Raw genomic sequence first — 121,896 nt, 5'->3', positions numbered from 1 at the left:
GGACTATGGCCTTTGAGACATCTTCAGCAGTGAAATTCTTTGATTTGTCTTTATGAGGCTGTAAGGGCATGCATAGTATGTTTCTGATGTACTGTTGCGTTCCCAGCACTTAGCTTAAGGACTGGCACATAGTAGATGCTCAGAGATGTTGAGGGGGGCTTCCCTGGTGGCGCAGTGGTTGAGAGTACGCCTGCCGATGCAGGGGACACGGGTTCGTGCCCCGGTCCGTGAAGATCCCACATGCCGCGGAGCGCTGGGCCCATGAGCCATGGCCGCTGAGCCTGTGCGTCCGGAGCCTGTGCTCCACAACGGGAGAGGCCACAGCAGTGGGAGGCCCGCGTACCGCAAAAAAAAAAAAAAAAAAAAAAAAGCCCTGCCGTAATGAAGCTTTCATTCTAGATGGACAGCTAACAAAAATAAGATATGCAGTGTGTTAAATATTGTTAAATACTATGGTAGTCAGATTTCAAGATGGCCTGCAGTAATTCTTGCATCCTACCCCAAGACTGGGATAAAATGTAATGTAGCAGTAGGCAATTAATAGAGATTTTAGTACATGGAAGTGTGGTGCTGTTTTAAAAAAACCCTGAAAATATGGGCTTGGTTTTGGAACAGAGAGCAGGAGCTGACAGGACTTTGCAGAAAAAGATAGTGAAGTTTAGAACCGTTGAAGAGACTGTTAGTTGAAGCCTGTTCGCCTATGAGGAGGCTGCCAGTGAAAGATGAGGGAAATGTTATCAGGAACTGGGATCTTTGTTATGCGGTGATAGGTAGCTTAGCAACATTGTTACCTACAGTAATGTGGACAGTAGAAAATGTACCTAATAAACTGAGTGAGCTAGCTAAGGAGATTTCCAGGCAGAAAGTTGAAGATCCTGCCTAGTTTATTCTTGCTGCTTATAGTAAGATGTGAGAGGAGCGAGATTACCCAAATGAAGGATTATTAAACAAAAGGAGCCAGGACTTGCTGGTTTTTCAAAGTGCCCTCTCAAATGGCTAAAGAGGAAGCTGAGAGTGGCTGTCAATTCTTTTGTTAAGACATCAGAATGATCTAAGGTAATAAACACCTCAAGGGAATTATTCAGTCTCACACACACACACACACACACACACACACACACACACACACACTGGGCTACTACTGTGTGTCAAACACTGTGAGGCACTGTGTTTGTTCCTGTGTTGCATTAGTTCCAAAATCAGGCTTCAAATCGAATTCCCCTGTCTACTGCTCTCTACGCTCTCTAGCTCTGTTTGATCATATTGGGGTATTTTAATATTTATTTATTTATTTAGGCTGTGCCGAGTCAGCTGTAGCTCGTGGGGTCTTTAGTTGCGGCATGTGGCATCTTTTAGTTGTGGCATGAGGACTCTTAGTTGCAGCATGTGAGATCTAGCTCCCTGACCAGGGATCAAAACCCAGGCCCACTGCATTGGGAACGTGATACCCACTGGACCACCAGGGAAGTCCCATATTGGGTATTTTAAAGGAGATACTATCCAGCAAGGAAATGAGGATTAAAGGTATTGTCTTAGTCCATTCAGGCTGCTATAACAAAATACCACACACCGGGTGGCTTATAAACAACAGAAATTTATTTATTTATTATTTTTTGAATTTTATTTTATTTATTTTTTTATACAGCATGTTCTTATTAGTTATCTATTTTATACATATTAGTGTATGTATGTCAATCCCAATCTCCCAATTCATCCCACCACCACCACTACCCCCGCCACTTTCCCCCCTTGGTGTCCATACGTTGGTTCTCTACATCTGTGTCTCTATTTCTGCCTTGCAGACCAACATTAGAAATGTATTGCTCAAAGTTCTGGAGGATGGAAGTCTGAGATCAGGACACCAGCACAGTTGGGTGAGGACCTTCGTCTGGGTCACAGGCTTTTTGTTGTAACCTCACACAGCAGATTGAGCTAAGGTGTTCTGAGGAATCTCTTTTATAAAGGCACTAATCCCATTCATGAGAGCTCCACCCTTGTTACCTAATCACCTCCGAAAGGCCCTACCTCCTAATAACCATCACCTTTGGGGGTTAAGATTTAAACATGAATCTGGGGTGGGGGACACAAACATTCAAACCAAAGCAAATACACTGACATCACTTGCAAGTTTCCTGCAGGTAAGTGAATGAAAGATATATACATAGAAAAATGACACATTTTTCTTACATGTACATTGCAACACATTCTCATTTATCTCTTTCAGTGGCTCTTTTAGAATATTTAAGTCCAGAAAATCATGTATATAAGATGCTGATGTTAATAGCAAGCAAACAAAAGGTTTGTATTAGTTTCCTAGGACTGCCATAACAAAATGGCAGAGCAGGTTCCTTCTGGGGATTCTGAGGGAGAATCTGTTCCATGTTTGTCATCTAGCTTCTGGTGTTTGTTAGAAATCCTTGGCGTCTCTTGGCTTATAGCTGCCAAACTTCAATCTCTGCCTCTGCCATCACTTGGCCTTCATTCTTGTGTGTCCTTATGTCTCCAAATCTTTCTCTCCCTGTAAGGACACTGGTCATTATATTTAAGGCCCACCTTAATCCAATATGACCTCACTTTAACCTGATTATCTCTGCAAAGGCCCCATTTCCAAATAATGTCATATTCACATGTACAGATTTAGGTCTTCAACATATCTCTTTGGGGGACACAATTCAACTCACAACAGGGTTAAAAAAATTTTTTTTGCTAATTGAAGGTAAGTTGTAGACTTATAGCCCCATTACACCTAAATACCTCAGTGTGCATTTCCTAAAACTAAAGACACTCTTCTACATAACCATAGTATACTCATAAAAATCAAGATATTAACATTGATACATACTACTATCTAAGCCACAAGATTCCATGCAGATTTTGCTAGCTGTCCCCAAGAGTCCTTCATAACAAAACAGACAAAAAGCAGTCTTCTTTCCTCCTTTTCCTTTTTCGTCTTTATTATCCAGGATCCAATCTAGGACCTTTTAGTTGTCCTGTCTCGGATCTTTCTCAAGCTGGAAATGTTCCCAATTTTTCCTTGTCTCTAATGACCTTGACATTTTTGAAGAGTGCAGGCCAGTAACTTTGCTGTGCTCTTTGCAAAGGTTTGTCTGATGTCACCTCAAGAATTAAATAAAACTACGCATTTTGGCAGGAATACCACAGCAGAGATGCTCTGTTTTTCTCAGTGTATCATATTAGGAAACACATGATGGCAGTATGTCCCATTATTGACAACGCTAACTATCATTGCTTGGTTAAGATGGTACATGCTGGGTTTCTCAGCTGTATAGCTAATGAATAATTAATAAGTAACTGATATGCAATCTATGAAGAAATACTTTGAGACTATGTAAATATCCTATTCCTCATCAAGTTTTTACCCAGTGGTCTGATCATCCATTGATGTTTCCTGCCTGAATCATTTATGACTGCAACATAGTTATTTCTAATTCCATCATTCCTTCAACATTTATTGGGTGACATTTCACCTTAAGGAAGAGCTGTCTCTTTTCCCCTATGTATTCATTTATACAAATATGGACTCATGGATATTTATTTGTTCAATGGGTTATAATCCATTACTTTCATTTATTTTGTCATGTTTGGCCAGTGTGAGCCCCTTCGTGCTAGCCCCTCTCTCCTTTTGACATGTCCTATCATTTTTTGAGCACTTCCTTACTTTCTGGTTTAAGATGTTTCAGGCTTATCTCATACTTTTCCTTCTGAGAAATTATCCATTCCTCCAAAGAGATCTGTTTCCTTTTTGTGGGGAATGGTACTTAGGAACCAACACTGGGTGCAAGTTGTGCTCATTTTTCCCGAGCATTGCTTCTAGGCTCTTTCAGAAGACATAAATAGGAAATATATATATCACATATCTCTATTTTTATATCTATTGATATAGATGTTTATTGACCCATTGATAAATAGATAGTATTGTTGCAATAATTTTCTAGACCCAGACAGAGCTGTCCGGGGTGCCATGTCAGCAAACCAAAACTTAGATAACTTTCATGTCCCTGTAAGTGCTCTGCTTGACCAGAAATGCAGTATATCCAGTTGCCAATCCCCACACTCCAAGCCAACTCTGGGCTCTATACTTATTTCTTTGTTCCTTCTCACCCCAAGCAAGATTGACTCTGTGGCCCCAGGCAGCCAGATATTTTCTATTTTTCTCTTCCTTGCTCTTTATTCTACAGAAGCTTCCTGGCTCCCACCCCATTTTGCAGTTCTCCAAACAGAGACTGTCCACTTCATGAAGTGTTAAATAAAGTTTGTTCATATGATCTAAATTGTCTTCTTTAATCATTTTTTTTAACAGTATAGTAGACAGAATTCTGGGGTAGCCTCCCTAAGATTCTTGTCTCTCATTTATTCAATCAAACATTAATGTAGGTACTGCTGTGAAGGGATTTTACAGATATAATTATAGTCTTATATCATTTGACCTTATGATTATTCAGGTAAGCCTGGCCTATTCAGGTGAGTCCTTTAGAAGAGGAGATTTTCTCCAGATGGAATAAGGGAAGTCAGAGATTTGAAGCACAAGAGGTTTGAACATACTGTTGCTGGCTTGAACATGGTGGTAAAACATGCTGAAGAATGCAGGTGACCTCAAGTAGCTGAGGATGGTTCTGGCTGACAGCCAGAAAGAAAACAGGGACCTCAGTCCTACAACTACAAGCAACTAAAGTCTACCAACGACGCGAATGAAGCAGATCTTTTTCCCAGAGCGTAGATAAGAGCCCAGCCTGATGACACCTAGATTTTGGTCTTGTGATACCCTGAGCGTAGAACCCAGCCAAGCCCTCTTGGATTTCTGACCTACAGAACTATGAGCTGATAAATAGATGTTGTTCTGGACACTAAGTTTGAGGTAATTTGTTACAGCAGCAATAGGAAACTAACACAGTTAGACATTGATATAAATGTAAAACTATGAGTTTATACTAATTCCAATCAAATACCACAGGATTTTTTAAATCTTCCCTTTCTCAGATCTGTACCTTCAAAAATTAATAACCTGATTTCCCTTATCTTTGAGACATTTACTTATTTGCTCAATCTACTCCATATAACCAAACTCTTCGCCATGTGGGTCATCTCCTCAGCCTCACAGCACTCAGGGGTTGCATTGGTTGAGTTCCCATCACCCCTGACCCCATCACACACACTAAACCCAGACCTCACCATCCATCATGGCTATGCCAAACAAGTTACCCCCAGACTATGGCTCCCCCCAGTCTAGAAAAGTTATGTTTAAACACATTTTATTTTTTTAGCATCATTTTAGAGACTAGTTCTTCTCTCTTAAAAAACTGTGGCTATGTACCACTTCCTGCTCTAACAGTGTTATTGCTGCCGTCAACAGGAAACAACACTTAACTGAGTACCACTGTACTCGCCATTGTGTGAGACATTCTGAAACAATTCTAGATGAATATAAATGCAATGCCTGCATTACCCGAAAAACTGGGATTACCTCTTGGTGGATGTTGAGCCAAAAGACACAACTAAGGCAAAAAGCAGGAGAAGGAAGTATTTATCATTAATTGTAGCAAGTAAAGAAAACACCAGGAATCTTTCCCAAAGCAGTGTCTCCCCAAACAGAAAAATTGGGGATGTTTTAAGCTAAGGGCACATGTATTCATGAAGGGACTTGGGTGGTGAGGAATTCGGCATAGAATTGGGCAAAGGTTGACAGAATCCAAGCTTTAGTTGATTGAAGTCATGAGGGTCAACATTATCATTCCATCCTCCACCTGGGTCAGGGGCCTTAGTTCCTGCAGAACTCAAAGACATCAGATTGTTGTGTATATCCTAGGGCTCTGTTATATCACTGAAATATTGTTTCTTGACTACTTTTCCTTTCCTGCTTGCCCTCACTTCCCTTAAGATCATTAGGTACTGAGACCAACTCAAAGGCAAGCATTGTGGCCAGGCTTAGATCTCACAAAAGGGCTTAGGCCAAAATGACTTCTCTTCTGTCAAGAAAGCCATGCTTGGTTCTCTTTCTCCGGGGACCCCTTACCCTATCTGCTTACACCTGCTTTCCGACCACCATTTATGATATAGTAAGGATGGAAGAATTACAGCCCTAAATTGATAGCTGAACTTATACTTTGCTTAACATTCTTCTTCAAAATATGATAGATTCTCTTAATCAGTTTTGAGGGTTTTTTTTTAACAAACAGCCTGTTAGGGAGGAAGAAATTTTCTTCTACCCTTCTAGGTTCTTCTAGCTGGTCTAAGAATTAAGTTGACATGAAAGAGGTTAACAGGAGAAAATAAAACAAAGCTTAATAACATGTACACATAGGAGAGGCTAAAGAAAACTGAATAACTTGTCAAAATGACCAAAGTCCTCACCTTAAATATCATCCTCAGCTAAAGACAAAAGAAAATGTAGGACTTCCCTGGTGGCACAGTGGTTAAGCATCCTCCTGCCAATGCAGGGGACACAGGTTCGAGCTCTGGTCCGGGAAGATCCCACATGCCGCAGGGCAACTAAGCCTGTGTGCCACAACTACTGAGCCTGCGTTCTAGAACCTGCAAGCCAGAACTACTGAGCCGCGTGCTGCAACTACTGAAGCCCGCGCACCTAGAGCCCATGCTCCACAACAAGAGAAGCCACTGCAATGAGAAGCCCGCGCACTGCAACAAAGAGTAGCCCCTGCTCGACGCAAACAGAGAAAAGCTGTGCGCAGCGACAAAGACCCAACGCAGCCAAAAATAAATAAATAAATAAATTTATTAAAAAAGAATACGTAGAGAGTGGGGATAGTCAGTTGTGGGAGGTTACCAGGAAAAGCACAGTAAACAAGGGTGATTTTGATGCAGGTTTAAGTCATTTCCTTCCCCACTAATAAGACCTCCCAGAGATTTGAGCATCTTTCTCTTCCTGGTATGGAGGCAGACACCCTTTCAAATGGAGATTTCTCTTCCAAATGTAAATATCTCTCACAAAATGGTACCACCTACTTGGTTTTCAGAGTTTTTCCCATGTCTACTCTTAGAAAATGACCAGCTTAAAATATTTAATATCCCAAAGAGACATATTTTGGGGTGGCAAATTCTGCTCCCCTACAAGCTCATGTGCTTATTAGTGAAAGGAAAAACACAGTCCTGTTTCTCCTTTGCCACTCACACGGATGTTGACCTAAAGACATACAACATAAGAGATGTGAGTTTGTCAACAAAAAATTAATCAATAGTTGACATAAGGAAGAAAATGGAAAATTTTATTTGTGACAACCTGAGGATTATAACCCGGGAGACAAAGTCTTTCAGAAAGCTCTGAGGACTCCACCCCACCCCCAGTTAGAGCTCAAAACAGTTATACAAGTTTTTGAGACAAAGGGTTAAATGAGGTATTATTAACAGTTCACACAATTCAGATCTACACTACAAAGTGAGTAGTGGGTCATGGGGTCATCATGGCCCTTTACAAGATTAAGAAGGAATGTTATCTCCTGAGGAGGTTTAGTTAATGCAGTTACACAATACACATGAAAGGGGATGGAAGAGGCACAACTTTTAGGTTTAAAATGTTCTTGTCTTGCATAAAATATGAATTTTATTTCATCAAGTTTTTTTCAGCGTCCTGCGGAAGACTATAGTCAAGAGACAGCCACTGTTAGCGTTGAGGGAACTCCTCCAAAGAGGTAGAGAAGCTGTAACCAAAAGTGGGTCTGGCTGCTCACCCCTCAAAAGCCAATAAAGGGGCAAGGTTTGTGAAAAGGAAAATTTGTTTTATTTCAGATGCCGGCAATGGGGGTGGGGGAGGGGAGGGGGGATGGACTCCTGTCCAAAGGTCAATTACCCCACCCCACCCCAATAATCAGCATGCAAGAGCTTTTATAGACGGGAGGAGGGGGCTCCATGCAGAAACAGCACAGCCAGCTCTGACAGTCACCTTGATGTTGGTCACGCGGTGGTCTGACCAGCACCATCTTGATTGTTCTAGGTACAGTTAACCTTCAGTTCCAGGGTCGGTTTGTGCCCATTTCCTTGAGGCCAATTCTTGGAATTGTGGCAGCTTATGTCATGGCTACAGTCTGGTCATCATGTAGTTAACTTCTTTCACCTGATGGGGGTTTCGGTATCTATAAGACGGCTCACAGCTCAGAATGTTACCTATAACCCATGAAGAGGAACTAAACGTCTTTGACTATGCTTAATGACTAAACTATTATTATTTAGTCTTGTTGGACTGTTCTCCTTTGTTTCTGCAGTTTCTCATTTCCCTGATTAAACTTAAACTCTTTGGCTACAGTTTTTCCACAGACAAAGGCAGGCAGAGGACATTGGGGGGAAGGACCACAGGGTCCTGCTCCTTTTCAAAGCCAGTTTATATATGATTTTTTGGCTAGGAAATACATGCAATCAAACATACATCTTGGTAAAAAGATAACTGCTAATCACAAAGCACAGCTAACTCAAGTTAACGATTTTAATGCTTTTCTGTATATGGGAAGATGTGAGAGTCTGAGGTCATTAAAATTCTTCTTGTGATATACATCTAACTATCTAAGGTGCCTGCTTGTCCAAAGCAGAGTGCCTCATCTTGTCTTAATTTCCTCTCTGAGTGCACCGTCCCTCTACTTAACCGTTGTAGAACTGGGTGGTGAGCAACACTGTTTATCTTTGTTCACACAGAATACATCACTTCTGACACTTCCGGCCACCAATTGTGTGTGTGTGTGTGTTTGAGAGAGAGAGAGAGAGAGAGAGAAGGGTTTCCCCACACCAAACAATTCCATGACACCAGCTAGGTATCCTACAGTTAAATTCAGTTCTTACACTACCTGGTGATAGGGTGAGATCTCACAGGATAAGGGCTTAGTCCCGCAAGACTGTACCGACAGCCCCCAGACGCAAGTTCAGGTGACCTTTGCTTCTGACTGATTGGCTATAAATTGGGGGTTCCCACAACCCTCTCTATGGGTTTGATTTATTTGCTAGAGAGACTCACAGAACTCAGAGAAACACTTATGTTAACCAGTTTATTATAAAGGATATTACAACTGATACAGATGAACAGCCAGATGAAGAGGTGGTAATGAAGCCAAATCCGGCCTCTGTACCCCAAGACTGATTTAAATCTCGGAGACAGAGTTTTGGGTGAAGTAGAAAAGAATAGCTTTATTGCTTTGCCAGGCAAAGGGAGCCACAGTGGCTAATGCCCTCAAAACTGTGTGTCCCGACCTGGAGAGGGAGTGAGGAGTTTACAGTTATGGTTCAAAGAGGGTGTGATCAGCACGTGAAAATTCTTCTGATGGGTTGGTGGTGAGGTAAGTGAGAATCAGTACATCAACCTTCTGGTTCCAACCAGCCTGGGATCTGCGTGCTTGTGGGCAGCATAGAGTTAACTTCTCCCACCTGGAGGGGGTTTCAGTATCTGCAAAACAGCTCAAAGATATCATTATATGTATCTCTTGAGTGGAAACTAGGACCCTGCCCCAAGGCTGCACTATTGTTTCTTGGCTGTCCGTCCCTGGTCTCTGCATCCCCTCCCTTTTTTTTTTTTTTGCGGTATGCGGGCCTCTCCCTGTTGTGGGCTGTCCCGTTGCGGAGCACAGGCTCCGGACGCGCAGGCTCAGCGGCCATGGCTCACGGGCCCAGCCGCTCCGCGGCATGTGGGATCCTCCCGGACCGGGGCACGAACCCGCGTCCCCTGCATCGGCAGGCGGACTCTCAACCACTGCGCCGCCCCCCCTTTAATTAGCAACTGTTTGAACCTGTCAGTTTGGAACTCAGGAAAGTTCATTACGGCGGAATGAAGCTTATTTCCTGTTATCAAGAAATGGGGGACACAGAAAGGCTTTTGTGCCCAGGAGCCCCACAGGATACTGTTCAGCTTCAATAGGGTAAGTTCTGGAAGAGTCTCCAGTGTAGGAGCTTCTGTTTGTAAGGTCGGATCTTAACAAACGGCACCGCGAAACAGAGGAAAGCTTCAAGTGAGCTTTATTAGGGAGCGCTCCCGGGCGAGGTTCACTGGTCCGAGAGAAAGGGGCCGGAGAAGTCGCACCCGGACGAGGGTTGGGCAAAATTTTATAGGGGAAGAAGGGAAAGGGGTGTGGTGAATCTGGGAGGGCGCAGGGTATTCCTTATTTGGTGGTCTTTTCAGGTATCCTGGGGGACCGTTGGTCCCGCCCCACGAAAGGCGGGAAGGCTGGGCTGGGTTTAAAGTCCCCAGGTCAGTTCCTGGAACTGGGTGGTCCGGAATGTCTCTAGGGCAGTTTCTGGAACTGGGTGGTCCGGAGAATTTCGGTCTGATGCAACCTGTGAATCTGATTGTGTTCCCCTGCCTCGGGCCAGTTGGCCTTACACTGTTCCCTTGGAACTGTGCGGGGCGGGGCAGGGGGGGTGGGGCACCACCCTCCAGGCACGTGGATGAGTTCACCAACGTGGAAACTCAAATGTCCTCTTAGGAGGTTTTATGGAGCTTAATCTGTAGGCCACCCTCTTCTCCTTCCTAGAGTTTGGGGGGTGGGGCTGAACATTTCAAACTTCGGATCCCTTTGACTATCCCCATCCTAAGGCTACCCAGGGACCCCACCCTAAATCACCTCCTTAGCTTAAACTCAGAGGTACTCTTAAGGAGCTCCTTAGGAATAACAGAAGGCACTCCTTGCTGGAAATTCCAAGGGTTTTAGGAGCTTTGTGCCAGGAACCAGGAATAAAGACCAAATATATTTCTTATCATACCACAATTAGGAGCATATCTTCCACACATTTCTCCTCCTTTGGGGACCAAGAGGGACATGGGAAGGGCTGGATTTGGGAAAATGTAAAACACAATAAATTTTCATTATGATAGGTAAGTAATACACAGAACCTGTTTTGCTATCTAGTAGAAAAAGGCCTCCTTTCTCAACTATAATTTTGGCTGAGAGACAAGGACAAAATAATTATATATTCACCTCAGTCTCTCAATAAAGGCAGAAAGAGCTTTCCATTTCAAATTTGTTTTGTTTTGTACCACATGTTGGTTAATTAGATAAAACCATGTCATGTGCCAGATTCAATCAGCCTGAAAATAATCAGAATACCGGGTTTGGCATTGTTTATGCTGTCTTGGCTCCGCTAGACAAAAGCACAAAATGTAAATTGGATCCAGAAAATAACATATGGGGACTGGTGCCAGGTTTTCTTTCATGGGATTATCTCTAGCTGGCACCTGAGCTGCAGATACTGCTCTGGGGGACCATTGTAGACAAATCTACATGAGGCTGATACCGCTTTTCTACGATGAGACAGTGGACACCTCCATGAAGGGCACTTACCATTCTGCCTTTGACATAGGCTAAACCCAGCTTTCCCGCTATTGAAGTCAGTCAACTGAAAATACATGTTGAAGTTAAAAAATGAAAACACGTTTTTGTTTGGCTTTAGTGATTCCCTTTAGACTCACTTCTTTGTTTTTAAAATCTCCTGTAAGATTAGAAATGCAGTGCTGAAATCACGCTTCAGCTGTATTTTCTTGTTATCGGTAGTTCAGTGAATATCATTAAGGAGAAGGCAGAGCAGTTCATTGTCATCCTACTTAAGTTCTGAAAGATGAACATTTAAGAAAATACCCAGGTGATCACAGAGTAACAGTCATTTTAAAAACCTAATCATCTGATCGATGATAAAATCCAAGTTAGCTAGTTTTCCCTTCTCTTCCTGCTATATAAATTATCTGATACCAATACACAGAGAAATAGGATTTACTGCTCTTTTTATACTTTTTTAAAAAGGATATTCTTTAGAATATTCTAGAATGTGGTGTGGGTGGTGATGACTATCTAGTCTGGATGGGATTCCACCAGCAACCACCTACTTGCCACATTCAATGGGAACCTTTTTTCCTTACCTGTAGGTATCTGGCATTTCTCACTATTTCATCCCTTTTGAAATTTTCTTGGTTTCCATAGCCCCATTCTCTCCTGACTTCTAGCTCTTCTCCCTCCCATTGGGGAGTTCAGGTTATTTGAGCATTTGCTGCTCCGTGCTCCTTGCCTGGTGCCTTACAATAAACACCAGTACTTTCCTTCACCACAGCCCAGTGTCCATACAGTAGACTGGCCAGCAGATACAAATTTGTTTTGGTAACAAGGGAATACAGAAACAAGGGAAAAGCAGTCAAAGGATAGTGCAGTGATAAGGTAGAGTCCTTGTTCCTCCTCAAGAGATATGCAGAACAATATCTTTGAGCTCTTCTTCAGGAATTAAGGCCCCCACCCACGTGGAGAATTATTCCTGGAACACCACCCTGTTACCTCACCACCAACCAATCAGAAGAAAGTCACACACCCTGCAGCCCACCCCCCAAATCTTGCCTATAAAAACTCTTCCCCCAAAACTATTGGGGAGTTCAGAGTTTTTGAGTACAAGACACCTGTTTTCCTTGCTTGGCCCCTGTAATAAACCTTTCTCTGCTCCAAACTCCAATGTTCTGGTTTCTTTGGCCTCGCTGTGCATCGGGCACACGTAGTTGGGTTTAGCAGCAAGTGGCATGAAAAAATGTGGGGAAGGGAATTTTTGTGACTAAATGAGACGAATGTGACGTAAAAATCAACTGTGGTGTGCCGACTTCGTTTGGATCCTGACGTGAACAAAGCAGCTATTTACACATTTTTCGTAACGACGAGAGAAATTTGGATATAACTGGATATTAGATGACAAAAAAAGTTATCAATTTTTATTAGATGTCTCAATGGTGTGATATGTTAGAAAACGTCCATATTTAGCAGGAAATATACTGAAATATTCAGGGTGAAATGAAATGGTATCTTCATTTGCTTTAAAATACTTCATCCAAGAAAGGAAAATAGAGTACTTTTTGTGTGTGTGTGGGATCTTAGTTCCCTGACCAGGGATCAAGCCCATGCCCTTGGAAATGGAAGCACAGAATCCCAACTACTGGACCGCCAGGGAAGTCCCTAGAGAGAGTATTGTGGGAGAATCTTGACAATTGTTGAATCTGGATTTAGGGACTATGAGGTCTCGTTGTTATACTATTCTTTCTACTTTTTAAATGCTTACACTTCAAAAAACAAAAAGAGAAATGAAAATAAAGGGAATTTTCACTTCATAACTAAAAATTTCAGAGATGGGGTAAACTTCAAATGAAGTTTGATTAAGGACTCAGTTTCTTTTTGAACTCCTTGTAGCTTTCAGGGGTGTTTGCTGCATCCTCAGGCCATGTCTTCTAATGGTCGTGAGACAGGAGGGAAGGAGGCAGGGCACAACCTTTGAGAGAATGACACAGCCCGAGGACATGACTTAAACTGATTAGAACCAAATGGATCCAAGATGGCGGACAACTTCCACTAGACCTTGAGCCTCACATCAGCAAGCTAAATGACACACCCACAGGAGCCATGACAGTTCCAAGACCCACCATAAAGATCAAAAAGTGGGCAGTGGCCCAATTCCTGGAAATCCCGCCCCTTCCTAAAATAGCTGGAATAATCCTGCCACTCATTAGCCTGTGAAATTACCCACCCCATAAGAACTAACAACCCCATACCCTGGTGCCTTTTTCACCTTCTGAGATGGCCCACATTCTGTGGAGTGTGTTTCTCTCTAAATAAATCCACTTCTTACCGATCACTTTGTGTCTCACTGAATTCTTTCGGCGATGAGACATCAAGAACCTGAGCTTCATTTAAGTCCTAAAAACAGGCTATTGCAATAACTCCCTTGTTGATCTCCCTTTTCTAGTTTTGGCACATCCATCCCACATCGTCGCTACCAGAATGATCTTCCTAGCATGTAGATCTGATCACGTCACTACCACATTTGACTTTTTTTTGTGTGTGTGTGTGCTGTACGCGGGCCTCTCACTGTTGTGGCTTCTCCCGTTGCGGAGCACAGGCTCCGGACGCGCAGGCTCAGCGGCCATGGCTCACGGGCCCAGCCGCTCCGCGGCATGTGGGATCTTCACGGACCGGGGCACGAACCCGTGTCCCCTGCATCGGCAGGCGGACTCTCAACCACTGCGCCACCAGGGAAGCCCACATTTGACATTTTTTGATGTCTTGCCTTGACCTATGAGATAAACCCTAAATGCCTTTTCTTAGTAAATAAAGCTGCGCCATATCACCGTATCTGGCCTTGGGTTATCTGTCTACCCTTATCCATCTTCATTGTCTTTGAGGTTAGCCAAACTGGATGACTTGCTGTACTATTCATATACGATGCCTTCTCTACCTCGTTCCCGACCCCCCAACCCAACCCCCTCCTCACCCCCGAGCGTGCCTTATTCTTATGAATCCAGCAAACTTGTATTCACCCTTCCGTGGCCAGCTTGAGCACTCGCTTCTCCGACTCCTGCCTGGGTCTTTCCTAGAACTTACTATGTATCTGGCATTGTTCTAAGAGCTTTACAAAAGTCAATTCATGTAATCCTCACGCAGGAAGTGCTATTATTTAAATAGAAGAACAGACATACACTATATCTATTCGTGTACTCTATGTTTACCTGCAGGGCCAAAGTCTTTTACTTGGGTTTGGGCCTTCTGATTCAGTTCTGCCTCCAATTTCTTCTACACTGGTGATCTATCCTCAGTGACGACTAATTTGGGTTTGTTAAAATAAAGTGGGAACAAGACATTTTAAAAACAAACTGAGTGTAGAATCATGCTCCGTTTTTATGAGTCTCTTACACCTGCCATTTGACGGCTTTTTTTTTTCTAACTTGCTTTTGTCGAGTCTTTCCAAAGCATTTAATTTCATTTCTGTAAACACAACTCCTTCTGCCCCCAACACTTATACTTTATCACATTGTAATGTCTAATCAGATTTTATCATTTCAAAGACAAGACAACCACTTGGGGATCAAACACAACAGTTGGGGCTGAGAAGCAAGAAGAAAATATACAAGGAAACAAGCAGGTGAAAGAGGTAATATAAGGAAAAGAGTAACTAACACTTTATAGAACTTACTCGGTATATAGAGTAAGTTGTAGATATGTTCTAAGAGCTTTACAAAAGTCAATTCATGTAATCCTCACGCAGGAGGTGCTATTATTATGCCCTACTTTACTGACGAGAAACTGAGGCACACAGAGGTCAGTTTACTTATTTTTTGCCAAAAGTCTTTTTAAAAAAACAAATGTTTAAAACCTTTTTTTTAATTGAGATATATCTAAGATGTATTACCAATACCTGCTTTTCTTTTAAAAAGTCTATTGAATGTAGTGTTAGCTGTCTCTGAAGTGATTTAACTAATAAAAATAGGCCAATGAAAATTTCATGTGGATTCCCTTTTGGGTTTCACAAGAAGCATTCCTCTTCATTCTCAGGGAAGCCAGAGAAGTCAATTTAGCTAAATCAGGAAGAGATCCTTCTGGGGGGAGAGAGGACTTAATTGTTCTGTTTCTGGCCCTTTTTTTTTTGCTGGTGAGGGTAACCTTAGCAAAGAACCAAAGTCTGACAACTGAGTAGTCTTTGTGGAAGATTTTTCTTTAAAGGTGGCTACTGCTGTAGGAGGAGATACCCAAAGCAGCAGTGGAACTGGGGCAAACCTGCAAGCAACCAGCAATCTGCTCTCAGTAGGTGGAGTGCGAGCTACAACCCTGCTGAGCCCAGCTCCCTTCTATCTTGTTATCCTCTCCCCTGCCAGGTTCTCCTTTCTCCTCTTTTCCTGACTTCCACTCTGGAAGCTTCCCTCCAGTTCTTGAGCAGAGGCAGCAGCTGCCATAAGAGGAGCTGCATTTGTCCGGAGTCTTGCTTTAATTGCTCCTTTGCTCCAGGCTGGAAAACTTTGACTGCAAGGGCCCAGCCACTAGGGACACCATAACCCTCTTGTGAAGTGGAGTCTGTGAACTCCAAGAAATCAGATACAGTAAGTCCCTTACATAAAAAGGAGTTCCCTTCCGAGAGCGCGTTCGTAAGTCCCACGAAATTAGCCTAGGTACCCAACTAACACAACCCACTATATAGTACTCTACTGTAATAGGTTTATAATACTTTTCACACAAATCATACATAAAAAACAAACACAAAAAATAAAGAAAACATTTTTAATCTTAGAGTACACTACCTTGAAAGTACAGCAGTCCAGTACAACAGCTGGCATACAGGGGCTGGCATCGAGTGAACAGGCAAGAAGAGTTACTGACTGGCGGAGGGAGAGGTGGTGTGAGATGGCGGAGCTGAAGGATCTTCAGCAACAGGAGATGGAGGGCAAGCTGCAATTTCACTCACGCCTGACGTTGATGGCACAGGTCTGGTTCCTTGCTGGATTCAATTCCACCCTTCTGAAAAAAACGACCCAGTGATGTCTGGGAAGTCGCTCTTTTATTCTCGTCGTAGATGACATGGTAGCACTGGATTGCATTCTGAATGGCTGCTGCAACCTTTGTGTACCGTTCTACGTTCGGGTCCTGTGCCTCAAAACCAGTGCCTCCTCAAATAAAGAAAATCCCCTTGCCATTTCCTGTGTCATGAATCTCTTCGGTTCTTCAGTTACTTCTTCCTCTTGTCTCTCTTCGTCCTTTCTCTGGCCCTCCAATCTCATCAGGTCTTCATTAGTAAGCCCCTCGTGTTGCACAGCAAGGAGTTCAATGAAGTCGTCCTCTTGCAGATCTAGCTACGGCTTGTCACTGAGGGTCACTAAGTGGCTGAAGACCTCTTTGGATTCTTAATCCACCGTCTCAAATCCACAAAAATCATGAACAAATTACGGGCAAAGGTTCTTCCAAACCCCATTCATGGTGACGGCCGTAACCTCACGCCAAGCAAAGTCAATGATTGTATAGCCTTGTAGATGTTATAGTCCTTCCAAAATTGTCACAAGGTTGTTCCTGATTCGTCACTTGCCTTTACTGCCTGACGAAAAGTGTAACGTAAATAATATTTCTTGGAAGTCGCTGTAACTCCCTGGTCCATAGGTTGGGTGAGTGACATGGTATTCGGTGGAAGATACACTACTTTGACGTTGGGATGAAAGTCGTCCATGTATGGGGAGTGGCCCGGAGCACTGTCGAGCAGCAAAAGAATGTTGAATGGGATGTCTGTCTCCAAGCAATATTTCTCTACCTCCGGGATAAAGTGGTGGAAAAACCCGTCCTGGAAAATGGCTTGGGTAACCCAGGCTTTGGGGTTACTCTTCCACACAACAGGAAAAGAGCCCTTGGCTATGTTTTAAGGGCTCTTGGGTTCTCTGAATGATAAACTAAGGGACACTTCAGTTTCATATCACCGGAAGCATTTCCACCAAACAACAGAGTTAGCCTATCCTTTGCTGCCTTATAGCCTGACATCAACTTTTCCTCCTTACTGATGTAACCTTGGTCTGGCATCCTCTTCCAGTACAGTCCTGTCTCATCCACATTAAAAACCTGCTCGGGTCAATACGCGCCTTCATCAATAATTTCTCAAAGCAATTCAGGAAATTCCCTGGCAGTTACGGAATCTGCATTCCCTGCCTTGCCACTTACTTTTACATTGTGAAGCTTGGCTCCAGCCCTGAACTGATGAAACCAGCCATGGCTGACATTAAAAGACGTGCCCTCTGATTCTTTGCTTTCCCTTGAATCAGCATTAAGCTGAGCGGGACTCGATGTTGATGCTGATCTTGCATCCACACACTGAGAAGTTTCTCCATCTCTCTTTTTTTTTCCCCCACATGAACATTTATTAAACATTTTTGAGTATTACACACAATTTGTTTCCTTTACTTAGCAGTTTTTGGCATTTTTCTGTCAGTACTTCATTCTTTTGAACTGCTGCAGATGTTACATTTTAGAGACATATTGGTTAGTTATTTCTTATTAATCAACATTTGGGCTGTTTCCAAGTTTGAAAAAAAAAGTTGCAGCAAATACTCTTGGGTCCATTTCTTTGTACAGGATTAATTTCTAGAAGTGGAAGTTCTGTGTCCAAACCCAGAAGATTTTGAATTTTAATTCATGTTGCTAACTTACACTCTAAAAAGGTTGTACCAATTTATAAGGCAGAAAATGCTATTTTTTTTTTTTTGGATACTTAATCTAAATCTTTGCTAACGTGATGGGTAAAACATGTTTTAATTTTTTAATTCTGTGAAGTTTAGTTTCTAACTTACTAACTTTGGTTTCTAGCAATATTCTCACTTTATTACCTCTGAATTTTTAATTTTAGCCATTACACTTGATAATAGAGTATTCTTTTTTGTAAAGAGCAGCCAATTCTTGTTCTATCATTGTAACATCCCATGCAATCTCACTGAAGATCAGAAACAAAGTTTTTTAAGGTCTCAGACCTTCTCCTTTAACCACCGAAATGGTAGTCTCGTACCTGCCTTTTTACTATCCCTGTGGAATATCCCGGAGTTTCGCCCCCCCTTTATTTATTTATTTATTTATTAATATCTTTATTGGAGTATAATTGCTTTACAATGGTGTGTTAGTTTCTGCTTTATAACAAAGTGAATCAGCTATACATATAGCCCCATATCTCCTCCCCTTTAGGTGGTCGCAAAGCACCGAGCTGATCTCCCTGTGCTATGCTGTTTCTTCCCACTAGCTATTTATTTTACATTTGGCAGTGTATATAAGTCCATGCCACTCTCTCACTTCATCCCAGCTTACCCTTCCCCCTCCCTGTGTCCTCAAGTCCCTTCTCTACAGCTGCGTCTTTATTCCTGTCCTGCCCCTAGGTTCTTCAGAACCATTTTTTAAATTTTAGATTCCATATATATGTGTTAGCATACGGTATTTGTTTTTCTTTTTCTGACTTCACTCTGTATGACAGTCTCTAGGTCCATCCACCTCACTACAAATATCTCAATTTCGTTTCCTTTTATAGCTGAGTAATATTCCATTGTATATATGTGCCACATCTTCTTTATCCATTCATCTGTTGATGGACACTTAGATTGCTTCCATGTCCTGGCTATTGTAAATAGAGCTGCAATGAACATTGTGGTACATGACTCTTTGAATTATGGTTTTCTCAGGGTATATGCCCAGCAGTGGGATTGCTGGGTCTTATGGTAGCTCTATTTCTAGTTTTTTAAGGAACTTCCATACTGTTCTCCATAGTGGCTGTATCAATTTACATTCCCACCAACAGTGCAAGAGGGCTCCCTTTTCTCCACACCTCTCCAGCATTTATTGTTTGCAGAGTTTTTGATGATGGCCATTCTGACTGGTGTGAGGTGATACCTCATTGTATTTTGATTTGCATTTCTCTAATGATTAGTGATGTTGAGCATCCTTTCATGTGTTTGTTGGCAGTCTGTATATCTTATTTGGAGAAATGTCTCTTTAGGTCTTCTGCCCATTTTTGGATTGGGTTTTTGTTTTTTTGATATTGAGCTGCATGAGCTGCTATATCCTGAAGTTTTCAACTTATTGACTCCTGGTCTGAGTGAACAGAATTTTTTTCAGAAGTGTGATATAAAGTAATTCACAGTCCCTCTTTTGATCTAATTTTAATAATTGAATGCTAGCTCTTCTGTTTATAATCCATTTCTGACCTTTGGACCCATCTGCCTAGCTCCTAGCTCTATGGGCTCTGGTTGTTTCAACTCATGCTACCAGGGGAGTCTCCCACTTTGGGCTGTCTTGGTAGATATTCTGCCCTAGGTAGGTGCTGGTCACCTATTCTTGACTCCCGATGGGTATTCAGGCAGTTACAGCAAGAAATGTTTCACAAATGGTATCTGATAGAGTCTAGTTAAGATTAATGGGGAATAGAAATACTTTGCTTAGAAATAATTATCCATGGATCTAAAATCAACAAAAGTCTCTATAACAAAAAATACATAATTTTTTTGGGGGGGTAGGAGGAGGCTTAAAATAGATCAGAAAACACTTTCACATTAATCGTTCTTTTCATATACTTCAAATTTGTACTTAATGCCTTTCTCCTCCTGGACATCAGAAAGAACACCTGGATATTCTGGGATAAGTTTACATATTTTCAAATCAATTTTTGGAAAAGATGTGTCACTTTCAAATTCCCGCATGATCCTTGTCACGAATAGTCTAAGATGGCCTGGCTTGTTCGTGGCTTCCTTATAAACAGAACTGCCCGCCACTATCCAAACCATGTCCACTTTATTTGTTAATTCTGGTTGTTCAATAAGTTTTAAGGCATCATCCAGACTTTTGGCAAGAAAATGAGCTCCCTGTGGAGGTTCCTTGAGTTCTCTAATGAGAACTATATTAATTCTGTCCCTTAAAGGTCGATTCTTCTCTGGAATGAATGGCGAACCAGGTTTTCCTACCCATAATCACCAAATTCTGTTTACCTTCTACTGAAGAGGTTGTGGTCTTTCTCTGGAAATACCTATATTCATTTCTGAGCAGGGGCCAGGGCAGGTCCCTGTTCTTGCCGATGCCCATGTTCTGCCCATGTACACAGCGACCATGCAGTTTAGTGGACGAACCACGACAGCGGCAGAAAACACTTCCGAGCTAGCGTGTCACACTGACGCGAGGATTACCCGCCAGCTTGGCGCGAAATTCCTCCATCACTTTTCCACGCTTCTTCTATATTATTGTTGACATCATCGGCATGGCAGACTTCACACATTCCATGATCTTGTTCTTTAGAATCGTGCCGGTGGTTGAACGATTCATGTTATAAGAATGAACCACGTCCACCATCTTTTCGCCTCACTCCACTCTCTCAATTATTTTCACTTTTGTTTCCACTGTTATCCCTTTGTACTTCTTAGCAGTACCAGCTACAACATCGCTGTTTTTACGCTTGCTTCTGGACATCCTGCACTTAAAATAAAGGTACTGTACTACTGTACTCTATACAGTACTGTACAGTAAAGTACATAAAAGCACAGCCACTTGTAGAGGATGCACACATGTGACAGTGTACTCCAGACACGTGAACTAACTTATGTGACTGGACATGCGAACGCACGTTCACATTTTGAAAGTTCATAACTTGAAGGTTTGTATGTAGGGGACTTACTGTATCTTATTTATTTACTTGGCATTGTAGACTCAGTGCCGAATAGAGTGTCTGATACCTAACAGATGCTTAACACATATTTATCGAATATATGAATGGATGAGTGAATGAATGACCTGTGGGTTCCAATCCAATTTATTTACTTAGTTCACCAACGTCCTCGATACTTGTGGATCAGCCTAATGAAAGTTAATTTATGTAATAAGGCCATTTTTCTGAAGAGTCTTGGCATGTTTTTTTTTTTTTTTTAACCCAGTTCTACACGCCACCTTTTTCATTTCTGTCTGTTTGTTTCCAGCTAACATTTCCAGTCTTCCTCCTCTTTCATGTAAAAAAGTCTTACCCATTTGTTACTGACCACCTCAATGGCTCAGTCTCCGCCAAACCTCCTCTGATGACCCTGGTTAAAAATGGCCACTCCCTCCCAGAAACACCAATCAAATTGTGGAAGTAACTCTCTTCTTAAGTGTACTGTACAAATTACTTCCATATTCTTGTTTTTCCTTTTTTCATTTTATCCTTACAATTTCCCTGAGTCAGAATGTTGGAGAAATGTTACTCCCCTTCCACAGGTAAGGAGAGATATGAAGCAGTTAATGGGTATATTCAGGAACACAAGCCTAGAAAATGAAGGAACATACACCAGAACTCAGATCTCTTCTATCCTCCTAGTCCCTTCCTCTTTATACTGCTGTATGATGCATATAGTCTCATGCTCTGGAATACATTATAATCACTTCGTATTAGTTTTATCTTCCCTACTGGATTGTAAATTCCTCCAGGCCCTAACTTCTTGGGCTTGCTAATAATATTAACTAAATCAATAAATTAGTAGATCCTCAAAACTTTTAAATCAGGAATTAAAAAAAAAAAGAAAAGATTTGTAAGCTGCTTTTGCAATGGGTATAAAAGGCAAAAGAGGTGCCAAGTTGGTACAGGAGTTGGAAAGCACTACATTGGCTTCATTTGTTGGTTAATTTTTGCTCCAAAAGGCTTTACTTAAAAATTAATAATAATAAATCTGAAAAATAAAATAAAGAAAAAACGAATGACAAAGTGGGTCTTTCTATATCCAAGTCAGTACAAAACCATTTGTGGGGTGGAAGGTTACAAGTTTCTTCTTTGTAATTTCATCGTACATAGAGCCAGTCATATGGTGGGAAGGGGTGGAGTAAGCAGATTGCCACTTCTATTGCCCTCATGGATGGGAGAACCGTGGTATTATGAAGTATGATCAGTGGTTGGGCGGGGTGTGTGTGGGAAGGCAGGTTTAGAAAGGTCTGGTGTGGGTCTCAGGGAACGTCAGGGAACTTGGGCACTGCACTTAGACTCTCCGGGTCTCTCCTGGTCCGGCATCTGATGAGACCAACATCATATCTAACATCAGACTGCAGGGCTTAAACCCAGGCTCTCAGGTCAGGATAGGGGAAGGAAGACGGGCCCCATCACGCTTTGCCCCAACGAGTCCCAAGGTTGGCTTTAGGCCTGCAAATCTGAAACAAAGAAAAAACTCCTCAACACCCTAGGGGCCCCAGCTCGGATCTGACCTTTGGCTTGAGGGGACAAGTTGGTCTGAGACTGGGTGAGAACGAGATCCCTTGGGGCCCCGCCCTCCACTAGCGCAGCGGGAGAGGCATAGGTAAAACCGCGAACGGACCCGCCCTAACTAGTTTGTCCCTGCGGCCGCCTCGTAGGCAGCGGGGCGTTCCGAGTGCCGCGCGCCGCAGAGTCATGGCTGCCCGTGGCGGCGTCGCCAGCGCCGGCGAGGGCCTGCGCTACGCTGAGGCCTCGCCGCCCCCGACCAAGCTGTCGGACGCCGACACTGACCAGAGACTGGTGAGTCTGCCGGCTCTCCTGCCGTTCTCCCGCTCCAAGCTGCCCGAGCTTACCCGCTAGCGCTCCCCCACCGCTCCCCCCCCCCCCCAGTCCCTGTCTCACCTCTCTACACCCTTACCCCCGAACCGGGGTCGTCCCTGTGTTCATCCACTATCTTTGTACCACCCCTCATTTATTCAGAGTTGATGCTCCTAGGTGCCCGGCGTTGACGAGTAGGCGTGTTCGGAGAATCTCTGGTCCCTCAAGGAGCTTTCATTCTTGTCGGGAAGACAGACCAGGGAACAGGCAATTGCAGATGCAGTGTGATAAGTGCTGTAGGGTGGGTGTTCCCACCATGTAGGAGGAGACCGCAGTCCAGTCTTTCGGGGCTAGGGGGTGAGGCCAGGGGAGGCTTCTAGGAGAAAGCGCTGTAACCATCGTTGTAAAACTAAAGTCTGAAGAATGAGTAGCGGCAGACTCGGTGAAGAGGAAAAAACGTTTCAGGCGCCAGTAGTGTCATCTACAGAGTCGTAGGCCAGGTAAACAGGGCCCAGTCAGACATAGTAAGGGGGTCTCTTCAGGCTGGAAACAATGCGAGCCGCATACGTGTTTTTAGATTTTCAGTAGCCATATTTAAGAAGTGAAAAAAATGGGTGGATTTAATTTTAACAATGCATTTTTATTTAATCCAGTATGTCCACAGTGATATTTTGACGTGAAATCAATATAAACATTATTTAAAAAAAAAAAAAGTTTATTTATTTATTTTTGGCCGCGTTAGGTCTTTGTTGCTGCTCACAGGCTTTCTCTAGTTGCCGCCAACGGGGGCTACTCTTTGTTGTGGTGCACGGGCTTCTCGTTGCAGAACACGGGCTCTAGGCGCGTGGGCTTCAGCAGTTGTGGCACGCAGGCTCAGTAGTTGTGGCTCACGGGCTTAGTTGCTCCTTGGCATGTGGGATCTTCCCCGACCAGGGCTCGAACCCGTGTCCCCTGCATTTTGATGAGCTCTAAGCAGAGGAGTGACCTGTTGGACAATTGTAAAGTTCTCTCAGGCTACGTGTGAGAAGAATGGATTAGTTGGAGAAAGTCTGTTTCCTCCCTTTTCCACACCACCTTCCGTGTTGATCCAGCCAACAGTGATATGTCTTGCCCTTCGATGCACAGCACTTGTTGTACATACTGTTCGTTGACTAGTCATACACAGTCTTGTGACATCTTTTATTGTTGACCTGTCATTTTCTGGCAGGTTTTGTTTCCGAAGAGCAGACTGGGTGTTTACTTCAAGTAAGCACTCAATTTGTAGGCGCTCAGTTATCGTTACTTACCTGATAAATTTCTGGACCAGAGTTAGTGAGCTGGAAAGGTTTCAGAAAGCAATATGCTTTTGTTCAACAGACATTTCTTGAGCACTGCTGGATACCAGCCAGGTATCATCCTTGGAAGAAGTAAACGAACAAAACAGATAAAAAGTTTGAAGTAGCAAACTCTTTGAGTTCCTGCTATGTCTGATTCATTCCATACCACAGCCCTGTGAAGAAGGTCATTTTCAGTTGTCACTTAAACGAGGAGACTCAGAAAGTGGTAACTCATCCAGGATCATTCTCCTAATAAGTGGTGGGCCTAAGGTTCTAAATCCTAACACTCTTTCCACTGTGATTTGCTGACTCCTTAGAAATAAGGTTTTCTTTTTTTTAATTATTTAACTTTTTTTTTAAATTGAAGTATAGTTGATTTACAATGTTATGTTGGTTTCAGGTGTACAGCAGAGTGATTCGGATATATATATATATGCAGGTTCTTTCTCCTTATAGGTTATTTCAAAATATTTCAAAATATTGAGGATAGATCCCAGAAATAAGGCTTTCTGAATAGAGTGTTCAGTCTGTGATGTAAACTGGATAAGATATTAGGTTAGGCAGAACTCACCTCTCTATGGAGAGTTGTAAAAATCTCAGTACTGGACTGATTTGCAAGGCAATTGGAGCCCTGTGGTATTTTGAAGATAGAAATAATATTGGTGATTTTTTTTACATCTGTAGGTACTTTTCTTTGGAAAAGGGAGTGTATAGAATCCAAGCTATCAGTTAGGAGACATCTTTAGTAGTCTGGGCACCTGAAAGCTAAAGTGTAGGCCAGTGATTCTAAACCTGTCCAGCCCAGAGCCCTCTTTTTATAACAAATATTAAAGTTTCCTGTAATATCCTAAAGATTTATAGGCAATAAAAAATACCCATAAGCATAATTTAAAAAAATCAGTGTACTGCTCTAATTGAAGCATAAAGGTAAAATAAGTATTTTACTAGAAAATAACGTGTCTACTATTTAAATATGTAAGTACTCAGGCATGATTACATTAGAAGACACAATGAAGAACTGATCAGTTGCTGGCATATTGCACCAGTGCAAAGAAATCATTGTGAGTGGGATGGCTATAAATGCAGGCTGATTTCAGATGTATTACATTGGCAGTTCAAATACCATAAGAGCCATCGTCATCGACAAACTAATTTTTCCCAAGTTGTGAACAATTTTTGGTAAAATTTTGAATGAAACAAAGTGGAATCTTACCTCAATTTACATGATAGCTGCAATTCTGGAAAATTCAGTCTTCACTAAAATGGTGCAAAAATGATAATATTTTATATGTAGTGAAGTCCTAGACTAAGATGATCATAGATAAGCTTTTCACCTACTCAGTGTCCAGTAGAGTCTTTTAAAATCTTGAGGGATGCAGGCAGTTGTTTGTTGTTCTAGGACTTCTAGGATCCATAGTCCTCATCCACTAAATACCCTCCTTCCTACCCAGCTTATTGTGACAACCAAAAAATGTCCTTGCAAATTTTCAGAAGGTCCCTAAGGGCCTGTTCTGCTTCTGTAGGGAATCACTGGTCCAGGCAGTGACCAATGATGAGGTGGAACATAAGAGAGTTGATAATAATAACTTTGGGGAAACTTAGAAGTACTGAAAGTGATGGGAAGTTGACAAAGTGTAGGATAACAAAGAACAAATGACCTAAGTATGGGATATATTTGCTAATCTTATTGAAAATAGTAGACAATCAAATGTTTGTCAAGGAATTGAAGAAGACATTTTTCATACCATTTTTTAAAAAGATGCAATTTATTTTAAAGTTTTTGAAATATATATCTGCAGTTGTAGATGTTAAATAACTGTCTCATGTAAGCTTTCTTTTAGGGATTAAGAATTCAGGTTCATTAGCCTATTTGGGAGATTAAAAGCTAAAAATGTAGGAGGAAATACCTGCATAGTACTTTGAATAAAATACTATCTTACAATTAATTGTTTAATAATCACAAGTCATGACCAGACTTTGCTTCAGCAAAGCTGCTTCTCATGGACAAGTAGAAAAGAAACCTTAAAGTTAAGAGGAGAATATTAACAATTTTTAAAGCAGTTTGAACAAAATTCAGTTTGTATGACTTGGTAGCCTTTCAGTTTTCAGTACTTTCCTGAAGAGTGTAACTCCTAGTATTATTAGGATGATGTAACATATAAGAAAATTAGCCACATATATGTTTCAGTGTAAGCAAACCTTATACCTGAAAATCAAAACCTATCAGACATGTAAATTATCAAGTGCTTATTCATTACCAAAAAAAAGAGACCACTTTTATTTTTCAGTTGCAATTGGAATTTAAAATATTTACCTTGAAGCTTACCTTTGAAGAAATCACATGGATTATGTATTGTATATCCATATTTTTAACCTTTCCCTATTCTTTCCTCACTGTTCCTTTCACTGTAAAACAGTGTTCCTATCATTGTTATCGTAAGAGGAGGCTAAAATGTAAGCTCCCTGAAGAGGGACTTTGCTGTCTGTGTATTTCCAACATTTATAAAGGTGCCTGTTATGTGGTAAGCACTTTAAAAAGAAATTGTTTAATGAGTACATGTTATTCTGGAGTGGGAAGGAATGAGAAGAATGGAGTTAATAAGAATTTTCAGTTGTCTACCAGTGAGTCCTACAAATAAAAATACAAAATTCAGCTTATCTAAAATGTAGCTTGTTATATCCCCTCCCTATGCATGGTGATTCTCACCTATCCACTACCTTGAATAATGCCATCAACACTCCACTTTCTCCCTTCTCACTGTTATTCTGTTGGTCTAGCCTCTCTCCTCTGACCTATTGTATTAATAATAGCCTTTAAAAACAGGTCTCTTTGCTTCTGGTCCTTTAGCCTTTTTACACTTCACACAGCCATCAGTTATTTTTCTATACTACACAGCTAATTATGGTACTATAATTTTTTAAATTAATTTACCAAGTTCCTTTTTATAAATTTACCAAGGTCCAAACTTCCCATGGTGATTATATAAATTGTATAAGTATGCCATTGTGATATACAGGACTGTTCATGAACTAACCCCTAAATGACTGACTGCAGCCTCATTCTCCATCTCCTTCACTGTACTGTACCCTGTGCTATGACTTTACTTACTGTAGTTTTCTCTTCTGTCTGAAATTCGTTGCCTGGCAAACTGCTGTCCTTTTTTTTTCTTTTAATATATTTACTTTATTTATTTTTATTTTTGGCTGCATTGGGTCTCCGTTGCTGCGCACAGGCTTTTCTTTTAGCTGTGGCGAGTGGGAGCTACTCCTCCTTGCGGTGCGCGGGCCTCCCATTGGGTGGCCTCTCTCGCTGCAGAGCACGGGCTCTAGGCACGTGGGCCTCAGTACTTGTGGCACTCAGGCTCAGCAGTTGTGGCTCGCGGGCTTCAGAGCGCAAGCTCAGCAGCTGTGGCGGACGGGCCTAGCTGCTCTGCGGCATGTGGTATCCTCCCGGACCAGAGCTCGAACCTGTGTCCCCTGCACTGGCAGGCAGTGATTCCTAACCGCTGTGCCACCAGGGAAGCCCCTGCTGTTCATTTTTTAAGACTCAGGTTACTGATGTGAAGCCTTACCTGACTCGAGTTCCCTTTCCCTAGTAGAATAAAGTTGTTTTATCCTAAGTACTTCCTTAGAAAGTCATATACAGTTTTTTATTAAATTATTTCTTATACTATATCAAAATTATTTGTATATGTATAAGCACCTAGGTTGTGAAGTCTTAGGGCAAGAACTTATATGCTTGCTTCTGTGATTGGCATTGCAGTCGATACATGGTAGTTACTTGTTTATTAAATGAACAGCTATTAACTTTTATTACTACTGAGTGGCCTAATAAATAAACATGGATGTTTGGTTCAACATATTGATGCATGTATTCTTTTTCTGTTGGATTTCTCCTTTATGTTAGTTTCTAAGGAAGAAGAGTCTGTGTCTGTCTTGCTCACTACTCTGCCCAGAATTTAGCACAAAGCCTGTCATAGATGCTAAATAAGTATTTGTATACTTATAGATAAATGCTAAACAGATGTTTGTTGAGTGACTAGTCTCCATATTTCTCCATCACAGCTACCATTTTGATGCAGAATTTATTATTTTTTAAAATTTTTCCTCTGGTACAACTATTGTCTATCTTGAAAGTTAAATGTTGCAGTCTCAAGATAGAAGTTTTAGCATTTTATAACAATTTCAGGCAGTTCATATTTATCTAGAAGGTTATTTACTGCTTTTGCTGTTTTGGAAGAATATAATGCCTTAGGGAATTTGTAAACAATTTTGATGCTTTTTTTTTTCCCCCAGCAGTAGCAGCTATGATGGAGTGGGCTGTTTTCCCAGTTCTCAGAAATTCTTTGATTCAAGATGGTGGAACATTTAAAGTAATGTGTGTTTGTGTGTGTGTGTTTTTCTGGTGGATATTTGAAACTAGGTGATAGTAACAGATACCTGACTTGGCCCACTTGTTGATTTGCTGGCATTATTTAAATAGTGCTTCTTCTCCTTTTTGAAACATGTCTTTTAAACTAAAATTAGATATTCTTTACAGGCAAGGACCAAGTTTTAAGGATCCTTGTTCTCTCAGTTCTCAGCATGCTACCATCCTTGGTTACTGCTCTATAAATCCACTGAATAATTAAATTAACAAAGGAATGAAACAACTAGATGGAAGAAAAACAGAGGATTAGAGGACATGTTTTACAGTATAATGAACTGATGGCCTTAAGGAATAAAAAAGACTAAGATAAATGATATTCTCTCTCTGATTTTTTTTTTAATGGTAAAGAGAGGCATAAAATATAAGCATGTATCAAATATTAGGTGTAGTCAGAGTACACATGATGCTCTGACTTCTGACGTGCTTTTCCAAATTTTGGTAACTTTATTGCTTGGTGCCTCTGATAACACAGGCAGTCTCCAGCTCTGTTTTTAAAGTTTGTCGATTCAATTCAGTATAATAGATTTTTTTTTAACACCAAATACATAGAAGCTATATACGAGGTGTGTGGGGGGAAGAGATGAGTGAGCCAGGATTGCCACCCTCAAGGACAGAGGGCAGCAAACTTCTTTTGTAAAGGGCTGAATAGTATTTTAGGTTTGCAGACCTTATGGCTTCTGTCACACTTCCAAACTCTGCTGTTGTAAAGCAGAAGCAGCCATAGACATACAGCCTAGCTGCAATGATGTTAAAGTTTTACTCACCTAGAACTTTATTAGTGTATAGTACTTACAGTATTTCTAAATGTGTTACGTGTTTTTGATAAAGATTTTTTTTTAATTAATTATTTTTATTTTTGGTTGCATTGGGTCTTTGTTGCTGTGGGTGGGCTTTCTCTAGTTGCGGCGAGCAGGGGCTACTCTTCATTGCAGTATGCGGGCTTCGCATTGCGGTGGCTTCTCTTGTTACAGAGCACAGGCTCTATGTTCATGGGCTTCAGTAGTTGTGGCACGCAGGCTCTAGAGTGCAGGCTCAGTAGTTGTGGTTCACGGGCTTAGTTGCTCGCTGGAGGTAAAGAATTTTAAGTAGAAGTTTTAGTAAGTGCCATGAATTGATACCTAATTTGTATATTTCCATTTGGGGTAACCCATTTCATTCTTTCCTTCCATGCTAGAAAGCTTGTGATATTCTATTCAGAAACAGTTTAGAATCGTTGACTCATTTACTCTCAGTTTTGTGTCAGTGGATCTATGCCTAGCACTAAGTTTATTGTCTATATTTGATCAATATGGTAAGGTTTTTTAACTGTGAGATTTTGTAGGGGATTGTTTCAGGTGCTTGTAGTATAAAATCACTTTGGGCCAGTACAAAAGCTGTGACCATGTGGGATCTTCTCATGATTTTTGTTTTTTAATAACCTTTATTTTTTTTCTGAGTTTGTCTTTAAACAGTGCTTCCCAATCTTTTAAACTTTTTATAAGGTAACAAGTTTCATACCTGTCTCTTGCCCCCATAATATTAGTAATATTTTTTATTTTTAATCATTGAATATATAAAAATAAGGTAAAAATTAATGATACGCAAGAATGTATTGAGTTTAGGATATGCAAACAAATAGTTAGGGAGGAAATGAACTAACATTTAGTGAATGCTGTTTACCAGGCACTGTATTATATTCTCCCGCTTCTCATAATAACCCATGAAGTTAGATGTTACTTTTCACCATTTTACATGTAAGAAAACTGAGGATCCAAGAGGTTAATTAACTTTCTCAAGGTCATATAGCTAGTAAGTGGCAGGACTAGGATGTGAAACCAATTTTGACTCTAAAAGTCCTTGACTTTTATACTGTACCATATTATTTCTCCATCATTTAGATATAAGAAATTGATGAAATTCAACTCCAAGAAATGATATACAGTCTTGGTTTTTGTGGTACTTTTCTGCGTCTTCAGAAGCTTCAAGATATGTTTTTAAATTCTGTTTTTTTAAATAATTTTATTTATTTAATTTTGGCTGCATTGGGTCTTCGTTGCTGTGTGTGGGCTTTCTCTAGTTGCGGCGAGCGGGGGCTCCTCTTCATTGTGGTGCACAGGCTTCTCACTGCGGTGGCTTCTCTTGTTGCGGAGCATGGGCTCTAGGTGCTCGGGCTTCAGTAGTTGTGGCATGCAGGCTTAGTAGTTGTGGCTCACGGGCTCTAGAGTGCAGGCTCAGTGGTTGTGGTGCATGGGCTTAGTTGCTCCACGGCATGTGGGATCTTCCCGGACCAGGGCTCGAACCCGTGTCCCCTGCGTTGGCAGGCGGATTCTTAACCGCCGCACCACCAGGGAAGCCCTGTTTAAAATTTCTTAAACTTCAAAGCAGAGTTAATTTTATTTCACCTTAACTCAAAAAGGAAGAAAAGAATACTGTGTAATGAAATTAAGCTATAAGCATTGCTACTGTAAGAAATTACAGCCTTAAAGTAAAAGACCCTATTGTAAGGGAGTAAAAGTAGCTTTCAGGAAATGGGATGATTTCCCAAGCAAGAAGAATAACTGAATTGCAAGGTGTTGCAGGTAAGCTGAAAGAGTTTAAGGGGTGCTTGCCAGGGTCTTCGAAGTCAGTATAGTAAAAGCTTGTAAGAGTACATGAGAGGAGATGTGGCACATATATACAATGGAATATTACTCAGACATAAAAAGAAACGAAATTGAGTTATTTGTAGTGAGGTGGATGGACCTAGAGTCTGTCATACAGAGTGAAGTAAGTCAGAAAGAGAAAAACAAATACCACATGCTAACACATATATATGGAATCTTAAAAAAAAAACTGACTCTGATGAACCTAGTGGCAGGACAGGAATAAAGACGCAGACATAGAGAATGGACTTGAGGACACAGGGAGGGGGAATGGTAAGATGGGATGAAGTGAGAGAGTGGCATGGACACATATACACTACCAAACGTAAAATAGATAGCTAGTGGGAAGCAGCTGCATAGCACAGGGAGATCAGCTCGGTGCTTTGTGACCACCTAGAGGGGTGGGATAGGGAGGGTGGGAGGGAGACACAAGAGGGAGGGGATATGGGGATGTATGTATACATATAGCTGATTCACTTTGTTATATAGCAGAAACTAACACAGCAATGTAAAGCAATTATACCCCAATAAAGATGTTAAAAAAAAAAAGTACATGATAGGGAGGAGGCTAGCTAGAGACACAGCAAGATCACTTTTATGATCAGGGTGCAAAATTAAGTGCAGGATTAAAAGGGAGATACCAAAGATGAGGTATATTTGTTGCTGTTGAAGAATTTGTTTTTAAAGTTTATTTTAAAGTAGACAGATCAGAGGGTTTTCTGACTTAAGAAGTTATTTATTAAACCCTTCTGACTGGTGGGATCTTCCACAACTTTTCTTTTTTAACCTTTATTTTTCCCCTGATTTTAAAAGAAACAATTGTATAATAATATCATATAGTAATTGAAGTAGGTACCATTTATTGAATGTTTACCACATGTAAAATACTAGGTGATGTATATGTATGTCCTAATTTTTAAAAATTCATAGCAACCCAAGGAGGTAGGTATTGTTTATCTCATTTTACAGATGAGGAAGCTCTAGTATAGAGGTTAAGTAACTTGGCCAAGGTTATGTTGCTGACATGTAGAGAGCAATTCAAACCATATTTCTTTGAATTCCAAAGTCTGTGATCCAAAGATTTTGTTTTAGTGATAAAAGGTAGGTAATAAGAATATATAACTACTGTTAATGTTTTGTTTTATAGCATTCCATTTTTTTCCTGTGTGCATATATGCTGAACGTTCCGTCGTATAACTTGCTTTTATTCTCTAACGTGGTCTGTAAACATTCCTCAATATATTATTTAATTGTGGATGCGTATTTTAGATGTGTCTTAATTTATTTAATTATTCCCCTATTGTTGGGTATTCAAATTGTTTCCAGTTTTATATATTATAAATAATGCAGTGATGCATATTCTCATATAAAAGTTTTTATGCACCTCTCTGATTATTTTCTGAGCCTAATGACATGAATATGTTTAAGGCTGTTGATTCCTATGGTGAAATTACCTTCAAGACAGATTGTCCCGATTTGAATTCGTAGCATCAGTTTAAGAATGTTCATTGAACCACTCCCTTGACAATTGTAAGGCTTTGAGTTGTTGGCTAAATGGATGCCTCTCATTATTAATGGCCTTTATACTGGAGTGTGACAGATTGCCACATGGCCCCATCCAGAAGTTGAAGGAGGTACTAGTAATCCTACTTTCATACTTAACAAACTGTTAGTTTTATATTAAATGTAGGAGTTTTGAACATACAACTTCTTGTTGGAGGTTGAGGGAAGGTAAAATTTTGTGGAAAAAAAATAGGGAATTATATAAGGAGTGAGGATATCAAGGACCAGTGCTAGGATCTAACTTGACATTAGACAATCAAATGACACTATTTCCTCTGGGTAATTTATCAAACTACCTAGTAAGACGTTGTACAAGGCAAAAGGTTTGTGAATGGGCACTAAAGTCAGTTAGGGATGTTTCACTGAGTATGAGCTCACACTGGAAAGATAATTGAATGGTTTTTATAATCTGTTAAAAGACTGTAGGAGATTAAATTGTTGCTTGAAGACCTAGGCTCTGGGCTAGAATTAGGATACCTGTGTTCCAGTCCCAGTGCAGACACTGATAACAATTGCTGTGGTGCTTCCCTGGTGGTGCAGTGGTTAAGAATCCGCCTGCCAATGCAGGGGACACAGGTTCGAGCCCTGGTCCGGGAAGATCCCACATGCCACGGAGCAACTAAGCCCGTGAGCCACAACTACTGAGCCCACACGCCACAACTACTGGAGCTGGTGCACAGCAATGAAGAGTAGCCCCCACTTGCCGCAGCTAGAGAAAGCCCGCGTGCAGCAATGAAGACCCAACGTAGCCAAAAATAAATAAATTAAAAACAAAAGAAAACAAACAAACAAAAAACAATGGCTGCAACTTGGACAAGGCATGTGACTATTCAGGACCTCAGTGTCTTCTTCCATAAAAATGGAGGAAGTGGAGTGGGTTTTGGCTAGATGTTTTCTATCATTTCTTTCAGCTCTAAAACCAGCAAAACATTGGACATCTTATGGAAACTATTGAAAATAAAACAGAAACATATATATATATTTTGTGTGTGTGGGATCTTAGTTCCCCAACCAGGGATCGAACGGGGCCCCCTGCAGTGGAAGCACAGAGTCCTAACCACTGGACCACCAGGGAATTCCCCAAACATATCTTTTCTGTATAAAAGTATAATGTGTCTGTTCGTAGAGTACTGTGTGTACTTCTGTTTGCACCTTTCAAAAGTCAAATAGAAATGGAACATTTCCCGCAAAAGAAAATATATAAATGAATTGGCAGGAGAAGTGTGTGATTGTGTGAGGGGGAAAGAGGCAGGGAAGGCTCATTTGAAGGTAGGCTAAAGTAGTTTAGAACTTAATTCAGGAATAGTGTAGAACTCTTAATTCAGGAAGTTATTGGACAAAAATAATTTAATAAAAGTCAATAAAACAATAAAAGTACAATAACAAAATGATAAAGGATATGTTAGTTAAAAAAGTCCCTTTTCTCCAAAGTTTAGATAATAGAAAGAGCTAAGGAAAATCCTTAAATTTGAAAGAGAGAAATTTAGGGCCAGTGAATAAAATAGCAGTGACAAACAAGTTAAAGAAACTAACTCCTAGAACTAAATGAACCTTGAATTGCCCAGAAGACCAAGCTTTTTAGAGCAGATATATCTGAAGCTTCAGGCCAAAGAACACGTCTCACAAGCTTCACTGATAGACTTGACACATCTAGCATGAAGAGCCACAGAGCACGGATGTAAAGCTTGCCATAGTTCTTACTTCCTAACAGATATCTCCCAAACACCGAAGTCATCTTTCAGTATCATTCTGGTTTAATTTTCTAATTAGAATTTGACTTTGAAAATCTTGCCCCTTTTTGGCCTGTCTGCTTAGGGTTATTATCTTGAGATGATTCCATATTGTTAAATAGATGGAAGTTGACCTTATATTTTACACGTTGTCTGCTCTATGTTTGAAATATTTTATAGGTTACTGGTCTAGTCTGTATTTAACATATTCTGTAGATATTTAACATATTCTGTAGATGATCCCTGCCCTCCAACATACACATATGTTCAATTGCAATAACCTAAGGTCACCGTGAGTTAAGGGCAGAATCTCAATCAGAATTCAGGTTTCCCAGCTTCTAACCTTTGTTCTCTCCTGTATCCTCCCTTTTCCCTCTTGGTCTAGCATTGACCCTATCCTTCAGTTTTATCTGGACTCTTCTCAGGAGCCATCTATGACCCAGAAGCAGAGTACTTAGCAACTGGCCACCTGTCCACCTAACCATCTACACACACATTCATCCATCCAGTCAGTTAACACTAACTTTTATTTAACCCATACGTATTCTAGGAATACAAAGATGAATAGTACCTGCTTCTTGCTCTCTAGAGGCTCACAGTTCAGTAAAGGAGACAAGTTATGAAGTTGTGGTCTGGGATTACAATAGACAAACTGGGATGTAGAGAGGTGGGAGTATTTGAATAGGGGAGAGGGTACTGTTGGCATTGATTTCTTTCATATTTGGATATTTACTTGTTCCTGCTGCCTGTCTAGAGTCATTCCATTTTTCTTTGCTGTTTAGAAACTGAGAAGCCATATATATACCAGACATCCTTCTGTGTTAGGGACTGGGGTCAATAATACTATCTTTATATGAACAGTGGTGAAACAGAAGGGTGGAGACATACTAGACTCAACTGAATGAGGGTAGTAGGGCTATGACTCAGATACCCCAAGTCCCTTAGAGCCAGCAGCTTCAGAGGACGGAGAGCTTATTTTGGGAAGTGACCTGGTCCAGACACAGGTAGGGACCAGCTCACAGGGAAAACATGTAAGGGTAAGTGCAAGTTTCTTATTGGCAGCCTCTGATCAAATATCTGCTGAAACCGACTTTCAGCGTCTTACTTCCACTACTCCCTACTAGCACTGACTTACTAAATTGTAATAAAGATAGAAAAATGGAATCTCTCCCTCAGGTTAAACCTAGTGTTAAAGTGAAAGCTTTTACCAATTAAAGAAATGTCAATTACTATATTATTATAATCGTATACACCTTAAAGAGAGTTTTTAGTTAGTGCGTGCTTGTTTCAAATTTGATGGAATGTGTTAACACTAATTAGTAAAATCTGTGCAGTAGATTATTCTCAGCACATTGGTTATCTCAGTGTAGCTGTATAAAGCAGTGGATCTTAACTCCAGTGTCTCTGCACACTGATGAGGTAACATGACAAAGGGATGGGGTTACAACCATGTGCCTTTGCAGATAGCCTAGAGGGAATCTTATCTATGATCTGATTTAAAATCTGGTCCTTGTCTATGATCTGATTTAAAATCTGGTCCTAAGAGAGGGTGTGTCATGTGTCAACTTTTGAGAGTCATTGACAACTAGAATAACCATCCCTTTATTATCCTAAGAAATATTTCTGGCTAAAAATCTAGTAAGTTCTAAAAGAAATTAGATAAATTTATGGAGAAATGAAATATAAAAGCAAACTAGTAAGTTTTTGAGGACTCGCAGGCTTTGTTTTGAGATTGTGAATCAGTTTGTAACCTTTGTGAGGTGACCTTATTGATCTATATCTCTACTCCTAGTACAGTGCCTGGTTTGTAGTAAGTACCCCGATTAAATGTTTAAATAAATGTTGAATTAGTGAATAATGAACGAGTCAGGGCGATATACCTAAAAACATTATTTTCTGGTCCTGAAACACAGTAGAAATATGTATCAGCCAGGGTTCTCCAAAGAAACAGAACTAAGTAGAATGTATTATTTATCTATTTCTAGGAACTGGCTTACACAATTGTGTGGGCTGGCAATTCTAAAATTTGTAGGGCAGGCCTGCAGGCTGGCAACTTTCAGACAGCGGCTAAGTCTTGAGGCAGAATTTCTGCTTCCTCAGGGAAATCTCAGTTTTCTTAAGGCCTTTCAACTGCTTGGATGGGTCACACCTATGTTATCAAAGATAAACTGCTTTACTTAATAAAGTCAGCTGATTATAGATGTTAACCACATGTACCAAATACCAACACAGCAACACCTACATTGAGGTTTAATTGACTGACCTAGCCAAACTGACACATAAAGTGAACCATCACAGTATCCTTGGGTTTGAGAACTTGAAGCCAAATGTGCAGCCTGGTTTAGCAAACCTGTGATGAACCCAGGGACTCCTGGTACTATCTGAGGCGACCAGGACTAAGTTGGTATTGGGACAGGACTTTCTGACTAGTCACATTTAACTTGAACAAAGAAAGCTGCTTGCGTTATTAGAGACAAGGTTTGCATCAGTGGGTCAATGAATAAATGCTAAACAGTACTTAAAAGGTTATTCTTAAGATCATCAGTTATAGCAAGGATTTAAGTTTGGAGAATTTTTTGTTCATTATTTTAGAGTGGAGAAGTACTCATTTGTCCTGAGCCTGAGCGTTTTGTTTCTTTCTTTTTTTTTTTTTTTATGGTACGCGGTCCTCTCACCGCTGTGGCCTCTCCCATTGCGGAGCACAGGCTCCGGATGCACAGGCTCAGCGGCCATGGCTCACGGGCCCAGCCGCTCCGCGGCATGTGGGATCCTTCTGGACCGGGGCACGAACCCGTGTCCCCTGCATCGGCAGGCGGACTCTCAACCACTGCTCCACCAGGGAAGCCCCTTGTTTCTTATTATGTTTGCTTTTGGGTTTTGTTTTACTGTTTCAGATTGTTTTTGGTTTGCCCTTTTATTTACTCTCTAGTCATGCTGTAGATATTAATGCTTGCCGATGGTTTAAAATAAATTGCCTTTAAAGTCAAGCAAGTAAGATGTAGTTAATATTGCTTTTTCTTTTTACTTAATTTAAAATTTTCACTTAAATTAATTAAAGAATTGGTGCTTTGAGAGAAGTTCAAGTGTACTTTTTTTTTTGGCAATGGAACAGTAATGGTAAGGGCCAGGTGGATTTAGATATGAAAATCTGGGACATTCATGCCAGCTTGAAAATTTTAGGGAAGGATAATTGTAAAAATTCTCTTCCTAATGTCATTTTATCATGTCTGACACTTTTTCTGGAATATAAATTCCCTTGCTCTCCTTCTTTTGATCTGCATGTGCACTACCTCTCTTTCTCAAATTCTGCTGATTTGCCAAGCAGTCTTTCTTGTTCCTTCCCTTTTTTCTCCTTTCCACTTGCTGTTTAAATTCAAATAGCTTTCTTTGTAGAAATTGAACCAAATAATAAGGCAGCATAAAACACTGAGTTCAGCAGAAAGTGATTTGCTTGTGATTAACCCTTGAGGACTGAGCCACTGCGAGATAACAAAGTATGTATTTTGAGACAACCTACTCATTCTTCTTTTCCATTAGTAGATGAGACCGTTTCTTCCCCAGGTGTTAGGAATTCATGTACAGCTTTGCTTGGGTTTTATCACACTGAGGGTGGCGTGTTTTTAGAAAAGCAAGACCAAAGGAACTTATGACAGCCCTTCCCTCTGCCCCACTCCCTCTCACAGACTTTCCTCCCAGCAAAAGGGAACTCCATTCTTCCAGTTGTGTAAGGCAATAACCTTGACATTCTTTCCCCCCAGCTTTACTGAGGTATAATTGACAAATAAAGATTGTATATATGTAAGGTGGACAACATGATTTAATAGACATATACATTGTGAAATGATCACCATAATTCAAGCTAATTAACACATTGGTCACCTCACATTGTTACCTTCTGTGTGTATATGTGTGTGTGTGTGTGTGTGTGTGCATGCGTCTGTGCACATGTATGTACACATACGGTGAGAAAGCTTAGGTCTACTACTCTTAGCAAATTTCAAGTATAAAACTTATTCATCTTACAGGAACTTTGACCCACATCACCCCATTTCTCCCACCCCAGCCTCTGTTAACTGCTGTTCTACTCTGTGCTTCCATGAGTTTTTGACTTTTTTAGATTCCACATGTATGTGAGATCAATCAATATTTGTCTCTCTGTGTTTGGTTTTATTTCACTTTGTGTAATGTCTACCAGGTTCATCTTTGTTGTCACAAATGCTAGACTTTCCTTCTCTTTATGGGTGAATATTCCACTGTACATATGCACTACATATTCTTTATCCATTCATCATCTTCTCTTTCTTTTATACCTCACATCTGGTCTCTCAACAAATCTTGTTGGCTTTTTAAAAAATTAATTAATTTTTATTTATTTATTTTTGGCTGCGTTGGGTCTTTGTTGATGCACGTGGGCTTTCTCTAGTTGCGGCGAGCGGGGGCTAGTCTTTGTTGCAGTGTGCATTCTTCTTATTGTGGTGGCTTCTCTTGTTGCAGAGCATGGGCCCTAGGCACGTGGGCTTCAGTAGTTGTGGCGCATGGGCTTAGTTGCTCCACAGCACATGGGATCTTTCCTGACCAGGGCTCGAACCCGTGTCCCCTGCATTGGCAGGTGGATTCTTAACCACTGTGCCACCAAGGAAGTCCCCACACATAATTCTTTGGCTGCTTAATTTTCTTCATAGCACATGTCACTTTCCGTTGTATATTTTTCTGATTTCTGTTGTTTATTGTCTATCCCTTTGAAATACTCAGAGATGGGAGAGTCTCCAAATGGCTGCTTGAAAAAATGCCTGACATTTTTAATTTGGAGTTTTGTTATTTTTCTTTGTTTAACAATTCAGTTACTCCTTCATGTTTCTCTACATGGATCTGTGAATTATATGCATCTCATTTTTGTAAGGAAATTTACCTGGCGTTAGGCCCTTAACTTCATTTTCTTTTTCTTCTGTGAGACTTCTGGATATATATACCTGGTCCAGAATATTTTGAGACATGATTATGTGTTAATTTCTTGATTAAATTTAACGATCATTTTCCATTATATTTTCCCATTTCAATCATAATTCCATCCTCTAGCAGACACCAATACAGTACATAAATAATTCAAGTTCCAAAAGGCATCTGGATAGTGGGGATGCTTCTTAAGATCATTTTCATCTCATTATATTAACTTTTGAGAACCTACTATGTACTAGGTACTTTGTTAGATTTCAGAAATCCAAAGAGGTAAACAGTCCCTACCTCCAGAAGCTCACATTTTAGCAAGGGTTTGAAATAGGTAAGCCATTATTAAATAATGTGCTATGTACTATAATAGAACTGCTAAGTACCATGGAGTCACTAAAAAGTTTTACTTGAGTGAGGAGATGGGTGGCGTAAATTTTACCTGGAGGTGACCTTAAAGCTATTTGAAATAAGCAGGGATTTTCCAGGAGGAATGAACAGAGGACAGAAAGGATTAAGAGTAAAATTGTGGGAGTGAAGAAAGAACTAACAGACATCTGCCATGTTTACACAGTTCGTTGGTCATTTTTCATAATCTTTTCTCATAAATCATTTTGAGCACGCTGTGATTAGGTTTTCACATTCCCACATTCCCATTTTATAGATGAGGAAATGGGCCTAGAGAGATCAGCTTAGGGTCGCAGATTTGGTAAATGTTGAGCTGGAATTGGAGCCCAGGCCTGATTAACTTTGAAGCACATGGATTATACATTCAGGGGTGAACGGGAAGATTGAGGAAGTTCATGCTTGCTTCATGGGTGAAAAACATGAAGGCTAATGAAAAAAGTAAAATTTAGAACAGTAAGGGCAAAAAGGAATCGGGAATGGCATGAATCAGGGATGAAGGAGATGATGAGACTGAGTGGATTTGAAAGCCCAGCCGCCATCAGAAACCATACTTTTGTCATGGTGCTGTGTAGTGTGTTCATAAGACTTTTCTCCGGTCAGCTTTAGCAGTCTAGGCAGAGGATTCTTTTTTTTTTTAATAATTATTTATTTATTCTATTTATTTGGTCGCGCCGGGTCTTATTTGTGGCACGTGGGCTCCTTTGTTGCAGCTTGCAGGCAAGCTGTGGCATGCATGTGGGAGCTAGTTCCCTGACCAGGGATCAAACCCCAGCCCCCTGCATTGGGAGTGCAGAGTCTTAACCACTGTGCCACCAGGGAAATCCCTAGGCAGAGGATTCGTTATGGTAACTCTCCAACCATTTTAAATCAGTCAGTGATTTCACTGGGAATTTACTGTTCGTTAATTTCTGCAATGCTATTATACATATGCTTGGACATTTTAAAATCTAAAATATTCATGCATTGTGTATGGTCAAAGGGGATGCAGTGAAAACTATGCTTTTTGGCATTTTTGAGAAATATAATCTAAAGTTGTCATGAATTTTTAAACACTTAACTAAATAACATTGGCCAATAACACATAAATTAGTTATATGTGTACATATCATCTTTGTTTTCTGTGGTGACTATAATGAGATTGTTAAAAACTGAATTTCCAAATTTGGTGTGAATGGAATTTTTCTATTTTTCTTATATAGACCACTTTCCCCAAACACTGGTCTGGACCAGTTGTAAAAGAATTAGTTGGTAGAATTTTTAATTGATTTGTAACTGTATTAGTTTTTAGGTATATATGTGCACATATATACCTTTTTTATAGAAAGATCAACTAGTTATAAATACGTGCTTGCATAATTTTATATAGAAAAAAATGTATCTAAGAATTTATTTAGATCTTCTGCAGGCCTAGAAAGTGTTAGCTGCTTTTCTAACCATCTGAACCTTCAAAGAAAAAGTTTCAAAACTAAAACTTCCTGAAGGCAGCCTTGTGGATGTTTAAAACAACAACAACAAAAATACCTTGTATGGCATCCACATTTACCATCTGCTGGCTCCTACATATGTTTGACACCTATGGCCATTTTAGCTTAGGCCAGAGTACAGGTGTATACATATCTTTCTTTTTAAATCACACTGCCTGTCTTATTTTCAGCCCATATTCTAATTTCCCTAAGTCAAAAAAGTAGCACCATTTCCCTAGTTTCTGTAAAAACACAGATGTAACGTGATATCAGTCTAGTTGCATGAGCAATCATAGACATTTAACCTGGTTATTGCCTAATTGGTAGACAATGACAGCACTTATGGTACTAGCACTATGCCTCACTCTCCATTTTGCTTTTAAATTGTCTTTTCAGTGTCGTTTTTGTTCTGTTGCTGGCAGTTTAGTTTTAAAGCATCATTGTTTATAAAAACATTCAGAATAAAAATTGAAGCACATCATTGTGCTTGACATAGATCAAATATGGTGTTACGTATATAAAAGAAATAAAATAGATCCTGTTAGCCTGAAGGTACAACACTGAAGTTTAAGTAAATGTGAAATAGCATAGTGATAAAGCATATGTGAAATTTTTTTCAACAATAGTCAAATAGAGAAGATGTTGATGGAATTCTCTGATATTTACACAGTTATGCCAAATGAACCATGGGCTTTTGTTTTTTAAAGCCCCAGTATGCTTTAGATGTTATTTTACTTTAAAAAAATTTAAGGTCAGATAAAGGTATGGCTGAGAGTTCTGCGTGAACTACTTGCTCAGATTTCAGATGGATTTTCCTGTGCTTCCTGTCTTCTGTATTTGCAACTAGATGATCTTTTTTTTCTGTTTGGGTCATTCATGTATGTGGAGAGTTGGTGGAATTTGTTGTTTTAGAGCTCTCTAAATTTGTGTCTGAAAAAAAAAATACAAATGACTTCTTAGTGACTGAAAAACAGGTAGTAGATAAATATTTTTCTCTAGGAAACGAATAATATTCTTATTCTGGACCATTTGAGGTTAAAGTTTTAACTTATTTGCTTATCTCTCTTACAGTATTTCCATAGAAAACTTCATGCAGAGGGCCTTTATTCTTATTGCAGAGTACAGGAATCTGGTAGCGCAGGACGCATAATAGTTTTAAAATTTCAAGTTGAGGGCTTCCCTGGTGGCGCAGTGGTTGAGAGTCCGCCTGCCGATGCAGGGGACACGGGTTCGTGCCCCAGTCTGGGAAGATCCCACATGCCGCGGAGCGGCTGGGCCCGTGAGCCATGGCCGCTGAGCCTGCGCGTCCGGAGCCTGTCCTCCGCAACGGGAGAGGCCACAACAGTGAGAGGCCCGCGTAACGCATTAAAAAAAAAAAAAAAAAAAAAAAATTTCAAGTTGAGTTCTACTTCCAAATAGATTTTTGTTATCAGTTGTTTATGCTCAAAAGGTATAAACTATTTTAATATCAAATTAATTGAAAATACTATTAAAGAGGTAAATCAGATACAGTCCCCTTCCAATAAGTAATTTAATTCCAATAAAAAATGAGTTGTTGATTAGCTATGCTAATACTTTGTCCATTTTCAGTGTGGATGAGTAAGACTTGATTGCACAGTTTGGGGTCATTTATTGAACATTCTTATTTGCTCCAGTGATCTACCTAATTTGGGTTTGTTTTTAAAGGTTGCAAGGCATTTAGTGTTTATCTTTCTATAAAGTTAGTCTTCAGAAATAGAGATTAATTCTGGCATTAGCATTACTTTTCTTATTGTACTATTGTTGAATGAATGAGAAATGAAATATAAATGGCAGATCTTCTGATATGCTCTAGGAACTCAAAGTAAATGAAACACCTTTCTTATTTCAGTGGGCATTAGTTTATTTTTAATTTTAATTTTTTTTCTTATATGTTTTGGCTGCGTTGGGTCTTCATTGCTGCGCGTGGGCTTCCTCTAGTTGTGGCGAGTGGGGGCCACTCTTCGTTGCGGTGCGTGGATTTCTCATTGCAGTGGCTTCTCTTGTGGAGCACGGGCCCTAGAGTGCGCGGGCTTCAGTAGTTGTGGCGCATGGATTTCAGTACTTGCAGCGCACAGGCTCTAGAGCGCAGGCTCAGTAGTGTGGCGCACGGGTTTAGTTGCTCTGCGGCACGTGGAATCTTCCTGGACCAAGGATCCAACTCACGTCCCCTGCATTGGCAGGCAGATTCTTAACCACTGTGCCACCAGGGAAGTCCACATTTATTTTAAAAAATTTATTTAATTAATTAATTTAATTTATTTATTTTTGGCTGTGTTGGGTCTTTGTTGCTGCACGTGGGCTTTTTCTAGTTGTGGTGAGCAGGGGCTACTCTTCGTTTCAGTGCGCGGGCTTCTCATTGCAGTGGCTTCTCTTGTTGCGGAGCATGGGCTCTAGGCACGTGGGCTTCAGTAGTTGTAGCTCATGGGCTCTAGAATGCAGGCTTGGTAGTTGTGGCACTCAGGCTTAGCTGCTCCACGGCACGTGGGATCTTCCCAGACCAGGGATCCAACCGGTGTCCCCTGAATTGGCAGGTGGACTCTCAGCCACTGTGCCATGAGAGAAGCCCCCCATTTATTTATTTCTTAGAGGTTCTCATGTTGGGGTTTGTGAGCTGAAGGGCTTCAGGGAAACCCATGGATTCCCTCAAATTATATACAAAAATATTTGTGCTTTTCTAGGGTGTATATATATATTTGCGCTTTTCTAAGGTGTTGATCCATAGAGTTCATCAGATTTTTTTAAAAGCTCTTGCTATCTAGAAAAGCTTAAGGAGACAGAACACATCTAAGCATACATTAGTGAAATAAATGCGATAGGTTAAAAATAAAGATCTTTGGGAGATTAGCATAAATGTTGGAGGCTCACCATGTTTAGCATCCTGTAGAGGACCCATTTGATATAGGCCTTTGCCTTGTGTATAGTGACTGGTGTACAGTCATGCTTGTATCATTGAGGGTCCTGGTAGTAATGGATGGTTTTTTGGAACATAGTTTAATGAAGGGACTATTTGCAGAGTTGTGGGCATAGTTTAAAGTAACCAAAAAGGGATGATGAATCACCCAGGGACTAGCACCAGTTGGAAACAGTTATCCACTCAGGCAAAGAGGCAAGGGGTTGGGAACTATGCTCCAGAACCCAGTGAGAGTTACAGGTATGGAAGAGGAGCCACTCAACAAGAGCCATGGCCAAAGAGGAAATATAGCAGGGAATACGTTGTACTATTGTTTCTACCTCCTTCCACTCTTTGCTTTTCTGCTGATGCTTCCTGTTGGGAAAAAGTCTCATGTGCATAGCCTTTCAACCCCTCTTGGCCTCGTAAGAATGGGTCTTGGACTTGGAACACTTGGAGCTCACACAACCTGTACTTTGTGGGATTATCGTCCCCTGTTTCAGGCTTGCCCTCAGCTTTCAGTATTTCAGACTCTAGGGATAGTGTGGGATAAAGAGAGGGAGGGTGCTTGTGGGCCAATTTCCCTTTGTCAGCTGGCTGGCGGCCACTAGCCGCATGAGACTAGTGCACGTGACTGGAGCTGATCTTACTCTGTCTCTTCTCTATGTGAGTGAATCATTGTTCTGCCTAGCGCTTGACTGTTGTGTTTTCCTTCACAACCTTGATACCAAGATATAATGGGCAGAAATGTATAGAGTCCTTTTCTGGGATTGGTAACCAGTGCATGGTGTTCTGTTCAACACTTCCTCTCATTGGCAAAACCCAACCAGAAGCGAGAGAGGGCAAGCGAGGACTGGATAATGTAGTCTTCTGAGAAGGGTGGAAAATGAATCTGGAGAGACAAATGGAGAATAATCATCAGAGTACTCAATACTTAATTTGTTAAATTAAATTGAATTTTTAATTGTTAAACACAATTGAGCCTTACGTATTGTTAGATTAAAGTGAAAAATGATCAAATGTCTGATGATTTAATGTTTCTGATATAAATACCTTGACATAAAAATCTCTTCAGAATGAGGCAACTGTTTGTCTCATATATATATATTTGAATAGTAGGAATAATAAAAATGATGCAGTAATCAACCTATAAAATTGTGAAATTAAAATAACTCAACTTTTCAAGACTTTATGTTTTTCAAATATGCGTTTTTCAAAATGTGAAAATTTGGATTATCTAACCTAGAAAAGACCAATTCATTTTCCACGGCCTACCTCAAAAACCACTTCTGTGAGTTGTCTTTTACTTGGACAAATTTAAGAGTTTATGAAACATTGTTCGTATTTCTGTTACACCACTTACATTCTTAATAGCTAGTTATTCTTATTGATAACATTAAAGTGGTTCACGTTTACTGCCTGTTTACTATGTGCCAAGCCACTGTGCTAAGTCCTTTACATACGTTATTAATATTATCCTCAGAATAACCCTAGAAGTGTAGATATTATTGCTTGGTGCTTGATGCATCGGTGGATAGAACAAATTTCACAAAGGCCAGAGATCTTTATATTCTTGTATTAATATTTCTACAACATTTTGGTTTGGTGTTTATTGTTAGTATTCATATGTTTATTAGCCATTTAGATTTTTTCTATGAAGTCCCTGACCTACTCTCTTTTTTTTTTAATATTTTATTTATTTATTTATTTACGGCTGTGTTGGGTCTTTGTTGTGACACACGGGATCTTCGATGTGGCATGTGGGATCTTTCATTGCAGCATGTGGGCTCTTTGATATGGCACGTGGGCTTAGTTGCCCTGGCATGTGGGATCTTAGTTCCCCTACCAGGGATCAAACCCATGTCTCCTGTATTGGAAGGTGGATTCTTTACCACTGGACCCACCAGGGAGATCCCCCTGGACTCTTTTGTTCATTTTCTACTGGATCATCTGTCTTTTTTTTTTTTCTTTTGCGCTACGCGGGGCTCTCACTGTTGTGGCCTCTCCCGTTGCGGAGCACAGGCTCCGGACGCGCAGGCTCAGCGGCCATGGCGCATGGGCCCAGCCGCTCTGCAGCATGTGGGATCTTCCCGGACCGGGGCACGAACCCGTGTCGCCTTCATCAGCAGGCGGACTCTCAACCACTGCGCCACCAGGGAAGCCCCATCTGTCTTTTTAATGTGGAGGAATTCTCTGTATTTTGGGGCATGTGCTCATCGTTATGTGTTGCAAATGACTTCTCCCATTCTGTGGCTGGTTCAAGCTGAAATATTAAGAATACGTCAGATCTTGATAGCAAAGATAAATATTTCTGGTCAGATGAAAGAATAAACAAGTTTATGAGGAAGGAAAATAAATTCACACATGAAAACAGTTGAGTACTTTTTAAAAAATAAATTTATTTATTTATGACTGAGTTGGGTCTTCATTGCTGCGTGCAGGCTTTGTCTAGTTGCGGTGGGCGGGGGCTACTCTTCGTTGCGGTGCGCAGGCTTCTCATTGCAGTGGCTTCTCTTGATGCAGAGCATGGGCTCTAGGCGCATGGGCTTCAGTAGTTGTGGTGCCCTGGCTCAGTAGTTGTGGCTCGCAGGCTCAGTAGTTGTGGTGCATGGGCTTTGTTGCTCTGTGGCATGTGGGATCTTCCCAGACCAGGGCTCGAACCCGTGTCCCATGCATTGGCAGGTGGATTCTTAACCACTGTGCCACCAGGGAAGCCCCAGTTGAGTACTTTGGTTGGACTGAGGATCCTTAAAGTGAACCAATGGAAAATAAGACTGGAAAACTCAAAATATGTAGCCCCTGGGAAGCTCTAGAAAATGGCAAAAATATACCTCAACAGAACATCTTCTTGAAATCAATACTCATTTCCCTTCAGTTCAGGAGTAATTACATCTAGACAACCTGAAGGGAACCTCAAAGACTGTTTGGCCTCTTGCTAGCTAGCTCTAGGCTTGTCCTTCTCTGCCAGGGTAAGAATCTTCCCTTACTGAGATTGCCCTAGTGCTCTGCCTGGTGAAAAGGTGAATCTTAGAACTGGAGCTGAGGACTTCCCTGGTGGCGCAGTGGTTAAGAATCCACCTGCCAATGCAGGAGACACGGGTTCCAACCCTGGTCCAGGAAGATCCCACCTGCTGCAGAGCAACTAAGCCTGTGTACCACAACTACTGAGCATGCAGTCTAGAACCTGTGAGCCACAACTACTGAGCCCACATGCCACAACTACTGAAGCCCACACGCCTAGAGCCTGTGCTCCGCAATAAGAGAAGCCACCGCAGTGAGAAGCCCGCACGCTGCAGCGAAGAGTAGATCCCGCTCACCAGAACTAGAGAAAGCCCATGTGCAGCAACGAAGACTCAGTGAAGCAAAAGAAATAAATAAATTTATTAAAAAAAAAAGTCTAACTCTTTAAAAAAAAGGAACTGGAACTGAGGAGGGGAAACCTAGATGAACTTTCCTCATCTTGTCTATGAAGAGCTCTAGACTTCTAAGAGAGAGTTACTGGGTGTTAAAGTTAGAGCACCTTCATACAGTTGGCCTTTGTGTCTTGATGTTTATCCTTATAGAGTCTCCTCTTGAAGACTTGGGGCTTTGATTTCCTAAGATTTGCATTCCTTACAGAACTTGAAAACTGATGGCTATAGGGCTTTTCTGTTTTACTATCCATCTAGTCTCAGCCTCCATCTTACGATTTCTTTTGTACTGTTGTCAAATGACTCCATTCTGTTCCCTAGTGAGATTACTGTAGCTTTTTTTTTAGTTTTTGGATCTTATGGGTTTGCCTCTTTCACCACTAATCAGACAGAAACTGTTTCTGTAGTGTCTCTCCTTAATTCTGATTCCATCAAAATTTGATTTGGCTGCAAGTACCTGAAAACTGAAAATAGTAGTAGTATCTTAGGAAGACAATTTTATTTTTATCTCATGTAAATAGAAGCAGTCCAGGGGTGCTGTGGCAGCTACATGATCATCCAGGATGCGGTCTCCTTTCATCTCATTGTTCTTCCTCCCTTATCCGACATGGCAGCTCCTGGTATAATGTCTACATTGCAGCCAGCAGGAAGGAGGAATGGAAAGGGAGAAGGACATTCCACCGTCCCATGAAGGACTTCTCTGAGGCTGCACACACCACTCTGCTTATATCTTATAAGCCAACACTTAGTAAACATAGCTGTACCTAAGTCTAAGGCGGGGCTTGGAAATATGTGTCTGGCTAAAAATAGGAATTTTGATCCTGTAGAAGAAGGGGAAAATGGATCTTGGGGGGCAACCGTTGATCTTTGCTACATAAAACCTTTTTCTGTTGTGACAAATATTTTCCCAAGGTGGTTCAGGAGAAAAGCATAGACTGATATGGAGTATATAACTAATTTAAAATTTATCAGGATGAGCTCATAACTTTAAACTCTGAATTCTTGGCTCTTACTGTAAAATTTTTACATTGGTCAAGAAAGGTAGAAATAAGCTAGCTCTTAAGTTATTCATCACTTTTACTAATTTTTCACAGTTTGACTTCTTTTCTAAACATGGATACATTTTATCAAGTTTTTTAAATATAGCAGAGTCCATTGAGCATTGCATATGTAAATGAGGAGGAAATATTTACCTTTTAGCTTTATAGAAGATAAATACATTAAACCCACTATTAAGAATAGTCTATAGAAAACATTTTAGCAATAGGTAACATAAAAGCTCTTGATTAGAACAAATTCAAATACATGGAAATTAAATGAAATCTAGAATTATTTTAATTCACTGAAAATTAGCTGTAATCCTGAAGATTAAAAAAAATTCTACACCACAGAGCTTGAGGAAAATGTGTTATTAATCATAATTATTCTCATTATTTTAAATGATTTACTTTAAAAACCCAGTATGTAACACTATAAGTGATAATCATTTTTTCCTCCATAGGCAAGAAGTTTGATAGCTGTGGGACTGGGTATTGCAGCTCTTGGATTTGCAGGTAAGATAAATAAAGGATATATATTAATAAATGTTGCAGGAGAAATATTTCCAAGTAGCTTCTATAGTGATTCATGAGAAGGCTCTTAGTATTCTGAGGATTTTGATTTTAAGGCATACGTTCCCATTCTTTGCAACATTTATAGTCACTGAAGATTTGTCAGCACAGCAAAATCTAGATAAACTTTGTAGTGAAGGAAATTAACAATACAAAAGCTAGGAGAACTAGCCCCAATAATAATTGATCTTCCTCCCATTTTTTTAGTTTGAGCTATAGTGTACTATTAAAAAATAAAATCTCTTTAATATGAAGCAGTGTAAGTGATAATGGGGCTCTTTTATTCTCCCGTATTTTTTTCTTGCCGATAAGAATACACATTTTCTGAGCTGTCAGTTCTTTCTGATGAGCGTAGCCATTCTTTATAGTATATTTATTGTTCATTTTAACATGTTGGTGTAATTTCTTTGACAAACCCAGGAGAACTTCTTTTACTGCCAAAATCTTTTTAGAAAGAATAAAGATTTAAAGTAAAATTGCTGTCTCTTCTAACCATTAATTTATAGTTTTAAATTGCATAGCTATTCTCTAATTAAATGTTAATCTGAGAGCATTTCCTTGTTGATAAAGGTTTACATTTTTCATTTAGCATTTGTGTCTCTTAAGTTCCATGGATTTGATCTTGTTAATTGGATCTTCTTTTTAGGTGGAGCTACATTCCATTGTGGTTATATGCAGTGAGATCCAATAGAAAAAGAGACATAAAAGATTTTGTTTTGTTTTGTATAATATTTAATTCCACACAACTCTGTTTAAAGCACCTTACCAGTAAGAACTTTAAAATCAGGAAGATCAGTGGTTCAGATTCTCTTGGTTCTTGTACTGTCAAAGTCTTGTGTCTCATATAACTATAGTTAACTACTTACTGAGGTTTCATGAGAAGAGTATCATGTCTGAAAAGGAATTCTGACAAACTTGCCCATAAACATAAAGCAATTTTTGTATTAATTACTGTAGCAGAATAGGCATAGTTATTTCAAATTCAAATGTAAGATTTTTATTTGAAATTAGAGAAAGATATACTTTTGCCAAGGTCTTGTTTCTACAATGAGAAGAATTGGTGTATGTATTCTATACATACTACTCTGTTGCCAAATTCAGTTTACTAACTAGAATATTAATAGCAGGCAGTTCTCTTTCAGGGTCAAATACGACTGAAGAGTAGAATTTAGGAGAAAGTACCCCTAGACTATTGGAACTAGATATTCTCCTCTATAGTTAAAGTAAATGTCCAGATGTCACTTCTTGAAGCCTTAATTGCTTTTTTACATTGAGATTGCATGATTGTGGTTTTGAAGGAATTTTAAGGCACTTTACAAGCCAGATTTTATACTGTTGTAGAATCAAATGGAAGTTGATATTTATATAAGAGATTTAGATGAGTTAGGGTTTCAGCTTCATTTAATTTTACTTTATTTAATGTTCTACTTGATCTCAAGAGCTTTTTATCTCCTACTTAGATTGGCTACTTCACATCTTCCTATGTCTAGCATCCTTTGTTTTTCCCTGTAACATGTTGTTTGCACAGGAATGACAGTATGTTTAGACAGGTTACTTCTTATAAAACATCTATGTAGTTGAACTTTCCCAGTAGAAATCTTGATTTGCAAATAATGTTATGGTTAGAAATTGAATTTAAGTTCAGAGGGTCATAACTGGTTTTCTAGCAGAGCTTTGGGAAAAGAGACCCTAATATAAGTAGACACACATTCTGATTAGGGTACAAAAGGTAAATTAGCCAGATAATATTTTATTCTTGTTCTATGCCCTCAAAACAATTTAGGACCTGTTTTGCTGTTGATACTTAGTTGTCCAGACTCAGAGGAGTTTTGATTATTAGGATGCCTAAGAAAGGAAAGCACTAAAATAAAAGAAGCTTTTAGGAGAGTAGTCATCCTCAGTGAGAAATTGAGTACTAGGGTGTTATTGTTTTTATGACCTGTAACATTGTATAAAAGTAGGATTTTATACATAACCATTGAAATTTTCTAATTTTATAATTATGAACTAAAGCTTAATTTAGTAGCTATGAAAATTATATTAAAATGAAATCTGTCCTCCATTTAATAAATTAGAAATTTGAAAAAATGTGACTGTCTTTCAGGTAGATTTTGAGATAGGTATTAAAATAACATATATAAAGTAAACAATAAATACTATGGTGAGCACTTTGTGGGTGTTGGCTTTCATTATAGAAAATATATTTGCTTTTATTCCTGTTACTATTTAGGTCGCTACACATTTCAAATCTGGAAACCTCTAGGACAAGTAATCACAGAAACTGCAAAGAAGATTTCAACTCCTGTAAGTTAAAAATGGCTTTAGTTAGAAATCTAACCTTGCTTTGATTTTTGTTTATGTGCCATTATTGATAGTAATTCAGGAAAATGTTTTGGATTTTCATACAAATGTTTGTATCATTGGCAACTTTACTTTATTGATTTAGTTTCTTTTAAGTTTCTTGGTCATGTTATTTTATATCTAAACTTATTCCTGACTTTGACTTTTAATTATCGTATTCCTTTTAGTAGTATTACATCAACTTTGAGGTAATTTATTTTCCTTGTTTAATTAGTATTCATTTAGTGATTGTCCTGTGCCAGGGGCTAGGCATAGCTGGTGAACAAAACAGACATGGTGCCTGTCCTGATGGAGCTTACCCAAAAGTTTATTTCATCTTCACATTTGAAACTAGTTCCCTCATACCACCACACCTGGCTATCTCAAACATAAAATTATATGATTCCAACCTTGAAACCTATAGGGCTTATACATTCATCTACCAGCATTACAGCTACTCTGCTGAGCTGAATATAAGTAAAAGATGAATGATAGTAGGTATCTAAAAAGCTATAGTGTGGTGAACTGGGTGAACTGTGGTTTGTGACCACTAGAGACCATGCAAAGAAAACTCACTGAAGCAGTACAACATAAACATTGATTTCTGGGAAACAGAAGATCTGGGATAGATCAGCTTGGCTTACAGCAATTTGAGAATGAATGGCTTGTTTTAGCAAAGGCATTATAGGCTTGTGAGGCTTAGTTAGTCATGAACAATAACCACGCTTTCAAAGGATGACATACTATATTATGACAGATAATTAAACTCGGGGTCCAAAGAACTGCAAGTGATTTTGCAGACTTATAAATGCATGTCTGTGATTAGAGGGAGCATGTGTTTATTTTCTGTTTTCCTGTTTATATTTTATTTGGCTAAAGTATTAATAGGTATTTAGCATTCATTCAATAAATGTTCATTAAGCACCTACTATATACTGGACATTATTGTGGGGAGTGGGAGGTAGTCATGAACCAGACAAAGACACTGCCCTCTAGGAGTTTACTTTTTAGTGGAAACAATTAACAAATAAATAAGATATATAATATGTAGAGGTGTTGAAGGTAGAAGTTTAGTTTTCTTTAGAGAACTAAATCAGTGTAAGAGATTGATTCTTTAACAGGAGAGAGGAATCTATATTAGATAGGTCCAGGAAGGCCTCTCTGAGAAGATGAGGGATGAGGCCATGTGAACATCTGAAGAAAGAGCTTTCTAGTGGGAACACTGCAAAGGTCCCGAGGTGGAAATGAGTTGAGCAGCAAGAGTAACTCCAGTGGAGTATGTGGAAGGAACAGTGGTAGTTTGGGCCCAGATCACTTAGAGCCAAATAGACTGTGACAAAGATAGCAGGTTTTGGTTTAAGTGTGATGGAAAGCCTTTGGAAGGTTTTGAGCTTGTGGGCAACAAGATTACCTGTTTAGGTGATCACTCTGCCTGCTGCAAAGAGTATAGACTAGAATGAGTCAGAGGAGAAGCTGTGAAACCTGTTAAGAGGGTACTGAGATGGTCCAGGGACTTAGGTGATGGTGGCTTGACATAGTTATTTAAATGTATTTCCATATGTTTATGTAAAGCAAATTTAGAGACTTTCAGAAATCATTTCTCTCCTGTTATGCTGATCTTCAGTAGATATATTTATACCATAAATAGACTTGTGTTTTATAGAACTACATTATTTAACACTGAAAGGAAAAGAGAGAAAGAAAATGAGAAACATTTCACTGCTCTGTACAGGCTCACAGATAAGGTAGAATAGTTTAAGAGATTATTATGGGTATCCTGAATGCAACCCCTGCATTTCTTTTTTCTTTTCAAAGGTGTCTCTATTTATTTATTTATTGGCTGCATTGGGTCTTCGTTGCTGTGCGAAGGCTTTCTCTAGTTGTGGCGAGCGGAGGCTACTCTTCGATGCAGTGTGTGGACTTCTCATTGTGGTGGCTTCTCTTGTTGTGGAGCACGGGCTCTAGGCACACAGGCTTCAGTTGTCGTGGCATGCAGGCTCAGTAGTTGTGGCTTGCGGGCTCTAGAGCGCAGGCTCAGTAGTTGTGGCTCACGGGCTTAGTTGCTCCGTGGCATGTGGGATCTTCCTGGACCAGGGCTCGAACCTGTGTCCCCTGCCTTGGCAGGCAGATGCTTAACCACTGCGCTACCAGGGAAGTCCCGGCCCCTGCATTTCTTAAGGAGAGAAAAGTGATACGTGCCCCCTTTCCCTCCCTTTTGTGGGCTTCAAGTTAAGACAAGTGCCTTTTGATAAATCTGGCCCCTTTTCCACAAGTACTACTCTTACAGTTTGCAGTGAAACATCTTGGAATATCTTTATCATCATCATAATTATACCTCAGTGAAGATAGGAGTTTTTAAAATACTTCTTTAAATATTAATTGTTCCAGGGAAATTGAGGAATGAAATATATACATACTTTCTCTTGGCACTGATTCCAAAAAGCCAAATTCATAAGCACAGCATTTACAGTGTTCTGATTTTGTAACTGTGTTCATTATTGAATCAAATAGAGTTACTAACAAATAGGGACTGTAGTCGTGTGTCAATAAATCCCTGTCACTCGAAAGAGAATGTTCAAGGCTCAAGTTCCTATGGGTTCTTTTTTCATTTTTTCTTAAACTTTATTTGCTTCTTTGATGCTTTAGCATCATCTTTTTCTTAAATCTCATCTTTCTTTTTTTCATGCTTTTTTCCCCATTCTTCTGGAATATTGCCTAGAATAATTCTGTTCATATGGAATGCATGGAGAGTTTGTTTCTTTCCCTCTCACTGTTGTCATGTAGCTGCTGGCTCCTTGGAATCTGGTGGAGCCAGTATTAGAGGGATGCTACAGAAGTCTGCTCAGACGGAATCTCCGTGCCCACCTTTATACTTTCCGCCATACTTTCAGCCACATTTTTTGGTACTTTCAGACTTAGCCAGATTTTCTGGTGTTCTTTTTCCTTTGTACACTGCTTGTTTTGATTTTGATTTTCTTTTGTTTGTGCTTTTGGTTTTTAGGTTGGGGTGTTTTTTGTTTGTGTGTTTGTGGTTTAGTGCTGGAAATTTGGGGAATTTTCTCTTTATTATTGATGTTCTGAAATTTCACAGGAATTTTTAGCCTTATGTGAAAATTGTCTATTTTTTGTTCTGTTAGATCCTCATATATTTTTTCTTTATTTTTTCCTTCCAATGTGTCTCTGCTCCTGGAACTCATATAAGTGGCCTTTCTTAGCAGTTTGGTAGATTTACTTCAACAGTTTAATTGAATGAGAAGATTGGCAGTGTGCTGTGAGCATGTAGGTGGCTTATATCAACAGTCATGTCTCTTCCAAATCAAGGAGCCCAGAGGCAGTCTTGGAACCTCCAGAACCCAGGAGTGGTTGAGTACTATGTGTATTTTACTGCTTGGCATAACTGTCCCCCTCTTCAGCCCTCTGGGTTCAGTGTGATCTGTTGGTACTCGCCTTTGCTTCTCTTGGGACCTACCACCCACAGCTGGGTGCATCCCGGGCATATGATTCTCTTTCTTGGCCTGAGGGCCAAAGTGGTAGGTGGCAGGCCCTTATGCCCTATGCTAATGGAGTTAGGAATCATCTCTCTCTGCTGTTCTGGTTTAATTAATTACCCTGATGTTATTTTTTGTATTTGTTGACTCTGAATTTAGTCAGAGGGGCTGCTAAATTGGGGCTGCTGTGATTTTTTCTATATGTGCAGTCTTACCTGTTTTCAATCTTCCAGGATTTCTTTAAACTTTCTGGTTTGCTACTTGATCCATTTCTTGTTTTCTAGGCCTCTTATGGATTTTTCTTGTTTAAAATATCTTTTCTCATTTCAAAGGCACTTTGGAAAGCAAAAGACTTTTATTATTCAGTCTGCTGTTTTGAACCAGTACCTTTTACTTGATTTTTTTAAGGTATTAATGTATATTATTGACCCAGCTATTGTCTAATTGCCCCTAATTTTTTTCTTGGGGAAAACAGCCCAAGTCATTTATCTTCTTTTGAGGCTTTTATTTTTCTATTGGTTAATTTTTCTTTTTACTTGAATACAAATTTTTTAAATTGGACTTAACATTGTTTTATGGTTAAGTGAAATTCATGGAAATAACACTAATTAAAATCATCCTGTGGCTCTATAAATCAAATAGATTATTATACATAATTAACGTTTATAGTTTATGGTAAATGTGTTTCTTCTCTTAAGACTATGGAATGATATATTTTCCTGGTTGTTTGGAGGGCTTTTATGTTTCAAGTGATTGAGTAAATTAGCTAATGAAGACTTTAACTTGGTTCGTTTCACATCTTCTTTAATAATATATAGCACTACAGCATTCAATGTTAACTTTGGAAGGAAAATTCTTTTGATTTTTTTGTTTATATATATATTATATATATACTTTATATATATATACTTTATAAATAAAATAATACAAAATAATAATTTGTAAGGTTCAGGGTGTGTTTCCAATAGACAGCAGAATAAATCCCACTATTTCTGTTCTTGGAAATTCTATTAGAAAAATATAACCGTCTACTCCATCTGTTTGGTGTTCCTTATTGTAATCGCATCTTTTTGAATTTAAACATTTCCTTGACCCACCAGTGTTGTCAGAAAATAGTTCTGCATTCCCTATGTCTGTATATCCTAATATAATGCAGTATTGGTGTATTACTTGTAAGCTTCAAAGGGCTTACAATTTCTTTTTAAAATTATGTAATGTAAAACCTAAATTCCATATGAGTTTAGAAGGCATGATTTTTCCTGAAGTAGCACGAGCAGTTGTTTTTCGTCGTTTTCTCTGTCTGCCTTTCTGTATATAGCCCCCAAATATTAAATGTCTATCCTCAAAAATGACATAGCTCCTTTAGAAGGATTATGATGATTGTATATTTACTTGTAAGCTTATTTGTAAACAGGTCAGTGTTTTAGGGTATGAGCCTCATCCAGTTGCTAGACTTTAAGTAACCTTTTCTTAGTCTCCTTTTCTACCTGGAAAAAAACGAAGTAAAAAATTTGCTTAGATATAATGGCTACTTTTAGGGTTAATGAGCTTTGTGAATATAGTGGAAATGACAGTTCATGAAACATCATCAATTTATTATGCTGAAAATTTGGAGCTCACAAAGGTAGATACTCATAGAAATATTAGGGAGTAAGGTATGCATCTAGTAAAAATTTTGATCACCTGAGAGAAACCTTAAAACCAGCCGTTCTTCCTCTGTTAAGTTTTCTATTCCTTTATATATATTCCCCTATATATCTCTTATTCCTTTATATATTCCCCTGTGTGTGTGTGCTTGTGTATATATACATAATTTGTCCACATTAGTATGTGTACTTAAACAATTTGCTTCCCTTCCTCCCCTCACAATTTGGAGGAGGGGGTTGTTTTTTGTTTTCTTACTAGATTGTTAATTACTTGAAATTTGGAATAGTACATCATATTCCTCACAGTACTGGTACATTGGTAGATTAGCATCTATGTGATAAAGGACAGAACTTCACTTGTCTCATTTGAAAGGTCCTGGCACATAGTAGGTGCTAATGTATTTGTTGAATGAGTTAATTGCCAGGGAATTATTACCAATGGAAATTTATGACAAGCTGTTCAAAGAGAATAGCTTATACAAATGACCAGATCTGGCTCCTTAGGACTCATTTCTTAAGCTCTAATAATTTAGTTGGTTTCCTTTTAGTCCCTTTTTTTTAAAAAAGAAATTGTATTTGTAACTGTGTTTATTGTTGAAAATTTAGAAAATAAAAATAAACATGAAGAAAATAATTATTCATAATTCCACCACCCCAAAATAACATTTTGGTGTGTATACTTTCAGATTTTGTTTTATGCAAGCATACACTTTGTTTTTCCTTAGAAAAAGATGGGTTCACGTTTTAGAAACATGCACGCATTCAATCATGTGTGAATTTTTTTCCTTCTAAAAGTTGAGTTCATGCATCTTGTTTTCTCTAAGAGCTCCTGAAGAGTTGTCTCTCTTTGCTGTCTCCCATTCCTTTCCTCCTGTTCTGTGTTTTTGTTTTTGTTTTTTTAATTTATTTTTGTCTGCATTGGGTCTTCGTTGCTGCGCACGGGCTTTCTCTAGTTGTGGTGAGCAGGGGCTACTCTTCGTTGTGGTGCACGGGCTTCTCATTGCAGTGGCTTATCTTGTTGCGGCGCACAGGCTCTAGGCGCGTGGGCTTCAGTAGTTGTGGCGGGCGGGCTTAGTTGTTCCACAGCATGTGGGATCTTCCCGGACCAGGGCTCGAACCCGTGTCCCGTGCATTAGCAAGTGGATTCTTAACCATTGCGCCACCAAGGAAGCCCTCTCCTGTTCTCTCTTAAACTCACTCTTAATCAAACCTTCACTTCCAGTACCTTCACTAGACTTAGATTTACCAAAGGGTAAATCCAGCCGTCAGCCCTCAGTTCTTGTCTTACTTGACCTATTGGAAGCATTTGAAACTTTTTTTTTTGCTACGCGGGCCTCTCACTGTTGTGGCCTCTCCCGTTGCGGAGCACAGGCTCCGGACGCGCAGGCTCAGCGGCCATGGCTCACGGGCCCAGCCGCTCCGTGGCATGTGGGATCTTCCCGGACCGGGGGACCGGGGCACGAACCCGTGTCCCCTGCATCGGCAGGCGGACTCTCAACCACTGCGCCACCAGGGAAGTCCTGAAACTATTTTTCACTTCCTCACTTTTGGCATCTGCTTTTCCTCCTCCTGCACCACTAAGCCATCACAGTTTCCTTTACTGATTCCTCTCCATCTCTGTGCCATTAAATGTTGCAGTTTCTAGGGCTCAGTCTTTGGACTTCTTATCTACACTCCCACTCTAGGTGACCTCATTTAGTCTCACACTTTTAAATACCGTCTGTGTACTCATGACTCCCAAATGTTATCTCCAGGTCAGACTTTTCCTCCACTTACATAGACATTTTTGAAACTTAATGTAACCAAAACCAATCTCCTGATATGTGTTACCCACAAGAAACAAGTAACAAATAACCACGCCTTGTCTAAGTCTCTAATGGCAGTTTAGGCCAGAAACCTTGCAGTCATTTGCAGAGTGAGACAAAGTTTAGCAAGCTGTTAGTTTATTAGAGAATGCTCTTAGGATCAACAGCTCCAGGAGGCAAGAGAAGGAAGAAGAATGAAGGGATAATTTAGGCTGCAGTGCAGTCTTAGTAAGAGGCCTGAGACAGCCAACCCCCCGGGACCTCTGACGCTCGGGTGACTCATTGTGATTATCCCGATTTGGGGCAAGAGGCCACGAAGCTAAGTGACATCACCTGGGAGGTAAATATAGCTAAAAAGTCCAAGGACTGAGCCCTGGAGAAGCACAGTGTTTATACCCTGACGTCAGCCAGTCATCAGCTAGAGACCCTCCTGCGAAGGGGGCGTGAGCTTGACATTCTTCAGCCAAGGCAATTGCTGGAGTTTGACAGCTAAGTGCTGTCTGCCAGCGGCAGCCCCAGTGTCTGAGGAGTAAGTGCCTCCGCTCTGAAGGGGGATCTGTGCAGCGTATAGCAGCGTTTACTGCATCATCTTTAGTTCCCTGCTTTTTCTCATATCCCATATTCAATCCAAGCAAATGTTATTTCTGCTTTCAAAATACATCCAAAATCTGACAGCTCTCACCTCCTCCTCTACCACCACATTGGTCCTTACCAGCATCATCTCTTGCCTAGATTACTGTTATGTCATCTTAACTGGTCTCCTGCCTGCACTCTGTACCTGTCTTTCTATTTTCCACACAGCAGTTAGAGTAATTCTTCTAAAACCAAGTCGAATCTGTTACCCCAGTGCTCTGGTTCTCCTACCACTGAGAATAAAATCCTAAATCATTTCCATTGCTTCCAATGCCCTCCACAATCTGGCGCCTGTTATCTCTCTACTACTTCTCTTCTCCTTGCTCAGGCCTCTCCAGCCACATTGGCCTTTCAGTCTAGTTTTCTGGTCTCTTGGCCTCCCTGTCTAATATCCTGATGTCCTCCTCACCTTATCAGCTTCTCCTCTTTCTCAGTCAGCCAGTCTAGTAGGTTAAAAAGATGTCTGTCATCTCTACAGTAAGTGACTTGGTCAAGGTTATCCAATGAGAAAATTACCGTAGAGCTTAGATAAAGTTCAGGCCTTTTGCTTCTACTGACCTCTTTTATTCCTTCAGTGTAGTGTTTATCTTGGTCATAATTTCTTGTAGAGGATTATTGTTTAGTGCTCTCCCTCCCCACCTCCCACAATTCCAAGTTGACTTCTGGAAAATACATTGCTCTTTTTTTTTGAAAAAAATTTTTTTTTAAGAAGATGTTGGGGGTAGGAGTTAATTAATTAATTTATTTCTGGCTGTGTTGGGTCTTAGTTTCTGTGTGAGAGCTTTCTCTAGTTGTGGCGAGCGGGGGCCACTCTTCGTCGCAGTGCGCGGGCCTCTCACTGTCACGGCCTCTCTTGTTGCGGAGCACAGGCTCCAGACGCGCAGGCTCAGTAGTTGTGGCTCACGGGCCCAGTTGCTCCGCGGCATGTGGGATCCTCCCAGACCAGGGCTTGAACCCGTGTCCCCTGCACTGGCAGGCAGATTCTCAACCACTGCACCACCAGGGAAGCCCCGGAAAATACATTACTCTTATTGCAGCTGTGTGATGGGATTGGGGTCGTGCCATCTCATATGTGGAACTAATTATTTCTTGCTCTTTCTTTCCTGTATAGAGTTTTTCATCCTACTATAAAGGAGGATTTGAACAAAAAATGAGTAGGCAAGAAGCAAGTCTTATTTTAGGTGTAAGGTAGGTGTGCTGCATAAGTATTATTTTGTTCTGTGGCTAAGTTTGTCTTGAAAAAGAAGAAAATGTGACAGTAAAGTTATCCTTATATTTTAAATTATGAATAGGAGGCAGAGGAGAAAATATCAAATATTTACATTTTAAAACCTCAAATCTAAGAAATTATCCTACCACCCCTAAAAAAAATCAGGCGTATTTGTGATGTGCCTTTATTTCTTAACAAGGAGCTATTGTATTTTAATACTAAAGTTCCCATGCACTTATCAAAATAACCTTTATTGTGACAATGAATTCTTTCTGGATTCAGTTTTCTAATTTGATATGTATCGTATTTTTGGGATTTGTTTCACAGTTCTTTCTTAGTTCCACAATTTGACATCTAGCATATTTCATTATACTTGTTTTACCTTAGTATCCATTTATTGTCTAACTTTGGATGGCTTGGAGAAAGTTAATGATATTATGTGATTGCTGTATATCATTTAACACTTAAAGTTAATAATACATCCCCTACCATAGATTTACCAGTATCTATATTTGTTTACCTTATGTTCCCTTAGAGCTCACTCAAATTTTTATGGGGATTGGTTACAATATGTTAGCTACAACACATCTTATGGTGACTTAGTCAACATAATTAAGGAGAATAGATCGTAAAGTCCTATATCAACAGAATTTTAAAATCTCTTTTAGATTAGCAGATATTTAAGGCCAAACATTTTGTAATTTCTTATGACTAATCAAGAAAAAACAAAAAGGTGGGTAGGGGAGGAACAGCTCAATTTAGCTTGGTGCTTCATTTAAATATAAGAAGAGATGGGGGCTTTCCTGGTGGCGCAGTGGTTAAGAATCCGCCTGCCAATGCAGGGGACACGGGTTCGAGCCCTGGTCCAGGAAGATCCCACATGCCGGGGAGCAACTAAGCCCGTGCACCACAACTACTGAGCCTGCGTGCCACAACTACTGAAGTCCATTCCCCTAGAGCCCGTGCTCCACAACAAGAGAAGCCACTGCAACGAGAAGCCCGTGCACCACCATGAAGAGTAGCCTCTGCTCGCTGCAACTAGAGAAAGCCCGTGTGCAGCAATGAAGACCCAATGCAGCCATAAATAAATAAATTTATTTTAAAAAATTAAAAAATAAGAAGAAATGGGCTCTCTCACTGAGAATACAAAAAAAAGAAATGATTTTAAGCAGGGGAACCAAACTAGGAAATTAGCTGTGTTGCTAACTATTTTTTTCTTTAATATTATTCAGAGTGGCATTGTTATTTTTCTTGGGCCCCCATATCATCCCATTCATAGTGTTGAAATGTGAATATGATGCACATTGTTAAACCAAACACAAAAGTTTTTGAGGGTATCATTTAATATCATCCAAGGTACTCCGGTTTTTAGGAAAGATAATTAGGAGTTGACTTAAGATACATGGTTATAAAGTTTTATCCCATTGAGCTGGAAGCTGTACAAAATTTCACAATGAAAATTGAGTGGCTAACAGCACAGACTCTGATAACAAGTGAATCTAGGTACAAATACCATTTTTACCACCTGTTAGGTGCGTGACTTCAGTCTCATCATTTGTAAAATAGAGAAAACATTAGTTTCTACTGCATAGGGTTGCTGCGAAGATGAACACATATGAAGTTTTACCATAAACGTAGAACTTGGTAACTACCCAATAAATATCAGGTAAGAAGACAGATCCTCATCCTTATTCTGTCGCTGAGGCACTTATTGTTAGCTTTTCTGCACTTCCGCTTCTTCGTTTTTGATTTGGAATTAATAATATCTGCCTTGTCGGAATTTATAATGACATGAGTGATACCTTTTTATCCAAGTGCCTGCCAAATAACAAGTGCTGAATAAATGTTGGCACCGCTCTATTCCCATCTCTGTCATGAATGCAGAAGCTAAATATTTGCCCTTAACACATTAAATAGAAAGGTGGACCTTATTTGCTTTCCTCTAGCCCTTTCTTTCAGTCAGGCAGCACTGATTTTGAGGAGATTCTCAAAATGTGAATACATTGCTGTGGTTCCATTTTCTGTGATAAGTGAATCCAAATGATTTAGACTACATAACAAGTAGGTAAAGACAAAATGGAGCTGACTCTGTTGATACGCTTTTTAAAAACAAAGAAACCCCTATGTTACTAGATGACTATGTTACCAGATGACTCTGTATATTCTTACATATTGCGTAAGCCTGAAATATTTTACTGAGCTGCCCAGGAAAACTTAATATACCTGATATATTCTGAAATTATGCACACATTTGTGATTTTCACACTTTCTAAAAACTTCTGTGGAACTCTGTTTAAATGTTATTCAATAGACTACTAGTAGAAAAAGATGAGACCCAAACTGCTCCATTTGCTACAGGATCAGGGAACACTACTCTGTTCTATACACCCCACTCACCTACTCCCAGTCAAATGCATTCCAGGGAGCAGTTTGAAATCCCTGATCTAGGCAAAATGATATTTAAAGTTACATTTTCAATTTGTGGTGGAATTGTCTATACTGGAGATATATCAGAGCTACGTTTAATTCTTAATGCTTTGTTTAAGAACTAGGGTTCTCTCATCTTGCTTAATCTTTACAAGACCAATATCAAGGAGCTTATATCCTATATTTTCTTCTAGTAGTTTTAAGGTGTTACATCTAAGTCTTTAATCCATTTTGAGTTAATTTTGGTGTGTGGTATAAGATAAAGGTCCAGTTTTATTCCTTTGCATATGACTGTTCAGATTTTCTGTTCCCAATAAACACCATTTATTGAAGAGACTATCCTTTCCCTTACTGTATATTCTCTGTTCCTTTGTTGTAAATTAATTGACTGTATAGGTATGGGTTTATTTCTAGGCTCTGTTCTGTACCATTAATCTATGTGTCTTTTTATGCCAATACCATACTGTTTGATTACTAGAGCATTTGTAATATATTGATAGATTGAAATCAGGAAGTTTGATGCCTCCAGCTTTGTTCTTCTTTCTCAAGATTCCTTTGGTTATTTAGGATCTTTTGTGGTTGGTTCCATACAAATTTTAGGAATTTTTGTTCTATTTCTGTGAAAAATGCCTTTGGAATTTTGATATAAGTTGCATTGAATCTGTATAGTGCTTTGGATAGTATGGACATTTTAAAAAAATTACTTCTTCCAATCTGTGAGCACAGAATATCTTTGCATTTTTTTGTGTCTTCAGTTTCTTTCATCAGTGTCTTCTGGTTTTCAGTATACAGGTCTTTCACCTCCTTGGTTAAATTTATTCTTCGGTATTTTATTGTTTTTGATGCAATTTTAAATGGGATTGTTTTCTTGATTTTCTGATAGTTTGTTATTAGTATATAGAAACAATAAATTATTGTACATTGATTTTAGAGCCTGCAACTTTACTGAATTTGTTGATTAGTTCTAACAGTTTTTTGGTGTAGTCTTTAGGGTTTTTTATAGGTAAAAATGTCATCTGCAAATAATGACAGTTTTACTTCTTCCTTTCTCATTTGGATGCCTTTTATTTCTTTTTCTTGACTAATTGCTCTGACTAGGACTTCCAATGCTATGTTGAATAAAGGTGGTAAGAGTGGGCAACTTTGTCTTGTTTCTGATCTTAGAGGAAAAGCTTTCAGCTTTTCATCATTGAGTATAATGTTAGCTGTGGGCTTTTCATATATGGTCTTTATTATGTTGAGGTTCGTTCCCTCTATACCAACCTTGTCAAGAGTTTTTATCATTAATGGATATTGAATTTTGTCGAATGCTTCTTCTACATCTATTGAAATGACTATGTGATTTTTATCCTTCGTTTTGTTTGGAATAAATCCCACTTAATCATGGTATATGATCCTTTCTTTTAATGTATTGTTGAATTCGATTTGGTAATATTTGTTGAGAATTTTTGCATTTGTGATCATCAGGGATATTGGCCTGTATTTTTCTTTTCTTGTAGTGCCCTTGTCTGGTTTTGGTGTCAGGGTAATGCTAGCCTCATAAAATGAGTTTGGAAGTGTTTCCTCCTCTCCATGTTTTGGAAGAGTTTAAGGATTGGTGTTAATTATTCTTTAAATGTTTGGTAGAATTAAGTGAAGACATCTGGTCCTGGACTTTTCTTTGTTGGAAGTTTTCTGATTGCTGATTCAGTCTCAGTAGTAGTAACTGGTCTGTTCATATTTTCTATGATTCAGTCTTGGTAGATGCTTTGTTTCTAGGAATTTATCCATTTATTTCTCCTAGGGTGTCCAATTTGTTATTGTATAGTACAGTTCACAGTAGTCTCTTATCCTTTGTATTTCTGTGGTATCAGTTGTAATCTCTCCTTTTTCATTTCTGATTTTACTTGAGTCCTCTGTTTTCTTGGTGATCTAGCTAGTGGTTTGTCTGTTTTGTATATATTCTCAAAAAACTAGCTCTTAGTTTCATTGATTTTTGGTTTCTTGGTCTTTTTAGTCTCTATTTCATTTATTTTCACTGTGATCTTTATTTTCCTTCTACTAATTTTGGGCTTAGTTTGTTCTTCTTTTCATACTTCCCTGAGGTGTAAAGTTAGGTTGTTTATCTGAGTTCTTTTTTTTCCCTCTGAATGTAGGCTTTTATGACTATAATTCCTCTTAGAAATGCTTTGGCTGCATCCCATAAGTTTTGGTAGGTTGTTCATTTGTCTCAAGATTTTTTTTGATTTCTCTTTTGACTTGCTTTTTGACTTGACTTATTTATTTTATTTATAGAAGAATGTTTATATGCGTATGTAGCAATTGATAGTGTATTTTAACATGTTTGATGATCTGTTACTTAACCGCAGGAGATTAGAAGTAGCAAGTAACTGGCAAGTAATAGCTAGAGACTAGAACACTGGCAGAATTGAGGATTGACAACTGACAGCAAGGAAGGCAGTGTTCAAAACAGACAGAAGAACTTAAATGGATAGCATTTTATGACCATTTAGGAGAAGGGCAAGCAAATCTCTGCAGACCTTGAGAGTTTCTTTGCACTTAATTGATACTCATGATAATGCTTTTTGAGTCATTCAAGATATGCTAGATTAGATTATTTATACCCCATTTTTTAAAAAGTAGGAAATGTAATACACTTTCATAAGCATTCTATATGTTCATGATAATAACTACTATTCTTTGAACACTAACTTTATGCCAGGTCATGCTCATCCTTTTTGCTTATATAATCTGACTTGTCCTTAAAATAATCCTAGGAGGTATGCTTATGAGAAAATTTTGCTTGTGAGAAAATTATAAGTCAGAGAGTTCAAGTAAGCAAGACAAAGTGTTTTTGTTTGTTTGTTTTTGCCGTACCACACGGCATGTGGGATCTTGGTTCCCCAACCAGGGATCGAACCCGCGTCCCCTGAAGAGGAAGTACGGAGTCTTAACCACCGGACCACCAGGGAAGTTCCAAGACAAAGTTTTATAGATTATGAGTGATGGATTTAAACCAGTGTCTGAATATCTCTAAAAGTTCCTGCGTTTAGCCCCTACAGTGTGGTTCATCCATGTAGATGATTTCGAGTTTCACAGCAACCACTGTGTACTTTGAGTCAGCTACTGTTATTTCCATTTGAGGCTCAGAAAAGCAGCTTAGATAAGCTAGTATAAATATTAAGTAGGAACACCAGGATCTTGTTATTATTAGTGTTAATTTTTTTCCTTACCTGGAAAATGTACTAGAGAGAAGAGTTCCAGTACTGGATAAATTAGGTTTTGCAGGAATAATTTTAGGTTTATTTAACTTTCTCCTTTAATTTTTGTTTAGAGCATAGGCTCTAACAGCCAAGCTTTTCCCATAGTTTTCTCACAAAGCTAAATAAATTATGAGCTATTAAGGGTTTTGAGATGTTCTGTTGAAAGATAATAATAGTAAAAGCTAACTATTATGGAACATTTGCTACACACCAGGCACTGCTGTAGCACTTTGTTGGCATCAACTAATTTAATCCTTGTAATTCCTCTATGAGGACCACGTTGTTCCTATCCCTGTTTCACAATGAAGAAACCGAAGCTCAGAGAGGGTAAAAAATTTGACCAAGGCTACCCCATCTTTCATGGCAGTGCTGGGATTAAAATCCTGAAGTCTGGTAGCCCTAGAGTTCAAATACCTGTTTGTTACGTTATATATACTGCCTTCCCCTCAAAGAGCTTGAAGCATAAATTTTCAAACTCACAGTAATAGTCTACAGGCTATGATTCTCCTATCCTTATATTGTGTATATGTTTTTTTAATTGAGAATAAGGACTGAAGGAAAGTACATGCAGCATTGAATATGATTTATTTTGATGGTTGGTAGAATGAAGTGACAAGCTGTAATTTCATATTTATCCACAAGATGGTGAAATTCTCATTAGTTTTTAATTTCTTAAAACTCATATAAACCATTAATTTATAATCTGCATTTGACACTATTTGTTACAAGCACTTTAATTTCTTTTTACAGCCCATCTGCCGGCAAGGCCAAGATTAGAGCAGCTCACAGGAGAATCATGATTTTGAATCACCCAGATAAAGGTAGGTAGAATTCCTGTTATATAGCTGAAATGGAAATTTATGTGTCACACGTGTTGTGATTTTTCTTATAAATAAATGAGCCTTTAGATTGGAGTTCAGTGACCCACTGAAGTGATGCATTTATAGTTATCAGTTTTGGAAAACTTCGTTAGCAATTTCTATATATGAGTATCTAACCCCTGTTTGAGGCTCCTAGCATTTTTTAATCTTTTTTTAAAATATTTATTTATTTTACTTACTTATTTTCTTTATTCTTTTGGCTGCGTCAGGTCTTAGTTGTGGCATGCAGGGTCTTTTGTTGTGGCACACGGGATCTTCTTTGGGGCACGCGGGCTTCTTTCTAGCTGTGGTGCTTGGGCTCCAGGGCACGTGGGCTCTGTAGTTGTGGTGCACCGGCTCTCTGTCGAGGCGCATGACCTCAGTAGCAGAGCTGTGTGTGGGCTTAGTTGCCCCGCAGCATGTGGGATCTTAGTACCCCGACCAGGGATTGAACCCACGTCCCCTGCATTGGAAGGCAGATTCTTTACCACTGGACCATCAGGGAAGTCCCGAGGCTCCTAGCATTTTGATGGAGAAAGAAAAAACATGACTTGTGGACTCTTTGACTGTATTAACTGATTTGGGCATCATGAATTACATTTGTTTAACCTTACACATAAAAGTACAAGACTTGGAGGATATTCTCTAAATCTCTTAATGTAGTATGTCACAGATGATTCTGAATTTCTTAATTTTATTCTGGAAGGTTCTGAGGCTGAGCTATTTTTTTTTAACTGGCCAGGTTTTAAATGTAGATTTATCTTACAGAAAGACAATTATTATAACTTTAACTACCCTACAGCTGCTTGAGAGAGAAAGCCCATATGTTTATTACTGTTTCTGCTCTAAAATAACAGATGGCAGAAGGTTACACTGTATTTCAGAAGTCAGAAGTGGGGGAGTAGGGGGCAGAGAGTGAAGGGTTTCTTGGATTCTTACAGACTTTCAGTTTTCTAATTATTTTGCAAAAAATTAAAAACAAATTTTGGATTTCTACCCATCCTGACTCCAAAATCAGGCATTCTTTTTCAGCTTTCTGAATTTTATAAAAATTCTTTTCACTAAATATCATCTCCTTTGGTTTTTGCACTTGCTGTTCTTTAGTGTGAATAAACAAGAGAATAAACTTTGAAAAGAGGCTTTGCTTAAAATTTCTAAACAGCTTCAACAGTTACTAAAAGATCCATTCAACTAATTTACTTTGCATTGTGGGCTTTCAGAGTAATTGACTCAGAAAGAAATGTGTTTAAATGGTTCTGATGAACCTAGGGGCAGGACAGGAATAAAGACACAGACATAGAGAATGGATTTGAGGATGCAGGGAGGGGGAAGGGTAAGCTAGGATGAAGTGAGAGAGTGGTATGGACATACATACACTACCAAATGTAAAATAGATAGCTAGTGGGAAGCAGCTGCATCGCACAGGGAGATCAGCTCAGTGCTTTGTGATCACCTAGAGGGGTGGGATAGGGAGAGTGGGAGGGACATGAGGGAGGAGATATGGGGATGTTGTAGAGCAATTATATTCCAATAAAGATATTAAAGAAAGAAAGGGAGGGAGGGAGGGAATAAAATATTAAAGAAAGGTAGGAAGGGAGAAAGGAACGAAGGAAGGGAGAGAGGGAGGGAGGAGTTTATCAAGTGTATGCCCTTCTCTCGTTGATTGCAGTGGGATCAAGCACTCATGTATTTCAGATGATTGACAAGTTGTTGATTGTGTCTACTGGCAAGGAAGTGAGCTCTAAAATGTGTCTAAAAGAATATATATTTTTAAATACCTTTAGTAAAAATATAGAAAATGTTTATATATGTTATGAGCCAGTAGTGTTTAAAGAATTACTTGATTTATTCTGAGATTGTATATTTATCAGAATTGGGGTTGTTGGCTGCCCTTAGTGTGCTTACTAGTATCCTCTAGTCTGGCCTTGCATTGGTGGCAGAGTGGGAGGGAATGGATCCGGAAGTAGGAGCCAGCATTCTTCTTCTTCATCCTCTGCCTCCTAGCTAGCAGCATGGCCTTGAACACTCCCCTAACCTCTCCAAATGTCAGTGTTATCATCTACAAAATGAAAGGATTTATTTCTAAAGCTTTTTTTGGATATATGATATAATATAATACTTTTATATACCTATTCAATTAATTAAGAACCCGTACCTTGTATTTCTATTCGGATCACATTTTTAACCTAAGAAAGATGCTTTTAATCAACAGTTGTCAACAACAAATGTGACAACTGTAGACATCTTGTCCATATAATTGCTCATTCACCCAAAATTTTATAATATTTGGAGTTTCATAGAGTTCATAGACTTCTTAAAACCCATCCATATATACTCATAGTTAAGAACTCCTGCTCTAGTACAAGTATGATGATTTAAGGAATATTGCAACTACTTGAGGGAAAAAAATTCATGTTTGATGGAGTTGGGAGATGATAGCTCATAAATCTGGAAATTATCTCTTGAGAAAGAAGGCTGTTTTGTTTTGCTTCATTTTTAATGGGAAGAAGATAATGGATTTTGTTATTTATTTTCACAATGGTTTATATTTTCTGATTTCTAACTCTACAGTAGTTATATTTAGATAAGGGTATTCCTCATCTGGTACAATCTGTCTCTATAAGAAGATAATAGATTTTCAATGAAAATGTCTGTCCTTGCAGAGAAAAAGCCAGGAATATTTGGGGAAGTATGAGAACGGGCAACTCTCAGTTTTGCCTGCTCTTTTTACAATTCTTTACCATATTTGCTTGGCCAGGTCACCACTGAGTGTTATTTATAGGTGGTTGCAAACACTTGACTCCTCCACCCAGTGCTCCTGAAATTCATGCATATTCTTTCTCTCACCACCCCACCCCCACGTGGCTTTTCTCTTGGTTTTGCTACCAGCTGGTAAAACAAAGCAAGAACTTCAAATGTGTGATCAAGATAACTTGTTACATATTTCATTATTAGCTTGTGCAAAGAAAGGGACACCAGAAAATTAGGTGTGGGAGATAACTGGAAATAAATTTTTTGTAACCAGTTTTAAATGAGCATTCAGATGTGCTTTGGTAAAAGTAAATTTTGAAAAACAAAAAAACCCTAAAATTTGCCTTTTCTTTTAGTGAGATAAAAGGTTAATGCAGTAAAAATGTCTCCGCTCTTTGATCTAATGCGTTTAGAATATCTTTTAGCTTGTATTTTTTTTAAAGTACTGGAGAAAACGATTAGTTATGAAGTTAGTAGTTTGATATTAATGCCTAACGAAAATAGGAAGACAGACTAGGTAAGTTTGAAAAACTGTAGAACCTCAGAGATCTCTCATAGACTGTCTAATCCAGTGCTTCTCAAAATGTCGTTTGCCTGTTCATGCCAGGCCAGTTTGTTACCGGTGTGCAACAAATCAAAAACTGAAATCAGAAGTAAGCATTCAGGGCTTCCCTGGTGGTGCAGTGGTTGAGAGTCCGCCTGCCGATGCAGGGGACACCGGTTCGTGCCCCGGTCCGGGAAGATACCACATGCCGCAGAGCGGCTGGGCCCGTGAGCCACTGAGCCTGCGCCTCCGAAGCCTGTGCTTCGCAATGGGAGAGGCCACAGCAGTGAGAGGCCTGCGTACCGCAAAAAAGCATTCAGAAATCTTTATAGCCATTTGACATTGCTGTGACATCCAAGAAAATTTTTTAAAAAGTGCTTCACCATAGTTTGAGGACACTGGTCTAATCAATGCTGCCTACTAAATCTTTCTGCTCCATCCTGGGAAAAATGCCCTGTTAGCTTTCCTTAAGATATTTAGTGATGGAGAGCTTCCTGCTTTGCAAAGTAGTGCTCTGATAGGCAGCGGTAACTACTAAAAAGTTCTTCCTTACACTTAGCTGAAATCTGCCTGCCGCAGCACATTCTCAGTCTTTTTTCCATGTATGTCCCCTTTCAATAAACATATAATGCTCTCTCTTCTTTAATAGTATTTAAATCAAAATTAAATTAAATATTGGGATTAAAAGCAAGTCTAAGTAATTATACTGTTGAATGGGTTTTCCTTAATTACCCTTATTGTAAAAGAAGCCAAATTTGACATGAAGCCCTGGTAATAATATATTACAACTTATTATAATATATTGCATTTAAAATATGTATTTCAAACATTTAGAAAAAGGAAGAGATGATCACTAAGAGTCAACATGGAATTACTAAGAAAAAGTAATGCCTAATTAGCTCAATTTCCTTTTTTGATAGATGTACTAGACTATTATTTGTTTTAGAGGGCTCATCTTTCATTTCCCTTCATTTCAACATTTTAATTAGATTTAAGACTTTGTATAAGATAATTTCGTTTTTCTCACATATTAATTTTCCTTGATAAGTGGTGAGATGTTTAAAAGTAAAGAACATGGCTTATTTATCTTTAGAACCTATGTGTTTGACATTTAATAAATTCTGATTTTTTCATGAGTGAATGAATAAGCAAATCAATAAAAAGAAGGCATACAAATCAAATGTACAGGTAAAATAGTGTTGTGAAAATGAATATATAATGATCATATCAAAATTTTAAAAGACTTATTAGCTTGATGTGAAATGACCTGAAACTATTCTTTTTATTCATTCAGAAATTATTTATTCAACTTCTACAAGGTGTCAGAACATTGTGCTAATAAATCTTGGGATTTAAACTGTAAAGCAGAGCGGGGTTTCCCTGGTGGTGCAGTGGTTAAGAATCTGCCTGCCAGTTCAGGGGTCACAGGTTCGAGCCCTGGCCCGGGGAGATCCCACATGCTGTGGAGCAACTAAGCTCGTGTGCCACAACTACTGAGCCTGCGCTCTAGAGCCCATGAGCCACAACTACTGAGCCTGTGTGCCACAACTGCTGAAGCCCACACGCCTAGAGCCCGTGCTCCTCAACAAGAGAAGCCACCGCAATGAGAAGCCTGCGCACCACAATGAAAACCCAATACAGCCAAAAATAAATAAAAATAAAATAAATAAAATTTTAAAAACCCCAAAAACTGTAAAACAGGGCAACTAAATCCTTGTCCTCGTGGAACATACATTCTAGTGGAGGGACAGACAAAAAACAATTAAACCTATTTCAAATTGCAATAAGTGCAATAAAGGGCACAATGGCCTGAGATTATAGAATATGGGAAAGAGGCAACTTTACATGGGATGATTGGGGAGGCCTCTCTGAGGAGCTCTAAGGGATGAAAAGAAGCTAGCCATGTGAAGAGTGGTTGGAAAGTTAAGGAACTAGCATGTTCCTAGGAGGAAAGAACTTATTGTGCTTAAGGGAGAAAACTAGTGTGATAGGGGTGTAATAAGCAAGGGGAGAAGCTGCATGAGATGAAGTGGTGCCCAGAGTTTGAAAACAGTATGCTTTATGGTAGTGAAACACTATAGGTTTTGTATAATATTAATATTCCGTAAGATGTCACAGAAAAACCCGAACGACCTAATATTTGGGTCGTTTTTGGCCAACCCAATATTTGAACTTTATTCTAAATAGAGTGGGAAGTTACTCTCAGGTTTTAAGCAGTAGAGTGATGTAATTTGATTTCCTTTTTTTAAAGAGATTATGTTTCTCCTCAATCTCTTATTTTTAGGTTCTCTTTGTATTGAAGTAGAAAATACAGGCAGCAAAGTTCACATCATAATATATATCTAAATAAATTTTTACAAACATACTCATATAAACAGCCGCCAGATCAAGGACGAAAACATCACCATACCCCTGAAAAGTGTGGGGTACTTTCAAGACCCCTTTCAGTCTACCGCAGCCTTAAAAGGAGCCACTATCTTGATGTATATATCGCAGGTTAGCTTCGTCTCTTGAATGTCGAGTCATTTGCATCTGGCTGCTTTGGGTCAACATTATCTTTGTGCGATTCATCCATATTGTAATGTGGAGCAGTCATTTGTTCATTCTCATTGATGTATAGCAGCCTTAGCAAGGCGTGCACTGTGGACCCCCAGGGGTTCCTAATACTCCTCTAGGAACTTATTTTCTCCCTTTTCAGGCCTTCTTTGGGTATACAAGGTAATTATTTTTTTGAATGCCATGTATTTTGTATGAAAGCAACAGTTTTCAGACTTTTTCGTCTCAGACCAAAAGGTGTGTCAGTGGAAATGATCAACTAGAGAAATCAATGAATTAGAAGAGATTAAATTTAAATTCAACAGGGATAAATGTAATGTTCTTTTAGGTCCCCAAAATCAATTGTGTAAATATAGGGCAGAGACTTGGCAGTGTTACACATGAAAAAGAGCCATGGGGGTATATTTGATCTTAAAGGCTATAAGATTCAATGGTGTAAAAGCCACTAGAAGTAAGCCAGTGCATTCTTAAGCTGCATTAAAGGGCACACAGTATCTGTATTATGAGACTGAATATTACCACAATCTTCTGTACTTGGCACTCACTTTTTCAACTAATATTTATTACCCAGCTATACTGAGCTGAAGTTAGATCTTGTCCAGAATTTTGTGTCCCTTTCTGGATGCTAGGTTTTGGAAGACATGGACAAACTAAGTAGTATTCAGAGGAAACCAAACAGGATGTTGAGAAGCTGGAAGCAGTGTCATATGAGCAGTCATTCATTCATTCAACAAAATATAGCAGAAGTAACACTGTATGAATTCTGAGTCTAGGCCTCAAGAAGCTTTGCAGCTTCAGCCGTTACCCTCTTAGAACCTGGAGACTACCATGTGAAGAAGACCAGGTTGGTCTATGCCTCCTGAAGGATAAAAGACCAAGTTGAGAGTAAGGACTAGCCATCCCAGGTGAAGTCCCAGTGAGGCCACCCTGTACCATCCAGCCCTGGCTCCCCTGACCCAGCTTAGGAGAACTGTCCAGCTAATCCATGGAATAGTGAGGGAAAAAAAACATTGTTGTTGTTAACCACTAAGTTTTGGGAGTAGTTAGGCAGAAAAGGCTAGTATGAAAAACGTCACATGATAATAAGAGCTTTTAGAAAAATTAAGCAGAGTGGGGGAGGGGTAGAGATCAGCAGCTGGAGAGGAGGCAGTTGCAGTATTACTTATATCATCTTAAAATTCTCTGTAAGGGAATAATATTTGAGCAAAGACCTGAGGGAGTAGGAAGTCATGCAAAAATCTTAAGAGTATTTTAGGCAGAAGGAACATCAAGTGCAAAGGTCTTGGAATGAGAACATACTGTGTATTTCTGGAATTGTAAGGATATTGGCTAGAGTGTAGTGAGAAGGAGAAAAGTGGTAGGAAATATGATTGGAGAGAACATCCAGGGCCAGATGATGACGTAGCTGGAGAGCTAATGCTAAGAACTTTGGCTTTTACCTTCAAGTGTAATGGGAATGATATGATATCTGATTTACAATATGAGAAAGTCTGCTTTGGCAGCTATGGAGAAAAGATAGCTATAGGATGTCAAGAGTGGAAGCAAGGAAGTTAGTAGAGAAAATTGTTACCAAAGAAAGAATGATATTGATTTACACTATGGGTTTTGTAACAAAGGAGGTAAAGAATGGTCCAGTTCAGGATATATTTTGAAGATAAAGCCAACAAAGCTCATGGATTGGAGGTAGTAAAAATGAAGAAGGGTAACTCCTAGGTTTTTGGGTGAAGCAATAATGAATAAGAAACCTTGCTATCGTGAGAAAATTGGAGGACTTCTATGCAATATCTAATACTTAAAATGTTGCATGAATATGTGAAGTCTCTTCTGTGCCTTTATGGAGGCAGAATTATGTTCACTTAGAAGAAACTATGAGCAGTGAAGATTGGACCTCTATAAGGAAGACTGTGCTTGTAGTTGGAGCTATCCTAGTTCCCCTTCATGAGATATCAGTCAACTAGTAATTACAAGTACCTACTGGGAGCTAGGTACTGTTCTAGGCACTGGAGCTACAGCAGTGGAAAAACTGATGTTCAAGCAAAGCAGTAAAGGTAATCTGAGATTGAAAACTGTTGGAGGACAGTTTGTTGGTGATGTAATAGGTGTTCATGTATTGTGTAACAGGTAAGAACCCTTTAAGATTCTTCCAACCCTAGGTTTCTGTGATTCTCTATAAGGATCTGATAAACTTAATCAGACTCAAAGTATCCTTCAGAGCCTTCTGTCTGTTGTTTTAAAATAGCTATATTGAGATACAATTCATGTACCATATGATTCATCCATTTAAAGTGTACAATTCCGTAGTTTTTGGTATATTTACAGATGTGTACCACCTTTACCACAGTCAATTTTAGAACATTTTCATCACCTCAGAAGGAAACTCTATCATCCTTTAGCTCTACCCGCACCCCATCTCCCAATCCTCAGTTCTGTTCCGTTGATCTGTATGTTTGTCTTCGGTGCCAGTACCACACTGTCTTGATAACCTTTACCTTGTAATAAGTTTTATTTTATTTTATTTTATTTTTTACGGTCCGCGGGCCTCTCACTGTTGTGGCCTCTCCCGTAGTGGAGCACAGGCTCCAGATGCGCAGGCTCAGCGGCCATGGCTCACGGGCCCAGCCGCTCCGCGGCATGTGGGATCTTCCCGGACCGGGGCACGGACCCATGTCCCCTGCATTGGCAGGCGGACTCTCAACCACTGCGCCACCAGGGAAGCCCCAAGTCTTTAAATTTTTGAAGTGTGACTCCTCTTACTTTATTCTTTTTTATAGGATTGTTTTGGCTATTCTGGGTCCCTTGCAATTTCATGTGAATTTTAGAATCAGCTTGTCAGTTTTTACAAACAAGTCAACTGGAATTCTCATAGAGATTGTGCTGAATCTGTAAGTCAGCTTAGGGAGTATTGCCATCTTAACGTTAAACCTACTGATCCATGGACGTGGAATGTTTTTCCATTTATTTAGATCTTCTTTAATTTCTTTCACCAATATTTTGTAGTTCTAAAGTGTTTTATTCTTTTTGATACTGTTGTGAATAGAATTATTTTCCTTTTTTTATTATATTTTATTTATTTATTTATTTTTGGCTGCATTGGGTCTTCGTTGTTGCACGCGGGCTTTCTCTAGTTGTACCGAGTGGGGGCTACTCTCTGTTGTGGTGCTCGGGCTTCTCATTGTGGTGGCTTCTCTTGTTGCGGAGCATGGGCTCTAGGCACGCGGGCTTCAGTAGTTGTGGCTCTCAGGCTCAGTAGTTGTGGCCTGAGGGCTGTAGAGCGCCAGCTCAGTAGTTGTGGCTCGTGGGCTCTAGAGTGCGGGCTCATTAGTTGTGGCTCACGGGCTTAGTTGCTCCGTGGCATGTAGGATCTTCCCAGACCAGGGCTCGAACCCAGTCCCCTGCACTGGCAGGTGGATTCTAAACCTCTGGGCCACCAAGGAAGTCCCTAGAATTATTTTCTTAATTTCAGTTTTGAATTATTCATTGTGAATGTATAGGAATATCATTGATTTTTATATATTGATCTTATATCCTTCAACCTTGCTGAACTTGTTTATTCCAGTAGTTTTTTTGGTAAGTTCATTAGGGTTTTCTATATGTAAAACTATGTCATCTATGAATAGAGTTTGTTTTACTTCTTCCTTTCCAATCTGGATACAATTTATTTCTTTTCCTTACCTAATTTCCCTGAATAGAAGCTCAGTACAATGTTGAGAAGAAGTTGTAAGCAGGGACATTCTTGTCTTGGTTCTGATCTTATGGAAAAGCACCCAATCTTTCCCCCATTAAGTGGGGTATTAGCTGTGGGTTTTTCATAGATGCCCTTTGTCAGGTTAAGAAGTTACTTTCTAAGTTTGTTGAGTGTTTTTGTCAAATGCTTTTTCTGCACATATTCAGGTTATTATGTGATTTTTGTTTTTTGCTTTTTATTCTGTTGATGTAGTGGGTTACATTAATTGATTTTCGGCTGTTAAACCAATCTTTCATCCCTGGGATAAATCCCACTTGGTCATGGTGTACAAAATTTTTTTAGTATGTTGCTAGATTCAGTTTGCTAGTATTTTGTTGAGTTTTTTGCATTCACATTCATAAGAAATATTGATCTATAGTTTTCTTGTGATGTCTTTGTTTGGTTTGTTATCAAGATAATATGGGCCTTGTAAAATGAGTTAGGAAGCATTCCCTCCCCTTCTATAAACCATCTAGACCTGGGTTTTCTTTGCATAGTTTTTTGATTACTGATTCAGTCTCTTCACTTGTAATAGATCTATTCAGATTGTCCATTTTTTCTTGAGACGGTTTCAGTAATTTGTGTCTTTTGAGGAATTTTGTCTAATTTTATATATGTTTTCTAATATGTTGAAATAGTTATTTATAGTACTCCTTTATAATTATTTTTATTTCTGCAAGGTATGATAGTAATGTCCTCTCTTTGATTTCTGATTCTAGTAATTTGAATCTGTTTTCTTTTTTTCTTGGTCAGACAAGCTAGAGGTTTGTTTTGCTGATCAACAAGCTAAGGACTTCTTTTCAAAGAACCATCTTTTGGGCTGGTTGATTTTCCCTGTTGTTTTTCTGTTCTCTCTTTCATGAATTTTTGTTTTAATTTTTACTATTTCCTTTCTTCTTCCTGCTTTAGGTTTAGTTTGCTCTTCTCTTTCCAGTGTCTTAAGGTTGAAGTTTAGGTTATTGATTTGAGAGCTTTTTTTCTTTTCTTTTTTATTTAATTTAATTTATTCATTCATTTATTCATTCATTTATTTTGGCTGAGTCGGGTCTTAGTTGAGGTAGGCAGGATCTTCGTTGCGGCATGTGGGGTCTTTTGTTGTGGTGCGCAGGCTCTTCATTGCAGCACATGGGCTTCTCTCTAGTTGTGGCATTTGGGTTTTCTCTCTCTAGTTGTGGTGCACAGGCTCCAGGGCTCATGGGCTCTGTAGTTGTGGTGCGCGGGCTCCAGAGCACGTGGGCTCTAGTTTTGCAGCGCGAGAGCTCAGTAGTTGTGGCATGCAGCTTAGCTGCCCTGTGGCATGTGGGAACCTAGTTCCCGGACCAGGGATCAAACTCACATCCCCTGCATCAGAAGGCAGATTCTTTGCCACTGGACTACCAGGGAAGTCCCTAGATCTTTTTTCTTTTTTAACCCAGGAACTTAAAACTATAATTGCTCTCTAAGCACTACTTAAGCTATGGCCTGTAAGTATTTCCCAAATTTGTCCCTGCTATTGATTTCTAATTTCATTCAATTGTGGTTGGAGAACATAATGTATTGTTTCTATCCTTTTAATTTATTGAGGTTTGTTTTATGGTCTATCATATGGTTTCTCCTAGAAAATGTTCCATGTGCACTTGAGAAGAATGTATATTCTGTTGTTGGGTGGAGTGTTCTGTAGATATCTGTTAGGTCTAGTTGGTTTTAAGTGTTGTCCAAGTCTTCTACTTCCTTGTTGATCTTCTGTCTAGTTCTATCCATTATTGAAAGTGGGGCATTAATTCTTATTGTTGAATTGTCTGTTTCTCTGTTCATTTTTCTTAGTTTTCGTTTCATATATTTTGGTGCTCTGTTGTTAAGAGCATATATATTTATAGGAACACTTTTTTGTTTTAAACTCTATTTTGTCTCATGAGTATAGCCATTCTAGTTTGTCTGTGGTTGGTGTTTCATGATACCTCTTTTTCCATCCTTTTACTTTCCATCTATTTGTGTTTTTGAATCTAAAGTCTGTCTCCTGTAAACAGCCTTTAGTTGGATCATGTTTTTTTAATCCAACCTGACAACCTAATGACAGATTGGATTGTTTATTCCGTTCACATGTAATTTTATTATTGATATAGTTGGATTTATGTCTGCATTTGCTTTTTAAAAAATATTTATTTATTTGCTACATTGGGTCTTTGTTGCTGTGTGTGGGCTTTCTCTAGTTGCAGTGAGCAGGGGCTACTCTTCATTGCGATGTGTGGGCTTCTCATTGCGGTGGCTTCTCTTGTTGCGGAGCATGGGCTCTAGGTGCATGGGCTTCGGTAGCTGTGGTGAGTGAGCTTAGTAGTTGTGGCACACAGGCTGTAGAGTGCAGGCTCAGTAGTTGTGGTTCACGGGCTTAGTTGCCCTGCGGCATGTGGGATCTTCCCAGACCAGGGCTTGAACCTGTGTCCCCTGCATTGGCAGGCAGATTCTTAACCACTGTGCCACCAGGGAAGTCCCTGCATTTGCTTTTTGTTTTCAATGTCATGTCTTTTTTACCCCTCTGTTAGTCTTCCTTTATTGCTTTCTTTTGCACTGAATATTTTCTAATGTAGTATTTTGATTTTATTATTTCATTATTCTTGAGGGTTTTTAAAAGTGATTGCTCTAGGGTTTACCATATACATCTTAATTTCTCAGAATCAGCTTCAGATTTATACTAGCTTAATTCTTATAATATATATGGAAATATTACTTCTATATAGCTCTATTCCCATTTTCCCCCTTTTGTGGTATTATTGTTATACACATAACATCTACTAATGTTACAAGCTGAACAGTACATTGTTAGAATCATTACTGTCTGCTGTTATTTTCTTAATCTATAACAGCTTTGCTCCTATACACCTTTGTGCTGTTACTAGCATGTATGTTATGCATGTATTATATTTCTGTGTTACAGACCAAACAGTGCATTTTATGCATATTTTTTTACAGTTACCTTTTCAATCAGTTAAGAGAAGAAAGCAAAATAGGCATTTATATTGTCTTTTATAATTACACAGTTACATTTACTAGTGCTCTTTGTATATGTAAATTCAGATTACCATCTGAGGTCACTTTCTTTCAGCCTAAATAATTTCCTTTAGTATTTCTTCTAAAGTGGATCGGTTAACAGTAAATTCTTTCAGTTTTTGATTATCTAGGATAGTGTTTATTTCACCTTCATTTCTGAATAACAGCTTTGCTGAATGTATAGCATTCTTGGTCAACAGTTTTCTCTTTGAGGACTTTATGTTATACCACTGCCTTCCTGGCCTCCATTGTTTTTCTGCTAAGTTAGCTTTTTATGTTATTGGGTTCCTTTATAAGTGTCACACTGTCTTTCTCTTGCTACTGTTAAAAGATAAACTGAGTCATATTAAAAATTTTAAGAGTTCGTTTGAGCAAAAATTGATTTGAATTGGGCAGCACCAGTCCGAAAGTGGTTAGGAGCCCTCTAGTGGAAAGATTTTTATAGAGGAGAGGCCAAATCAAACCAAGAAAATTATTTGATTGGCTGTAGCGTAAGCATTTGCTTTACTTGGAAAAGTCTAGTTGGCTGTTTGTGATTAGTTGTACTCAGGTTTTAGTTTCTTAATGTGGAGAGATTTATAGCCTTAGGTTTTAATTTGATTATGTAGTCTACTAAGGCATTAAAGCCACCTCAGTCTAATGGCCTCATTTTTTAATTAATTTAATGCTACCTTCCATATTTTCTCCTTGTCTTTGACTTTTAACATGTTTTAATGATGTGTGTTTTAGGCCTTATTAAATTTATCCTACTTGGAGTTTGTTGAGCTTCTTGGATGTGTAGGTTATTGTTTTTCAATAAACTTGGGAAATTTTTAGCCAGTATATCTTTAAAGATTGTTTTTTCTCCTTTCCTCTCCTGGTACTCCCATTTCATGTACTTTTATGGATTTTATGATGTCCCACATTTCTCTGAGGCTCTGGTTTTTTCTCCTTCTTTCCTTTTTCTCTCTGATCTTCAGTTTGCATAATCGCAATCATTGTATCTTCAAGTTTGCTCATTCTGTCTTATGCCAGTTCAAATCTACTCTTGAGCCCCTCTAGTGATTTTTTTTTTAATTTTAGTTCTGTGAATGTATAATGACTACTTTGGAAACTTTTTCCATAAATCCAGAATTTGGTCCCTCTCAGAGATAGTTTCTGTTGCTACTTTTTTCATGATGTGTGTATGGGTCATACTGTCATACTTGCCTGTTCCTTTACATGCCCTGAAATATTTTGTTGGAAACTGAATATTTTAGATTATGTATTATAGCAGCTCTGGGTATTGGTTTGCCACCCCCCACCCCCCAGGCTAGCTTGTTATTATTATTTGTTTATTAACTGGCTGGATGGTTTTAGTGAAGTAGCCAGCTTGCCTATCCTGGTGTGAAACCACCATGCCTTGTGGGCTGGGAAAAGAGCTGTTGAGGTCCCAGTATTTATTCTAAGGGAGCCATGTCCACGGTAGAGCCTCTGTTCCACTTTCCTGTGACCGAGGCTCAGCACCAGGCAACTGCGAGTAGGAAGAGAAATACGAAGGTCCGTCCTGCTCCTCCCAGAAAGAAAGCCCTCTGTCCAGGAGCTGGAGAGAGATGGAGGCCTGTGTTCCTTTTAGAGCAGTCCAGCATGGAGTCTCTGCCTTGCTGAGCTGGGAGGGGAATAGGAGGGAGCCGTTTACCACAGATTCCTACTGACTTCTCATAGATCTTCTCTAGTAGATTTTTCTTTTTTCTTTTTGTTTTTAAGATCGTTTCTAGAGGTTACAAATGGTTGGGGGTTATTATATAGTTTTCACCAGTTTCACTGGGGAGCAGATCACTGGAACTTATCTGAAGTTCAGAGACGTCAGTCTCCTATGTGCTTCAATGTGATTTTAACATCTTTCTTTAAAGAAGGGTGGGTGGCTTTTAAGAACCCTTCAAATCAGCAGATGGCAATACTTCTTACTTCTGTCTTACAGATTTGGGATGTAGACATTCATAAGTTTTAACGAGAGTTAAGGAATATATGGATCTGCATAAGGAAGACCCAAGGAAAAAAGGAACTTATATATTCTTAATCCTCACATTGGTGTACTTTCTGTGAAACTCACATTAGTAATAAATTATACAGGCATACCTCAAAGATACTAGGTTCAGTTCCAGACCACTCCAATAAAGCAAATATTGCAATAAAGCTAGTCACACGTATATTTTGGTTTCCCAGTACATACAAAAGTTATGTTTACACTATACTGTTGTTTGTTAAGTGTGAAATAGCATTATATTTAAAAAACAATGTATGTTCATACCATAATTAAAAAATAAACCTGTTGTAAAAATGGCACTGATACAACTTACTTGACACAGTATTGCTGCAAACCTTCAATTGTAAAAGACTCTATCTACAAAGTGCAATAAAACAAAGCATGAGAAAACAAGGTATGCCTGTACCTAACTTTGTAACAATTGTTAGTTGTAGAATATTTGCTTATTTTCTCTTGTGCTGGTTAGGATTGTTTTACCCAGGTGTTTTGCAGGTATTTATTTTTAAAGCACCCACTCATAACACACTTGTTTATCCTGTTTTCTGTCTCTCTGGAGTGATTTTACTTTTCTGAAACTGGTACTTGATGCAAGAAAGTAAGGGAATAGTGATTCACCACTTCCTTCTCCCCATCAAGGACACGTCTCCACTCCCTTCTGTGTACTCAGAGCTGTGCTGATAATACAGAGAGATCTAAGACATGATTGCTCTTCAACGTATTTATTATGTAATGAGTACATAGACATATACTTTAAAAGTAAACCACAAGGCATGATTTCAATCTTCCTAAGAAGGAAGAGGACCTGGGATGGGGTTACCGGCTTGAAGAAAGTAGAAAAGGTTTATAACAACCAAATGTTTAACATGGTAGGAATTTAATAAGCAAAGAAGTTTGTAAAGAGAGTGAGAGACAGTGTGGTGTGGGATTCCTGGGAATCCTGACTCCACCTCATTTTGACTCTGTGGCTAGTGTTGGGCAAGTAGCTAAACTTTTTTGTGATTCAGTTTTCTTTATGTAATGAAAATAAGAATTGAGCAACTACGAAGGGTAGTTGGAGGAACCAAATGAAATACTATATTAGAATAATGCCTAGTTACTATGCTCATCACAGTGGTTTTGATCGTGGGCTTGCTGAGCCCCAGTTATTTTTGGACAGTATGAATTGATAGTGTCATCAAACTTCGTTGAGGTCAATGTATATCCAGTGTTAGTTTTTCGATAAATTTTTTTAATTAATTTATTATTTTTTTATTTTTGGCTACGTTGGGTCTTCGTTGCTATGTGCTGGCTTTCTCTAGTTGCAGTGAGCGAGGGCTACTCTTCGTTGTGGTGCGGTGGCTTCTCTTGCTGCGGAGCACAGGCTCTAGGCGCGTGGGCTTCAATAGTTGTGGCAGGTGGGCTCAGTAGTTGTGGCTCGTGGGCTCTAGAGCACAGGCTTCAGTAGTTGTGGCATACAGGCTCTAGAGCACAGGCTCAGTAATTGTGGCTCACAGGCCCAGTTGCTCCACGGCATGTGGGCTTTTCCCAGACCAGGGCTCGAACCAGTGTCCCCTGCATTGGCAGGCAGATTCTCAACTACTGCGCCACCAGGGAAGCCCAGAGGGTGAGTATTCTAATTAAATGGAATCCAGATGATTCCCCCAAGAAACCTGAGCAGGATCGAAAGATTCAAGACTGTATTGTTTCCATTAAATAAAGGATATGTATCCTATATATTTTATATTAGTCAGGATTCAGTGCCAGAAACCAGAGATTTTAAGCAGGAGAGCATTTAGTGCAGGGAATGAATGGTTACAAATTGTTGGAAGGTCTAAAGGAGTACATTTTAGACTTGGCTTACAAGAATGGCTCCCCTAGTAATTACAGAACTGCTGTCAGGAGAGCTACTCATTGACTACCTCATGGACTGCCACTAGAACTGTAAGGAAAGCACAGCTGAGGCCATCACTACACCATGATTTCACTTGCTAGCAGCAGTAACAAAGAGGCCCAGCAAGAAAACCTTTCTCTTTAGCCTTTCAAATCTCACAAGACTGCCTCTCATTGATAGATCCTAATTTGAATCAAACACTACTTGAAGAGAATATAGGAATCGTAGTTTTAGGCTTAGGGCCTTTTCCAAGTTTTAGGAAGGTAGAATGAGTGCCGAACCCAAAGTTTCTGCCATGCACATAATTGAGAAGTCCAGTGTCCCCCTCATTAAAAGAGGGTGAAGGGTAATTCAGTGTTATTCTGAATAAACTGTCAATTTTTTTCCTCTAACATTGCCATCAATAAATATAATGTTTAATGAGACTTTCGATCTTCCATGCCTTTGATTTTTTTTCTTTCTGCTAAATGAGCATGTTATGGCCAGTGATTTAAATATCCAGAATTCATATCAATCAATTAAAGGTTATGTTTGAGTTCAATTAATATTTCGGTAGTTGTTGAGGATATACAGGATGCCTGGCATTACATTGGTAACTCTCAAAATTTAACCAGCTTGTTACCAAGATTGACATTACCTAATTCTGAGATCATTTTCAAAGATAATCCTGACGTCAGTTTATTTCAGAGTCAAGTGCATATGGAAACTTGCATCAATTTCATTTGTAATTCTTATTGTATATTCAAGGGCACTCTGTGATGTAATCCGTAAGTGTTTATAGTGATTCAGATCTTGATGTGAAAATGTCAGTGATATCTTCAAGGGTAAAAAACTAAATATAGCTCCTTCAGCATTGCCCTTATGCTGTTCTGTTTCCCCGCTTTCTTCCCCCCCACCGCCTTTTTTTTTTTCTTTTTCCTTTTTAAAGTGGGTGGTATGATATCAGTAAAAGGCCTGGATAAAGTCAGGACAATATACACACCAGTGCTATCTAGATGTTTTTGGTTTGTTGTGAGCTACTGAGGTCTTATGATGTTTTCAACAGCTATAGATCATTTGTACTCAAGGGGAGAAAAAAAATAAAAACAAACACAAAGGGACTGGTGAACTGTAATATGATTGTTAGTTCTAGTGTTAAGCAGTGAGAGTGCTCGGGGCTAGAAGTTAGAAGGCGTATGGTGCTTAAATAGCTTTAACGTGACAGTTCTGGGGCCAGTATTTTTGTATGTGAAAAAGCGTCTGTTTGTGATTTATAATGATTCTGAATTTGAAATTCACCTCAGTTTTCCTCTTGCTCTTTGCATTAGCAGTAATTCATTGTGAAGAACTCTAAAAAAGAACTGACAATTTTATTTTAGGGCACAGTGACTCTAAGTCTGTACTCCATAAGTATTATATTTCACTTGAGACTTTAAAAACTGTCAATAATGAAGTGTGTTTTAATCCATTTACTTTTCTTTGTCCTCTCAGGTGGATCTCCTTACTTAGCAACCAAAATTAATGAAGCAAAAGACTTGCTAGAAGCAGCCACCAAACATTGATTGATGCTCAAGGACCACTCTGAAGGAGAAAAAGGGGGACCTTATAAAAAATGTCCTGCAAGTTAATATAAATCATGACCTTCATAATTTTCATACATGTAGTGACCACAATCATTTCTTCCACTACTAAGCTATATAATAATAAAACATGAACAGTCCATCTTTGTTTTATCTTTCAGAGGAACACGTTAAAATTCAATCACTGATCTTTCCCCCTTACTTTCTTCCTCTCTCTGATAGTCATACATTTTAAGACTTCTGTTAGTTCCGAATTCCTCCCACCCCACCCCCACTAACCCCCCATACAAGTATAATCATCGGTAATATAATTGGAATTTGTGAGCGATGGGTAGAAAGTTTCTTGCTGCTTATATTTATGTTGTCCCTTGTTTCCTCAGAGGAATTTAGTACTCTGCCTATGTAAGGTGCTTTAAATATTTTGAGACGAAACACTGACTGCCATCCCAGGGAAGTGATTTGAAAGTTGATTGAATTTACTAAATGGTGTTTTGTAAAGCAGTGGTTAGGCAAGAACTCTGCTCTCCCTGAGACCCTAGAGCTGAAGCATGAGAACTTGGAGAGCAACTAAAATGATTGAAGGTTTACAAAATGAGCCCTGTGAGGAAAGCCTGAAAAGAGCTGGGAGAAGTCTGAGGGATTTGTATTTAATTATAGTCTTCTGGTACTGTATATTTATTCAATTATTCATTCTACAAATATTTATTAACCACCTGTAACGTGTGAGGCACTGTAAGGTTCCTTGAGAGTTACAGGTGTGAACCAGTCATGGATCGTGACCCAAAGGGACTTACAGTTAGGGAAAAGATAAACCACACAAATACTATTTGGGAGGCAGTGCTAAAGAAGTTCAAAAAAAGAAAACAATATTTTAAATTGAGCATCAGGGGGAGCGTCATAGAATCACAAGTAGCATAGACCTTGGCTTTAAAAACAATGAGATATACCATATGATTGGTGACTCTTTTGTTTCCCCTGAGATCAGTCACAATTAGCAGAAATGGGATGTATTAGTTAGTTTGATTAGAGTGCAGGGTTTCTCCAAAGCAGGGGATGAACACATGGTCTGGAACTCCTGGCCCTGAAATGTACAGCGTGTTAAATTATTTTCTCAAAACAGCCCCTGGTCATCATCACTTTACTATTCTAAAAGTGAGAAAAGAGACTCAGAGGCAGAATACCAGCATTATTTTCTAGTACTCCTTCACAACCCTGGGTTCATCCCAGATAAGCTGAACTATTGTATTTCATCTATCTTAAAATGCTTTCTTAATATTCTGGACATATTTTTCAATTTATCACATCCTGTAGTGGGGGAGTTTTCTTTTTCTTTTTTTTTTCTTAACATCTTTACTGGAGTATAATTGCTTTACAGTGGTGTGTTAGTTTCTCTGTATAACAAAGTGAATCAGCTATACATATATCCCCATATCTCCTCCCTCTTGCATCTGCCTCTCTCCCACCCACCCTGTGCCTGTGGTCACAAAGCACCGAGCTGATCTCCCTGTGCTATGTGGCTGCTTCCCACTAGCTATCTATTTTACATCTGGTAGTGTATGTATGTCCATGCCACTCTCTCTCTGTGTCCCAGCTTACCCTTCCCTCTCCCCGTGTCCTCAAGTCCATTCTCTATGTCTGCGTGTTTATTCCTGTCCTGCCTCTAGGTTCTTCAAAACCATTTCTTTCTTTTTTTCTTTTTTTTTAGATTCCATATATATGTGTTAGCATACAGTATTTGTTTTTCCCTTTCTGACTTACTTCGCTCTGTATGACAGACTCTAGGTCCATCCACCTCAGTATAATAATTCCATTTTGGTTTTTTTTATGTCTGAGTAATATTCCATTGTATATATGTGCCACATCTTCTTTATGTATTCATCTGTCGATGGACACTTAGGTTGTTTCCATGTCCTGGCTATTGTAAATAGAACTGCAATGAACATTTTGGTACATGACTCTTTTTGAATTATGGTTTTCTCACGGTATATGCCCAGTAGTGGGATTGCTGGGTCGTATGGTAGTTCTATTTTTAGTTTTTTAAGGAACCTCCATAGTGGCTGTATCAATTTACATTCCCACCAACAGTGCAAGAGGGTCCTCTATTCTCCACACCCTGTCCAGCATTTATTATTTGTAGATCTTTTGATGGCCATTCTGACTGGTGTGAGGTGATACTCATTGTAGTTTTGATTTGCATTTCTCTAATGATTAGTGATGTTGCGCATCCTTTCATGTGTTTGTTAGCAATCTGTATATCTTCTTTGGAGCAATGTCTGTTTAGGTCTTCTGCCCATTTTTGGATTGGATTGTTTGGTTTTTTTTGATATTGAGCTGCATGAGCTGCTTCTATATTTTGGAGATTAATCCTTTGTCAGTTGCTTCATTTGCAAATATTTTCTCCCATTCTGAGGGTTGTCTTTTCATCTTGTTTATGGTTTCCCTTGCTGTGCAAAGGTTTGAAGTTTCATTAGGTCCCATTTGTTTATTTTTGTTTTTATTTCTATTTCTCCAGGAGGTGGGTCAAAAAGGATCTTGCCATGATTTATGTCATAGAGTGTTCTGCCTATGTTTTCCTCTAAGAGTTTGATAGTGTTTGGCCTTACCTTTAGGTCTTTAATCCCTTTTGAGTTTATTTTTGTGTACAGTGTTAAGGAGTATTCTAATTTCATTCTTTTACATGTAGCTGTCCAGTTTTCCCAGCACCACTTATTGAAGAGGCTGTCTTTTCTCCATTTTGTATTCTTGCCTCCTTCGTCATACATTAGTTGACCAGAGGTGCGTGGGTTTATCTCTGGGCTTTCTATCCTGTTCCATTGATCTATATTTCTGTTTTTGTGCCAGTACCATACTGTCTTCATTACTGTAGCTTTATAGTATAGTCTGAAGTCCGGGAGCCTGATTCCTCCAGCTCCGTTTTTCTTTCTCAAGATTGCTTTGGCTATTCGGGGTCTTTTCTGTTTCCATACATATTGTGCAACTTTTTGTTCTAGTTCTGTGAAAAATGCCATTGGTAGTTTGATAGGGATTGCATTGAATCTGTAGATTGCTTTGGGTAGTATAGCCATTTTCACAATGTTGATTCTTCCAATCCAAGAACATGGTATATGTCTCCATCTGTTGGTATCATCTTTAATTTCTTTCATCAGTGTCTTATAGTTTTCTGCATACAGGTCTTTTGTCTCCTTAGGGAGGTTTATTCCTAGGTATTTTATTCATTTTGTTGTAATGGTAAATGGGAGTGTTTCCTTAATTTCTCTTTTGGTTTTTTCATCATTAGCATATAGGAATGAAAGAGGCTTCTGTGCATTAATTTTGTATCCTGCTACTTTACCAGATTCATTGATCACCTCTAGTAGTTTTCTGGTAGCATCTTTAAGATTCTCTATGTATAGTATCATGTCATCTGTAAACAGTGACAGTTTTACTTCTTTTCTGAATAGGATTCCTTTTACTTCTTTTTCTTCTCTGATTGCTGTGGCTAAAACTTCCAAAACTATGTTGAATAATAGTGGTGAGAGTGGGCAACCTTGTCTTGTTCCTCATCTTAGAGGAAATGGTTTTAGTTTTTCACCATTGAGGACGATCTTGGCTGTGGGTTTGTAATATGGCCTTTATTATGTTGAGGTAAGTTCCCTCTGTGCCTACTTTCTGGAGGGTTTTTGTCATAAATGGGTGTTGAATTTTGTCAAAAGCTTTTTCTGCATCTATTGAGATGATCATATGGTTTTTCTTCTTCAGTTTGTTAATATGGTGTGTCACATTGATTGATTTGCATATGTTGAAGAATCCTTGCATTCCTGGGATAAACCCCACATGATCATGGTGTATGATCCTTTTAATGTGCTGTTGGAGTCTGTTCGCTAGTATTTTGTTGAGGATTTTTGCATCTATGTTCATCAGTGATATTGATCTGTAGTTTTCTTTCCTTGTGACATCTTTGTCTGGTTTTGGTATCAGTTTGATGGTGGCCTCCTAGAATGAGTTTGGGAGTGTTCCTACCCTCTACTATGTTTTGGAAGTTTGAGAAGGATAGGTGTTAGCTCTTCTCTAAATGTTTGAAAGAATTCGCCTGTGAAACTATCTGGTCCTGGGCTTTTGTTTGTTGGAAGATTTTTAATCACAGTCTCAATTTCAGTGCTTGTGATTGGTCTGCTTATATTTTCTATTTCTTCTTGGTTCAGTCTCGGAAGGTTGTGCTTTTCTAAGAATTTGTCCGTTTCTTCCAGTTTGTCCATTTTACTGGCATATAGTTGCTTGTAGTAATCTCTCACGGTCCTTTGTATTTAAGCAGTGTCATTTGTTACTTCTTCTTTTTCATTTCTAATTCTATTGACTTGAGTCTTCTCCCTTTTTTTCTTGATGAGTCTGGCTAATGGTTTATCAATTTTGTTTATCTTCCCAAAGAACCAGCTTTTAATTTTATTGCTCTTTGGTATCATTTCCTTAATTTCCTTTTCATTTACTTCTGATCTGATCATTATGATTTTTTTCCTTCTGCTAACTTTGGCAGTTTTTTGTTCTTTCTGTAATTGCTTTAGGTGTAAGATCAGGTTGTTTATTTGAGATGTTTCTTGTTTCTTGAGGTAGGACTGTATTGCTATAAACTTCCCTCTTAGAACTGCTTTTGCTGCATCCCATAGGTTTTGGGTCATCGTGTTTCCATTGTCATTTGTTTCTGGTATTTTTTGATTTCCTCTGATTTCTTCAGTGATCTCTTGGTTATTTAGTAGTGTATTGTTTAGCCTCCATGTATTTGTATTTTTTACAGTTTTTTCCTGTAATCGATATCTAGTCTCATAGTGTTGTGGTCAGAAAAGATGCTTGAAAAAATTTCAATTTTCTTAAATTTACCAAGGCTTGATTTGTGACCCAAGATATGATCTATCCTGAAGAATGTTCCATGAGCACTTGAGAAGAAAGTGTATTCTGTTGTTTTTGGTTGGAATGTCATATAAACATCAATTAAATCCATCTTGTTTAAAGTATCATTTAAAGCTTGTGTTTATTTATTTTCATTTTGGATGATCTGTCCATTGGTGAAAGTGGGGTGTTAAAGTCCCCTAGTATGATTGTGTGTTACTTTCGATTTCCCATTCTATGGCTGTTAGCATTTGTCTTATATATTCAGGTGCTCCTGTGTTGCCTGCATAAATGTTTACAATTGTTCTATCTCTTCTTGGATTGATCGCTTGATCTTATGTAGTGTCCATCTTTGTCTCTTGTAATAGTCTTTATTTTAAAGTCTGTTTTGTCTGATATGAGAATTGCTGCTCCAGCTTTCTTTTGATTTCCATTTGCGTGGAATATCTTTTTCCATCCCCTCACTTTCAGTCTGTATGGGTCCCTAGGTCTGAAGTGGGTGTCTTATAGAAGCATATATGTGGGTCTTGTTTTTGCACCCATTCAGCGAGCCTGTGTCTTTTGGTTGGAGCACTTAAGCCATTTAACGTAGTTATCGATAATGTATGTTCCTATTACCATTTTCTTAATTGTTTTGGGTTTGTTATTGTAGGTCTTTTCCTTCTCTTGTGTTTCCTGCCTAGAGAAGTTCCTTTAGCATTTGTTGTAAAGTTGGTTTGGTGGTGCTGAATTCTCTTAGGTTTTGCGTGTCTGTAAAGGTTTAATTTCTCCATCAAATCTGAATCAGATTCTTGCTGTGTAGGTTCATCTTGGTTGCAGGTTTTTCTCCTTCATCACTTTAAATATGTCCTGCCAGTCCCTTCTGGCTTGCAGAGTTTCTGCTGAAAGATCAGCTGTTAACCTTATGGGGATTCCCTTGTATGTTATTTGTTTTTTTTACCTTGCTGCTTTTAATATTTTTTCTTTCTATTTAATTTTTGATAGTTTGATTAATATGTGTCTTGGCGTGTTTCTCCTTGGATTTATCCTGTATGGGACTCTCTGTGCTTCCTGGAGTTGATTGACTATTTCCTTTCCCGTATTAGGGAAGTTTTCAACTATAATCTCCTCTAATATTTTCTCAGTCCCTTTCTTTTTCTCTTCTTCTTCTGGGACCCCTATAATTCGGATGTTGGTGTGTTTAATGTTGTCCCAGAGGTCTCTGAGAATGTCCTCAATTCTTTCCATTCTATTTTCGTTATTCTGCTCTACAGTAGTTATTTCCAGTGATTTATCTTCCAGGTCCCTTATGTGTTCTTCTGCCTCAGTTATTCTGCTATTCATTCCTTCTAGAGAATTTTAATTTCATTTATTGTGTTGTTCATCATTGTTTGTTTGCTCTTTAGTTCTTCTAGGTCCTTGTTAAACGTTTCTTGGATTTTCTCCATTCTATTCGCAATATTTTGGATCATCTTTACTATCATTACTCTGAATTCTTTTTCAGGTAAACTGCCTGTTTCCTCTTCAATTGTTAGGTCTGGTGAGTTTTTACCTTGCTCCTTCATCTGCTGTGTGTTTCTCTGTCTTCTCATTTTGCTTAACTTACTGTGTTTGGGGTCTCCTTTTCGCAGTCTGCAGGTTTGTAGTTCCCGTTGTTTTTGGTGTCTGCTCCCAGTGGCTAAGGTTGGTTCAGTGTGTTGTGTAGGCTTCCTGGTGGAGGGGACTGGTGCCTGTGTTCTGGTGGATGAGTCTGGATCTTGTTTTTCTGGTGGGCAGGACTGCATCCGGTGGTGTGTTTTGGGGTTTCTGTGACCTTATTATGATTTTAGGCAGCCTCTCTGCTAATGGGTGGGGTTGTGTTCCTGTCTTGCTAGTTGTTTGGCATAGGGTGTCTGGCACTGGTCGCTGAGTGGAGCTGGGTCTTAGAATTGAGATGGAGATCTCTAGGAGAGCTTTCGCTGTTTGCTATTTGGAGCCGGGAGGTCTCTGGCGGACCAGTGTTCCTGAACTCGGCTCTCCCACCTCAGAGGCACAGGCCTGACACCCAGCTGGAGCACCAAGACACTGTCAGCCACTCGGCTGAGAAGAAAAGGGAGAAAGAGAAAGGGAGCGAGAGAGAGAGGGAGAGAAAAAGAAAAAGGAAGGAAGGAAGGAGGTAAGGAGGGAAGGAAGAAAAGAACAACCAAACCACAAAAAACAAATCTACGAATTATAATAAACACTAAATACCAAACTAAGATAAACATAAAAATAGAAACAAATTAGGTGCAGAAAGCAAACCCTAAGCCTGCAGTTGCTCCCAAAGTCCACCACCTCAATTTTGGGATGATTCATTGTTTATTCAGGTATCCCACAGATGCAGGGTACATCAAGTTGATTGTGGAGGTTTAGTCCACTGCTTCTGGGGCTGCTGGGAGAAATTTCCCTTTTTCTTCTGTGTTTGCATAGCTCCTGGGGTTCAGCTTTGGATTTAGCCCTGCGTGTGCGTGTAGGTCACCTGAGGGCGTCTGTTCCTGCCCAGACAGGACGGGGTTAAAGTAGCAGCTCCCAGCCCCGCCCGCCCCGTTGGGTGAGCAAAGCCTCTCAGGGTGCTGAGTGCCGGTCAGCACTGATCCTCTGTGTGGGAATCTCCCCGCTTTGCCCTCCGCACCCCTGTTGCTGTGCTCTCCTCCATGGCTCCGAAGCTTCCCCTCCACCACCCCTTGTCTCCACCAGTGAAGGAGCTTCCTAATGTGTGGAAACCTTTCCTCCTTCACAGCTCCCTCCCACTGGTGCAGGTCCCATCCCTATTCTTTCGTCTCTGTTTTTTCTTCTTTTTCTTTTGCCGTACCCAGGTACGTGGGAGTTTGTTGCCTTTTGGGAAGTCTGAGGTCTTCTGCCAGCGTTCAGTAGGTGTTCTGTAGGAGTTGTTCCATGTGTAGATGTATTTCTGATGTATTTGTTGGGAGGAAGGTGAGCTCCACATCTTAACTCCTCCATCTTGAAGCTCTCCAGTGGGGAAGTTTTCAGCGTTGGCAATATTGACTTATTGAGCTGAATAATTTCTCTTTATGGGGAGCTCTCCTGCACATGGTAGGATGATTAGCAACAAGGGGCCTGTACCTATGAAAGGCCAGTAGCACCCCCTCAGTTGTGACAATCAAAAATGTTTGTGAATGTTGCCAAATGTTCCTTGGAGGGCAAAATTGCCCTGGGTGGAGAGCTACTGCTGTAAATGTTAACTATGTCTTTTTTTCTTTTTATAAATTTATTTATTTATTTTTGGCCGCATTGGGTCTTCGTTGCTACACGCGGGCTTTTCTCTAGTTGTGGCGAGCAGAGGCTACTCTTTGTTGCAGTGTGCAGGCTTCTCATTGGGGTGGCTTCTCTTGTTCCAGAGCATGGGCTCTAGATGCACGGGCTTCAGTAGTTGTGGCTCAAGGGCTCTAGAGCTCAGGCTCAGTAGTTGTGGCGCACAGGCTTAGTTGCTCTGCAGTATGTGGGATCTTCCCGGACTACGAATCGAGCCTGTGTCCCTGCATTGGCAGGTGGATTCTTAACCACTGCACCACCAGGGTAATCTGACTGTGTTTTCTTTTGGTACGTAAAATTATGAATGGCTGACTTAATTGATTGATTGTTAGAGTCACTGAAATATGGTTCTTAAAATCCCCCTGTGTGTCCTAATTTTCTTGTGCTTTAGTATTTTTTTTTTTTTCTGCTCACTGTTACCCCTGTACCTCAAAAACCCTCTTAATTCTCCACATGCCCAAAGCCTCAGTATAGTTTAAGGCCAAGCTAAAATCTCTATCCCTCCTTTTCTGGTGCTTCCAGCAAAAGTAATATCATGAATCATCAGTTCTTTGAGAGCAGGGACCATATCTGTCTTGGTCACTGCTACACTGGCAGCCAATAAATATTTCTTTAATGAATGAATAAATTCCCACAGCACTTTATTCCTCACTTATGGTACCTTGTGAAACAACTCTTCGTGTAACATGACTTATTTCTTCTACAAAAGTGCAAGAGCCTTTAGAGCAAGAATCTCGTCGTTTGTCTTTGTAACCTCTTTAGTGTGGAGCACTTGGCACTTAGTAGACATCATAAAGTTGTAAGTACTAAAAACATGTTGTTTTCTGAATACTGTGCTTCAAAAAATGTTACCACTGATTTTGAAAGTTATGCTAAGCAATATTGGGGTACCCTCAGGACATACCTGTTAATTGACATCATTTTCTTCTCCGTACTGTATTCATGAAAATTTGAGTCCCCAGCATTAGCTTGGAATTTCCTTCATTCTGTTCTCATTTATCTGCTGAGCACGTACCCAAGAGACAGATCTGATTTTGAATACCATCTTCCCATCACATGATCTTGGGCAGTTAATCTGCAAGTCTTATAATTGCATCATCTATAAAATAGAGAAAATAAGAATCCTATCTAAAAAGGCTGTTATAGGGAATAAGGTTGTATAAAGCATTTAGTCATATAGCAAGTGCTCAGAAAATATAATTATTCCTTCTTTCAGTGTCCCATCTGGTAGAATACCTTGAATTAAGGTTTGTTGTGCCAGTAATCATTTATTTGACTCTTGAATCTGCAGTTTGGTTAATGCATGGTGGAGACAGCTCATCTCCATTCCATGCAGCATCAGCTGGGGCTGTTGGCTTGGAGGTTAACCGGGGGTGTTGGCCTGGAGCCTCAGTTCCTTTGTACAGAGGTTTCTACCCGGAGCTACTAGGGCATCATCACACCACAGCAGCTGCAGTCTAAGAGACAGGAAGTGGAAGCTGCCAACTCAACCTGGGTCTGAAAACGGGCAGTTTTAATGGAAAAGTCTTTCATGGAGCCCCCCTAGATTCAAAGGGAGAGGATATAGAGGATTGTGAAAGAATGAGGGGCCATCTTTAATATGTAGCAGGGCAGGGTCTGGATTGTTTACCCCCTTAATCAAATCAGTTAAGGCATTGTCTTTATTTATTTATTTTTAAGTTTTGGCCTCGCAGTGTGGCATGTGGGATCTTAGTTCCCCGACCAGGGATCAAACCCGCGCTCCCTGCATTGGAAGCACGGAGTCTTAACCACTGGACCGCCAGGGAAGTCCCAGCATTGCCTTTAAAAAATTCTTCAGGAATGTAGAATTTAAGTTCAACTAGCTGGTGTAGTTTCAGATGATACAACTATTTTTTTAGGTAGATATTAATTCGGTGCTCAGTCTCTAAAAGGCGGAGTACTTATAAAATTGGATAAACAGCTACCCACTCAACTCCTTATTATCTGTAAAAAGCTTATTTGAATGGTTACCTATCTTCAGTAAAGATTGCTTTTATGTATTTGCTGTCATTGCATATTCTTCTTAATTAAATTCTTTATTGATGTTGCAGTTTCTGTTTATTCTTTTTTTTTTTTTTTTTGCCGTACGCGGGCCTCTCACTGTTGTGGCCTCTCCCGTTGCGGAGCAACAGGCTCCGGACGCGCAGGCTCAGCGGCCATGGCTCACGGGCCCAGCCGCTCCGCGGCATGTGGGATCTTCCCAGAGCGGGGCACGAACCCGTGTCCCCTGCATCGGCAGGCGGACTCTCAACCACTGTGCCATCAGGGAAGCCCGTTTCTGTTTATTCTTACATCTTAGATGCAGTCTGAGGGATTAGGAAAGACCTTTTAAAAACAAAGCAGTTACTTCCCAGATTCCAGAGAAAGTGTAAGTCAAGTAGACAGTTAATTAAAGGGGAGCACAGAATGCCATTTACAGTACAGTTGATGGTGCCAGTCTCCAGCATGAAGTCAAAAGTGGAGAGAAGTTGGGCTTCCCTGGTGGTGCAGTGGATAAGAATCTGCCTGCCAATGCAGGGGACACAGGTTTGATCCCTGGTCCAGGAAGATCCCACATGCCACGGAGCAGCTAAGCCCATGTGCCACAACTACTGGGCCTGCGCTCTAGAGCCTGCGAGCCACAACTACTGAAGCCCGTGCGCCTGCAGCCCATACTCCGCAACAAGAGAAGCCACTGCAATGAGAAGCCCGCGCACCACAACGAAGAGGAGCCCCCGCTCGCCGTAATTAGAGAAAGCCCGTGCACAGCAACAAAGACCTAACACAGCCAAAAATAAAAATAATTAATTAATTAATTAATTACCAAAAAAAAAAGTGGAGAGAAGTTTAGTAAGGAAAAACAATGTCAGGGAGACATTGTTTTATTTAATCTTCAAGTCATTTCCTTTATTTAGTTTGAAGTGCATTTTGGTTATTCAGCAAATATTGAATACTTACTATATCAGGCAGTAAAGATACAAAATAGGTTCATCCTTAAAATGTGTTGTATACTCAAACTAAATAGAAGAACAAAACAGATTCTTAAATATAGAGAACTTTTTTTTTCCTGATACTTTTGAATTAAGAAATATTAAGGGTTGTATTATTGGGTGTGCTTGTGATTACCCAGCAGGGTCATAAGAAATAACATACTTTATCCAAGTATAGATATCCTCTGCTTGTCATGGGGGACCTTGAAAGAGCTTCTAATGCTGAATCTGCAACACATTTGGCAATTAGCTTAAGGTAGTTTAATGACGTTTGTGGGGGAAGATGAATTAGCCAGGCCCTTAATGTCGAAAAATATGAAGTTTCTATGACTCAACCCACTTAGGATGAGCTACAGAGGCTGCAGCAAGAAGTGAAATATACTAGGAGGCCAGCTCATTTGGCACAGTGGGAGCCACACTATTCACAGAGACTCTGCACCTTGCCCAGCACCTCCTGGACAAAGGCCTCTGGCTACAAGGAGGATGTAATGGCAGTGAGTAAATGTGTCAGCACTGAGCCTCCCTCCTAGTGGAAAAAGAGCATAGCCAACGAGCATATCCTGTTAACACTAGGTCAGTGTCATCTACTTGTCAAAAATATGCCATGAATTAGGAGCCAACATTTTATTTATGGTGGAGTTAGACACATTAGGAGGTTAGATGATTTATTAGTTGGAAAAGTTGAGAAGGTTCTCTGGACTCGTTTTTTAGGTGGAATCTAAGTGATCTGGATCACTGCCCACTAGTGACATTGCTGGGTATGGTAGACAAAGAAAATGTTCCTTCTAATAATTTTTATGAGCTCTGTAGCTCCTGTTCCCAGCCGAGTGCGCTTTTCCCTTTTTTTTTATTGTTGCTGAGCAAAGAATTTATAAAAAGCTTTTTCTTCCTTTTTTTTTTTTTTTTTTTATTAAAAGCCCTGCTCAATTGAAGTGGAAGTTCATTAAGTACTGTTCATTTCTCTTCCTGTCGTAATAACCCTGTCCCCCTCCGCTCTATTCAGCAGTGCCTGGCAGCACTGGGCAACGTTTTAAGTCTGAACAGACTGTTACATAGATATAGATTTGCAGTCTCCAACATCAAGAGGGAGTTCAGTGCCACATGGGCAGAATGTGATCACTCAGGCTAGATGTCAACCTTAAATTTCAAATTAGCCCCGCACCTTAGAGGGGCAAATGCCCTGGACAATTAAATCAGCCGTCGGGAACTGCTGTGCCAAGCAGCCTGCCTGCGTTCTCCCTCTTAATTTTCATGGCACCCCTGAGAGGCAGCTGCTATTTCTGTGCCCATTTTAGAGATGAAGAGACAAAGGCCCAGAGGAGCTTAGGAACTTTGCCAAGAATACACAGCTAGTAAGAGGTGGGACTGGAATCCGAGTCCAGTTTGGCTTGACTCCAAAGCCCATGTGCTTTACCTTTACTGCACTAATTGTAGACAGTGCAGGAATCATGGTAGAATTAACGGGGCCTGCGTGGCTCTCGGCTCCTTTTTTGACAGCTGTGCCCTTGGGTTATAATTTGGAAACTGGGTTTATGGCAGGATGCAGTGTCACTTGGCATGAGCAAGGAGTCCCTAATGTCCTTCCTTCTGCTCCAGAAGCCTGGGATGTCCATCTGACCGCTCATAGCGAAAGTTCAGTCATAGAGTTTAGCAGTGTGAGCTTCTCTGACTTAGAGTGTGGCTGGAGGAAACTTTGTTGAGATTTTATTTGAAACACTGCTGGGTAAGAGCTTTCAAGGAGAACGTCTAGAGCAAGGTTCAGAAAACAGCTCATGAAAGTGAAGCAGCAGATCTTGGGGAGAGAAATGGAGAAATTACTCGGTATAATACAGATGAGAATAGAAGCCTGCATTTACTGAAAGAAGTAAGAGAGGCAATGAAAAAATTAAGGTTAAAAAGAGAGAACTGAAATAAAAAGAGGTAACTTGCATTTGAAAGGAAATTGAGTGCTCAGAAGAATTTTTGAAAATTGCTTTCCAGTATTCCCAAGTGTGGACTGGGTTATTGGTTCAAGCCATGCTTTTATGCCAGATTCCAAAATTAAATTTTGCACAGAGCATTGTCTAATAGAACCCATAGAACTGTAGTCACCAACCTAAGACTGGGTCTTTTTTTTTTTTTTTACATCTTTATTGGAGTATAATTGCTTTACAATGGTGTGTTAGTTTCTGCTTTATAACAAAGTGAATCAGTTATACATATACATATGTTCCCGTATCTCTTCCCTCTTGAGTCTCCCTCCCTCCCACCCTCCCTATCCCACCCCTCCAGGTGGTCACAAAGCACCGAGCTGATCTCCCTGTGCTATGTGGCTGCTTCCCACCAGCTATCTACCTTACGTTTGGTAGTGTATATATGTCCATGCCTCTCTCTCACTTTGTCACAGCTTACCCTTCCCCCTCCCCATATCCTCAAGTCCATTCTCTAGTAGGTCTGTGTCTTTATTCCTGTAAGACTGGGTCTTTAAGGTTGTCATGTAACTCTCTGTTCTTTCACCTGCTCTAATCAAGTGGTGAAAAGGTTTAACTCTTGGAGATTTCTACCTCCTCATGACTATAATATTAATAGCAGACTTGTGAGTTCCATGAACATAGATGTACCTATATTCAAAAAATAAGTGCATTCCAAAGCCAACTCATCCATCTTTCCATTTATCTACTCTTGCTTTTGCTGTTTCCATCTATGAATGTGGATAACCAAGAGCTGACTTTAGAAACTTTACATTTTGGCTTCCATGCCTCTGGAGTAGGATGAAAATATCTAATAATAGTTTTCCTCTGGTGGTGAGATGTCAGACTATATTTGCACAGTCTGCATCTCCCAGGCTGGCCTGGAACGTTGGATAGCAGTGTTGCAGAAAGAGCAGCGTGTACACACAGAAATGCAGCCTTCCCTAATTGACCCCCCTCGGACCTGATGTATGCTTTGTTCCTCAGCTTCTTGGTACTTACGTATTCAATTTGCATTCTGTTCCACTGCATTTTGTACTCACGTATATACTGTATCTTTGTTGGGCTTTTTTTCCCCTCGTAAACAGATTTTTTTTTAAACCCGATCTGTGAAAATAATTAATAATAAATACTGCCATGTTTGTTTTGCTTTAAAATTGTAAAGGATAAACTCTAAGATACTTCTATGTATTTAGTTTTCCAAATATAATTAAAATTAAAGCTGACTTGCTAAAATTGAATTTACACTAAATTTTTTCCGTTGTACAACTCTTGAAGGAAAGACACTAACCTTATGTGTTATGTAACTTCACCTGCCCTGTGAGCCCTCGTACAGGCCCTGCTCTAATTTCTTTTTAGACCTCCATGCTGGGGGAGATGCTCTGCCCCTTCGTCCCTCAGGACACAGTATTGATGGCATCACTTCTAAAGGCAGCTGTCAGAAACCAAAATCATAGACATGTGGATTTTCTCAGAAGCCTTTAATGAAACTTGGGTTTTCACCTCTCATACCAAAATAAGCAAGGGAAAAAAATAGAAATCAGCCCAACGGTGCTTTAAAATTGATTTTTGTATTTATCTTCTAATGCAAATGCCAGAGAAAGTGCCTGCTTCCTGGGTTTGTTTGGTTGTTTTTTGCCTGAGGTATCTTCATGTCAATTTTTGACCCACAGCACTTTCGACTGCATAAAGAACGCTAAACATAAGCATTGGTAATAGAAATGCTGACACAACCCAACTGTCACCCCTGGAATATGTCATTGAATGTCTGCACACATGCCAGGATCCCGTACTTGGGGTAAGTGGAGAATAAGGCCACTGTTCAGTTTCCAGCGTCTAACGGGGAGAGTATGGAGGGTCGTGCCCTCTGTTTCTCGTCTCCCACCCTTTCATCATCTCCCCACACACACCGTGCCCTGGGGAATGGTCACATCTTAATTATCTTTTCTTTCAAGGCCAGTTAGACCTTCAGAGGGTACAGTGTGTGTTGCCATCACTCATGCTGTCATGAGACTGTCCTGTGATCAAGTGTTTTCAAGTCGGTAGAGAAAGGAGGACTGACAATGTTCGGCCAACATAACATGAAGAGTCTGTTTACCATCAAACGCGAGCTTGGATCTTGTTTCGTCAGGGAAGGAACATGTTTTTCACAGCAGTCTGGTGAATTAAGAACAATATACAGAATCACGCAGTGAGTCTGTTATATTTGACTCTGTTAATGGGATTTACGTATGGAACATCGGTTTCCTCTACAGACATAATTGAGGACATATTTACCGTGATATGAAAACTGCAAGCATACGTAGGGCGTGTGTGATGTTAAATTTTAAGAAATGTAATGAGGAGGAAAATCAGAGAAAACCGGAAAGTATGCAAATAATGAAATTATTAATTTGAATTTTTTGCTCAAGATATGTGTGAAGCAGCTATGCCCTCCATATTACTCTGTGGAAATACAACAACAAATGGATGACTTTAATGTGTTACCATCTTCCTTTTTGCATTAATTTTTTAATAGAGCCATAATGCCTGAAGGGCGGTTCCTAGGGTCTGGCGTGTGGTTCAGGAATGCTCTGTCGGTTATAGCTTCTTCCCTCGGGGCTCTGAGTGGTGTCTGGTGTCAGTAGGTCTGAGGGCCTCTTGTATTTCTTAATATCAAGGGAGTAGGATGTTTTCCCCCAAAGCCTGGCTGACAGTTACCCCTGGGGAAAGAACAGTCAGGCTAAACTGACCAGAAATATCTGGAGGTGCGAACACCTCGTTAGTGGAGGTCAGCCGGTCAGGCGGTAACTGCTCAGAGCGTCATTCTTGGGCAGTGGTGTGATTACCATGGTATAAATTGGCTTCGGGGGACAAATCGATCAACCAAAAGAGGTTTAACGATTTTTAGTGTTCAGTTACAATATGGGTTCCGACTTTCTGGATTCAATGAGGGGATGTGTGGCAGTCGACTCTACGTAATTCTAGGCTGTGCACCCCCCATCCAACCCCCAACACCACCAATTTTGTTCCCAAGGCTGCCTTAGCCTAAAACAGCTTTTGGTCTTTGCTGTCTGGGGGTTAGAAATCCACAATGGCAGTGAACGTTTCTCTTTCTCTTAGTGAGCCCGTCAGCTTTGTCCTCTCCTATTCTTGGCCTCCTTTTCACTCTTGCACCAGTGACACCTCAGGACCCTCGCAGCCTCGGGGCGCCTGGGTGAGATTCCTCCCAGACCATCCGTGAGCTGCGGGTCCAAGCCCAGCGCCCCAGCCTGCCTCGCCTTGCTTTCTCCTTCTGGAATACCACCCACCTGCTTGCCCACGGAGGGAGACAATGAGACTAATGAGAAAGGAATGGGAACCAATGGAGAGAATGCACTGAATGCTCTGGACTCCTTGGAGAGAGGTGTTTGTTCAGGGCATTATTCATATTTTTGCGAGGAAGAGCAACATTGATTTTTTTCATCCAAGAGCCATTCTGCCTTTGCACAGAGTCACCAGAGCACTGAACCTTCCTGTTTTGTAAATGGGCAAAGTTTCTCACCCATGGCCTAATAGCACGGGCTTTGAAGCTAAATTTTTTATTTTCCAGCTCCAGGCATGAATTGTTGCTTCATTTTGCAGGTGACTGGGAGATCTTCTATTCACTGGAATCTGTCTTGGGTAATACTGCATTATTTTAAATTTTCTCTCTGGGGCTTGGTGTATGAGTTCGCCAATGTCAAGCACATACTCCATTACGCATAGAATGCTCTGCACGGGCTCCAGGCTGCAAACCTACCACGCTGCTGTGTTTAAAATTTTCCTTTACAGCCCAGCCAATCAGGTGTCCGACTAAACCTTGAAGCCAATTAGTGTGTTTCACAGAGCCAGGTGCAGAGCTGCCAGGTAGCACCTGCAACTGAGCTGCATTGCTCTAATGGGATCTGCACATGTTTGGCTCTATATGAAGATGTTTTCACTTGACATGGAGTCATCTTTGGTCTTGTTCTCCAACCACTCCACTAAGCAGACACACCCACACATGTTACCAGTTTGATCCGCTTTCAGAGGAGGATGGTACCTAGTCTTTCTCTTCCTGCTGCTAATATTTATGCCGATGCCCCTTGGGAAACTGTATTCTCCCATCCAAAGTGCTTTCAGAGGGGAGAGGACCACAAATCTTCGTTATTATCTTCGTATTATCAGGGCATTTTCTGATAACACTGCATGTCTAACTTAAATTACCCCATAAAGATTTATTTGAGAATTTTGTGCTTTTTCAAAAATATGTTTGAAGATGGCAGTTTTTCTCAAAGAACACACCTGAGTTCCTGTAATTTAGGCACTGAAGACATGGGCTCTGGTCCTGTAGCTTTGCAGCTAATGAGCTGTGTGCCTGGGCGAGACACAGCCTTTTCTGAGCCACTTGGATTCACTGTTCTCTAAGGAGCATGGAATCTATAGAAGCAGCACATAGACCTAAGTGTAAATAAATCCCTGATCCACTTTCTATTAGCAGAGTGACCTGGTCAAAGTTTTGTAGCCTCTCTTTTGGTCTCCTGACCCATAAAATGCGTATAATAATATGTACCTCAGAGGGTAATTTGGGGAGTTTAATGATTTCATAGTTACAGATATACCAGATTAGTGCCTGTACACGGTAGCTTTTCCAAAAATGTTCATTTTTACTTGCCTATCTCTTTGGCTTTGCTGGTTTTTTATTTCAAGTACTATACAGATATTACAACAATAAGTGGATCTTTAAAAATAATGAATAGCAATACAGTTGACCGCTGAACAACGGGGGTCAGGGGCACCAACCCCCATCCACCCCCCCACCCCCCAGTGGAAAATCCTCATATAACTTTATAGTCAGCTTTATACAACTTTATAAAGTTGTATAAAGATTTAAATTCTGGCTCATATACTTACTTGCTGTGTGGCTTTGGACAAGTTATATAGCCTCTATGAGCTCTCAGTTTCCTCATCTGTAAAATGGGGATCGTTTCACTTCACACAATTGCGGTGAGGATGAAATAAAGTGATATGTGTAAAACATCAAGCATGGTGCCTGGTGCATAACTCCACAACTGTGCACATAACCGATTTCTTTTCACTAAGTCAGTGATTCTCCACTTTGGCTGTTTCTTGGAATCACCTCTGTAGCTGTTACAACTCCTGATGTCCAGGCAGTACCCCAGACCATCAGACTTTCTGGAGTGGGAGCCAGGCAACACTTTTTTAAAGCCCCTCTGGTATTTCCATGTCCAGCCAAGGTTGAGCATCCCTGCGCTAGACGCACCCTGTGTGTCTCAGCCTGTCTACACGGGCTCAGCAGGAGCACAGCTCGGGAAGGCGGCAGGACTGAGGTCCAAAGGGTGGTGTGGGAGGGACTCTGGGAGCTGCTGGCAGGGCCGTCCCCACGGCCTGACAGGTTAATCACCCTGGGGCCTCTCCTTTTCCCACAGCATTTTTATCTAAGTGAAGCCAGCTTAAAATGGAATTCTGGGGGAGCCTAGAGAGGAATCATGTGACGAGCAGGCAGCTTAAGGAGAGATGGTTAGCAGAAGGGGGAAGAGAGAGCAAAAGGAGATGGTGAGAGCAAGCTTACACCCGCAGGTCCTGACCGAGAAGGCACTCTGACCTTCAGGTCAAGATAGCCAGAGTTATCTCTTTCTCCTCCAGGAGTCAAATCATCAGTGGGAAGTGCAGTGTGGTCAGTCCCAGAACCAGCAGCAACAGTGTCACTGGAGAGCTAGTTTAGAAGCGCAGACTCTCACACTCCCCCCACAAATCTTCTGAATTAGAATCACTAGGGGTGGGGCATAGGACTATGCGTTTTAACAAGGTTCCCAAGTGATTACATGCTCGTTAAAGATTGAGAAGCGCTGCTAAAGTGAAAACAGAACAAGCTTTAGAGGCAAACGGTGCTTCTGAAAGAGTTCTAGCTCTTTCACTTACTCTGTGATCTTTGAAAATTTACTTAACTTCTCTGAACTCCTGTTTCCTCATCTGTAAATTGGGAATGAAAGAATTTACCTTAATCATAGACTGCCAAGGGAATTGTGAATGGAATACAGGGGGTCCATGGACTTGGATAGGAAAAAAAAGTCATTTTTATTTTCACTAATCTCTAACTGAAATCTAGCATGCCCTTCAGTTATGAACATAGGCAAAAAATCACAGTAGTGTTAGTAGCCCGTAACTGTCAGCAGTAGAAATCACAGATATTTTCATATCACATTACAGTTCTCTGCAATTACAGATATTTACAATATCTCTACATATCATTTATGTTCATCTACTTAAAAATTATAGTTTTTAGACTTGCCAGATCTCAATACTTAATGTATTAATAATGAGGCACATACATTACTCTATCATAAATGTGTTTTAGTTTTATAAAAACTGTATTTTAAACTAATTGGTTTCCTTTGTAATTTTATTTTATTTTTTTAATTTATTTTTTGTGTGTGATATGCAGGCCTCTCACTGTTGTGGCCTCTCCCGTTGCGGAGCACAGGCTCCGGACGCGCAGGCTCAGCGGCCATGGCTCACGGGCCCAGCCTCTCCGCGGCATGTGGGATCTTCCCGGACCGGGGCACGAACCCGTGTCCCCTGCATCGGCAGGCGGACTCTCAACCACTGCGCCACCAGGGAAGCCCCGTAATTTTATTTTTTATTGTCTGTATTTGAAAACTATTCTGAAAAAGGGTCCAGAGGTTCAAGGCACAAAAAAAGGTTTAAGAGAAGCCTCTCTGGCCTTGCAAGTTGTTGTGACGATTAAACAATGGAATCAGATGTGTCTAATACTTGACAGAGACACAAATTACAGCACCCTGATTGCCCTCCTCTGCATCATCCATCATCGCGTTTGTCCTCAACCTGGACCAAACCATCCTTCAGCCTTTTCTGGGGGTCCATCAGAATGCACAGTGTCCAGTCAACTTCCCCCACAAGTATTTTTCTAGCTAATTCTGGTTTTATTGAATGAGAGTTAGTGTTTACTGAATGGCTGCTCTGTGCCAGAGAGGTGAACTAAGCTGTTTGGAATCACAGAGCTGGTAGTGGGAAAGGTGGCATTCAGCCTCCACACTGCCAGGCATATGCCTACATCCAGGCGTAGAGGCACAGATGAAGGCCTCCTGCATCTTCCTGGTTCAAGAAAGCAACAGAGGGTTATCATCTGGCTCACTAAGCACCTATAATCTCTTAGTTCTTGTACATTCAATAAACATTTATTGAGCACTTACTATGTGCCTGGCTCTATGCCAGTTGCTAGGATACCCAGATGAGTAAGTCATGAGCCCTGCCTCTAAGAAGACACTATGTGCTCTGGAAGCACAGAAAGAAAACCCCTAACCCAGCGGGGGCAAAATGTAGTGACAGAAATGAGGGGAGGGTCCCCCAGTCACTTGGGTACAGTGTGAAGTTTAAAATGGTTAATTTTACGTGTCACCTTGGCAGGGCTATAGTGCACAAATACGTGGTGAAAGGTTATTCTGAATGTGTCTGTGAGGGTGTTTTTTTACCTGAGTCTAGCATTTAAATTGGTAGACTTTGAATAAAGCAGTTTGCCCTCCGTAATGTGGGTGGGCCTCATCTAATCAGTTAAAGAAATTAGTATAAAGACTGACCTCTCCTAAGCAAGAAGGAATTCTGCCAGCAGATGACCCTCACATTTGACCTGCAACATTGGCTCTTCCCTGGGTCTCCAGCTTCCTGGCCCACCCATCAGATTTTGGACTCCCCAGCCTCCATAATCACATGAGCCAATTACTTAAAATAAATCTCTCCATATATACATACATATCCTATTGGTTCTCTTTCTCTGGAGAACCCTGACTAATACAAAATCCACCTGGAGCAGGATGGAGGAATAAGACATCTCTCAATTATATCTCCCCTTCAACAACAATTTAGCATCCATCTACAGACAAAGGTGCTTTATGGGAGCGGTGGGATTCAGCATCACACAGCAAGGGACCCAGGAAGAGTCTAGCCCACCCATGCATCAGGGTCCTTTGTCCTGCCTGCGAACCCTGAAGTAGTTCATGGACTGGCTAGAGCTCTTCTTGGCCACGGTACAGGAGCCCCTGATTTAGACAATCACCCATGGGCAAGAGAGCCTTAGTGGAAGTCCAGTGGAGAAAGTCCAGGACATCATTGGAGCAAAGAAATCAGATTGGATGCATTAGAAGGGGTAAGAGGACCAAGTTGACTTTATCCCATCAACCACCACCCCTGCCCTGGGTGGGCACAACTTGGGGCCAAGAGAGCCCTTCTTGGCCTGTGATTTCCCCCCACAGGGGAAAGTGAGAACATGTGAATGAGCGTCTGGCTTCTCCAGCCATGCAGGATGCGGCCACAGAGGCCCAGTTCTCTCTCACTCCATCCAGAGTGCTGAGTTGTGAGCTGTACAACCAGGGGGCTGTGAGCAGCTGGGGGGACAACATGAAGCTCATAGGTCTCCAAATTCAACTAAAAAATCTCTTCTTGAAAACATATTATAATGAAACTATCAAAAATCAAAGACAGAAACTTAAAAGCAGCAAGAGAAAAGAAGCTCATTGCTTTCAAGGGAACCCCCAAAAAGCATCAGTGAATTTCGTAGCAGAAACCTTGCAGTCTAGAAGATAGTAGAATGATAGATAAATGTAAAGTGCTGAAAGGGAAAAAAAAAAAACCACCAAAAAAACTTGCCAACCAAGAATACTTTATCTGGTAAACTTGTCCTTCAGAAATGAAAGAGAGAGAAAACATTCCCAGACAAGCAAAGGCTGAGAGGAGTTCATCACCACTAGATCTACCTTACAAGACATACTAAAAGGAGTTTTTCAAGTTGAAAGGAAAGGATGCTAATTAGTAACTTGAAAGCATGACAAAATACAACACACTGGTAAAAGTAAGTATATAATCAAATTCAGAATATTCTAATACTGTAATATGGTAGTGTGTTAACCACTTAACTTTAGTAAAAAGATTAAAGAACAAAAGTGTTAAAAAATAACTATAGCTACAATTACTTGCTAATGAATACACAATATAAAAAGAGGTAATTTGTGACATCAAAAACATCAAAGGGGGAATAAAAAGATAGAGTTTTTGTGTGAGATCAAAGCTAAGTTGTTAGTAGCTTAAAATAGACTGTTAGGGGCTTCCCTGGCGGTGCAGCAGTTAAGAATCCACCTGCCAATGCAGGGGACACGGGTTTGAAGCCTGGTCCGGGAGGATCCCACATGCCGTGGGGCAACTAAGCTGGTGCTCCACAACTACTGAGCCTGTGCACTAGAGCCCGTGAGCCACAACTACTGAGCCCGTGCACCACAACTACTGAAGCCCACGTGACTAGAGCCTGTGTTCCACAACAAGAGAAGCCACCGCAATGGGAGGCCCGTGTACTGCAGTGAGGAGTGGCCCTTGCTCGCCGCAGCTGGAGGGGGCCTGTGAGCAGCAGTGAAGACCCAATGCAACCAAAAATAAATAAATAAAAATTTTTTTAAAAGTAGACTTTAACTCAAAAGCTGTAACAAGAGAAAAGGAAGGTCATTATATAATGATAAAGGTGTCACTTCATCAAGGGAATATAAATAATATATGCTGTCAACATTGGAATTCCTAAATATGTTAGAAAGCAAATACTAAAAGGGAATTCCCTGGTGATCCAATGGTTGAGAATCCGCCTTCCAATGCAGGGGACGCATGCTTGATCCCTGGTTGGGGAACTAAGATCCCACATGCCACAGGGCAACTAAGCCTGCACACCGCAACTACTGAGCCTGCTCGCCGCAACTAGTGAGCCCATGCACCTGAGCCCGTGTACCGCAACTACAGAGCCCACGCACTCTGGAGCCTGTGCGCCGCAATGAAAGATCCCACGGGCCACAACTAAGACCTGACGCAGCCAAAAATAAATAAATAAATAAATATTAAAAAAAAAAAAAGCCACGTGCTTCTATTCAGGTTTCAATTAAGATGCTATGAGATTCAAGGAGGAAAAGAAATGAGATAAAAATTGGAACTAAATGTTAATTATACAAAAAGCAAATACTAACAAATCTGAAAGGAGAAATAGACAACAATACAATTATAGTAGGGGATTTCAGTACCCCAATATATCAATAAATGGATCATCCAGATAATAACCTTTGCATATATGATCAACTAATATTTAACATGGGAGCCAAGAATACTCAATGGGGAAAGAATAGTCTCTTCAGTAAATGGTGCTGGGAAAACTGGATAATCACATACAGAAGAATGAAATTGGACTCCTCTATCTTACACCACTCACAAAAATTAACTTGAAATGGGTTAAAGACTTAAACATAAGACCTAAAAAACCATAAAACTCCTAGACGAAAACAGAGAGAAAACTTTTTGGCGTTGGTCTTGGCAATGACTTTTTAGATTTGACACTAGAAGCAAAAGCGACGAAAGCAGAAATAAACAAGTAGGATTACATAAAACTAAAAAGCTTCTGCACAGCAAAGGAAACCATCAACAAAATGAAAAGTCAACCTACCAAAAGGGAGAAAATATTTGCAAACCATATATCTGATGAGGGGTTAATGTCCAAAATATACGAAGAACTCAAACAACTTGATAGCAATAAATAAATAAGATCCCGCATGCCACGGAGCGTGGCCAAAAATTTTTTTTTTTAAATCTTATTAAAAAGTGGGTAGAGGTAGACATTTTCCAAAGAAGGCATACAGCTGGCCAACAGTTTCATCAGGGAAATGCAAATCAAAACAACAATGAGATATCACCTCACATCTCTTAGATATCTTCAAAAAGATAAGTGTTGCCGAGGATGTGGGGAAAAGGAAGTCATTGTGCACTGTTGGTAGAAACATAAATTAATGCAGCAAATAAGGAAAACAACATGGAGGTTCCTCAAAAAACTAAACATAGGACTACCATATGATCCAGCAATCCCATTTCTGGATACATATCCCAAGGAAATGAAATCAGGACATCAAAGAGATATCTGCACTCCTATGTTCAGTGCTGGATTATTCACAATAGCCAAGATACAGAAACAACCTAACAGGCCATCAATGGGTGAATGGATAAGGAAGATGTGATGTGTGTGTGTGTGTGTGTGTGTGTGTGTGTATTTATATACACATATAAATGTACATATTCATATATATACAAAATGGAATATTTTTCAGCCATGAGAAGGAAGAAAATCCTGCTGTTTGCAACACCATGGATGGACCTTGCAGGCATTATGCTGTGTGAAATAAGCTAGACAGAGAAGGACAAATACTATACGATCTTATTTATGTGTGCAATCTACAAAAAGCCAAACTCATAGAAACAGAGAGTGGAATGGTGGTTGCCAGGGTCTGGGGCATGGAAGAAATGGGGAGATGTTGATTAAAGGGTACAGACTTTCACTTATAAAATGAACAAGTTCTGGGGATATGGTGACCATAGTTAACAAAACTGTATTATATATTTGAACGTTGATAAGAGAGCACATCTTACATGTTCTCACCACAAAAATTAAAAATGCTAATGATATGAGGTGATGTCAATGTTAACTAACCTTATTGTGGAAATTTGTTTGCAATATAAGTGTATATATATATATTATATATAAGTATCAACTTATCACATTGTACACCTTAAACTTATACAAAGTTATCTGACAATTATCTCTCAATAAAGGTGGAAAAAAATAAAATTAAACAAACGAAAACCCAAAGTCCAACTGGCTCTATCCACTTGTGATTATGCTTCAGTGTGCTTTACTTTTTGTCTGAATATGTCTTATATTACAAGGCTCCTGGTCTGGGATTCTGAGTCCCCAAGAGATTTTTGTTTCATTACACACCCTTTGTGGCAGTGTTGTATCTAGGCTAATATAAGCAATGCTGGGAAGCCTGGGGTTAGGAAGGAAAGGAAGTAACATTTATTGAGTGCCTACTGAGTGCTGGGCACTGTGCATTTTACATTCATTTTAACCTCTAATTATTAGTATACAAAAAAGTAAATGGAATCGTGCCCATTTTACAGACAAGGAACCTGAAGCCTGACTCTTCTGTGATCACCCAGCTAGCAGGGAGAATCAGAGCTGGCATCCAAACCTGAGTCTCTGCCTGGCACCCAAGACAACCAAGGCCAGGCTCTTTAAGACACAGCGTGTCACCTCCCACAGAAAGTGCTAGGCCCAGGGAATAAGACCTCCAGCTCCTCAGAGACCTCACTCCCTCGCTGGCAGAGCTTCCTACCCCCAAGGGGCCCCTGCAACCACACTAGCCCCTCCCGTGAGAGATTACTCTATGCCCTGCTTGAAGCCCGTGCAGGTCACCAAATCGCCAAATGAAGGACCCTTTGGTCTCAGTAGAGTCTTTGAAACATCCCACTGTGACGTTGGCCCCAGAGCTTGGGTTTCACCCAGACTCTCCGGGTCTCAGTCGTGTTGATCATCAAGGGCCTCTTGACTTACTTCCATATGTCACTCCACCAGGACCCTGCCATTTTGCTCTACTGATGAGAACATCACGCGGGCAGAGTCAAAATCTCTCCTGCAGCCCCAGAAGATGGCATCTATTGCTGGTCTCCTTATCTGTGTTCCCTTTCATCCATCAGACAAGGAAAGTAAACTGGTCTGGCACCATTGGCTCTCCAGAAAGCTCCTTTGGCTGCTCAATCTACCAAAGAGGGTGGATTTTTTTTTTTAACATCTTTATTGGAGTATAATTGCTTTACAATGGTGTGTTCGTTTCTGCTTTATAACAAAGTGAATCAGCTATACATATACATATGTCCCCATATCTCTTCCCTCTTACGTCTCCCTCCCTCCCACCCTCCCTATCCCACCCCTCTAGGTGGTCACAAAGCACCAAGCTGATATCCCTGTGCTATGTGGCTGCTTCCCACTAGCTATCTGTTTTACGTTTGGTAGTATATATAAGTCCATGCCACTCTCTCACTTCATCCCAGCTTACCCTTCCGCCTCCCCATGTCCTCAAGTCCATTCTCTATGTCTTTATTCCTGTCCTGCCCCTAGGTTCTTCAGAACCTTTTTTTTTTTTTTTAGATTCCATATATATGTGTTAGCATATGGTATTTATTTTTCTCTTTTTGACTTACTTCACTCTGTATGACAGTCTCTAGGTCCATCCACCTCACTACAAATAACTCAATTTCGTTTCTTTTTATGGCTGAGTAATACTCCATTGTATATATGTGCCACGTCTTCTTTATCCATTCATCTGTCGAGGGACATTGAGGTTGCTTCCATGTCCTGGCTATTGTAAATAGAGTTGCAATGAACAGTTCCAATTTTAGTATATGTGCTGCCGAAGCAAGCACCAGAGGGTGGATTTATTTGGGTGTTTCTTTTTGGAGTGAGTGAACAGGCCTTTTCAGAGCCGCCCACAATTAGCTGAAAGGCCTGAACTGCCGTGCCAGGCCCACCTGTCACGAGGATGGCGGCCAAATGGGGCAGATGGGATCCAAGCCAGGCCAGCAGAGAGCCTCTTAATTTAGCCTCGGAGTCCTTTTCCTCTGTTTTCTGGGCACCCTGGAAATAGGACAGCAGTGGAAGACAAGAACATGAGTCAGAGAAAACCATCCAGGAGCCTGTGTGTTAAAAACTCACCTCCAGGGCTTCCCTGGTGGCGCAGTGGTTGAGAGTCCGCCTGCCGATGCAGGGGATACGGGAAAATCCCACATGCCGCGGAGCGGCTGGGCCCGTGAGCCATGGCCGCTGAGCCTGCGCATCCGGAGCCTGTGCTCCGCAACGGGAGAGGCCACAGCAGTGAGAGGCCCGCGTACCGCAAAAAAAAAAAAAAACAAAAAACTCACCTCCAGACTGCAACAGTGTTTGTTTAGAGGAGAAGAGCTGAGGGACTTCCCTGGCGGTCCAGTGGTTAAGACTCTGCACTTCCACTGCTGGGGCACGGGTTCAGTCCCTGCTGGGGGGAGTAAGATCCTGTGTGCCGCATGGCCAAAAAAAAAAAAAGAAAGAGAAAGAGAAGAGCTGAAAACCAAAATTAAACATTGGTTTTGCTCAGGCTGCCTGGAAGGCTCTTCCTTGCCTTGTTTTTTTTTTGTGTGTGTGTGAATAAATGTCTACCTCTCCATCCTTCAAAGGGTGCCTCCTTTCAGGGGCTTTCCCAGCACTGCTCCCCAGGCAGAGCCCACTGGCCCTTCTTTGTGCATCCTTTGCACAGTGAGATGACCTCTTGGCGCAATTGTGGGTGCAGGTTATATATGTTTATTTTGACCTGCTCCAAAAGGGAGGTAAGGTGGATTGCAAATATGTAACTAGAATGTAAACTAAACCATTTACTCTAGGTGACAAGATCAGGGCGAAGGGAGATAAGGGTTAGAAAGGTAAGAAACAACAAAGGAGGACATTTGTGCATAAACTACATACTCCGGGACCTTATACTCAGGTTTCAGGTGGGCCATGGCTGCCGCTCTAAGCTTTCCGGCAGCCAGCGCAGCTGTGAGGGGTTGTGAACAATGTCCTCCACAATGTCCTTAGAAGGGACGTTATACATTTCATGGGGCTGTGTCATATAACATCCTTTCCTGTCCACCCATGACATCGCACTTAAGTGCCCTGCAGGGAAAGCAGTTCTACAGGGCGGCCAATACAATTTTGGCCTGGTTAGATTCACAGATAGCCTTTACTGAATCAGGGGAATTGAAGATCTTGCTGACTTCAGCGGAGATTTTGATAAGTGTTGTGTTGTGCTCTTTAAGGAGTATTCATTCTTTTCATCACCGAGCATCTGAGCCCCTTCCTAGCTTTGTGGAGTTCCCTGAGCTAAGGTAGATCCTGCCTCCCATTGTAGAAGCTGGAAGTGGCAGCTACTTGCTTCTCCAGCCCCTCTGCAGCCAGCATGTGAGCAGATGACCCAGACACCACCAGCCTGCTCCAAAATTATGATGACAAGGTCACTGCCAGTGGCTGCAGAAGGATAACCTTTTGAAGGCAGCATTGGCACCCTGACCTGTGGCATCCAGTGACTGATGTCATCAGTATCAGTAATGGAGACCGTGACCACCACCCCCCATTCCATCCAAGCCACTGTCCTTGCTGCAGGACGCTGAACCTGGTTCTTCTGCCTTCTCAGTGATTCTGTGCACCTGTCAATATCCCTGTAATGAGTTCATTTCCTGCTTAAATCAGCCTGAGTTGGTTCCAGTTGTCGCAAGAAAGAAACTGTCTGATGTACAGAGCTCTTCTACTCTGCCTCTCACCACCGACACACAGAGGGAAGGAAAGCCAAACCGCTGTGAAGATTGGGGGTGCATAAGGACATAAGGACACGATCTAGGTCGGCCTACAGAGAGTTACTAAGAGGCATAGATAGGGAAACTGAGCCAAGGGAGACTGTTCCAATGCTGGCCCCCTGGAATCTCAAAGCCTGGAATTACATTGTCCAATATGGTAGCCAGCAGCTACATGTGGCTGTTTAAATAGAAACTTAAATTATCTACAATTAAAATTAAATACAATTAAAATCTTATTTTCTCAAGTGCGCTAGCCACGTATCAAGTGTTCAATAGCCGCAGTCACCTAGTGGCTACCATTTTGTACAGTAAAGATATAGAACATTTCCATCATTGGAGAAAGTTCCATTGGGATACACTGCCCTAGAACCTTGAAATTGCACACTGAGTGGCAGGATTACTGCCTTATTTGGTCACATCTGTCCTTTCTGGTGTTTGATGAGGCTCCGAGTACAAAGGCAGTGGGGCAGCAGTTCTATGCTTCTCTATCCTGGTGGACCTCAAATCCACACCAGCTGGCAGGACCAGGAAACCCTGGGTGTGCCCTGTGAGAAACAATGGGGTCATGGGGAGCCCCTTTACCCTCCTGTATGTTCGTCTTATGTTCCCTTTAGACTGCTTGTTTTTGGCTGCCCCGGAGGAAACAAAAGTAAAGGCAGCTTTGAATCTAGTCTGCAACATTATTCTCATCTTTCGAGGACCTGGACCGGGCTCTGCAGCCTAGGCCAGTGTAGAGGCTGCCTGAGGGATGCAGGATGTGTGTTAGCGACGGGGGCTACGTGCTCACCCAGGACCTAGCATGGTGCTTGGCATATTGGAAGTACCCAGCAAACATTCCCTGGATTGACATGGATCTAATGCAGACTCCAAGGGACCTGACTTAGGACAGTCAGATAATTTTCATGCCAGATACCTTTCATCCAACGTTTGAAGGAGACACTAATAATGATGATATGATGGTGAAGTTACGAAAAACATGGGACTTAGGAGTATAAACTCATCATAATTGGAATTAGGCAAAAGTAGGGTACACATGTGAAGATGTTTGGAGCTATGGGAATGTTTCTGTTTTAAAATTCCTTAAATATTGTTGTAGATATCAGAGTGATTAAGAATGTTCAGACAGGGCTTCCCTGGTGGCGCAGTGGTTGAGAGTCCGCCTGCCGATGCAAGGGACACAGGTTCGTGCCCCGGTCTGGGAAGATCCCGCGCGCCGCGGAGCGGCTGGTCCCATGAGCCATGGCCGCTGAGCCTGCGCGTCCAAAGCCTATGCTCCGCAACGGGAGAGGCCACAGCAGTGAGAGGCCCGCGTATCGCACACACAAAAAAAAGAATGTTCACACAGGTGTGATCCCTTTGGTGAAACGGCAGTAATAAGTACCTACTCATGGGAACTGGGGCTCAGAGAGATGTCATGATTTGCACACTCTCGCAGACTTAGTTTCACTGCCCCAGGACCTGGAATACTCAGCTGCTAGGGACCTTCAGCCCCTGTCGTTCCTCTCCACGCCCCTGTCAGCTCTAGGACTCTATGATTCCCACCAGAAATTGCAAACCATTCAGATCAAACTTGCCCAAGAGAATCAGTGTGGCTTTGATGCACACGGTGTCCTCTATAAATCACAGTCACGGCCACAGATACTCCTGGGGACTCCAGGCTGAATGGCCACTCAGAGCTCTAATCACGTTCTGGGTCTTAGTCCTCTGTGGTGAATCTTACAGCAGAGTAGCGAGTGCTAAAGCAGAAACCCCGGTGACAGAAGGAGCTCTCTGAGGGTTTGGTGGAATAAATTGCTCAAACAGTTGGATTTGTCTAAAAGCAGTGAAACTGAATTCCTGCTATGATACTGGGATAAACAAAATGTAATCTACAGCATTGTCCTAGCTCATCCAAATCGTGTCTTCCTTTTTCATGTAAGTAATTGAAAAAAAACTGCGGAGACCTTTAGGAGAGTTATCTTATTTGGATCCGATTTTTTTTTTAACATCTTTATTGGAGTATAATTGCTTTACAATGGTGTGTTAGTTTCTGCTGTATAACAGAGTGAATCAGCTATACATATACATATATCCCCATATCCCCTCCCTCTTGCGTCTCCCTCCCACCCTCCCTATCCCACCCCTCTAGGTGGTCACAGAGCACAGAGCTGATCTCCCTGTGCTATGCGGCTGCTTCCCACTAGCTATCTATTTTACGTTTGGTAGTGTATATATGTCCGTGCCACTCTCGCCGAAGATTTCATACTGAAGGCGAGTGCAGGGTTGCCGTAAACGCAGGTGAACTTCAGGGGAAGGAGCGCCCCTGTACAATCACAGATGCAAATGTTTAAAGCGACTCAACAATTTTCCGCTTGCAGCTGCCCGTTTTATCTCCCGCAAAACCAGTAATGATACAAGCAGTTGATTATGGTTTACAATAGCAATAAACCTCTCACAATTGGTTGTTTCCAAAATAAATAGCCATTCTGGTAAATGTTAAATAACAAGCCATAAACGGCGGAGAACAACCAATTTCTTGTGGATTATTGCCTGAATAAATTTCAACAGGAATGGCAGATCATTAAGCTATAAACGCCACAGATCAAAACCATTGAAAAATTTTTTAAAAAATCAATCAAGGAATTCATCAAGGACTCCCATTTTACAAACCAAATCACACCACACATTCTTTGGAGCTTTTCCTTTGCTGGTCATGGTTAGCTCTATTCTTGCTCTATTCTTGCCCAAATCCAAACTTTTTCAGAATACCTTTCTTTTTTTTTTTTTGGCCGTGCTGCACGGCTTGCAGGATCTCAGCACCCCAAGCAGGGGTCGAACCCATCCCTCACCCCACAAAAAAAAAGAATACCTAGCCTGATAGTTAAATTGGCCCATTCTGAGAGCATGCAGTTTCACTCAGCTGCATTCTATAAGCCCTACATTTAACATCTACAATATTTCAATTGATAAAACACAGACCTGTCCACAAAGTTAAACATCTGAGTCAAAGCTCAGTGGCAAATATATTCAAACTGCAGCTCTAATAGAGGCTGTTCTTGCAAGAGGAGCCAACTTCATCCGGGTGATTGATAGAAGATTCCTCGCCATAGCAACCGGGGTTATCTCTCTGGAATAACAACACTAACCTCTTTCATAACCAGTTTTTCATCCTTAAGTTTCAAAGGCAGTTGCATGCATATTGTGTGATCCTTTATTTTTCTTTTTGATTGAACAGTTAGCACTTAGATAAAAATAGAAAAAGATGCAGGGAAACCAAATTAATTTCGCATTCTTCCTGGAAAAAAGCATTACAATGGGTCTCGTAGGCAGAACAGTTAAAGGGCAGGAAGGGTCCCTGTGTCTTCTGAGCACAGAGGGATGGCAGAGAGATTTCAATTCATCTGCCGCCTCTGAAATAGCCCTACTGCACTGATTTGTTTTGTGCTGTCATGGGATCAGGGTAAAGAATTTTTTTCAGATTTTATTCCTGCCTCATTATTTGACCTCATAATCCCTAATACACACACACACACACACACACACACCCTTAGGTATGATCCAGTGCAAAGTAATAAGTGGTCTGCAGAAAATGGTAGAAAAATGTATATTCTCTGGAAAAACATGCATATTCCATCACCTTTTTGAAAGAAATTGCTAAATGAATCTCAAACCACCTCCTCTGTCTTATATCTAATGTTCTAGGGAAGCCATAGACATCAGTGTCTTTCAGTGTCACTGAAGTGTCTCACCAGCCCCTCACAGGGATGCTGTGATAATGTTCTGGACCAGACTTCTAGTCAGAGACTTCAGTCTCTGCAAGTGAAAAGCATGGCCCTCAAGCCTCGAGGAACACGGAGGCTGTGACAAGGAGAGACAGACCATAACCCTAGATGGACCACTGCCAAATCCTCCCCATCTCTTGTCCCAGCTCGGATCCATTTCCCGTTGGAGCCAACTTGATTGCAGTTGCCCCCTTGAAAGTCTGAGTGATTCTTCTCCAGTCTTGTATACCATTCAGAGCCATAGTCTTGAAACCTAGGGCCTCACTGTAACCCTGGAGACTTTCAGTCCTCTGCTGAGGAGAGAGTAGGCAGGAAGTAAAAAAAAGGTGCCACTAGGGCCAAAGCAAGAGGAATCTGGGGATATGGCTTCTAAAAAGAGCCAAATAATGTGGGCCCTAAGAGGGGGAGGGTAGCTACCCCACAGAATCACTCCAGGTGAATCTCTGACCTGATTTGGATTTAAGCAAGAAGGCACGACAAATGGATTCCAAAAGATGTTCTGTATAGCAATTTTACCCTCAGTTTGGAAGTAGGAAGAACTCTTTGAGACCTCCATTGTATTGGACACAAACACTGCAGGCCTCCTAAGAAACCCTTTGTGGCCACCTTGTTTCCAAAGTTGAAGCCCAAGTTGTTGGCTGCTCACTGAGAAATGGTGTCCAGGGCAGCACTACTGTATCACATTGCTTCTTGTCTTCCCTCCTTGTTTTCCCCCTTTTTTCCTCTTACTCTCACCTCTCCAGGGTTTCACTTCCCAAATAAATTAGCTGCACTATAATCCTTGCCTCAAGCTCTGTATGGAGGGTGGGTGTGGAGGAAACCACGTGGATGAATCAGACTCAGGGCTGGGGCAAGGTTCTCTAGACACTTTATAGGCAAAGGGGTGGGTGATGCAAAGCATGGCCCTTCTCTTTGAGGGAATACAAAGATTCCTTCATTTGCTAAATGACCCGTGACTTTACAGCCACCTTGGGAAGCTGCTTCCCGGAGGCTGAGGTTTGAGGAAAGGTTGCTTAATTGCTTTTCAGAAATAGGGCAATGGGCCTTTTTTACTCAGCAGCAAATGGTCGAACTGGGAGCAAATTAAGCCTCCTGGCATCCAAGGTGTTTGCAATTAGTTTCTCCTGAAACAGAAGATAACTTTCTTTTAATAATCAAAAGAACAATAGCAACAGCAGCAAAACCCCACAAACTGCAGGTCATCAGACGGAGGAGACCTCATGCCCACCTTAAACCCACACAGAGGTGGCGGTGCCCTCCCAGCCCAGAGGGAGGAAAGCCGGTGCTCTACTCTGCGCTCAATGCCCTCCTCACGAAGTCTTGCTAAACCCTGCGGCATCTATAAATATTTCATTATTTACGGGTGTGCTGGTTTATTCATGCGCTGGCCCAGCATCCCGTGATCTCTCTCTGTGTTGCGGAGTCTGTGTGGGGCTGGTTGGTTGCAGCGGGCGCTAATGAGGCCAACGTGTGGCTCAGTCCCCACGGGAGCCAGTTAACTTCAGTCCACTCCACGGCCGGAGGCAGCACCCAGCTACGGAGCTTGCGTGCACTTCCGGCCAAGGGCATCCAGGGAAGGGGGGCGTGACTTAACACTCCGTCTCCAACTCTGCTGGAGAAAGTTACTCCCCATGGTGCCTTCACTCCTGCAGAGGTCAGCATGGTTTTCTCCAAGATTACCCCTCGATCCTCTCTAAAGAGGTATGTATTTTTTAGAATCTTCTTTTTTCTTTCAATGAGTATTTACCAAGCACCTGTTATGCGTTAAGAGCACACTTCTTTGAGTCCCTTGCTCATTTACTCTTCATCCACTAGAATGAAGTCTCCTAGGGGGAGAGGCGCTCTGTGGACATCAGGAAATAAACTAGGTGGCGTTACAGACTTTTGTATGTTTCTGTATAATGTTAATATACTAGAAAATATTTATTCACTCAGTAAATATTTATTGACTATTATGTCTTTCTTGGACACCTAGGGATACAACAGTGAAACAAAACAGCTTAAACAATTCCTATTCTCATGGAGTTTATGTTTCAGTGTGGCGAGTGATAGGAAATAAGAAAATCTAGTTTAAAAATACGTATGTTCCCTGATGGTAAGTGCCAAGGAGGAAAATAAAGCTGGAGCAGGGATGGAGGCTGCTGGGAAGGCTACTGCGGTTATAAATGCTGCGGTCAGGGTAGACCTCGTTGAAGCGACATTACACGAGGACCCTTTGTCACGTGCCCTTGGCTCCAGTGTCGGGTGCAGCCTCCGGCTGTGGAGCAGACGGAAGTTAACTGGCTCCCGTGGGGACTGAACCCAGACGTTGGCCTCATTAGGCACCCGCTGCGATCTAGGGAGAGAGAGTGAGCTGTGTGGGTAACAGAGGGGAGAACGGTCCAGGCAGAGGGAACAGCAAAAGGTGGAGACCATGAGGAGGGAGCATGCGTGGCCAGTTGGAGGAACAGCAAGGAGGCCCTAGTGGCTGGGACAGAGTGAAGGTGGCAGTGGAAGATGCACCAAGGAAGAGGGGAGGGAGGGGGACCAGGGAGGGTCCACGGGCGCTCGGAAGGGCTTTGGCTTCTTTCGGAAGAAATCAGAAAAGTCTCGTCAGAGGCGTTACTTTGGACCTGGGTGGAACAGGCTGAGCGGTGTTAATGTGTGCGTCTGCACTCCCCTGGAGGGGGCGCTGCCGGACCTCGCGTGCGATTCGGGAGATGACTGTGCAGGTGCCGAGGTTGCCTTTTCAGACTTGAGGGCTGAGCGGAGTTAGCGCTGGCTCCCTGCCCCGCCCTGTCCCCCACGTGCTACAAGCCTGGGAGTCACGTGTGGTCGCATGTTGGGAGCCCACACAGAGCCTGGGATTACTGTACCCACCAGCCAGGCGGGTGGGAGCTCAGAACAGACGCGGGAGATCAAAGGGTTGAGTCATTTCTTACCTTGTAGATTACAGTTATCGTTCCCACCTGCCAAGACACAGGAAAATTGCGTAGCACGTGACCCAAGGCCACGTGAGTGAAGGAGAAAGCAGAGGCGTCCCAAGTTCCAGGAAGGAAGGTGTTGCCTTGGGGTTATGGAGTGGGGGGGGGGGGGAAGGGGTAACTGTGGAACGCTTAGAGGAGGGGTGAGATTTAAGCGGGTCGTGAAGCATGGGAGCGATGTGGGTCTGTGGACAGGAAGAGGGAGGGATTTCAAGTCTTTGTCCCTGAGTGAGGAAGGGTAGGACATTTTGGACACATTCAGGGGCCAGGAATAGGGTGACGTAGGCTAGAACGGAGAGGCCGTGTTGGGAAAGAGCAAGAAAAGGCTGGCAAAGAGTGGGCCACATTGTGGAATTCCTGGCACGCCAGCGGGAGAAGTTTGGACTTTTCCTGGGGGAGATTTGCTGCATTAGATGGCAGGGTTGTAGCAGACAGAGCCGTGTCTGTTTCCTTTACGCCTGTATATGTGTACATGGTAGTCTTGCCAGATATAAAATACGGGAGACCCAGTTAAATTTGGATTTCAGATAAACAATGAATAATTCTCAGTTTAAGTATATCCCATGAAATATTTGGGACATAAATACAGGACAGCCAGGTAAATTTAAATTTCAGGTAAACAACGGACAATTATTTTTAGTGTAATGCAATATATGTCCCATGCAGTACTGGGGAGGTACTTATACTTTAAAAAATTCATTGTTTATACGAAGTTCAAATTTAACTGGACATTGGGTATTTTTATTTGCTAAGTCTGTCAACCCTAGTATGTGGAACTGAATCAGTGCTGCGGACTCCAGGCCAGAACCCCCCTCCTGCTACACTAACTGGCCTGGACAGCTCTGCCACCAGGGAGCTGATTTCTGGGCCACCCTTGGTGCCAGCTCAGCTCTCTGATGTCTCCAGCCTATGAGATACCCCTGAGAACTGTGGGGCTCCCAGCTGCCTCCCCAGGGACCAGCCGCAGCTCTCCACACCTGCCTCTCTAGACATGGAATAGGAACCCTGACTGCCAGCAGAGCAGTGGCAGCGCTGAGAATCAATATCAGACCTGTTGTGTAGGGTGAGGGGACACAGCCTGCTACCCTAAGTCAGTATTGATTATGCAAGCGGGCTGCCGTCAACCAAGCAGGCGTGCTGAAACAGGATACTGGCGGCAGCCTGCCCTTTCATGGGGAACTCTTCAGATATCCCTCAAAGTCTAACAGGCTCAAAAGGGAGGAGCAGCAGAGTTCTTTCCTTTCACTAACGCAATGCCTTAGGGAGCTACATTGTATTCTTTGTTTTTTCTTTTTTTTAAAGGCAAACTTGAGAGGGGGGAAGAAAAAAAAACCCATAGCGGTCTTCTCTCCTTTGGGACTCTCTTCTTAAATGTGGTCCATCATTCAGTTCAAGAAACAGAGCACAAAATATAAAAACTTGGACTTCCCTGGCGGTCCAGTGGTTAAGTCTCTGCGATTCCAATGCAGGGGGCACGGGTTCCATCCCTGGTTGGGGAACTAAGTTTCCACATACCATGTTGTACAGCCAAAAAAAAAAAAAAAAATAACTAACAGAAGTTGCATTGAAAGCCTAGAATGTGTTGGGCTCTGTAGTGAGCATTTTGTATGTGCTGTGGGGTTTTATCCTTATGAGAATTCTATGAGAGGGATATTACTCTCTTATTTCACAGATTCAGAACTAGAGACTCAGCAAGGCTCAGTGATTTGATCAGGGCCACACGGCCTGCCAGTGGGTCAGAACCTCGGTTCAAACCCAGGTCAGTTTGACTTGTAACACAACTGCTGGCCCAAGGAGCCAGACAAGCCACATACACCGCTGGTTTGTCATGAAAATGACAGCTTGTCCTTGAAAATTCCTAAATGGGAATTCCTTGGTGGTCCAGTGGTTAGGACATGGCGCTCAGCCATGGGCCAGGTTAGATACCTGGTCGGGGAACTAAGGTCCCTGCTCTGCGTGGCCAAAAATAATAAAATAAAAAGTTCCTAAGTGATCAACATCCTCTGAGAAACTGTCCCT

General features: G+C 40.6%; 1 protein-coding gene and 1 pseudogene across 1 annotated transcript; one reads left to right on the top strand and one right to left on the bottom strand.

Moving 5' to 3' along the window:
* Positions 1-19,801: 19,801 nt before the first annotated feature.
* LOC136137694 (dihydrofolate reductase pseudogene) lies at positions 19,802-20,213 on the bottom strand (annotated as a pseudogene).
* Positions 20,214-22,641: 2,428 nt separating this feature from the next.
* On the top strand, positions 22,642-84,998 carry DNAJC15 (DnaJ heat shock protein family (Hsp40) member C15). The gene is made up of 6 exons (XM_065896211.1): positions 22,642-22,749; positions 49,064-49,115; positions 51,403-51,476; positions 60,196-60,272; positions 66,714-66,784; positions 84,768-84,998. The coding sequence occupies exons 1-6, from the start codon at positions 22,645-22,647 to the stop codon at positions 84,836-84,838; spliced, it is 450 nt and encodes a 149-aa protein (XP_065752283.1). The 5' UTR covers positions 22,642-22,644; the 3' UTR covers positions 84,839-84,998.
* The last annotated feature ends 36,898 nt before the right edge of the window (positions 84,999-121,896 follow it).

The sequence above is a fragment of the Phocoena phocoena genome, chromosome 18, assembly GCF_963924675.1.
Source record: "Phocoena phocoena chromosome 18, mPhoPho1.1, whole genome shotgun sequence".
NCBI lineage: Eukaryota > Metazoa > Chordata > Mammalia > Artiodactyla > Phocoenidae > Phocoena > Phocoena phocoena.
The sequence above is the reverse complement of the archived record's forward strand: the minus strand, read 5'-3'. Positions and strand labels throughout refer to the sequence as shown.

Excerpts from the sequence above, each read along its gene's own strand:
- DNAJC15 (XM_065896211.1), top strand. The coding sequence starts at position 22,645 with ATGGCTGCCCGTGGCGGCGTCGCCAGCGCCGGCGAGGGCCTGCGCTAC. Across the intron at positions 49,116-51,402 it reads TGCAGCTCTTGGATTTGCAG|GTCGCTACACATTTCAAATC; the intron begins GTAAGATAAATA and ends GTTACTATTTAG. Across the intron at positions 66,785-84,767 it reads TTTGAATCACCCAGATAAAG|GTGGATCTCCTTACTTAGCA; the intron begins GTAGGTAGAATT and ends TTGTCCTCTCAG.